Here is a 144,179-nt window from a genome sequence, read left to right as displayed (position 1 = left end):
TGCGGTCGTTATAACGACCGTGTTGTGATTCTGCATACAATTACTCCGCAACTCCGAACAATGACTTGCGGAGGAGGGGGAGGTGTTGGATTTAAAATCCAACACCTTCCCTAGTGTCTGCACAGACTGGAGTTAGAATAGTAAACTATACTATTCCAACATCCAGCCTCCGCAAGTCGTTGTTCCGACTTGCGGAGTAATGGTATGCGGAAACACAACACGGTCGTTGTAACAACAGTGTTGTGATTCCCTGCATTGTAAAAGCCAGCGGAATAACGTCATAGATTCATATCTACCTTATATCACTACACATATAAACCTATCAGTCACCCCTATGGCAGGCCTTATCAATCCTGAAGGCAGGGTGCTGAGTTTTGTGTGAGAGGGTTCCCATACATGATCAGAACCCCTCTGCAGCCTTCGGAATCTATTCTCTGGGGTTGTTACTCTTAAGTGCATTATAACCTCGCGGTAAATGCTAACTTTAAAATAGCTGCAAGGAAACATGTCGTGTTTGGTGTCAAACACCTTGGAATCATACCTCCCTACCAGTAACTGACAGGGGAGGTATGATTCCACCCTCCTAGAGGGAGAAATATGACAACACCAGTAGCTTTCTCGACCCTGGCATCACAAGAAGGATGTTGCCAGCCACAAACACAAATCTGCCCTCCTTCTGCTAGATGAAACTCCAGCAGGGGAAGGCTTGACAATAGTTTTCCTATCACAGGGAGGTGTGACCACCTCCAAGACAGGCTTTTGTGTATTGGGGCTGGGTGGGTGCACTCTCAGAGTGCTTTCATGTTTGCATTGGGGGCACGTTTGGTGTTCCTGTGCATAGTCCAGCTCAAACTTGTTGCAGGAGCCATTTGCTCCTGCTCTGACGTGAAACCGGACAAAGGACATGGGTGTAGCCACCCCCCTGTCCTGACCCTCCCATAGGTGGGTCCCCAGAGTTTGTCCCACCCCTTCCTTGGGTATAAAGTAGGAATCCCTGACTACAGGACTTTAGATTTTACCTAGACTAAACTATGCTACAGAAACCAAATATTGTTCAAATATCTACGCTTTGCTGGACAACTGAAGAATCTCTCTTGGAGTATAGGAGTAACTCCCCTGCTAAGCAGGCACCAAGACGCATCTGACCGGTTTGCATCTATTGTGCACCTGAAGGACTCCGAAGATTTCTGCAATACAGGAGGGGGGTTCCTCTGGTCTCTGAGGTTGATCTGTGCTCTCATCAATTCGGAGACCCACATCCCTCGTGGGGACTGTGCAACGCGAACCCCTGGGCACAGTATCCATTTGCAGCAGCATATACTTTTTGGTGAATCCTGAGGCTGTGCTTTGAGCTACATGTAGTCCTGATCCTGAGCAGTGTTTTCACCTAAGATTACTGGAATACACTCCACAAGTGTTCCGTGGGCTGGTATTTTGTTATTCCTTTCGAGGTCCCTTCGCGATCCCTGGTCCGTCAACCTGTGGGTCCCTGAGAAGGGAACTTTAACTTTCAGTGGGCTTTCTTTGGTTGCTCCAGATGTGCCCTGACTCTCCATTACTTGGGGAGTCCTCAGGACCTTGCTGGTCCTCACTGAAGCATCTTTTCTCTGACCGCATGGGTTGCAGTTGCCAAGGCTTGTTGATCTTCAATACGGAAACTGACCCCCCAAGCACTCGACATCTTTCTTGGGATAGCTTGCCTACAGACTTTGGTGGTCCTCGATGTCTCCTGGTCCCCGGGGCTGCAGAGTCAAGCTTCACCTCTGCTCACCTGAAACACCCGACATGGGTGGGCAATTGTCTACCGAGCCCCTGGTCGCCCTGAAGTGACCCAGACTTGGTCCCCTCTGATGTCAGGTTCTTCACAGCTCAGATCCAGGCTTGGATCACACCGGAAACTTTTGCTCTTCACGGCAGCAGCACTTTGCAGCATCACGCCATTGAAAACGATGAAGATTCCCGACATCATTTGACACCTATGCACCCGGCTTCCCTGGGTTAGGTAACACGAGTACTCTGGTGCTCACGTGGGTGCTGGCCTTAGAAACTTCTAAGTTTGAAAGGGGTTGCTCAAAGACCTCTCCTAAGTGTCCTTAATCTTTAATATTCCAACCGCGAATTTCCCATAGGATAGTACGGAGGTTGCGGCTGTATTCTCACACTGCACGCATCCCCCGTGGGTCCCCTGTGTCACTACCTTGGGTAGTTCTTTGGGGTCCCAGGGATTCTATGTGCTCTAGGCACTGTGTCTAGTCAAGTCGTGGTTGTTATACCACTTTCTTAGTATATGGTTCTGTCTCCCCCCTGGAGCCCGTTGTGCTATTTACTGTTGTTCTAGTACTGTAATATTGTGTTCCTTGTTCTCTAATCTCATAAAGAGGTTAGTAGAGCGTGTTTAGTAATAAATACATATTTGTTGTATATATACCTGGTGTGTTTCTCATTCCATTTGGTCATTCAGGAGGTTATAATCTGGTAAACCAAGCTGCTTTACATTCTTTTGAGACTTAGCCTGAAGGCTGCTCTCCATCGCTACCACTAGGATAACTTTCAATAAAGGTTGTCTTTAACCTAATCTTTAATAAGGGTTGTTTGGATTGGCACAAGGTGCCCACTATAATTAGTTATCAGTATATACCAGGCCAACTTCTCACATTGGTGTCCAGCGGTTGGGATTCAATCTTGCTATTGCTTTACCAGATAATCTCATTGAGTGAGTAACTGAAAACCACTAAAGGTACTTAGGTACATATAAATCAAGACTAGAATAAAGTAAGTTCTACTGAATTTAGAGTTGGGTAAGTCAAGGGTCTAGCACACCCATTTTCTACCTCAAGAGATTTTAGTAGTTCCCACTGGGGTAGGTAGGTGGCTACACCACGTAACACTAGTATGTCTTCAAGGGCAGAATCCAGTGGCTCCATGCTAACTAAGTATGACCATCTCTCATTTCAGGATTGAGAAATATGTGTGCATCTAGAAGAGTGAAGACAGGGAAAAACCCAAACACTCAACGCCTCATAGAGGCCTTGCTCTTAGATGACCTCAGAAAGACCCCAGGGTCTGATGAGACGCGCAAGGTGGGTGGGACAGCAGAGGAGGAAAGGCCAGGAAATGAAAACTTCACCGACCAAGAATCCAATGCTGACCAGGGGGATCAAGATAATTCTAACCTGGAATCCAATTCTTCCTGAAGGCGAGGGAGAAGTCCTCAGTGGCCCTCTCTTTACCCCACCTGGAAGCGTTAACAGTTTACCAAGAAGATCAACAGCTCCTTCTGAGGAATCTAATCATTCTGGTACTTCTGTAGGGACTTCGGTTTCTCATAGGACCTCTGCTTCTAAAAAAGTGAGTCCTCTTATGAAAACAAGTGCCAACTGCTTGACTTCAAGGGAACTAAGATCAGGATCAAGAGAGATCAATTTGCCTTAGATAGGGAATCCATGGAGCTCCAGAGAGCTTCACAAAAGTTGGGGCTAGAGCCCCATGGTGGCAGCAACAGTGTCCTTAGAGGTAGAGAACATACTCATGACCATAGGAACATGAAAAAGATTGTCCCTCCCTACCAGAGTGGGGATGACATCCACAAATGGATAACTGCACTGGAGAGGGCTGTAAAGTACAGAGGGTCCTGCAGTGGGCAGCAATCTTGTGGCTCTCCTTTGCAGACAAAGTTAGAGACAAGCTCCTCACTGTAAGAGAAGAAGATGCTGATAATTACAAAGTCTTGAAGAGTGCTCTGATCAATGGGTTTGGCTCAACCACTGAACAATACACAATTAAGTTCAGAGATACCCAAAAGGCACAGACTCAAGACTGGGTTGACTTTGTAGATTGTGCTACTAAGGCTCTGGAAGGCTGGTTACTTGGCAGTAAAGTGTGTGGTTTTAAAGGATTGTACAATTTAATTATGAGGGAGCAGATCCTTAATAATTGTCAAAATTACCATTTGCATCAGTACCTGGTGGACTCTGACCTGACCTCACTCCAAGGATTGGGCCAGAAGGCAGACAAATGGGTCAGAACCAGGGCGAGGCAGAAGGTTCAGAACCAAGGTGGTGACTCCATTAAGCAAGATTCTAAAAACTCTGATAAGGGTGGGGAGAAGGGTAAAGACCAGAAGTCTTCTCAAGGGCCTTAAAATCTGCATCTTGTGGGGAGTCACAATACAACAAAGGAAAAGGCAAGAAGAAACCATGGTGTCAAATCTGTAAACAGAAGACCCATTGGACTAGTGACTGTAACAAGTCCAAGGACTCAACTCCAACCACCACTGCCCCTAAGGCAACTGTTCCCCCTAGTTCAGCTCCAAGTGGTGGTACTCAGAATAAGGGAGTAGAAGGGTTAACCCTGGGATCTGGATTGACTCTGGCCTAGTCAGAGGTCCAACTCAGGCTGTACTGATCTGTGATGGAGGCATGGATATGGCCTTCCTTATTTGTCAGTCCCAGTAATCTGGGAAAATACAGACAGCAGCCTTTGATAAATGGAAAAGAGGCCTTGGCATTCAGGGACACAGGAGCAAGTGTAACAATGGTGACAAAAGATCTTGTGGCCCCTGAGCAAATCATACTTGGTGCGATGTACCAAGTGACCAATGCTAGCAATGTCAGGACAGCCCATTCCTTGGCAGTTGTTAATTTCACCTGGGGATGGGTAACTGGCCCTAAGAAGGTTGTGGTAAGTGCAGACCTCCCTGTTGAATGCTTGTTGTGCAATGATTTAGAAACTTCAGCTTGGGCTGAAGTGGAACTCAGGACTGCAGAAATGTTGAGAATCCCTGCAGATGTGTTTGCTATGACTAGGTCACAGGCAAAAATGTCAAACACTGAAAAGGCCTTAGATCCTGGAAAAATGGACCAGGCGCCTTCCAAGAGGAGAAGCAGCAGGGGTAAGGCAGTGTCTTCCCCCTGACACAGAATACAGATCAGTCTCTTGATGGAGATGATCTTAGTCCTGAAGAAGGAACTGTTCCAGATGAGCTTGAACTTGATCAGGTTGAGTTCTTGGGGACAGGGGGCCCTACCAGGGCAGAGCTGAGCCAGGAGCAGCAGAGCTGCCCCTCTCTTGAAACCCTCAGACAGCAAGCTGTTGCTAAGGCTGCTGGGAGTGCTAGTGAGTCCCATAGGATCTATTGGGATGATGGACTCCTTTACTCAGAAAGTAGAGACCCCAAGCCTTTGTGCCACCAGGAAGTTGGTTATACCTCTGAAGGTTAGGGGCTTCCTATTGACACTTGCACATTACATCCATTTAGTAGGTCACCTAGAGCAAAACAAGACTTGGGACAGGCTTGTCCCTCACTTTCATTGGTCTCACATGTCGGAAGACACAAAGGAATTTTGTTGCTCCTGTATCACCTGTCAAGCCAGTGGTAAGGCAGGTGGTACTACAAATGCCCCCCTGATACCACTACCTCTGGTGGGGGTTCCCTTTGAGAGAGTTGGGATTGATATATTTAATTTTACCTTGCTTGCACTCGCACTTTGCCTCGATTAAGAAGCGCATTTGCTTTGTTTCCCCGCCATTCCCGCATCTTGGGCCAGCTCTTAGCTGAGTTAGGTGCTGAGTCGGCCGGTCCCAGGGATCGTTTAGGAGCGGCCATCTTGGATAGGGAGGAAGCGCTTTGCGCAGTCCTGTGCTCAGTATAAAAGGGGCACTCTTGGCTGGGTTTTTTCCTTGCTGTGCGTGTGTCTCTTCCCTCCTAAGGCGGAAAGCCGGGAGGTTGCTTGGTGACTGTACTGTTTTGATTTTCTGTACCCTCTCCCTGCTGTGCCACGGATTTAACGTGTTTTAAAATGTTCTCATTAATTTGACCTTGCTTGCACTCGCACTTTGCCTCGATTAAGGAGCGCATTTGCTTTGTTTCCCCGCCATTCCCGCATCTTGGGCCAGCTCTCAGCCGAGTTAGGTGCTGAGTCGGCCGGGCCCGGGGATCGTTTAGGAGCGGCCATCTTGGATAGGGAGGAAGCGCTTTGCTCAGTCCAGCGCTCAGTATAAAAGGGGCACTCTTGGCTGGGTTTTTTCCTTGCTGTGTGTGTGTGTCTTCCCTCCTGAAGCGGAAAGCCGGGAGGTTGCTTGGTGACTGTACTGTTTTGATTTTCTGTACCCTCTCCCTGTTGTGCCACGGATTTAACGTGTTTTAAAATGTTATCATTAATTTTACCTTGCTTGCACTCGCACTTTGCTTCGATTAAGGAGCGCATTTGCTTTGTTTCCCCGCCATTCCGGCATCTTGGGCCAGCTCTCAGCCGAGTTAGGTGCTGAGTCGGCGGGTCCCGGGGATCGTTTAGGAGCGGCAATCTTGGATAGGGAAGAAGCGCTTTGCGCAGTCCAGCGCTCAGTATAAAAGGGGACGGCATGGCTCCACGCAGGGGACGCGAGCAGCGGACGCGCCGGACCTGCGCCGGAGTCGCGCCAGAGTCCAGCCCGTCTGCGCCCGTCAGCGCTGAGGAAGCGCCATGGGGCCAGGGAGGCTGTCCCCCGCTTTACACTTCCAGACGACTGTGAGTTATATTCCATCACCACCTTATTCTCGTTCAGGCCACCCTCATTACCATGCCATCATTCGAGATCCCCTGATAATGTCACCTGTGGCTGTATTACCCGACTCTCCTGGGGAGGTACACGAGGGTCCAAAAAGCATCGGACCAGGACGCTGACAGTTAAGGGGTCAGACAGCCTGGTAATGGAGCCTGGCTTTCTCATCAACGCTAGGTCCCTAGTCAAAAATAACGTCGCTTTTAAGGAGTTTGTATCACTAAGAGAACCCCCCTGGGTTTTTATAACTGAGACCTGGGGTTCGGGGCTGCCGGTCCGGATCTGGTTGATGCTATCCCCAAAGGCTATGCCCTGGTTAGAATGGACCGAGAACGGCGTAGAGGTGGGGGGCTGGGAATTCTCTGTAGGGATGGTTTCACGTGTCGTATAGACCCCCTCTCCTCCCCCTCGGATAAATTTGAAGCTCTATATTTCTCCATACAGTTTGCCCCACGTCTTCCTACTCTGGCATTCTCTGCTATAGGCACCCTGGCCCTAGGGCCTCATTTGCCCATGACATACTTGAAATGTTAGAGCCCTTTATCAATAGGCCTAATCTAACTCTCCTGGGTGACTTTAATTTTCACCTGGAGAAGGCTGATGACACTGACACGATGGCTCTAGTGGGGTGCCTGAACGCCTATGGGCTGGGCCAAATTGTACATGACCCTACGCACCTTGCTGGTCACACGTTAGACGGTATTTTTTCCAACGACAACAGGTTGGGGACCGGAACGCCGATCCCTTTAACTTGGTCAGATCATTGGGCTGTTCCTTTCCGTCTAATCATACCTTCCTCTGCACTGACTCCAGAAAATAGCAATTCATGGGAAACCAGAAGAAATTATAGAGAGGTCAACAATAGTTCCATAGCCCCTTTTCTGGCAGAAGTCAATTTCTCCCACTTGCCAGATTCCAATGCTGCTGCTCGAAGTCTGTCCATTGCATTAGGTATAGCTATGGACACTCTAGCACCTCCTAAAAAACATTATTCTGCTAGGAAGAGCCCCTCTGCCCCCTGGTACTCTGAACGATTGAGATTGCTTCGGCAGAAATGCCGACAAAAAGAAAGAGCCTGGCTCGCCCAACCCAACGTTCCCGAGAAGAGCCAGCATAAACAGGCCTTAAAAGAATACAAAAGGGCGATAATAGAGGAGAAAAAGAGCTACTTCAATAACACCACTGCCGCCCTGAAATCTTCAAGAGAGCTCTTCAAAATCATCAACTCCTTATCCTCACCCAAAACCGCTAATTCAGTGGTTGAGACACATATGTGATAACATTGCGAACTTCTTTCACACAAAAATAGCTGACATACACACTGCCCTAGAAACTCTAAATTTGGAGCTGAACACCCGGCCAACATCCACCTCATCTTTACCTCATTCCCCGGTCATGCCTGTGGTCTCGGAAGCAAGTCCTTGCTCCCGTTTGACATATTTTCCTATGATGTCACTGGTAGAGCTTAACAATCTCCTTGACGCCACTAAGTCCTGTTCCCCCTTAGACCCTTGCCCTTTAAAAACTCTTAAGGCATGCAGAGAGGCTGTCCTTCCTTCCTTACTGGAGATCATGAATATGGCCATTACCGAAGGGATTTTTCCCGTAGCCCGGAAGACCGCAGTGGTTAAACCCCTGCTAAAAAAGGCTTCCTTGAATCCCGAAGTCCTGAAAAATTTTCGGCCAATCTCTTTACTTCCGGCCCCGGCCAAAATACTCGAAGCCCATCTCAATCGTCACCTGACCTCATATCTGGAGAGTGAGAATCTGTTGGATGTCTCCCAACATAGGTTCCCTGCGGCCCATAGTACAGAAACGGCCCTCACGGTGGTTGTTAACAACATCAGATCAGAGGTTGACAGAGGTCAAACCACGCTGTTGGTGTTGTTGGATCTAACGGCAGCTTTCGACACCCTGTCCCCTTCAATCCTGGTCGACAGGTTGAGGGCGATAGGGATCGAGGGCAGCGCTTTGAATCTCCTTTCCTCTTTTCTGCATCAGAGACAGCAGAGAGTTAAACTGGGCACATTTTTGTCTCCCTCCCAGGCCGTGCAATGTGGGGTCCCACAGGGCTCGGCTCTGAGCCCTGTACTATTCAACATCTATGTGACCCCTCTCGCTAAAATTGTAAGATCCTTTGGGTATCAGGTACTCTCTTATGCCGATGATACTCAGATCATCATCTCCACTTCCTGACCGACACAAGACTCTGCCCCTAAATTTAGAGCGTGCATGGAAGCGGTATCTTTATGGATGATACGTAAACATCTTAAGCTAAACGGAGAGAAGACTGAAGTCTTGGTCTTTGGAGGGAGTCATGAACTGTGGAATGAAGATTGGTGGTCTGTCTCACTAGGGGATTGTCCCCAACCGGTACAAGCAGTCAGGAATTTAGGCGTAATAATTGATCCGGCCCTCTCATTTGACCTTCAGGTCAACAAAACAGTGGCCACTTGCTGTACTATCATTCGGACACTAAAAAAGATCGCCCCTTATCTGTCCCCTGAGGCACTCAAACAGTCAACGGTCGCCCTGGTATCTTCCAGGCTCGACTACTGTAATGCGCTGTATGGTGGTATTTCCAAGAAATTGATTCAGCGCCTCCAGGTGGTTTAGAATGCCGCCGCTAGGCTGGTTCTCAATCTGCCTAGGCGCTCATCGGCCACCAAGGCGAGAAAAGATCTCCATTGGCTGCCAATCCAGGCCAGGATTTCTTTTAAACTCCTCTGTCTGGCCCACAGGGCGGTATTTGGATCAGGTTCTGAAGGGATTACATCTGTAGTTAGCCCCTATATCCCCAGCAGATCCCTTCGTTCATCCACCAAAAACCTGTTCACCGTCCCTAGATTCAATAAGGTGAGATGGGGAGGAAGAGCGTTTTCCATCTTGGCTCCGAAGAGCGTTTTCCATCTCGGCTCCCAAACCGTGGAACGTGCTCCCGCCTGAACTCTCCAGCCAACCCTCATTGGTGATTTTTCGTAAACTTTTGAAGGCATGGCTCTTTTCCCTGGCTTATTAGTTATTACTAATCTCCTTTCTGCTTTTTGTGTTTATCTGTCTGTTATCTGCACCTTGATGCCCCTTGCGGTTAAGTTGTGCGCATTATAAGACACCCATTCATTCATTCATTCATTCATATATTTGGTCCAATGGATCCTTAAACTGCATCTGGGCACATATTTATACTGGTGGTGGTAGACCGTGCCACTAGATATCCAAAGGCAATTCCCCTTAGAACTACCACAGCTCCTGTGGTGGCACGGGCCCTCCTGGGAATCTTTTCCAGGTTGGGGCTTCCTACGGAGGTAGTATCGGACAGAGATGCACACTTCATGTCTAGTTACTTGACTGCTATGTGGAAGGATTGTGGAGTAAATTACAAATGTATCACCCCTTATCACCCACAATGCAATGGGTTAGTTGAAAGGTTCAACAAAACCCTCAAGGGCATGATTAAAGGTCTCCCAGAAAACCTTAGGCGCAGATGGGACATACTTTTGCCCTGCTTTCTCTTTGCCTACAGAGAGGTTCCACAGAAGGGGGATGGTTACATCCCATTTGAACTTCTGTTTGGACATCGGTTAGGGGTCCATTGTGTCTAGTAAAGGAGGGATGGGAGTTATCCCTCAAACCCCCTAAACAGGATTTTGTGGACTATGTACTTGGTCTGTGCTCCAGGATGGCTCAGTACATGAAGAAGGCAACTAAAAACCTTGAGGCTAGCCAGGAATTACAAAAGGCCTGGCATGACCAAAAGGCTGTACTGACTGTTTATCAGCCAGGGCAGAAAGTATGGGTGTTGGAGCCTGTGGCCCCAGCGGCCCTCCAAGACAAATGGAGTGGCCCTTGTGAGGAGTTGGCCTGATATGCAGTGCTCACTATTCTAGTGATCACTATGTATCAGTCCAAACGACCCTTATTGATGATTGGTTGTAAGTCAACCTTATAGACCAGCTTTCCTAGTAGCATGGACAAGAGCAGTCTTTAGGCTAAACTCTAGGGGCGTGTTAAGCCAGCTGTTATACCATCACATATACCCCTTGAACACCAAGTGAAAGGACACCACACAAGTTGTTATGAAAATAAACAGATATTTATTTATAACAAACAGCACTGGACTCTTTATGAGGACAGGGCGCTAAGCACAATACAAAGCTCTTAAAGAATTTCTGAAAGTCGCACAATTTACGCAAATGCCCGAGGGGCATGGAAAACCATATACTACAAAAGTGGAATGCGAAATACTACCAGGTAAGTAACTAGTCTCAAAGGCTTTAGGATCGCTAGGACTGGACTACTGAACCTTCAGATTACGAGCAGGAGGCCTAGGGAGATCGGGTGCAGAGTGTGCACTCTCACGCAGGATGCGGGACAAAGTCTATGGATGCTAGATTTCGTAAAGTTAGTGGTATCGGACGAATCCGACTAGGTAGAGCTGAAACGAAAAAGGATCTGGACACTTAGATAGTTAAGCTATGCTGGAGCACCGAAATGCTCAGGTTACCTAGCCCAGGGGCTGCGGCTGCATAGGTCTGAAAAGACGTCGGGAATCCTCGTTGCAGTCTATGGAGCCTGAAAGAAGAAGTTGCTGGCAGGCGACCAGTGATGAAGTTCGATGGGATCCAAGCTTGGATCGGTGATGGAGGATACCTGTAAGCAGAGGGGACCAAGTTCTGAATCACTAGCCAGTGATTAGATGGGCACCAGGATGGCACCGGACAAAGTCACCTCGACCAGGTGAGTGGGCGACGCTGGGCTCTGCAGTCTCTCTGACCAGGAGGCGTTGTCGGTGACCAGGATGGAGGTGCGAGCTGTCCGACGATGGTATCTGCTGTCGACGTCGCTGGACCCAGGATTGGGGCAACAACTCTTGGCAAATGCAAGCCCACGCAGTGGACTCAAAATGGCGTCTGGAGTGGACCAGGAGGGTCCGGGTGCTCCTCTGTTGGAGGGGAGCAAGAGCCAGTCTGGAGCAACCAGACCAGCGATGGAGATGTCGTTGTTCGTCGTCAAGAGGGCTACAAGCCAGCAGGCAAGTGGCCGGACAACGCGGTGAGCAGCAAAGAGCAGACGGGCACCACGCAGATCTCGTGGATGCTGGGGGGCTGGACTTTGGTGCTGGAGCTGCTCAGGGTTAGGGCTTCTCAAACCCCAAAGCACTCACTCGAGGATCCCTCGGCGGTCGTGCTGGATAAGCGTCGTGCAGTTCTGAAGATGGCCGGTCCCTCGAGGTCTCGTCACACCCACGGATCTCAGCTGGGCTGATGATGTAGGTAGAGGTCAGAGGTGCCAGGGAAGCCGGGTCTCGTCGTGCTGGTCGGTCGGATTCCGGAGGAAGGACGTGCAGCAAACGGCAGTGTTCTTAGTTGGTGCCCGCAGATGCAGGGTGACTACTCCTTAGTCACAAGGGAGAAATCTTGAGAAGAAGTCCTGAGTTCCTTTCGTAGAAAGTAGTTTCAGGATTCAAAGATGATCTAATTTGGAAGGGTCCCTGCTCCCACCTTTATTCTAAAGAAAGGGGCTGGTACGGGACTAGGTCCTGCCCATGGGTGGGACCAGGAAGGGGGGTGGTTACACCCCTCTCCCATGCCGGACTTTCCCCAGCTCAGGGGCTGGTGTGCCCCTGGAACTGGTTCAAACTGGCAGATGCACAGTGAGCACCGGGGTGCCACTTGCAGTCACCTTCCTATTCAGCCCTGCCTACCTAGGATACACAAAACCCTGTCTGGGATGGTGCTAGCACCGCCTCTGACAGGAAACCTTTGTCCAAGCTCCCCTCGCTGGAAGGACTCCCAGCTGCAGGGGGTCAGACTTGTGTCTGTGGTGGCAGCATCCATTTTGTGATGCTGAGGCTCGAGTTAACTTTAACCGGGGTTCACAGTTACATACATGTCTACATGTCGTGTCCCTCTAGAAGGGTGGAATGCTAACCCCGTCGCCAGAATTGGCGAGGGGTTAGTATTCCAATTCGTATGACACCTTACTCGACATGTTTTGATAAAGCGATACCCAAGATAGCAAATAACCGCGAGGTTTATAATGCACTTAAGAGTATATGGTACGCGTTATCATAGAATAGCTATTAGGACGGGCTCAGCTCATGCCAGAGCACCATGTCACATAATTCCACGCACTCTGGCTTCAGGATTGTTAAGGCCTGCCATAGGAGTGGCTGATAGGAATACATGTGTCTATTTTAGGGTTAGATATAGGTATACTATATCTACAGCAAAGGGTGACTATACCACTTTGCCCCAGCTGTCGTGCAGCCAGTTGTGTCACATTTAGATGGCCAGCCAGGGGTGGCATAATACATGCTGCAGCCCCTGGTAGGCCCTGGGTACACCTATGCCCTGAGTTACAGGGCCTGATAAGGTGGCCCAGTACCAATTGGTAAATGCACCTAAGGTACACGTGTCAATTTAGTGAGAGAACAGCAAGGCTGTGGGTCTGATTAGCAGGCCCACACCCAGAGAAGTCGTAAACCAGTGAAGCAAAAAGCAAAAATCTGGGGTGATCATAGGATTGCAGACCCTACTCTCCTACAGCCCTTATACAATAATTTAGCAAAAGGGAGAGGTTACCAACCTGGTGGACCGTGGAACTCCCTGGAGCCCCCATAAGGTGCTCCATGTCAACAGGCTCAAACCATCTGTTGACAGGGCAGACATGGGCTTGCTCATGGCTACTGATGAGGGACAGGAAATAGAGTGTGATCCACTCCGTGACCTGCTCTCACAGAACCCTGATGATGGATTGGTTGATGGTGTAGCCTTGGCAGGCAGCCTCACTGTCCCACAGAAACCTGATTGCAGACAAGTTCTTAATCAGTTTAGACATATGTTTTCACTGACTCCAAGTCAGACTACCTGGTGCATTCATGAAGTGGACACTGAGGACAGTCTGCCTGTTAAAAATAAGATTTACGGGGGGCGTGGCTAAGATGGCGGCTTAGGAGGACGTGTTCCGCGGAGGCTCTCCATCCTCGTTCCCCCGACCGGGCCTAATTGCAGACCACCTCGCCACAAAGCCCCTGTGCCGACAGCCAACGGTGAGCGGGACACCGCCCGGGCAGCCAGAAGTCCCGGCGAAGCTTGAGGGCGGAGGTGCAGCACAGAAGACGGCGGCGCCGGCCACTGCCGACCTGAGGCGCGAAACGACGGCCCGGCTCCTGGAGAGAGGGGAGTAGACGGCCCCGTGCAGCGGCTGGGAAGCGGCGCAGCCAAGCCGGAGGCTTCCCCCACCGGTGCTACAGACATCAGGCGGCGGCAGTCTAAATTCGACCGCGGACCCCGGAGGTGTGGCCCAAGAACTGGGGCGCCCATCGCACCGGCGCCGGAGATCACCTGAGGCCCCGGCTTGGGCCTACCGGGCCGAGACACAACGGCCGAGAACAGCATTCTGCCACCACGGGTGAAGGTGAGAAGAGCGGTGTGGCAGACCAAAGGGCATCACCCTGGGGGGCGGACACTCGTGGCCCAGCAACCATTAATCCTGAGGTGACACCGCAGGGGCCCAGGGACACACGGCCGAGTCCTGAATAATGGCGCCATAAAGCCCATAGCAACTAGGCCAAGCTCAGAGAGCAACGGATTCGCCCACGCGGGCGCGCAAAGAAGGCGGACTCAGAGGCAGGAAGAGCGAGATCGGGGGGCACAAATCGGGCCCCCGGAGGGTGCCCAGACATTAATCCACGACACAGCGGGTGGCCCCGCACCGCAGACTCGGGCCGCACGCCACCACTGCCACCCAGGGACCACAAGCTGAGAGAGAACAATAAAGGGAGTCCTGGGGAACATCCACGAGGTGGAGAGAGTTCGGGGGGCATCAAACGGGCCCCCGGAGAGTGTCCACGTGCGGACCGCTGCTTCACCCTGGGGCGTGGCGACCGACCCCGCGACAGGAGCGCCGGCCACACGACAAAGCGTCTGCCCCGAGACTGCACCAGGGGGCGGAAGACAGAGGGAGCCCTCAGACACGCCAGCGGAGCAAGAGGTGAGAACGGACCCTGCTGCAGTGGAAGCGCCTCGGGGGGCGTACCACGGCCACCGAGACACGGAGGAGAGGACTGCTCAAGAGAGCCATAAGACAGCATAGTCCGGGACCCTGGGGCTCATGACCCTCACCGAGACACATCGCCATCCAAACGCACCACTCCCCTCCCCCATCGCACGCCCGACATAGCTTGACTGAGGCCCCGCTGGGGAGCACGACACAAGCAAGGGACAGCCGGATTTACAGGGGAATAGACTATGGCTTCCTCCAACCGCAAAGGGGGCTGCAACATCCCTGAAATGCTGGCCAAAGGGACCTCTAAGACCGAAAAAAGCCCAGACAAACCGGCTCAAGCGCCGCCTCCTAAAGGAAAGGACCAAGATGAAGGGGAAGCCCCGGCGACTAAAGCGTTCATGGAGGCCCTCTTCACCTCTCTTAAAGAAGACATCCAAACCCTCACGCAAGAAATGGCGGGGGACTATAAAGAACTCCGTCGTGATGTCGATGACCTTGGGGAGCGGGTGGCCGCGACCGAGCTCTCAGAACAAGCCAGAAGCGAGGAAGTAGAACTCTTGCGGCAGGAAATCATTAGGCTCAACGAGCAACAAACTGACCTCCAATCCCACACAGAGGACCTTGAAAATCGTTCAAGGTGCAATAACATTCGGGTCCGCAATGTGCCCTCCAAAGCAGAGTCGGGCGACATGACAAGATACCTACAAAGCCTATTCCGTACTGTGCTTGACGAAAGCGAGAACTTTGAAATCCGCATTGATAGAGCCCATCGGGTGGGCCTGGCTCGCCGAGCTCAGGGTCCCCCACCGGACATCTTGGCGTATACCCCCTCAAGGAACGCATACTGAAGGCGGCGCGTTTGAAACAGCCTCTTCGCTTTCAAGGTCACACAGTGGAACTATTCCAGGACCTATCGGCAATCACTCTACAGAAGCGGAGGGCATTCAAAATAGCTACTTCCTTCCACCGCAACGAGGGGGTCCCATACTCCTTGGGGCACCCCTTCTGGCTAATCTTTAAATGGAACGGGGCCCTCCACCAACTGAGATCTTTGCTGGACACTTGCGCCCTACTGGGCATTCCACACGAAGGGGATCATCCAGGTGACAATGAGGAGGAACGATCATCCGAGGCCCCATCCAGGTCCCCGCGGATGGCGGGTGATGGCTGGCAGAAGGTGCGACGAGGACGCCCCTCCAGGAAAGGCCTTAAGCCGAACCCAGAGACAATGGCACAAGAAAAGGCCGCAGTGATTCAATAGGTCTCCAAAGACACCGGAGCTGATTCATAAGAGACTGAGGTGTTGGTCATACTCAGCTAAGTTGTGGCGACACGGTTGGGGGGCGGGACGGAGGGTCTTGGGCCGCCACTGCCACACAACCCATACATTCACTACTCCACCACAGGCCTGGACAGACTTTACATAGGCCTGGGACAATGTTTACCAGTTGGGGTTTCATGTTTGGAGGGGAGGGGGGAGGGGAGGGAGGGAAGGGAGAGGGTTGGGGGGGCCCCGGGGCTGTGCTCAGGTGTGTTCCATCCATCCAGGTATCGAGAGCAAGGAGGGTGGGCAATCTCACATTAGAACACTGGAAGAGAGTGACTAGATACATACCCCCTCATGGCTGAAAAGTCCTTCCAGGTACTCACCCTTAATGTTAAAGGGCTAAATAACCCAATCAAGAGGAGGGCGGTGCTCTCATACCTAGAAAACTCCCGGGCGGCAATGTGCCTCCTGCAGGAGACACATTTACTAGCTAAAGATTGGCACCGCATGAGGTCCAGGGCATTCCCAACCCAGCTATACTCCTCCACCACAGAGAAAAAAGCAGGAGTAGCCCTGCTTTTTGCTAAACATTTCAAAGGTCGGGTGGGGGACAAAGTGGCAGAAATCAAAGGCAGGCTCTTAGCCCACACGGTTCACATCGGGAGCCTATCGTTCACGGTGGGGTCCGTCTATGCCCCCAATACCAAGCAGGAGGCGTTTCTTACAGGGGCACTCTCTGAGGCTTTGGGTACTAGCACGGGGCACATCCTGATTGGCGGGGACATAAATTTGGTCATGGACAACGAAAGGGACCGGTCAGGTTGGAGGTTCGGTGATTCCGGGGCTCTCTCTACCGGAGGGAAGCGCTGGCTCGCCAGCAAGGGGTTCTTGGACACCTGGAGGGAAACCCACCACACAGCCCCAGGATACACCTTTTACTCTCATGTGCACCGTACATATGCCAGGATTGATCATTTTCTTAGCTCCACTGACCTGGCCCCTATGGTGCAGGATATGGAAGTTATCCTGGCGGCCTTATCGGACCATGATGCAGTAGTGCTGCGCCTACGGGTTCCAAGACTGCAAACACACAAAGGTAAATAGCGCCTCCGAGAAAGTCTGCTTTCCCACAAAGGGGTCACACAGCAGCTTAGCCAGAGCATCACGGACTATTTAGGCCAGAACGACACAAGGGAGGTGGCAATGTCAGCGGTCTGAGGGGCGCTCAAGGCGGTTATCAGAGGAGAGTTGATTGCACTTTCGGCTGCAGACAATAAGGAAAGGAAAGAACACAGTCAGGAGTTGTCGGCACAAGTGCTAGAATTGGAGCAAGGGCACAGCCGGACGGGGGCCCCTAGGATCTGGCGTAAGTTGAGGGCAGCCAGGGCACAGGTAGCGAGCCTCGACCTGGATCGGGCGGAATATGCGGCACTGCGCCTCAAGCACACGTACTGCGTAGGGGGGGACAGGACGGGCCGCTTACTCGCCAACAAACTTAAAGCGAAAACCGTCCGGGCTAAAATCCCGATCATCCGCGGCGAGGGGGGCCAAGAGCTCCGAGACGATGACCATATTGCGGAGGCATTTAAGACATTTTACGCCACACTCTACAAAGCTGTTCAGGCCTCTGATGCTGAGGCGGGAATAGCATACCTAAAAGAAGCTACGGTAACGGCTCTCAATGAAGTGAACGCCATGGCGCTCGATGCCCCCATACGACTAGACGAAGTGGTCTCCGCCATCGCGCGCCTCAAGCCGCTTAAAGCGCCCAGCCCGGACGGATTCTCTGCAGGCTTCTATAAATCCTTCTGCCCTCTTCTGGCCCCCGTACTAACAAAGCTGTTCAATTCTTTTCAGGGGCTGGGCTCGATCCCTCCAGAAATGCTTGAGGCCGACATTATTGTCCTACCAAAGCCGGGCAAGGACAAAACCCAGTGCGCGGCATACCGGCCAATTTCCCTCCTCAACCTAGACCTAAAGCTCTTCACGGGGATCCTGGCCTCGAGACTGGGCCCATGTCTCCCAGGTATAATAGAGCCAGACCAGGCGGGCTTTATTACCTCCCGCCAAAGTTCAGATAACACCAAGCGCCTGCTACACGTGATCGATAAGGCACACTTCAACGCCACAGATGCAGCCCTTCTGTCAGTCGACGCTGAAAAAGCGTTCGACCGGGTTGATTGGATCCATCTCGACCGGACGTTGGCGAGATTTGGAGCAGGTGAAAGGTTCTGGGCTTGGGTGGCGAGCTGCTACACATCTCCCCAGGCGACGGTTAAGGTGAACGGAGCGAGCTCCAAGCCATTCGCCATATGCCGAGGCACAAGGCAGGGCTGCCCGCTCTCGCCCTTGCTGTTCGCCCTCTATATAGAACCTTTCGCCCAGCGTGTACGGGACAACCAGGCCCTCACGGGCATTAAGATCGGGGGCGAGGAACACAAGATCAGCCTATACACGGATGACATCCTGGTCGCCGTGGACAACCCCAGGGCCTCGATACCGGCGTTCCTGGAGGAAATGGATTGATTCGGAAAGGTGTCGGGCTTTAAGATGAATGTTGGTAAATCGGTAATTCTCCGCCTGGGGTGCAACACCCACCAGGCCAACAGAGGCGCGTTGAAATTGGGGAGCCTGTCCGCACAAACGGCACTCCCAAACCTGGGGATCGAACTAACGCCCCAAACAGCCCAAACAGTGGAGCTGAACTACACCAAACTCCTCACGCACATCCAAGAGGATGTTCGCAGATGGAGACAACAACCGCTTTCGTGGCTTGGTCGGATAGCTGCGGTCAAAATGTCCCTGCTGCCGAAGGTGCTATATCTATTTCAAACCATTCCGGCCACCCCTCCGATAGGTATGATTAAAAAGCTTCAAGACGTAATACAGCAATATGTATGGGCTGGTAAACGCCCTAGGATGCGGCGTGACCAGGTCACGCGGGCCCCCGCGGAGGGGGGTTGGGGGATCCCAGATTTATGGCGGTACTTTCAGGCTACACAAATGCGCTATCTACTTGAGTGGTCCAGGCCGACGTCAGAGAAGCGATGGCTATTCCAAGACAGGGCCATGGCTGGGATGCCGCTCTGGAGGATCCCATTCTTGGCGCGACCAGATTGACCGGCATACATCAAAAAATCTCCCATCACCAAGACACTTCTCCAGGTCTGGGATGCGGTAGCGGTGGCAAGGGACCTCACGTCCTTCCCATCGCCTATGACACCGCTATTTGACAATCCAGCGTTCCCGCCGGGAATGGTCCCTGATTCCTTCCAGCAATGGAGACAGACGGAGTGCAACTCAGCTGGTCACTTGTTTGACCCGTAAGGCTTTATGGCACTGAAGGAGATACAGGACGGATACTCCATTGACAAACCGCAAACCCCCTTATGGTCAATTCCCCCTTTGTTTTTGCCACCTCTTGTGTCTCGATCCTACCGAGACACAAGATGGCGGCCGCTCCGGACTGTTTAGAATGTTTACAGACACCTGACAGCCAATCAGATTTTCGCGAGCAAGTTGCGTAGCGCGCCCGGGGCGTGTACTGGGGCGCGGCCATAGATATATATATTTTTTTTAACCTAAATTACTCAAAATCCACTGGAGCACAAATCTTGAGACATAGCTAAGGCACATCGGGCTACCAGTCCCTACAATTTTGCCAAGTTTGGTGCAAATCCATTCAGCCGTTCGGGCTAAAAGTGAGTTTGACCGCCCTATGGAAATTAACATGGGGAAAACAAGTTTTGGGACCCCCCTTTTATCTCGGCCCGCTTGACGAATCCCCCCCCCCAACTTTCAGGGAAGGACCGGAGCTCCACGAGGCAAATTTGAGGAAATTTTCAGGCACATTCGTCAACCGACGCCAAAGTTATTCATAATAGAATTTTGAGATTTTGCATTGAAAAAAATCCTAACTATAACTACCTACTGGCGACCGCCAGTAGGTAATATATACACATATATATATATATATATATATATATATACATATATATATATATATATATATATATATATATATATATATATATATATATATATATTCCAAACATTCCAAGATTAACGGTGCTCTCAGATCTCAAAACACACGCAACTCCACTGCTGCTCCAAGGGTGTTTATTTTCCTAACAACATGTTTCGGCTGCGGACAGCCTTGATCACGTCCGCAGCCGAAACATGTTGTTAGGAAAATAAACACCCTTGGAGCAGCAGCGGAGTTGTGTGTGTTTTGAGATCTGAGAGCACCGTTAATCTTGGAACGTTTGGAACTTTTGCTTACCGGCGTGCTCGGCCGGCATTGGTGCCACCTCCCTCGGGGCAGCAGACAGCGTATATATATACATACACTGAAAAAACATAGGTTTCAGGCACTTTATAGTTAGGAATTAGCATTTAAAAAACCTTAGAAATTCCCTGAAAAAAACATAGGTCTCGGGGGCGTTATAGTTAGTTGGATAATGCGCTCGAACAAAACCAGTGAAATTCCCCCGTTATAGTTAGTTCAGCTAACTATAACTTGCTCGCCCGTAATGCACTGCTGATGACGTCACATATTACATCACTCATGACATGGCTCCCTGAGCTGGTTTGAGCTGGAATATGCAAGGAGTTTAACAAGGACCAGCGGTTCCTATGGACTATGTGCACAATACTTGATAATGAGGACGCTCAAGTATTGTGTGCATAGTCCACAGGAACCGCCGTTCCTTGTTATACACTAGATACCCTGGTTCCGTGTGAGATACCCTTGTTTCAGATACACAGAATTTGCATGGAGGGCACCAAATGTGCCCTTTCAGCAGACTATGTGGCGCTGGCAAGCGTCCCCACCACGGCCTAATACATTAAATCCTGTATGGGAGATGGTCACACCTCCCTGTGACAGGATACCTATTGTCCTACCTTCCCCTGCTCGGACTTGGCCCAGGAGCAAGACGGCAGAGCCGTGTCTGTCGTCGGCAGCAGCCCTAGGTTGCTATCAGGCTCTGTAAGATCACTCCCGGGAGCATGACGGCCTTCCCGGTGAGGCCCTACGTGGATGGAGTCATACCTCCAACACCTAATACGATGTTGGGGTATGATTCCAAAATGTTTGATACCAAACATGCCCAGGTTCATTCCAGCCAGTTTAGAGATGGTCATTGTGTAATGATGCATGACCTCTCTATATCATGATGGCTGACTCACTTTCAAATCCTGGAGAAGGGACTCCGGGGTTTGAAGGTGTGGTCTGCTCATGCAGGGACATCCACACACTTAGAACCGAGCACCCTGCCTTTGGGAATGAAAGGCCTGCTAGAGGTGTGTCATAGGTTTCAAGTGCAGTGATGTTAAATCTAAGGAGACATATCTTTCGTGAGAGGTGCATGCACCAACTCACACAGGCTGCAATGGCAGACCTGTAGTCAGATTTTGGAGGGTCCCTTATGGGTGGCCTACCACATGATGTTGCAGCCGATGGGGGACCCCTTATGTACGTAGGCCCTAGGTAACTTAGAACCATATACTAGTGGCTTACTAGGGTACACCAACAGCCAATTAGGAATGTACCAAGGTACTCACCATTGCCAATTTAGAGAGGAAGCACAGTGACGGGAGTCCTGATTAGCAGGATCCCAGCCAGACTAGTCAGAAAAACAGTATGACACCAACAAAAAGTGGGGGTAACCATGAAAGCAGATCCTACAAGGTCATACTGGTAAAAATAAAGGTTGGGTGGTAAACCTAATTGCAAATGGCAGAGGAAAACAAGTACTTGAAAAAGACTTAGATATGTCAGGTGGTGTGACTTATTGTGTATATTTGTGTACATTACGTTTTTAACTTTTTTTAGGTCTGGAGTTAGCTAAGACGTTTTGATTTTACGAAAACTATGTATAATGTACAGCCACCTCTCTTCATCCATTGGCCTGTTGTGTGATTCACATTTTGCTTCCACGTACTACAGCATACAGTATGGGGCAGTGGGCCGGCATATTCAATCAATCAATCAAAGCATTTGTATAGCGCACTACTCACCCGGGGGGTCTCAAGGCGCTAGGGGAGGGGGGGTCCGCTACTGCTCGAATAGCCAGGTCTTGAGCTGCTTCCTGAAGGCGAGGTGGTCCTGGGTCAGGCGGATGTGGGTCGGGAGGGAGTTCCAGGTCTTGGCGGCGAGGTAGGAGAAGGACCTTCCCCCTGTGGTGGCTCTTCGGATGCGTGGGACGGCGGCGAGGGCGTGGCTGGTCGATCGAAGCTGGCGTTTGGGAGCGTAGAAGTTAAGGCGGCTATTGAGGTATCCTGGGCCTTGGTTGTGCAGGGCTTTGTGTGCGTGGGTGAGGAGACGGAAGGTGATTCGCTCGTTGACCGGGAGCCAGTGCAGGTCTCTCAGGTGTCCTGTGGTAAATATTTGATTTACCGTCCTAATTTCTATGCAGGTAAGTACTTAAACAAAAATAACTCAATCGGAAAGAAAGACGCAGAGTCCGTGGTGTTAGAGTTCTTAGGGGTTTTATTCCTTAAAAAGGAATGGTTCTGGTACCGGATATCGGGTTCCTGACACCACTGGGGTGCAGGAAGGGATAGAGCAATGCTTTATTGACAATACATAGCTTATATACTTAAATCATATACTGGAAACCAATACAGTAGGCGTAACAGCTGAGAGAAACAAGATAAGAGCACACACGTGTTAGCAATACGTAATCAGAAGACGTGAACTAGGCGTGAACATAGAGGAGTGTGCTAGAAACGTCACGTGTAAGTTATCACAAAGGGGTGGATACATAGCAGAATCTTGCAATGTCAGCAGAAATCTGAGATCTGGATGCGCGCGCAGCTGCATGACGTGTGATTGACGTGGAACTGGAGGGTGCAGGGGACTTGACATTTACACTAGCGGAAAAAGACAGAAGTCTGGCATGTCAGATCAACTCATACCTATATCATATCTGATATCTGATGTTTGGGAACCATATTATCTAGAAGGAAAAGGTCTCTCGGACAGAGGCTATTCTATACTGACTGTGAGTGCGTGTATAAGCGTCTAGGTGTCTGCATGAGATGCGAGGGGGCATGGGCCTACCATGGTAACAGAAACTATGAATTACTTGGACGGAGACAGTGAGGCCGGGCCCTTTGCTCTGCAGCTGGAAGGATGTTTACTTAAACTAGTAGGCAGGAATGTATTTTTGAGGAGCGGAACAGATAATTCGAAGGTTGAATACAGTCTTGGCAGGCAACAGGCTGAGCTAAGCGCCGTGAGCCGCGCAGGGAGTAAGGCAGAGGTCACGGGTACAGAGGCCGGCCCAGGCTGAGGCATTTCAGAGTCTGAAGGCAGGAAAAGGCTCGATGGCAGAATTCAGGGCCTACTTCGCCTGGGCTGGAAAACGTGTAAAGTACACCACAAAAAGACGTTGGCAAGGCATACTTAGAAACGGAATATTCAACCCATTCAGGGTGGGTCTGAAAGAGGACATGTTAACGTTGGACGCAAATGTAATTGCGTCTTCATAGCTGGCACAGGAGGGAAGTTACATGTACTTTAAGCTGGTACATGGAGACGGTGGGGTACACGTTAGGGAACATTTCTTGACCATAAAATGTATATTTCCTCATTCCCTCCTTGTTCCCTACGGACCCTTCATGATATATCGATCCTCATGAATCGATCAGTCTGTTCACGTAACATCATTTGCTCTTCTTTCTGCTTTTCGCGTTTTGAATGAAAACTGGAATGCGGAATACATGACGTGGCGCACAGACCACAAATCGCTGGCCCACACTGTAGGCACAGGCAGCAACTGAATACTATGACAAGGGCAATGCCTAGGAAGGATAGGATCTTCCATCCCCAAGCAGTCAACGTTGTCCAGAACCAACCGGACCAAGTCCAGGTGCCTGGATTCTGATGTATCAAACTTGCAATTTTATGAAGACGTGTGATAGCTTTATATACAGTTGGTGCGTTTTCTGGAATGAAAACACAGCAACTTGACCCGATGACCTTACAAGCTCCGCCTCTATCTGCCAAGATGACGTCAATAACAAGACGATTCTGAAGAACAACAACCCGCATGGCGGACTGCTCCTCTGTTAAGTTGCCTAGAGCGGAAGTAGTTTCATTCACTACTGCTTCGAGGGTTCTAGTTAATTTGCGTATCAGTTTACTATTAAAAACAGCACCTAAGTAGGGGAAGAAACCTTTATTAAAGTCTGTATATTGCTCCCATGCCGTTTCAGTATAGTCGACAATCGGGAGATCTCTTCTGAGTCTACTGTTTACTAGATTTGTATTTCTGTGATAATCAGGAGGGGCTAGAAAAACAGGGGGCAGAAGGAAGGCAATGTAACAGGTGCCATCCCAATCTGGAGGTAAGCGTATGTATGCGGTATGGCCACAAACAAAGTAGGAATGACGAGTAGCTCTAAATGTAGACCTGCCCTGATCACTGAATTCGACCACAGTAGTACATTTACTATGACCTAAGTGTACTGAACCCTTCTTTTTGAGACATAAATCACCAGTGACTGGTAATACTGACATAGCAGGAAGAACTGGTGCAGCTTCGGATTCAACAGTAAGAATCATGAGGTTAATTGTGTAATTGCCTAATCCATATACTTCATTTTCTAGATCAGTTCCTGTCCTAGTGGGAAGTCCCTTCTTGTCAGGGTAACAGGCGTTAAGCAGAACTAAGTTCAGGTTTCCCCAAACCCAATTTCCTTCGAAAATAGCAATATCAGAATCTAAAGAATTAATTAATCTAAACCACGCACCACATGAGCCATTGTGAGTGAACGGGTACGGAAAAAGAGGCAGAACTCCCTTGTATTTCTGGTAGGGAGGGAGTCGGCCACATATCCAACAGTTGGTAGCATTGTTAGTCTGATGGGAGTGATGTAACATACTAATGAATGTATTGTTGCGCAGCGCAAGTCTGTAAGATAGCTCGTGTAGGGGTAATTCACTATAAGAATGTTCGGCAGAGACATTGTAAGCAGATTGTGTATGCTTGAAGATAGGGTAATATACATGCAGCAATATACTAGCAGCAATAATCAGAAGGCTTAGAAAAAACAAAACCAATAATGTCACTATACAGTGACTACGGAGTGATTTACAATATGCACGTTTCTTGAGTTGTCTCTCTCTCTCTCTATCTCGATCTAGGGGATACATGTCAGAAACTAATTTAACCGATTCACCTAGGGGAGGACTTAAACAATTAAACTGTCTGACTTACTAGATCGTAATTTCGTTCTATACTCCTCTTGCGGAGTTTTCTCTCTCTTGGGAACTTTAAAGTCACTAGATTCGGGGCAGTCCTTTGAGGGGGTGGAGGAGTCAGTTTCTGGCAACAGTTCATTACATTTCTTTATATGACTCGTATGGATCCACCCCTTTCGGCCCTCAACCTTGATGGCGGTCCTCGTGGTCAGAAGGACGAGCTTCGGCTCCTGCCAACGGGGCTCCAGCGGACTCCTCCTATCGAAGTTGCGGATCAGCACAGTGTCACCTGGACGGATATCGTGTGGTTTTACATCAGTGTTGTCGGGAAAGGCTGCGGCAACCTGTGAACGACATGATTGGAGTGCAGACATCAAGGAGGCAAGGTAATCTGTCAGCATATTACAATCAACATCAGTTATTTTCTTAGGCATGGGCGTCCCCCACATATTTGGTGGTCTGCCAAAGACCACCTCATACGGGGATAGTCCTGATCTCGAATGGGGGACCATTCTCATATAGAACAGTGCAACTGGCAGGGCGACTATCCAGTCGACCCCTTTCTCTTTACATATTTTCACAAGGCGTGTTTTCAGTGTCTGGTTATGTCTTTCTACAAGGCCAGCTGCCTCGGGATGTCGGACGCAATGGAATTTCCACTGGTATCCTAACAGGAGTGAAACCTGCTTCATGAGCTCACACGAGAATGGCTGTCCGTTATCTGAGTACACGATACGAGGCAAGCCGTACCGTGGGAAGAATTCTCGAACCAGCTGCCTGGCAGTGGTCGGAGCAGTGTAATCTGGGACTGGATATGCTTCGGTCCAACGGGAAAGTGCACAAACCACTACGAGGACATACTTGAATCCTCGACATCTGTCCATCTGGATATAATCCATCTGGAGGACTTCAAAAGGGTGATCGGGAGGATGAAATCCACCTTGCTCTACAGGGACGCTTTTACCTGGATTGAACTGACAACAGATCATGCAAGTACGCACTTTCTGTTTTGCTGCTGCTCGTAAATGTTTGTTGTACCAGAGATTCTGTAAACTGTCTAACATAGCTTTTTCTCCTAGGTGTGCTGGACTATGTGCGGTATTTATTATGACTTGAACCATAGAGTCGGGTAGAAACCATGTAGATTTTCCCTTCGTCACCCATCCCTGATCTGTCTGGATCCCTCCTAGTTCAGTCCATTTCTTGATTTCATCTGAAGTGGCATGTGTCTGAATATCGATTACATCTAGTGTGGGATCCTTAACAGTCATACAATGTGTCGGCACTATAATCTTTGTTACATCAGTTGTCTGGGTGTGAGTCAATGCTGTATGTTTTGCTGTTTGGTCTGCCAGGTCGTTACCCTGGGAAACAGAGTCTGTAACTTTAGTATGTGCTTTACACTTCATGATGGATATGCCCGAAGGCAGATGTATTGCTTCTAGCAGTGCTTGAATGAGGGGACCGTGTTGAATCTTGGCACCATGAGAGGTCAAGAAACCTCGTTCTTGCCATAACACCCCGAAGTCGTGTACGACTCCGAAAGCATAACGGGAATCAGTGTATATGTTAACATTTCTGTTCTTGGCTAGTATACAGGCTCGGGTCAGAGCGATGAGCTCTGCTGCTTGAGCGGACAGTGTGTCAATACGATGTGTTTCTTTGACTTCGGTTTCAGTGGTTACTGCGTACGCGGCCACTAACTCTCCTGTACTTGTTCTCATACATGAACCATCCACGTAAAGTGTCAGGTCTGGGTTGGTCAGTGGAACATCTGCTAAGTCTCGTCGGGGCTTTGTTACTGCATTAATGATCTCTATACAATCATGCGGAGCTGGATCTGTTATAATTGAGGGTAACAATGTTGCGGGATTTAGGATGCTACAGCGTCTGATTTCTATGTGGGGCTGAAATAGCGTCAATTCATAACCTGTCAGTCGTGCTATAGTCAAGTGTTGAGTCTGGGTTTGGTTTAGAAGGACCTCTACAGAATGTGGAACTTGTACTGTCAATGGATGTCCTAATACAATTGAGTCGCTCTGTCTGATTGCTAGGGCTGTCGCTGCAACTGACTTTAAGCACGCAGGGAGTGCCTGGGCTACTGAATCCAATGTACTCGAAAAATAAGTGCAAGGCTTATGTGAACCTGCTTGGTCTTGAGTGAGGACAGACAACGCTGTACCATCACATTCTGTAACAAAAAGTGTAAAAGGTTTGCTGTAACATGGTGTCGCTAGAACTGGTGCTTGACATAAAGCTTTTTTTAATTCCTCAAAAGCCTGTGTATGTTCCTGAGTCCAAGGAAGGGCAGTCGAAGTCGCTGCCTCCTGTGTTGTCAACTGAATGAGTGGTTTAGCTAGAAATGCATACTGGGGAATCCATTGTCTGCAGTACGAGGTGAGGCCTATAAAGGCCCGCACTTCCTTTTGTGTCTGGGGTTGTGGCATATTTACAATTAACTGGATGCGGTCAGGAGTGAGCTGTCTCCCCACTTTGGACAGCAAGTGACCCAAGTACACAACTTGCTGAACACAGAATTGTAGCTTCGAAGGAGACACCTTGTGTCCCTTGTCGGCCAGAAAATGTAAAACTGTCAGTGATGCTTGTTCACATTCGGGTTCACTTCGTGCGGTGATCAGCAGATCATCGACGTACTGCAATAAGGCAGTGTTAACTGGCATTTGGATACAATCAAGTTGTCTTTTTAGTGCTTGGCTATAGATGCTGGGGCTTTCTGTGAATCCTTGAGGTGCGCGTGAAAATTTGAAACTTCGTCCATTTAAACTGAATCCGAAGAGATATTGGCTCTCTGGATCAATGGGCACACTGAAGAAGGCGTTCTTGAGGTCAATTACAGTAAAGAACGTCGCTTCTGAATCAATAGCAGTCAATAAGGATGAGATGTCGGGAACCACAGGGTACTGTGGAACAATGCATTTATTCAGTTCTCGTAAATCAATCACCAGCCGATATACTGGCGGTGCATTGGGATCAGTACGTTTAAGAATCGGAATGATAGGGGAATTACAGATATTGGAGTCGGTTTCTACGACCACTCCTTGGGCAATGAGCTCTTCAATGATTTCCAGTAAAGCCACGACAGCATCGGGTGGTAACTTGTATTGTCTGATTCGGGGTAAAACAACTCCTGGTTTGAGTGTAACACGGTATGGTGTAATGTGCATGCAACCTACATCGGTTGGGCCTTGTGCCCACAGGTGTTCCGGTACATTTTTCAATCTGACATCAAATTCTCGTAATACATAGTGACCCTTGAAGTCACGCAGAAAAAGTCTAACTCCTTCCGGAGAACAACATATCACAGCTCCTAGAGCCTTCAGCGTCTTTATTCCTAACAAGTTTTCTGGACATGATTTCGTGAGTAACAAGTCTGTAACACGTGATAATGGACCTACTGCTAGGGGGACGGGTTCTGACACTTCATTTACAATAGGCTGTCCTGAAAAACCAAGGGAAACATTCTGTGAGCCTGAGAGGGGTGCCCCTGGGACTTCATTATGGCTGATTGTTGTGCGGCTTGCCCCTGTGTCAATTAAAAACTTTCTGTCTTTTCCCAATACTCGACTATGTACATAAGGACCCTCTTGATCTACAGGAATCTCAATAAGAGGCAAGCCAACCTCCCTCTCTAGGCTGTTTCATGTGTATCGCTGATAATCGGGATAATCAGATTGGGCATACTGGTACATTTGCTGTGAAACTTGCTGAGTCGTGGCAATGGGCTGTGGCTGTGATACCGCTACGGTCTGGGCAGTGTGTGATGAAGCATGCATAGGCTGTGTGTTCTGTGAAGTCTGTGGCTGGACCTGGTCTTGTCTAGGCTGACGCGGTCTTTCTTTAGTTTTACCTGTCGCTATATTGTGTTTCAGGACTGGACATTCATTTACGTAGTGGCCTGGCTGCTTGCAATAGTTGCATGTCCCTTTAACAGGAGCTGCTGAATTATTTGTCTGCGTCCCACCCTTTCTCTGACCGTCAGCTGGGACTGACTGGGCAACTAGTATTTTCATTTTCGTGTCTTCCACACGTCTATGTTCATGTTCTTGTTCTTCTCTAATTCTGTTCTGATGATATTGTAACATTTGCAACATCTGAGATGGCGTATTTGCTTGCCATGTACTTTCGACTTTATATACACGATTCTTAACCTGTGTTAGGGAATTCTCTACTAATTTACTTACAAAAAGGTGTGGGTATGACTCGCTGCTTGGTTTCAGGCCACTATTAATAATGTGACATTTCTCGAATCTTGAATAGAAGTCATTAGTATCTTCATCGTGTTTCTGTTTACAGGCTGAGATTGCGTCCCAGTCTTCCATTTTAGTTGTCAATAATCTTGGCAAAACCTGTACTATCAAACCTGGTAATGCTTTAGCTTTCTCCCCAAGGCCTAGCCCTGGAGTACGAATTTTTTCCTCGTCTTCTATTTCAGTCCATATAATCTTTTTATCTCCCACCTCCCATTCTTTTTCTTTGAGTTTCTCATAGATGCCAGTAGGCAACAGTACTTTTAACAATTTCATAATATCCGTATATGTGTAATCTCCCATGAGTAACATATCCTTAAGTTCTCGGTGAAAACCTGCAGGGTCTTTATCGTGACAGGGTACTAGTTTCTTCATCTCTAACAATTCTAACTTTGTCAAAGGTGTGTACACATACACACGTTTCAGGGTATTATCGGCACCCATAACTGGGTGTACTTCTCGTAAAGGATTCTGCCTGTCAAAATGCTCCAAATGAAACATTTTTCTTTCTGGGGGCGGAGCTGAAACATGTTGAGGGCCTAAGAAAGCGTTATATCTGTGCCGTTGCTCTAGAATTATTTGAATCAACTTGGTACTTAAGCCTCTCCATCTATTCATAAGTAGTGCTTCTAATGTATCAGGTAAGGGACCTGGGTCCGAATGTTGGTTTCTGTATAACGTGAGAAGATGCTGAATCATGTATACACCAGCTAATTTCTGCTCGTCTGGGGAAAGGTTCAGAAATGTCTGTGCTACTGTATCATCATTGTATATGCTAGGATTGTCAGCCCATAGTACTGCTGACCGGGCTAGTTCTTGTTCGTCCATAGAATTTAGTACGTGGTACCCCATTCGTTCTTGAAGCATTTTATCGGTATCTTGAAACAGATATTCAGAAGAATTCGGTTTTGCTATGCCGGAAAGAAAAACTCTCTTGCTTTCTGGGCGAATACCTTTCCTAAGGTAATTTCCCTTACCCACATACGCTATCATTTCTTTAGTCGTTTCTGGTTCTTCAGGTGCGTCCTCCTCAGAGGAGTCATTCCTGTCATTTTCTTTTTCTTTTTCGTGTATTTCTATTACTGCTCTTCTGATTTTCTTGTACATGCTCGCTATACAATTTTGTTTATCATGGTTTCCTTCGGCTATATTTTGACCCCACCTGTTTAGTGCTTCCATCTCTTCTTTGTCTGCTCCAGGCCTGTCTCGGTCTCTTATTAAGCAATTTATGAAGAAACGTAATACATAACCTTGAGTGTCAACTTTCTGGTGAGCCAGGGCCTCTTTAATACTCTCAGGATCTTCCCCAGTCTGGACAAAATGATATATTCTATCTAGATGATCAGCCATCCCTGGGAATAGCACTAAGTAATCTGTAGCTTGTCGTATGCGTAGTGATGCTAACAACATTCTATCGTCTTTACCGGGTACTGGATCGTATCTGCAAACTGGAAGGGGTTCTTTAAGTACGTTAAAGCCTGGTGATTGGGGTGTACATTGCTTCATTAAGTCCCTAACGTTTAATCGGCGTGTTGATGGCGGGGTTTGAAGACCTCCTGTCGCACCTCCTGAGGCAGGAGCTTGAGCATTATTTCTCTGTGGAGTCTGTATGTGTACCTGAACTTGTCTCCTATTGGGATCAGGTGCAAACGGATTTAGTACATTAATCTTAGATGTGGGAAGTGGTGGAGGTGGAGGAACAGACTGTTTCAGAACAGGCTGTCGAACGGGTGAACTTTGTTGCAGTAATGGCGGGACATTGTCTTGGAGTGGGTTGCCACCTCCGTCACCGTCAGCAGGCGGTACCTGGGCAGGTGGATTGGTGTAAGCGGGAGCTACATCATCTAGATAGGAAGCAAGGAATATGTCTTTTGTAGTCCTGTGATTTACTTTAGTTGGAACCAATGGTGGTGGCAGATCTTTCGGTATTTCTGAAGTGGCTTCAGGCGAACCCTCGGTCACTAAGTACATGCCATTTACAAGATTGTTTCGCATGCGGTCTACTTGTTCTGCTTTTACTCGGATCCCTTCATTAACTAATTCGTTTTCTCTGACTTTATCCGACTCTTCTCTATGTCTGTCTTCTTTTCGGAGTGCTTTTTCGGCACGTTTATGTGATTCTTTACGCCAAAATTCTATGGCGTCTTTCTGAGATTGTCTGGCTTTCTTTTTCCATAGCGCTTCTTCTACTTTCATGATGCACTCGGCATCCCAAGTTCCTGTAACGGGCTATCTGTGTCTTTCTTCTAGGTGCTTAGTATAATCGGCCCATAAATCTAGGTACAGTATGGCATCTAAGCCATGCTTATGGTACATAAAATTTCCAGGAGTGTCCCTAGGGGGGATAGGAATTTCTTCCTCTAGCATCCCTTTCCTAGTTCCTATCTGTCTTCACTTATTGAAAAACGGCATCTTGTTACTTAGTGCTGGATACTCGATATTTGTTACTTACTTCTGAACACAGCTAGTTACACAAAAACACAGTAATGTACACAAAACAGTCCACTCATACCACGACATTAATCACATGAAACATTTTGAACACGTATGACTACCCTTGATACTAGATGTACTGCTAAACAGCACAGATACACTGTTGAGAACAGTGCAAGAACTTGAATACTTGATGTACTGCTAAACAGCACAGATACACTGTCTAAAACAGTGCAGACCGTGTTTGTGTACCCAAACCCGTCTTTACCGGATACATAATAATGCACCCGTCTAGATGCGTCCCCAGCAATGGTACTCACCGGGAAGCACGGAACAGAAGGCCTCGGAAAACTCGACTGGACCGGACTGGACTCGACTCGATATGTGAATACTTCGGAACTGGTGGGCCTCTTGACACCTCGGACCTTGCTTCTTTCGGCTAGGCTCTGGTCGGGATCCTCCGCACTCCTCACCGCCTCGTCTGGGTGCTGATCGCAGTCTCCGTCACCTCCGTAGGCCTGAGGGAGATACAGGAAATCCTGCGGGTACGCGTAGTGTCCGTCTCGACTGTGGCAGGGGGCCAAGGCTGCAACGCACCAACCGGCGTATGGGGTGGGGGAGGGGTCCCTATTCGGGCGCCAAAATAATGTGGTAAATATTTGATTTACCGTCCTAATTTCTATGCAGGTAAGTACTTAAACAAAAATAACTCAATCGGAAAGAAAGACGCAGAGTCCGTGGTGTTAGAGTTCTTAGGAGTTTTATTCCTTAAAAAGGAATGGTTCTGGTACCGGATATCGGGTTCCTGACACCACTGGGGTGCAGGAAGGGATAGAGCAATGCTTTATTGACAATACATAGCTTATATACTTAAATCATATACTGGAAACCAATACAGTAGGCGTAACAGCTGAGAGAAACAAGATAAGAGCACACACGTGTTAGCAATACGTAATCAGAAGGCGTGAACTAGGCGTGAACATAGAGGAGTGTGCTAGAAACGTCACGTGTAAGTTATCACAAAGGGGTGGATACATAGCAGAATCTTGCAATGTCCGCAGAAATCTGAGATCTGGATGCGCGCGCAGCTGCATGACGTGTGATTGACGTGGAACTGGAGGGTGCAGGGGACTTGACATTTACACTAGCGGAAAAAGACAGAAGTCTGGCATGTCAGATCAACTCGTACCTATATCATATCTGATATCTGATGTTTGGGAACCATATTATCTAGAAGGAAAAGGTCTCTCGGACAGAGGCTATTCTATACTGACTGTGAGTGCGTGTATAAGCGTCTAGGTGTCTGCATGAGATGCGAGGGGGCATGGGCCTACCATGGTAACAGAAACTATGAATTACTTGGATGGAGACAGTGAGGCTGGGCCCTTTGCTCTGCAGCTGGAAGGATGTTTACTTAAACTAGTAGGCAGGAATGTATTTTTGAGGAGCGGAACAGATAATTCGAAGGTTGAATACAGTCTTGGCAGGCAACAGGCTGAGCTAAGCGCCGTGAGCCGCGCAGGGAGTAAGGCAGAGGTCACGGGTACAGAGGCCGGCCCAGGCTGAGGCATTTCAGAGTCTGAAGGCAGGAAAAGGCTCGATGGCAGAATTCAGGGCCTACTTTGCCTGGGCTGGAAAACGTGTAAAGTACACCACAAAAAGACGTTGGCAAGGCATACTTAGAAACGGAATATTCAACCCATTCAGGGTGGGTCTGAAAGAGGACATGTTAACGTTGGACGCAAATGTAATTGCGTCTTCATAGCTGGCACAGGAGGGAAGTTACATGTACTTTAAGCTGGTACATGGAGACAGTGGGGTACACGTTAGGGAACATTTCTTGACCATAAAATTTATATTTCCTCAGTCCGGAGATGTGGCTGCGGCGGGGGATGTCCAGGATGAGTCGTGCTGAGGCGTTCTGGATCCGCTGGAGTCTCTTCTGGAGTTTGGCGGTGGTTCCGGCGTAGAGGGAGTTGCCGTAGTCCAGTCGGCTGGTGACGAGTGCCTGGGTGACCGTCTTCCTGGTCTCGGTGGGGATCCACCGGAAGATCTTGCGTAGCATGCGTAGGGTATTGAAGCACGATGAGGAGACGGCGTTGACTTGTCTGGTCATGGAGAGGGAGGAGTCCAGGATGAACCCAGGTTGCGTGCGTGGTCCGTTGGTTTGGGTGCGCTGCCTAGGGCGGGGGGCCACCAGGAGTCGTCCCAGGCGGAGGGTGAGGATCCCAAGATGAGGACTTCCGTCTTATCAGAGTTCAGTTTCAGGCGGCTGTTCTTCATCCATTCGGCTACCTCTTTCATCCCTTCGTGTAGGTTAGCTCTGGCGGTGGCGGGGTCGTTGGTGAGGGAGAGGATCAGCTGGGTGTCGTCGGCGTAGGAGATGATGTTGAGGTTGTGCTGGCGTGCGATGGCTGCGAGGGGACTCATGTAGACGTTGAAGAGGGTTGGGCTGAGCGAGGAGCCTTGAGGAACGCCGCAGATGACTTCGGTGGCTCCTGATCTGAACGAGGGGAAGGCGGACTCTCAGTGCCAGTGTTTTTGTTTTTAACTTATACCTTATAATTACTATAATGTTGTCTTTCCGTTTAGTGCCTGATGTGATAGCACAACGATTCTGATGCACCATTCATCTTTATCAGATCCTGTTTCCTGCCAATGTAGTTGTAAATTCCTTTTGGAGTGTTTAACTTTTCTGAGTGCTATTTCATACCATACCAGATCAGATTGTGTCCATCTGAAACTGTTTCGTCTTAAGTTATCCTCTTTTTCCTTTCTTTCTATGTTTTTCTTTTTTCTTTCTTTCTTGCCTTCTTTCTTTCTTTTTTCTTTCCCTCCTTTTTCTTTCTTTTTTCCTTCTTTCATTTTTCCTTTCCTTCTCTTGTCCTTTTTCTTTATCTTTCTTTCTTTTCACTTGCCTTTTCATTTATTCATTTCATCAAGCGTTCTCTTGTTTCTTATCTTTCTTTCTCTTTCCTTCTTTCTTTCTCTCTCTTTCCATCTCTTTCCTACTTGCATTCCTACCCTCTTTCCATCTTTCCGTCTGGAGTTAGCTAAGACCTTTTGATTTTACAAAAACTATGTATAATATACAGCCACCTCTCTTCATCCATTGGCCTGTTGTGGGATTCACATTTTGCTTCCACGTACTACAGCATACAGTATGGGGCAGTGGGCCGGCATACTTAGGCCACTGGTTAACTTCACTTTGAGTGACTGTCTTTTGCTCTCTCACAATGAGCACATCAGCAAATAGCTGCTTAATCTCCACTATGGCGGCCCACCCGCTGCGGGATGCCTGGCTTTCACCTTGGGGATGCCCAATCTCTTTTTCTGCACACTGTCATTGGATTGGTGTAGTCCCTACCGGAATTTGGTGCTCCCCACTGGACCCGTCTCTCTTAGTAAGTGAAATTAAGGTTATACCGCAGGCATGAAATAAACAACTGGCAAATGGCAACAAAATAGGATCTAAGATTTAAGATTTACTCAATTAATTAATGTGTAGAAATGCATAAGATGATCCCTCAATGGAAACGTCAATAAGCATACAAATCAACATAGAACAAAGCAGGGAACTTAGTAAAGTTACGGAATAAATACAGCATCAATCAATCAATCACAGGCATTTATAAAGTGCACTACTTACCCGGAGGGTCTCAAGGCGCTAGGGGGGGGGGGGGAGTGCTGCTACTGCTCGAATAGCCAGGTCTTGAGCTTCTTCCTGAAGGAGAGGTGGTCTTGGGTCAGGCGCAGGTCGGTCGGTAGGGAGTTCCAGGTCTTGGCGGCCAGGTAGGAGAAGGACCTTCCTCCTGTTGTCGTTCTTCGGATGCGGGGGACGGCGGCGAGGGCGTGGCTGGCTGATCGGAGATGTCGTTTGGGAGCGTAGAAGTTGATGCGGTTGTTGAGGTAGCTCGGGCCTTGATCGTGTAGGGCTTTGTGTGCGTGGGTGAGGAGGCGGAAGGTGATTCTTTTGTTGACGGGGAGCCAATGCAGGTCTCTCAGATGTCCGGAGATGTGGCTGTGTCGTGGGATGTCGAGGATGAGTCTGGCTGAGGCGTTCTGGATCCGCTGGAGTCTCTTCTGGAGCTTGGCGGTGGTTCCGGCGTAGAGGGCGTTGCCGTAGTCCAGTCGGCTGGTGACGAGGGCCTGGGTGACCGTCTTCCTGGTCTCGGTGGGGATCCACCGGAAGATCTTCCGTAGCATGCGCAGGATGTTGAAGCATGACGAGGAGACGGCGTTGACTTGTCTGGTCATGGTGAGGGAGGAGTCCAAGATGAAGCCCAGGTTGCGTGCGTGGTCTGTCGGTTTGGGTGCGCTGCCCAGGGAGGGGGGCCACCAGGAGTCGTCCCAGGCGGAGGGCGAGGAGCCCAGGATGAGGACTTCCGTGTTGTCTGAGTTCAGTTTCAGGCGGCTGGTCGTCATCCACTCGGCTACGTCTTTCATCCCTTCGTGAAGGTTGGCTCTGGCAGCGGCGGGGTCGTTGGTCAGGGAGAGGATCAGCTGGGTGTCGTCAGCGTAGGAGATGATGTTGAGGTTGTGTTGGCGTGCGATGGCTGCGAGGGGGCTCATGTAGACGTTGAAGAGGGTGGGGCTCAGAGAGGATCCTTGAGGGACGCCGCAGATGACTTCGGTGGCCTCTGACTTGTACGGTGGTAGACGGACTCTCTGTGTTCTTCCGTCGAGGAAGGAGATGATCCATTCCAGTGCCTTCTCCTGGATTCCGACGTTGCTGAGGCGCTGCACTAGGGTGCGGTGGCAGACAGTGTCGAATGCCGCGGAGAGGTCTAGGAGGATGAGGTCCGCTGTTTCTCCGTTGTCCATCAGGGCTCGGATGTCATCGGTGGCAGCGATGAGGGCGGTCTCGGTGCTGTGGTTGGCTCGGAAGCCAGACTGTGAGGGGTCGAGGGATCCGTTCGTCTCGAGGAAGGCGGCCAGCTGCTTGTTGACGGTCTTCTCGATGACTTTGGCTGGGAACGGGAGGAGCGAGATGGGGCGGTAATTCTTGAGTTCGGTGGGGTCCGCTGTAGGTTTCTTGAGTAGGGCGCTGAGTTCGGCGTGCTTCCAGCTCTCCGGGAAGGTGGCGGTGTCGAAGGAGGTGTTGATGATGTCCCGCAGGTGGGGTGCGATGACCACGTCGGCCTTGTTGAAGACGTGGTGAGGGCAGGGGTCGGTCGGAGATCCGGAATGGATGGACTTCATCAAGCGGATGGTGTCTTCGGTGATGATCGGAGTCCAGGCGCGGCGGGTGGTGGTGGGGGGCGGTGGTTCGGTTGTGGCGTGCGTCGGTTGAGTGCTGAAGCTGTTGTGTATGTCCGCGATCTTGTTGTGGAAGTAGGAGGCGAGGGAGTTGCAGAGGTCTTGCGATGAGGTGATGTCGTTGTTTCCGGCGTTGGGGTTGGAGAGCTCTTCGACGATGTTGAAGAGTTCCTTGCAATTGTGTGCGTTGTTGTCCAGCCGGCCCTTGAATGCAGTTTTCTTAGTGGCGCAGATCAGTTGGTGGTGCTTCCGGGTGGCAAGCTTGAGGGCGGTCATGTTGTCCGGTGTTGGTTCCCTTCTCCAGGCTTTCTCGAGGGCTCGGCAGTTCTTCTTGGAGCTCTTGAGTTCGTCGGTGAACCATGGGGCCTTCTTGCTGCCGGGTCTGCTAGGCGGGGTCCTCAGTGGGGCGAGTTCGTCCGCGCAGTTGTTGATCCACTTCGTGAGGTTGTCGGTGGCCTGGCTGGGGTTCGCTGAGCTGGCAGGGGGGGTGCTGGCTCAGGGAAGCGGCGAGCTGGTCAGCTGTGATCTTGTTCCAGCTTCTTCGAGCAACCGGTTGCTGGTGGTGGTGGATCGTCGTTCTTCTGAAGGTGAAGTGGACGCAGCTGTGGTCCGTCCAGTGGAGTCCAGTGGCGTGGCTGAAGCATAGATCTGTCTTCTTAGAAAGGAGGAAAGGTTTCCTCCTCCCATGGACAAGTCATTGTTTATATAGTGTTTTAGACAAAAGCGTCATACATGTACTACATTAGTGCATGATTCACATAACCAAAAGAAAGCAGGCAAAGAGCAACAGTTGAAACGGAAAGCATTTGAAGATTTTCTCACTAATTCTAATACATAGACCTCTAATCTTCACAGCATCTGTTCTCAGCACGTGAAATGTTACATTTTATATGATTCAGTCCGCAACAGTTACTCTGTCTTTGGGAAAGTACACTCTGCCCAAACAGCTATGAGGATTTTATTTTCTCAGCTGGTGAAGTTTACGCGTCTTTATTATGATACAGAATAAACAATAATTCAAGTCACGTATTTAGACAGTAATGTGACAAAGATCGACAACAGGGCCTCAGTTGTACTAAGTTATAAAATACAATAATTCTAAAGCACTAAGCAATGCAATTTCAAATGTAAAGCAATCCATTCTGACATGGACATTGTGTCAGCCCTCTTCAGCAATTGGCTGACTCCCACTACCAGTTATGGAAGGCCCCCGTTTCACAAGGAACACATCCACACACAAAGTTGTTCCCTTCAGTGCCAGGTAGTACTATGGAAAGGTGTGAGGTTTCTTTAGATCAAAAAAACATGTTTTGCCTGTAGCATTTTTTTTTAGATTGATGATGTGGTGTCGGGTCTCAGGCCGACATGGCGGGAAGAAAGGGACACGGACAACTGGCAATATGGTGAGATAACTGGCCGCAAGCATGTGCACCCGAGCCCTTTTATTAGCGGGGTCACGTCACTCGTGACACCCGTGATGGATGGGCGTGGGGGTGCAGTGTGCCCAGCCCTCGAGGGAGTGGCTGGTATGATAACTTCCTGCGGGACACTAGAACGGGTCTTGCAGGATACTACATTCCTCCCCAACTTTATTGAGGAACAAACAAAAATGCTAGTCCAACCTGTGGGGATAAAACAAACAGTTAACTAGTTACCACAGGGTCCATCAGTCTCTAGAGTCAGGTGGCAGGACGACAGCAGACCTGGATTGGTGACTTGGCTTGAAGCAGAAACTTCACGGCGGGCACCCGTAGTTTAACCTGAGGGTCCCAGGACACGACCGCAGGCTTGGAGACGTCCGCTGCATACCGACAGTTCATTGACTGTGACATACCTTGCCTGGTTTCCACTTTGCTGGCGTCCGTGATGTCCGTGGTGGGTTCTAACAGTTCCTTGTAGTGGGTTGCGTCGTGAACATGGATGGAGTCCTAAGTGAGTATTCACAGAGGTGTAGCTGGGCCGACTGTCTTTGTTGAACTGCTTGGCCGTGACCGGTAACCTGTCTGTGAGGCAGAGTCTCTTCTTGCTCTCCCACCTGTGGAGGCCCGTCGTCGGGGTTGCTGTGGGACTGTAGGAGGGCTGCGTTGAGGGCTGCTTGTGTGCCGTCTGGGGGCAGCTGCAGGACCGCTGAGGAGCCGTTACTTAGTCGCACGCACAACACTTACGGGTGGATGAGCCATGGCCAAGACTTGCCTTCGCTGCCACGGTTTCGGTGTAGGCCAGGTTCACAGGTGGCCTCTGGTTTCTTTTGTCGGCTGGTGTGGCGACAGTGCAGGACTCCAGTCTGCCGATCTTCTGGATTGGTGTTGTTTGATGCAGGTGTTGATGGCTGGCGTGATGGTGGTTGCCAGCCATGTGGTGACTTGGGAGGACAGGTGGTGGTGACGTGCTGGGAGTGTTGGATGTCCGGAGGGACTTGGCAGCCATGTGCCTCCGCCTTGCTGGGCCAGAGTGTCTGTGGCGGCTTGACACGTAGAGTTTGGGGATCCTCTCTTGCCTGTGGTGGGGCCACTGCCGACTCCATCTTGAGGCGGTGTGAGGGCTGGCATTCAGTGCTGATCCTCATCCGTGGCATCTGCGGACAGGAGCAGGGATGCGCTTGACCTAGACTGCCGACGCTCAGAGACGGGCGGTCGCCTGGGGAAGCGTTAGGATGAGACGCGGTTGGCGCCTGCTGCGGCTTACGTTCGGTTCACCCATGAGGCTGTATTAAGGGATGTCGGTCCGCCTTGGTGGCTGTCTGGTGTGTCAGGGTGTGCTATTGGCTGGCTGTGAGTCCTCGGTCTTTTCCCTTATTTGGCTTGTTCAGCCCACCTGTGTTCCTCTGGTCTTCGGTGTGACAGGGCTGTCACCCTTCTTCTTTTCTTCAAGGGCGTTGTGCTTGGACCTCGAGGCGGCGCTGTCATGGCGCCGGCTTATGCCTTCGCTCCGGCGTGCTTGTCTGGACTAGTCACTTGGTGACGTGCTCCTTGCCTGCTGGATGACGTGACGTCCAGTCGTGTGTCGTTGTTGGGTGGAGCGCATGGTGCTGTGGCGACCTGCCACGTGGACTGTGCGACTCCTCTCTTGCCTGTCGTGAGTCAACGACGACTCCATCTGGAGGCAGTGCGGGGGAGGACACTGTTGTGTGGTCTTTAGCCCACTGCGGGGCTTCGCTGGGGCGGTGGAGACGTGGGTGGTCTGCTACTTTCGTCCAGCAGTGCTTCTTTGTGGAGAGGTGTTCTGGGTGCTGCCTGTGCAGTCAGGTGTACTGGCGCTGCTTTCTGCGCTTCTGGCTTTGTGTGCTCTTTCTTCTTGGATGCTTTCCCGGCACATGGGGGTGCCCGTACTCCGGGAGGAGCAGTTGATACGATGTCAGCGCTGCCGGTGGTGGCGTTGAGTGGCCACGGGTGGTGCTGTTCTGCACCAGTCTTGTCTTGTGCTTTTGGTGGGGACAGCTACCTTGTGGCGTTGCAGTCTGGTTGGTCTCTCACGTTTGCTGGCAGTGGCTATCTTGCGTGGCACTGCTTGCATTTGGGTCTGGGTTTCTGGTGGCTCTCTGTGGCGTTTGTAAGTCTCTCCCTTTGATATGCATAGGGGTGGCAGGCAGTGCCCCTTTCTACTGCCAGGGTCCTGAGGCATAGAAACGCAGTACCTTGTCGTGCTGAGCATTGCAGGCGCTTTCATTCCTTTTCTGTCCATGCAGATTACCCGTCTCTAGGGAGAGCTGCCGCTGTAGTGTGAGGACTGTGGAGGCACCTTGTCTTCGCGTGCTTCTCTTGGGACTTGCCGTCTCGCTGGGTGTCGCTGTCCTTTGCTTCTTGGCGCGTTCCTGTGCTGGGGTGGTGTGGGGTTTCAGAGGGGGTCTCAAACAGATTCGCTGACACAGGTTGTCGGGGTAGTGTAGGTTTTATTATTTTGTATAGTCTGCGTTTCGGTAAAATGGTAGGGGTTGTTCTGCTTCCTCCGTGGTGGATCGTCCCCCTCTGGAGCGTCGGTCCCACGGTCTCCTGGGAGTTGTAGGCCTTTTCCCCGCCGTCTCGATGTCCTCGGTGTGCCGGTATAACAAAAGAAAGGAAAACCGTCTTAGTCAAAGTGTTCTGTGCGATTCTGGCTCGCAGGGAAAGGGGGTGAGGGAACACACGTGCAAAAAACCGCAGCCCTGCTCAGTGACGTGACCCCTTATAAAGACAAACAAAAAAGGAGGTGCAGTAGGGGCTTCGTGCATTCAGTGGGGCTTGCCTCGCCTAATGCCCGCCCACCCTGTGAACTTGGACCGTACCTGGTCGAGCCACACTTCCGTGTTAGTGTGGCTGGGCGAAGCGCGATCCACAATGCCTCCTGGCTTGAAGCGGTAGTCGCCCTCTGCGTCGTCCTCCGGACCTGTCGCCGCCTTCTCCCCTGGAGCCTCCTCGTAACTCCGCTCCGCCTGATGTTCTCTCCCCGTCCTTCTCCGAGGTCCCGCTCCGTTTCCCTCGTCCTTCCTCCGATGTTCCACCACGTCCTCCGCCTCCGTCCCACGCTCTTCTTCCTCTTCCTCCTCCGTCCTCCGATCCTCGTCCTCCTCCGTCCTCCGATCCTCGTCCTCTTCCGTCCACTCCGCTCCGCTCTCTCTCCACTCTCGCCACCAGTCTCCTACTCCGCCTCCGGGTGTCTCGCACACCTGGTTAGACTCCGGGATGGGTTTTACCTCTTCGGGGAGGGCGTGCCGCCATTCCAGATCCGCCCCTTTAAAGGTGTAAGCCTGCCTGTTCTCCACATCGGGCCGACGTCGGATGACATCCGGAGTGTTCCAGGCCTCTGTGTGCTGCATAAAAAGAGTAGAGACATTAATAGGCATACCAGGGGGCCCCTCGTCCGGGTCCCCCATGTCACAGGTGGTCTTGGCCTTCTGTTTTCCCTTTGTTGGGTGTGGATTTGGTGCGCTTCTTCCTTGACCTGTTGTGGCCGTTCTTCTGCTGATCTCCGTAGTGGCCCCAGGGGCAGTGCTAAGGCTCTTCAGCATGCTGGGCCTGTGACTGGGTGTGGGCTACTTTCCCTTGCGGGGTGCAGAGGGCCACTTTTCTCGCGTTGCCGTCTGGGGGCCTGACTTGCTGTGTCTGGAGCGACTCGGGGCATCTTAGAGAGGCAGCCCATCGAGGCATTTGGTGCACGCAGGTGTCTCTAGGAAGGTTGCTGGAAGCACTTGGTTGCAGCCTGACTGGACAGTGTCTCTGTCGAGTTCCCCATTCTTCCGTGACTGTCTGTCAGAGTGTGGATCTCTCTGTGACCACATAGTGGGAGCAGGGAACATTGTGATTCACTTGGTGCTAGCCTGAGGTGAGGTGTGCTCGATCCGCATGGGTGTCTGAGGCATTCCTCACCGCTCAGTCTTGTTCTTAGACCTGGGGTCTACTGGTTCCAGTAGTTCTGTGTGTGTGCTGGCCTGATACTGGTCCCACGATGTTGTGCTGTGTCAGGGGTACATCCGTTGCATGCGCTGCTTTATCTTTTGGTAGCTGCGTGCTTCTCCCCCTTCTAACATGCGGGCAGTTGGCTCTATGAGGTGGGGACAGTCTTAGCGTTAGCAGTGCTGAGGATGCTGGGGCAATGTCACCTGAGCCTTGGTCCGGGGCAAGTAGCGGGAGCGTTGTCCTGTCCGCGAGGTTGCCACCTGTGCTCCAGCGCGACCTCAAACAGGTGGGTCTTGCACTGGGAGTTTCTCTACCGGTGGTAGTGTCCCCTCTTTACGCGGCTTTCCCCCTAGAGCGAGTACTGCCAGCTTGCTGTGTGGCATAGGCAGGCGTCTGCTAGGTGGCGCTGTCCGCCGGTTCTTTCTTTCTCGCGGCCTCCGTTTCATTTGCAGCTGGTGGAGCACAGGGCCTTTCACTGTGTCGCTGCTCCTTTCCGTGGCACCTTCCGCTGGTCAGCCATCAGTATGCAGGGGTCCCCTGACACCTTGACTGTGCAGTACTAGGGAGCAGGCGGGCACTTGAATGTTTATTTACAGCCGCCCATTGGGGTCGCAGGAGGCTGCCTCTGGGCACGGCAGCAGGCGCAGTGCGAGCACTGTGGGGGTGTCGGCGTTCTCCCGAGTGATTGCTGGGAGCGTGCCCTCCAGTTTTGCATCTGGGCGCAGCAAGATGCAATGCCGCCACCGGTGGAGCTCTGTCTGGCTCCGGGGTAGCGGGGCCACTCACGGTTGCTGTGTGGTGAGTCGCTGAGCCCCTAATTGCGGCGGTAGTGCCTGAAAGTAGCAGCGGCCATGTCCTATGCAGGACTGGGAGACTCTCAGTTCCGCAGGCGGCTTCTGATCTTGGCGGTGCTTGTCTGCTCTTTTGAACATCGGACCTGAAGTGGTTGGGGGACAGCCAGTCTCTGTGCCTTTTTCCCCGCAGGTGGAGGGCTGTGTCGTGAGTGGAGCTTGACCCTCAGTGCAGCCGCGGGCGGTGGTGCTTATTTCCCCCCCCCCACGAGGGCGGAACAAGGGAGCGTTGAACGGCGGGCACACCGAGTTGGCTATCCACCTCTTCGCCAATGTGGTGTCGGGCCTCAGGCCCACATGGCGGGAAGAAAGGGACACGGACAACTGGCAATATGGTGAGATAACTGGCCTCGAGCATGTGCACCCGGGCCCTTCTATTAGCGGAGTCACGTCACTCGTGACACACGTGATGGATGGGTGTGGGGGTGCTGCGAGGTACGCATTAACGGCCACATAAATAACTTACCGCCGGAAGTTAGGAGAACCCGTAAATGGGCAGAGGTTGATTTGATAACCCTGGCCAAGGTGCTCTCGCCAATGGATCAGTCTTTGGGCCCGGGACGTAGTCTGGACCGGGAATACGCGGATTTATCGCGGAGCCTGACTCAGGCTATTGGTCAGATAGCACCAATAAGAACACAGCTAATAAAGGGACCTGGTAAAGGGGCTCCATGGTTTACGCCATCATTGAGGGACCATAAAAGGAAGCTTAGAGCATTGGAAAGAGGATGGAGAAAAACCAAGCAGGACACAGCTAGGAACTTCTACCGAAACTCTCTTCACCTATATAAGTCTATTGCTCTAGCTAAAGCAGAATATTATGAGTCCCGCCTAAGTAAGGCAGCTAATGTCCAGAAAGAGACCTTTAAGATTTTGTCGGAGCTGAGCAAAAAACCCGAAAGCTCCCAGTCTCCCATAAACTGCAACATCTTCCAGGGATACTTCTTGGAGAAAGTGAGAACCATTATCCAGGAAATAAAGAGTGGCATGGCAAATGGGATGGCTATACCCACAGCCCCTCATAAACCGGCTGACTGTACTATCGCACTGTTTCCAGAGATTGATATATTGAGTCTGAAGCAGTTGATGGGTAGAATCAAATCCGGCTCCCCAGCAGAGCCGTGCCCATCCAGTGTCTTTCGGGTAGCTCGCCCCTAATTGGAGGAATGTATCATCTCCCTCCTTAACAGATCCTTGGAAACAGAGTATCTACCAGCTGAACTTAAGGAAGCACGTGTAAGACCTCTACTGAAGAAATCAGGCGCAGACCCCGCAGTGCTAAAGAACTACAGGCCTATCTCTCAGCTGCCATTCCTCTCAAAAATACTGGAACAGCATGTATTAAAATCCTTGTCCATGTACCTGGAGTCTCACCATCTACTTCATGAACGACAGGCAGGGTTCAGAGCTCATCACAGCACCGTGCTGGTGATGCTCTCGGTGCTGGAAGAATTGAGAGGCATGGCTGACTGTAAGAAACCGAGCGCCCTGATTTTGTTAGATCTTTCAGCGGCGTTCGATACCGTCAGCCATGCCCTGCTTCTGGATAGATTGAGTGACTTCGGGATCAAAGGCCTGGCCTTCAGATGGTTGCAATCCTTCCTCTTGGGAAGGACCCAAAGGATACAACTGGGGGACGAAACATCTGAGGTGGGGACTTTAGAATGTGGGGTGCCTCAGGGCTCGGCCCTGTCCCCACTTCTATTCAATCTCTACCTGCAACCTCTGATTGCTTCCTTGGCAAGCATGGGCTGTAGAGTATTTAACTATGCGGACGACACGCAGCTGTTGCTGAGTGTCGATAACACAAGCGCCGCACAACTCCAAGCCCAGAATATCTTGAGGTACACTGTACAATGGATGACAGAAAATCTTTTGAAAATCAATCCAGATAAGACTGAGGTATTGGTGATTCCATCTACCACCTCACCATGGTGTGACCTCTACTGGCCTGCGGAGTTAGGCCCGGCTCCAAAACCTAGTTTGAATGTAAAGAGCCTGGGGATCAAACTGGACTGTGATCTATCAATGGCCAGTCAGATCTCTTCTGTGGTGGGAAGCTGCACTAATATCATCCGACAGCTACGGAAGCTAGCTCCCGTCCTTTCTCAATCCATGATGCGCTCAATCGTAGCCGCCACTGTTATCTCAAGGATAGATTACGGTAATGCTCTCTATCTCGGCCTGCCGAAAACCCGGACCAATAGGCTACAGGTCATCATGAACAACGCTGCACAACTCATTTTCAGGCTCCCAAGACGAACTAAAGCATCTCCCTTGTTACAGAGCCTGCACTGGCTCCCTATCAAAGAGCAAGTGGAATTTAAGAATCTGTGCACAGCTCACAAGGCAATCTACGGTCTGGCACCCGCCTACATTAAAGATCGCTTGGTGGTGTACAGTCCAATGAGAATTCTTAGATCCTCAGATTCTCAGTTATTGGTCTGTCCCCGGTACAAACTTGTAACCAAGGGAGGGAGAGCCTTCTCTGTGTTAGTCCCCCAGTTATGGAACACGCTACCTGAGACGCTGCGCAGGGAAGGGAACCTCCTACGGTTTAGAAAGGTGCTAAAAACACTGCTGTTCAGAAGAATCATGAGTGCTATACAGGCCAGTAGATGCCTTTTATTCTGTGATTGCCAAGTTATTGTTCTTACCACCGATTTCCGAGCGCCTAGAGACCTGCAGGTGATTGGGCGCGATACAAATCCAAAATAACAATAACAATAACGACTCTAGAGATTGATTCTTATCTGAGGAGCAAAGTTGTCATGTTGCACGGTTGTTGGAAAACTGAATCCGTTCTTGTCTGTACCAGGGAAGCTGATCACTTCCTATTCAGTCAAGAAAGTTTCCAGTGACCTCTGAGCTAGTTGGTAACAAACCCAATTAAGTTTAGCCTAGTCAGTAGAGGCCTGGAAGATCCGCACTTCTACGTCGATACTACTGTTTATGTTATTCCAATGCGCAGGGCCTATTGGGAAAATAGGAACTACACTACAGTGCAGTGTGCCCAGCCCTCGAGGGAGTGACTGGCATGATAACTTCCTGCGGGACACTAGAACGTGTCTTGCAGGATTTATTTATTTATTTATTTATTTATTTATTTGTGCGTTTTTATATACCGCAGACTTTACCCGAAGGTGTCAGAGCGCTTCACAATAGGAACAGAACTGATACATGAGAACATTACAAGTGAACAAAATACAAAAGCAAACGTTACATTAAATGAAGCAATAATGACAATCGTGAGCCAACAAAATACAAGAGGTAGCAAAGGTGCATTACAAAAGTGACAATCGTGAACCAACAAAATACAAAAGGTAGCAAACGGTGCATTACAGGAGGAAAGAGTGACGTGTGCAGGTTACAAAAGCGTACAAAGTAAACATAGAGGAATAATACTGCAATATATGGAGGGCCCTCAAGCACAAGAACAAACGTTACGTAGGCCATGGTGGCACTTGTGCAGGTATCGAAAATAAACAGATGTAAGAGGTAGAAAACAGTGTGTTACAAGAGAAAGTGACGGGTGCAAGTTACACACGAGTACCAAACACAGGTAGAAAGATAATACCATAATAAATGGCCGACTCTCAAACCGCAAGAACACACTGGGAGGACACTTCCATAGTCATGTACAGTAGATTTTTCTATAATGGAAGGGCTTCGTTTGAAGGCCTGGGAGGAGATGGTGGTCCGGAGCTGCGGCGGAAGGGAGTTCTAGATTCTCACTGCGTCGCCTGAAAAGGATTGTGCCATCGTTCTTTCATTCTTGAAAGTGGGAGGTTCAAGCAGAAGATTTTCCGCATTACGTGATGGTCTCGAGCCTCCAGAGAGTTTCAGTTTATTCGCCAGGTAGCGAGGAGAGGAGGAGTGCAAGGCTTTGTGGGTGATACAAGCAGTCTTGTAGATAGCTCTAGCGTCGATTGGAAGCCAGCAGAGGGTGGATAACATCGGTGTAATGTGGTCGCTTCTTTTGGCCCCATAAATGAAACGAGCTGCTGAATGTAAAACAGATTTAAGGGGGGACAGGTGGGATTTGGGGAGGCCAGTAAGAAGAGAGTTGCAGTAGTCAAGTCTGGAGAGGACCAGCGATTGCACCACGGTTATAAGGTTCTGCTCCGGGAAGAAGCGACGGATTCCCCAAGGAAGGCGCAGGTGGTATCGAGCAGACTTTACAATGGAATTGATGTGGGTGGTTAGATTGAGTTTTTTGTCGAGAGTGACACCTAGGGATTTTGCGCTGTCGGCAATGATGGGTTTAGTGTTCAGTAGTTTCAACCGATCCATCCATGATTGTACCGGGGGAGGAGAGATTGAAGAGGAGAAGAGGAGAAGAGGAGGAATTCGGTTTTGGAGGGATTCAGAATCAGTTGATGAGTAAACATCCAGTTAGGAATGGAGTCGAGAGTGGAGCTTAGGATAGAGAGATGGTGAGTGGAGGCAACCTTGAGGTAGATTTGAGTGTCGTCAGCATAGAGATGATAGTGGATCCCGGATTTACTTAGGAGATTTCCTAGTGGTTCTAAATAGAGGTTGAACAATGTGGGTGCAAGTATAGAGCCTTGAAGAAAACCTTGACCTATAGCCACAGGAGATGAGAGACTGTTTGCTATTTTGATAATTTGTGATCTATCAGAGAGGAAGGAGGCAAACCATTTAAGCACAGTGCCCTCCATGCCCATTCTCTGTTTAAGAATGTTGAGGAGGGTGTTGTGATTGACAATGTCAAAGGCTGCAGAAAGGTCAATGAGAATTAGAAGACAGGACCCCCCCCCCCCCGAGTCGAGGATCCTCAGCGTGTCATCAACCACTTGCATCAGGGCTGTTTCAGTGCTGCAGTTTTGAATGAAGCCAGACTGGAAATTGTCAAGAAGATCATTGTCCTTGATATGACGAGAGAGTTGTTTCGCTACACATCTTTCCGTAATCTTCGCAAGAAAGGGTAAGTTAGTGATGGGGCGGAAGTTGTTGAGGTCAGACGCATCAGCAGTTGGTTTTTTAAGAAGCGGGGTGACCTGCCCAGTTTTGAAGGAGACAGGAAGGGAGCCTTGATAGAGGGAGAGGTTGACCAGAGTGGTCCAGTAGGAGAGGGAAAGGGTATAAAAGTCAATGGCAATGGTACTGGGGATGGGGTCCAGATGATGGTTGGAGGGCTTTGTTTCGTGGATGCACTTTTGGAGGGCATCTTCAGAAATGGGGTCAAAGGTTTGCCAAATGGCTAAGGATTTGCACTCCTCTGGAGGGGTAGGATGAGCGACCTGATCCACAAGTGATTTCACTTTTTCGTCGAAGAATATAGTGAAATCCGCTGCTCTCTTTGCAGAATCCTCCAGCTTGGAGGCAGGGGGAGAGCAGTCAGGACTCTTGATGAGATCAAATAGTTTTTTGGGTCAATTTTTGGCTGAGTCAAGGAGGGTTTTGAAGTGCGCTGCTTTCCCAAGGAAGATGTGTTTGTGGTACTTGGATCTTGCGGAGCGAAGCGTGGACAAGTTATCGGTGGAGGGCACTTGCCTCCATTGTTTCTCCAGGAATCTTAGCTGCTTCCTTTCTTCATAGAGGGATTTGTTGAATCAAGGTGCTGAGGGGGTGGGCCTTAACCTTTTGCTTTTGAGTGGAGCGAAGTTGTTGATTTCATCTGCAAGAACTGTTAGGCATGGGAGGTGAGATCGTCAACATCTAGGTTCGGGTCTAGCCTTGGAAGTGATAACAAAGCTGATTCAAGGAGGGGACCGACATCAATATTTTTTTCAAAACTGTTTTATTGAAATCGCTGAAATAAACATACACAGTGCTCCGTACCCCGGAGGGGCTGTGACAACAATCATGCTTCATATTGTGCGATGCATTTAATTGACATACCCTCTACTCTCCGCCCCCCCACAACTACCCAACCCCCCCCCCCCTCCTGCAACACTCCGTCTCTTCAGCACTGTTTAGGGTAAGCATACAATTGTCCGTATAAATAACCTTGCCTCAACATGCCCATTACAACTGCCCATCCTCGCCCCTTGGCGGTGGTGGAGGCTCCAGCCACAATCCCCTGTAGTCTGCCCATCTTTTCCATATTTTATAGTGTTTTGTGGGACAGCCTCTGGCCTCGAACACCGGCCGCTCCAGTCCCATGCAAAAGTCCAGTCGTTTCTTCCACCCGGCCACCTTGGGAGCCCCGGGGTCCTTCCAGGCCTGCGCCACATCTCGTTTGGCCAGTGTTAGTCCTAGCAGCAGCAAGTGCCGCTTGTAAACGTTACCGCCCACCCCTTCAAGCACATGGAGCAGGCCCAATTTCGCCGTACGGGGGAGCTCCCACCCCAGTACTTCCGACAGACATTCCCACACACCCATCCAAAATCTTGCCAGGCCACTACATTCCCACACTGTATGCAAAAGGGTGCCTAGTTCATGACCACATCAAAAACACGCCGGGGACTCAATCAGACCTGCCCTCCACAATCTCTCTCTGGTATAATAAGCACGGTGCAGGTATTTGAATTGTATTAGGCATAAACGGACAGCTATTGCTGCCCCCCTGGGGGACTCATAAGCCTCCCGCCAATCTTCCTCCTCCAACTCTCCCACGTCCCGCACCCAGCGATCTCTATGGGGCTGTAGATCTGAGGAACAGTGTGTCACTAATGTTTGGTATATTTTGGATATCTTTCGGTCTTCCAGATCCCCCATAAAGACCTTCGCCTCTATCGGGCTGAATTCAGGTAGCGTATTCAAGCCCACAAGCGCGGGTGCCAGAGCGTGCCTAAACTGTAGGTAGCGAAAGAACTGGGTGCAGGGCATGTCAAATTCTGCGCTAAGGTCTTGAAAGGATTTAAGTGTGGTGCCCTTCAGGACCTGGCCCAATATTGAGATTCCTATCAAATCCCAGCCCCTAAATCCCGGGAGGGACATCAGGGCCGGGAGTTGCCCATTATGCCAGAGTGGGGTCTCCCCTGTCAGCTTTCCCCACCATCCCATACGGCGCAGTGATTGTCGCCATACCTGGAATACAACTTGCGTTGCCCTGGGCAATCTCTTTCGCAGCTGCGCCGAGTATAATACCGTGTGTAGGGAGTCTGGTTCCATCAGGTATCTTTCTAGGGCATATGCCGGGTCCTCCCTGCCACAGTACCACCAATCATTTAGGACTACCAGGTGTGAGGCTTGGTAATATGACAGAAGATCCGAGGTCGCTAGTCCCCCACAGTACGTGGACAGAAAGCAGGTCCGCAGAGCTACCCGCGCCGCGCCACCGGCCCACAAAAATCGACCGAGTGCCGAGTTGACCAGTCGGAACCATTGTGGCGGAATTGGGAATGGGGGGTTTTGTAGTTGATACAGCAAGCGGGGAAGGGCAACCATCTTGAAAATGGCAGATCCACCGTATATATTGAGGGGCATGCGGGACCAGCACTTCAATTCCTGCTGCACTTTGTCCCATACGGGAACTACGTTGCGCTACCAGACGATTGTCGGCGTGGTCGTCAGGAACACTCCCAGATATGTAAGGCCCCCGACCGCTCTCTGTAGTGGCGAGGCCCACGGCCCGACCTCAAAGTGGTCTCCCAAAGTCCAGAGGGTGGATTTCTGCGGTTTCAGGCAAAGTCCCGAGACTTCGCCGAAGATTTTCATGATGTCTAGGACCCGCGGCCCGGACCGATTCACATCCGTAAGAAAGAATAGGACGTCATCCGCATTTAGTGCGATTCTGTCCGACGGTCCCGCCTGCCACTCAAAGCCCCTCAGCTGTGCATCTATCCGGACCCATGCAGCCAGCGGCTCCATAGCTAGAGCGAATAGGTAAGGCAAGAGGCGGCCTTCCCGATAGGACGTGGCACTCGGCAGGAGTGCCACGTCCTATCGGGAAGGCCGCCGATACCTCCCCCGCCACCCTCACCGAGGCCGTCAGACCGGTATATAGAAGTCGAATATAGGACATAAAGTGGGGCCTTAGATTGAGGCTCGGAAGGAGGGCAAATAAGTAGGTCCAGCTCAAGGAATCAAAGGCCCTGTCAATATCGGCTAGTAATAGTGCCGCTCGATCTCCGGTTTTAACCAACGCCTCTACCGCCACGTGGGCTCGTCGAATATTATGCCGCGTCGCCCGGCGGGGCATAAATCCAGCTTGATCCGGATGGACCAAATCTGATATGTAGGGGAGAAGGCGATTGGCAAGCGCCTTAGCAAGTATTTTGGCCTCGATGTTTAGAAGAGAAATTGGCCGATAGGACTCGTGGTGGTCCGGAGGTCGACCGGGTTTACAAAACACTACTATTTCTGCATGTCTCCAGTCCGCCGGCAGAAGGCCCTCCTCTCTCGCTGCCTCCAGGGCGGCCTTGTAATGTGGCCCCAGTTGGAGGTGGTAGCGCTTGAAAAATTCACTGGGGAAACCGTTGGGCCCAGGGGCCTTACCAGTATTGAGCTCCCCCAGTGCTCTGCCCAGTTTCTCGGCCGATAGTGGGGCCTCAAGGCACTCACGCACATCATCTGGAAGCGCGCAGGGCGGGAGATCAGTTATAAATTTGTCAACGTCAAGTGCCGAGAAGGAGTCCCGTGGGGCGCACTGTACTGCAAAGTAGCCAGCGAAGCTGTTCGCCAGCTCCCTTGGAGCTGAAATGGAGGCCCCGGTATCGTCCCTGAGGCCCGACAGGTTCTGCGTCTGGGACACTTTTTGGCAGAGTCTATGGAGCATTGTACTGGACTTGTCGCCCCATTGATAAATTCTACTTCTGGTCGCCAGCCAGATCTGACTGGCTTCGTCCAACTGGAGGGAGGCGTACGTCTGCTGCGCCAGTAAAAGCTGCCCCACATCCTCCAGGTGACCCGCCACCCCACATTGAGTCTCCAGCTGTTCCACCTCCGCCGCGACCCGCACCAGCTCCTCCCGTCGCCTGCGACGCGCTGCCGTGCACCATGCTATATCTACCCCGCGCAGCGTGGGTTTCAGAGCCTCCCAAACTGTCCGTATGTCAGAGACCGTACCCAGATTTTCATCCCAATACTGGGCGATGGCCACCTCCATGTGTTTCTGATACGCTTCCTGCTGCAAGTGCCAGGTGGAGAGGCGCCACCTAAATGGCCGTCTCTCTCTATCTAGGGCAACCTCCACCATTACGGGGGAGTGATCTGAAAGTCCCCGCGGCAGGATAGCCGCCGAGACTACTCTGGTAATGACTGCGGCGGGAACAAAAATGTAGTCCAGTCTCGAGAACGATCGGTGGACCGCCGAGACGTACGTGTACTCCCGCTCATGTGTGTGAAAATATCGCCATGTGTCCACCCACTTCAGGCCACTCACCATACCATGCAATTTAGTGGGGGTATCTACAATGGGGTCACCCCTGAACCTGAGGTGATCAATTCGACACTGCATGACATCACTCCAGTCCCCCCCTATTACCGCTAGGCCCTCTGGGATCTCAGCCCATACCGTGAAGAGTTTTTCAATCAGGGCCCATTGCAATGGAGGCGGAGCATACACGCTCCCAAGAACCACCGACTCTGAGCCCACCGTCCCTTGCACAAAGACATAACGGCCTTGGGGGTCTATCCAATGTTTAGTGTGTGTGTAAGCCAGTCTGCGGTGTATCAGTAGGGCCACCCCCCGAGATCCTCTCCCGAAGCCCGCGTGGTAGACCTGGTCGTAGCCATATCTCCGTAAGCTCAGGGTTTTGTTACCCATTAGGTGTGTTTCTTGTAGCATCAGGACATCCACATTCTCCCTCTTCCCCTGTCTCAACACCGCACCTCTTTTGACCTTGTCGAGCATACCCCTCACATTCCAACTCATCACTCTCATTAGGGCGCCAACTTGCGCCCGCCCAGGGTTTTCAGCCCCCATCTAAGCGCAGGTGGATTCGTACAGCAGGTAGCCGGCACAACAGGCGTGGAGACCACAACAGCATCATTTGAGACAATCGTGTGCAGGACAACCCCTCTCTCCCCCCCTCCCTCAGGCCCCAACCACCCCTCCTCGTGATCCCCCCTCAAACCAACAGCAATCAACTTCCCACAACTCCCCCCCCACCCCCACCCCATACCTCAATAAACGATGAAGTATCTGTTGCGGTGTAACGTGACTCCTGCCTCCAACATGAGACAGACCGCCCACCCCACCAATGGACCCAATAGCTACCCTAAACCCACTAACAAACTAGACCTAACAGAGGGGTCGAGTCCGCCCTCCCTATGCCGTCCCCCCACCCGAATCCCAAAACCACAAAGTTACTTGTACAGATGAAGTCTTTTGTTGCAGTCCGACAAGGCTGTCCACATCTGGGAGGAGCGAATCATCTTCCCTTTAATTCTGAGGAAGCAATCGCCTTTCGCTGCGATACCTAAGATGCCGGACCTTGAGAATCTGGGGCCCCAGTAGCTCCCGCTGCCCCATTCTCCGTAGAGGAGTTCTTCTTAGAACGGGACCTCCAATTGCTTCTGCTGCGCGACCGCCGTGGGGTCCGAGGGGACCCAGTCGTGAAGGAGTCTAAATCTCGACCCGGGGGGGTGTGCACCCTAATACGGACCGTCTCGTCCATCCAGGCAAAGACTTCCTCTGGGGTGTTAAAGAATATGGTCTTGGACTGGAACACCACCCGCAGGCGGGCCGGGTAGAGCAGTGCATATTGAATTTTCAAGCCCCACAGTCTCGCCTTGGCCTCAGTGAAGGATTGGCGCTGCTTCTGCACCAACTTAGTGTAGTCTGGAAAAATCAGGATTTTATGATTGTCAAACAGCAGAGGTTCCTTCATACGGGCCTGTCGCAGGATCGTGTCGCGGTCATGATAGTTGAGCAGTTTGGCTATCACAGGTCTAGGGCGTTCCCCAACCGGCGGCTTCTGGGTCAGTGGCCGGTGTGCCCGTTCGACTATAAAGCAGCGCGACAGGGACTCCGGAGGAATCCAACTTTCCAGCCAAGTGGTCAGGAAGGCCTCCATGTCACCCTTCTCACAATCCTCCGGAAAGCCCACAAATCGTAGATTGTTCCTTCGGGCACGCCCTTCTGCATCTTCCGCCCTCAGGGCAAGGCCCCTCTGGATGCCCTCCATATTGGCCACCTTCTTCTTAAGAGTCGCGACGTCATCCTCCACTCCAGTAATCCTTGTTTCGGCTTCCGTTATGCGAGCCACTGCGTTACGCAGGTCCTGGCGCAGTAATGTAACATCTGCTCCGACTGCCCCAATTTTCGCGTCCAACATGTCCCGGGATTGTGTTATTGCCGCCATGAGGGCGGCATTATCAGGGACAGATGCAGGAGGAGCGCTGCAACGACACCCCCCAGCTCCTTCGCCAATTTCGAGGGTGAGGCGCGTCCTGAGACACGCCCCCTCTGCTGGCCACGCCCCCTACGAGGCATATAAATAAAGCGCCGTCGCTTTACAACCTGTTGACATCGGTCTCCTGAGGCGGAAGCCGGGAGCGCCAAGACGCATTTTTAATAATTATTATCTGTGATACTTGTGTATTTTGCTTTATTCTTCACTTATCCTCATCACCCTTGGCACTCTAAACAGCGGTAGCGCTGCAACGACACCCCCCAGCTCCTTCGCCAATTTCGAGGGCGAGGCGCGTCCTGAGACACGCCCCCTCTGCTGGCCACGCCCCCTCAAACGCCCTGACTCCCCCGTATAAAGCATGTGCCTGGGCAGGAAGCGCAGCGGACGAGCGCAGCGGGAGCGCCGTTTGCGCGCCGAAGGCGCGCCTAAGGCAAGCCCGTCTGTGCCCGTCCGTGCCACGGCCGGGCCCAGGGCCGGACACGCTGCCCAACCTAAGGTACGTACTGATCAACTACCTACCTATACCCGAGCTGATCTGCTTGCTCTTAATCACAACAAAAATCACTGTCTCAACATCATTAATGCCGAGACATGGTTAGGACCCGTATGCTGCCACTATTGCAGAACTCTCCTCACCCCGGTAAAACAGTTACCTAACACGAATAACGCAACTTTACTTCGAGGAGCCTTGATCAACGCAAGGTCCATTTGCAAAAATAGTGAGCACATTCATGATCTCATTACGGAGAACGACATTGACATGCTCTTCATAACCGAAACATGGCTGAAACCATGGTGCAACCCGATCATAGCCCTAACTGTCCCCCAAGGATACCTCATTCAGAGGATCGACAGACAAGAACTCAGAGGTGGTGGCTTGGCCATCATCCATCGAGACTCTCTGAAATGTACCATCACTGAACTCCCTGACGTAAAAGGGGCAGAAAGCATGGGTTTCTGCATCCGACTAAATGAGGAAAATACCTTCGCGGGAGCCCTCATTTACCGCCCCCCAGGACCCCAAAACGGTTTCTTCGAAAGTTTAGAAGATGCTCTCAGCACGTTCACCCTAAAATACGCAAATTTCACCGTTTTGGGCGACCTAAACTTCCATCTAGACAAACCCAACGACCCCAACACCATGTGGCTTAACGACTTGACAAATATTCTAGGACTGAAAATACTGACCAAACTGCCCACGCATAAAGCAGGCCACATACTAGACTGCATTTGCACCAATACCCAAACCCTAACCGTCGAAGACCCGCTGATCCAAACATGGACCGACCACTGTTTAATTCCTTTCAATCTAACCACCAATAAGAAAAGGTCTAACACCGCCAACCAAAAAATCGAAGTCCCTATGCAAAAAGACTGGAAAAAGCTTGCCAACTCACCAAATCTCCTGCTCACCGCAGAGAAATCTAAACCTTCATTGTCTGGAGACACAGAATCCGACTACAAAATATTTTGCAACTGGATCTCGGAGTGCTGTGGTCCGGCCAACTCAGAGAAAGTTAGGAAAAAGCAGAATAGAAAATCAGCACCCTGGTTCTCCCCCGAAATAAAAGCAAAACGTACAGAGATCAGATCTCTCGAAAAGAAATGGCGTCAAAACTATGATCCAAAGGAAGCTCTTGCCTATAAAACCACGAGGAAAATATATCACTCCATGATAAAAAACGCCAAAAAAGACCATTTTCTTCAAAGAATTAACCGGTCCAACAACAACCAGAAACAAATCTTTAAAATTGTTGACGAGTTCATGAACCCCAGAATCCTCAGGCAAGAAATACCACCCTCACTAGCTCTCTGTAACGACATAGCTGACTATTTCGAACAGAAAATACTTAAACTTACTTCAGACTTCCCTGACCCTCCTGAACCCTCCCCTACTACGCAACAGTACCAATCAACAACAAACCCCAGTTGAAAAATTTTACTCCCATCAGTCTCGACGAATCCCGACAAGCCATCCTCTCGAGTAAATCAGGTTCCCCGTTCGACCCATGCCCCCCAATGCTGCTCCACACTCTGGTGGACACGGTAAATACAGCCATAAACTCCATTATAAACTCCTCCCTGTCTACGGCAGCCATTCCGGCTGAATGGAAGCTCGCGGCAGTCAAGCCTCTGCAGAAAAAACCCCTATCCGACCCCACCACGCTTTCCAACCTTCGCCCCATCTTGTTGCTCCCACTACTGTTTAAATTGACCGAAGCGGCAGTCAATAAACAGTTGACAAAACATCTAGAGGAAAACCACCTATTCCACCCCAACCAGGCTGGTTTTAGGGCAAAACACTCCACTGAGTCAGCCCTCCTACATACTGTAGAGACCCTCAAGATGGCACTGGACCACGGGAAAAAGGCCGTCCTGATCCTGCTCGACCTGTCGGCGGCCTTTGACACGGTCTCACACCCCGTGTTGATAGGCCGCCTGACAGAGTCAGGGCTAGCAGGAACCGCCCTCGAATGGCTGAAAAACTTCCTAAGCCATAGGAGACAAGTAACCGTGCTAGGAAATTACTGCTCGGATGAAAAAACCATAAAAACAGGGGTACCACAAGGCTCAAGCTTGAGCCCGGTGTTGTTCAACCTCTATATGACCCCCCTGATAGAACTCATCACATCCTTTAACATCAGCACGATATCTTACGCTGACGACACCCAGCTTATCCTAGTACTGGATAACAACTCCTCCAAAGCAGAGGAAAACTTACGAAACTGTCTGACGGCAACCTTTGATTGGATGCGAACGAACCACCTCAAATGTAATTCAGGTAAAACTGAAATCCTCCCTTTCGGCCAAAACAACCTCTTTTCCCCCTCCAATTGGTGGCCTCAAGACGCCGAAATTCCCCCTAATACCATCACGTCAGCTCGTAACCTAGGGATAAGGTTTGATGAAGCCCTATCCTTTAAGCAACAAGCAGGTACAGTGGCAGGGTCCTGTTTCAATATCATTAAAGGTCTTAGAAGATTATTTGACTTCCTTCCCTTAACAGCTAGAAAGACTGTGGCAGTAGCCCTCATCACATCCCGCTTAGACTACTGCAACAGCATCTATGCAGGCTCAAACAGAGCTGTTCTGCACAAGTTGCAGATGGTTCAAAACGCCGCCGCCCGCCTGGTGCTACGACTACCCAGGAAATCATCTGCCTCAAAAGCACTCAAAACCCTGCACTGGTTACCCATCCACAAAAGAGTGCTATTTAAAATCCTGCTCATTACTTTCAGAGCCTACCACCAGTCAGGACCGACATACCTGTCCCAAAGGTTTGGAAGATACACTCCCCCACGATCACTCAGATCATCCAACCTAAACCTACTCGCAGTCCCCAAATTCAGACTAACCACAAAAGGTGGAAAATCTATCGGAGTACTGGGAGCCAAAGCTTGGAACAAGCTCCCACCACAAATGCGCCTGATCCAGTCCGAAAAATTGTTTCGTAAAATGCTCAAAACATGGATCTTCAATATCGAAGACTCAATCTGCTTAGCGTTAATCTAAACCACATTTTACTCATAGACCAGGATCTATATTTAGGATCTACCTAAGCAGCTTCCCTTTTTCCTCTCTGTCGGGACAGTGATGTCTAGCGCCAAGATGCTCCCTGGAGTGTAAGTGCGCTCTAAAAAAAAAAAAAAAAAAAAAAAAAAAAAGGTCCCCCGGCTGCACCGGCACCCCCTGGCGGCCCCGTAAATTTATCAATTGTGCCCTGCTTTGAGGTGTGTCTGCTGTTGCCGCCCCTCGTCATAGCTGCCAATATATGTGGACACCAGGTCCAGGGCGCTACCAGTACAACGAACGAGGTGCAGGTGACCCCCCCCCTGGTCAATACGCGCCTCCGCCTAGGGCGCTGCACCCCTGCACTCCAGCTGTACCTCCACGGGGCCGCTCCTCTCTCCGAAGACCAGTAGGTGGGCCACTGCCAGGGCCAGGGCCACGTGAATCACTCCGCTGGGCGCACTCGATTCCCGGCGCGGCAGGTTTCTGGACCAGGGTCAGCGGACTCGATAATTCTCTCGCCTCGGTGCCCACTCTGATCAGCGATCACACTCGGCAACTCTGGGCATTAGCTTGCCTCATCTTCACTAACGGCCCCACCAGACCGCCGGGGATGCCTGGTCTCACCCTGGAGATACCCATTAAGGGACCATCTCTCAGGGAAGCCAGGAAGGGTTTCGCAGCGGTCGAAGCGCCTTGGGACCCTCCGGGTAAGTAGTGCGCTATATAAATGCCTATACATTTACATACATACATTTACATTTACTCCAAGGGGCCCACCACCACCGACCCACAAGCCGTCACCGCCGGGCCAGGCCGCAGGATACATCCCCCTACAGGATCAATTCATGGCAATTATTGTATGTCTGGTCGTTGCTACCTGCGGACACCTCTGCTCATGTGGGCCTGCCCTGTGGCTCACCAGTGTCCCCAATCCAAATGAGGAGAAGTTCCAGGGCACGGTGGGAGAGGTGCCGGATGTTGTGCCCCCAGTCCAAATATCTCGCCCCCCCCTCGAGCACCACCAGGAACCGCCGCCCAGGTGTAGTAGAGGGTGGGGGGGGGAAATCGTATCGCCAGGGGAGGAGGGGGGCTCTCCACCGCTGCACAGATCGGCCGCTACCGCCAGTCCACCGCGACCTCGCAGCGGCCCGCCCAGCCCCCGATCCTGCTCTGCACACAGCCGGCGCTGCGGCGTGGGGGCCCCAAGCAGCCGACCTGCCGGCCTCCTCACCGGTCAATCCCAGGGCACCTTCACTCCAACGGCCTCCGGAGTCCCGATAGTCAGGGACCGGCCACTGCTCCAGCGTCACGCCGGCTACGCCTCACTTCCGGTCCGCCTCTGCAAGTCGAGAGCCCCGGCTCCACTCGTGGCAGCAGGCCGCACGGCTCCGGGGCCTGAGTCTCCGCTCGGCAGTCCGCCACAGCCCCCAAACGATCGCCGAGGCTCCACAGCGAGGTCCGACAGTCAGATTCGTCGGCTTTGGGCTCCTCGGGGTGAGGGAAACGAGGGTTAAATGCAGGATATTGGATCGGCGGGACGGAGCTCACTTAAGCTGCGTCCGCCATGATCGCCGCCTTGGCCACGCCCCCCGACATCAATATTTTTAACATCACGGAACCAGAAGATAGCCCTCTTGGGTTGGCCAAGTGTTATAGCGTGTGATAGTTGAATAGAGAATGGGATGAGGAGGTGGTCAGACCAGTCAACGTGAATAGGGGTAGTGATGGAAAGCATGCCTGCTTTAGAAATAACACGGTCCAGGATTGAGCCCTTAGAGTGTGTTGATTCTGTGCAGTGTTGGATGAGATCGTTGACAGAGAGGAAGGTGAACAGGGAGTTTGCGGAGGAGTCTTGCGGTGAGCCCCAGTGGAGTTTAAAGTCACCCACGAAGGTCTGATTGTCACTTTGAGAGTACTGGTCACTGATGAAGTCAGTGAGTTCCTTAAGTTGAAGAGAGTTTCTAAAGATGACTGCAACACCTCCCCCCGTGTCAGTTCTGTCATTCCTAAGTATAGAATAGCCTGTAGGTAATAGGAGATCAAACATAGAATGCGAGGTATCTTTGAACCAGGTCTCTGTGTGGAAGAGCATGTCAATATTGTGGTGGGTGATGGTTACTGTGATTTCAAGTTTGTGTTTTACTGCAGATCTGCAGTTGTGGAGCAGACAGCGCAGCTCTCTCAGGACTGTTTTGGTGACAGGGGCACTTGGGCTCTGAAGGGTGATCGAGATGTTGTGCTTATGTGGGGGTGCTCTGGAGGGTTTAGGTGGATGCTTGGTTCTGACAGAGGAGATGGTTGGAATAGTGTAGATAGTAGGGTTGCTAGGGTATGCAGGTTGAGGAAGGGCGGCGTTCAAAGGCTTGTGCGAGTTAAGAAGGTTTGCAGACTGATTGAGCTTGGCTAAATTGAGATGAGGGGGCGAGGTGCAACTCGTGGGAAATGGGAAGGAGAGGGGGTGCAAGGAAAGGTGGAAATCTTAGAGCTTAGGTTTAAAGTATTTTATTAAGGTATAAAAAACATGGGGAAGGGAATAGGAGGTCAAGCGAACATACAGTACAAAAAGCGAGATGTTGCATCGGTTCAGAAGGAAAGTAGGGAGACAGGGAGCCCCAGAGGGTAACAAGGCATAAGTCTTAAGGCAATAAGGTATCGTGAACGACCCCCCAGGAGACCCCCATTCCCTTAGCAAGGCCGAGCTGAAATAGCGTCCCGCAACACAGTAAAAGAAAACACACCATCCCTCCAGCCCCCCAACCCCGGAAAATTAGGAGAAAGAGAAGCAAAGGAAGAAAAGAAAGAAAACAATACCCCAACATCCCCGTCCGAAGGTCAGCATTAGAAGCATATAACCCCGCCCCCCACCCCCAGCCCCAAACCCCTGATCCCGCACATTCACTCCGCTGGAGCCGCCGGCGGCGTCAGCCTAAGAAGTCGCAGGTACCGTGGGCATGTAAGCTCGCGAAATTCCGTGGACAGCAGTGCCAAAAAGGGGTGCCAGAGTTCTTCAAACTGGTCAACATTCCCAGCCACCGTCAGCGACATCTTCTCCATGCCCAGTACCTGCCAGAGCCTGTGTAACCAACCAGTGATAGAGAGGGCAGTGGGGGTACGCCAGAGTATCAGGATGTTTTGAACCGCGGAGCCCAGCGCAATCGCAATCTGCCTACCCCTGCGGGACTTCAGCGGGTACATCAGGTCATTGGGGAGGCCTAGCAAGACATACGCAGGGAAGCGCGGGAGCTCAATCTCAAAATGCCTGTCCACCTCATCCAAGACCTCTTTCCAATAGGCCGACAGCACCGGACACCCCCAGAGAATGTGCGTGAGGGTACCCTCCTGTCCGCAGCCGCGCCAGCAACCTTTATCGACGATTTTGCGCATCTCGTAGAGCCGCTCCGGGGTGTAATACCAATAGGTGGACACCTTGGTAAAGGTCTCCGTCAGCCCAGTGTGGTACGCAGAGTGCCTCGCCCGATACGCAATCCTGTCCCACTCTTTGTGGCTCAAGGTCCTGCCCAATTCCCTGTGCCAGCGCTCCCTCCCTGGGTTATGGTAATGAAACGGCGGGGGTTGGAGAAACTTGTACAAGTCGGTGATAAGCTTGGCATCCGAGGTCCGGGTCACCAGCCATCGCTCATAGGGCGTAATCGAGCGGGCAGCGACGTCGCGCACTGGGGGCTGTAGAGCCCAGTGGCGGACTTGCATATAACGCAGTCTGTCCCCCTCCGTCAGGCCAAACTCCTGTCGGAGCTGCTGGAAGGGGAGTACGCCCTCCGGCCCGTAGATCTGGAAAAGCGCCCTGCAACCCGCGCTCACCCAGTGGGAAAAGGCTCCCGGTTCCAGGCCCGGAGTGAAGTCTGGATTGCCAGCAATGGGAGTGAACGGCGATGGAAAAGTGGTGAGCTCGCGAAGCTCGCACACCGCGTCCCACGCTTTCAGCGGAACCCGGGTGATGAAAGAGGCGTAGAGGTTCGGCGGGCGGTGAGTGCGCCGCAGGAACGGGACTTCCTGGAGTGTGCGGCCCGCAACTGCCTGGTCCTGAAAGAGCCAGTGCTTGTCCGATTCCCACCGGCTCCACTCCACCAGATACCGAAGTTGTGCCGCCTGGAAGTACTTCCGGAGGTCCGGGACCCCGAGACCCCCCGCCTCCGGGGCAAGCATGGAGAGGACCCGCTTCATCCGAGGCTTACGGCCCTGCCACACAAAGCGGGAGATGTCTGCCTGCGCCTGTCGTATCCAACCTACAGGGGGCTGGAGAGGTAGGGCTCGAAAAAGATACAGGAGCTGAGGCAGTATCGTCATCTTCACCGCTGCAATACGGCCCAGCCACGCGAGCAGGCCCTTGTTCCATCGGCCGAGTTCCTCTTTGATCTTTTTGCCCAGAGAGGAATAGTTAGCAGCGACCATTGCAGGCAGGGAAGGTGCAAGCAAAATCCCCAGGTAAGGCACCGTGGAGGAGGACCATTGCAGAGGAAAAAGACGCTGGAGGTCCCGCCTGGTGTCAACAGAGAGGGACACGTCCAGGGCGGCCGACTTAGACATATTCATTTTGAAGCCTGCCACGCGGGCAAAGAAATTCAGTTCCTGGACGCAGGCAGGGAGCGACCGCCTAGGGTCAACTAGGGTCAGCAAGACATCGTCCGCATACAGGCTGACAGTATGCGTGTATTGCCCCATCTTCACTCCGATGGCGTCCGGGTTATCACGAATCCTCTGGGCAAACGGTTCCATATAGAGGGCAAACAGGAGCGGTGAAAGGGGGCAACCCTGTCTCGTGCCACGCTCAATGGCAAAGCTGCCTGAGCTGTGTCCGTTGACACGCACCGATGCTGACGGTCTCTTATAGCAATTAAAGATCATAGTGCGGAACTTCTCGCCGATCCCCAGTTTCCCGAGAACCAGCTCGAGGTACGGCCAATGAACCCTATCAAAGGCCTTCTCCGCGTCTACCGATAGCAGCATCCGCTCCCCCGGGACGCGTGAGGCCTTTTCCAGCACGTGCGTCACCCTCTTGGTGTTGTCGACCGTCTGCCTACCGGGTACAAAGCCGGCCTGGTCCGCCTCCACCAAACCTGGTAGATGTAGACCCAGTCTGGCCGCCAAGATCCCCGTGTACAGCTTGAGGTCCACATTTAGAAGCGAGATGGGCCGATACGAACCGCATAGAGTTCGGTCTTTTCCCGGTTTCGGGATAACCGACACGGTCGCCGAAAGAAGGTCCGGCGGGATGGCTCTCGGTTCGGAGAAGGAGTTGAATAAGCGAGCCAGGAGAGGCGCGACAGTGGGACAGAAGGTCTTGTAAAACAAGGCCGTATAGCCATCCGGGCCCGGGGCCTTGCCGTGTTTCATCCGTGCAATAGCGGAGATGACTTCCTCCACGTGAATATCCCTCTCCAGGTGGGTCGCCTGGGCGGGATCCAAGGCCGGGAGGGTTACTGATTCCAGATAGGCCTCAGCCTCTCCCGGTGGGGAGGGCTCTGCAGTGTACAGCGCCTCGTAAAAGGCACGGAAGGAGTCCGCCACCTCCGCGTCGCCGGAGACCGGGCCCCCCTCTGCTCCCACCAGCTCCTTCACGACGTTGCGTTGCTGCACAGCCCTGAGCCGGTGGGCCAGGAGCTTACCGCACCTATCTCCGCCGGTGTAAAAGGCATGTTTCAGGCGCAACGCCGCATACTCCGCCCGGTCCAGGTCCACCGCAGAGAGAAGTTTCCGAGCCGCCTTCAGCTGCCTCCAAACACGAGGCGCCCCCGTCCGGCGGTGAACCTGCTCAAGTTCCCTGACCTGCGCCGTTAATTCCTCCCTCTTGCGTTGACGCTCCTTGTTCTCCGCCGAGGAGATGGAGATAAACTCCCCTCTGATGACCGCTTTCAAAGCGGCCCACTGCGTTGCCAGGGACGTGTCGGGGTTGCTGTTGTGGATCAGGTACTCTTGAATGACCTCCTCCACTCGCTTCACCACCGATTTCTTATGGAGAAGCGTGTCCCGAAGCCGCCACATCCCTCTGGAGGGGGGGGCCGCCGGCCAAGCAAAAACTCCAGAAACCGGCGCATGGTCGGACAGGGACAAAACCCCGATGTCAGCCGCCGTGGCGGCTAAGCGGAGCGGTCCACTCACCAAGAGGTAATCCAACCGCGAGTAAGTGCGGTGTGCGTGGGAGAAATATGAGTAGTCCCTATCGGCGGGGTGCATGATGCGCCAAAGGTCATGCAGATCCATCTCTGCGATCTGGTCCTGTACCACTCTAGAAGGCTCCCCCGTCTGCGGAAAGCGCTGGGCCGACCTATCCAAGGTGGAGTCGAAGACCATGTTCAGGTCTCCCCCCAAGATGACGTGGCGGTCAGGCGAGGCAGTAACGTCTACCAACACAGATTCCAGGAAGCGATCCTGGTGGTCATTTGGGCTGTATACGGAACCAACCGTAAAGGCAACACCACCCAGACGCATGCGATACACTAGGAGCCTCCCCTTCTGCTCGGCATGTTTATACAGCACCTCACCTCGGAAGGAGCTGGCTAGAAGAATGGCCACCCCTGCAGTCTTAGTCGCAGCCGAGGAAAAGAGTTGCGTGGGGAACTTGGCAGAGTGCAGCCTATGGCAATCTTGAGAGAGTAAATGGGTTTCCTGCAGGAGGCAGATATCCGCCTGCAACCCTTCTAGCAGGGAAAGAATCGCCCTACGCTTCACAGGGTTGTTCAGACCCTTAACATTAAGGGTCACTACTTTCAGGGGCGGCATCACTCCCAGGGAAGCAAAGCGCTGTGCAGCAAGCTCGGGATCAGCGGAAGGGGTGCGCGGGGCAGGGGCGCAGGGAAGGCCAGAATCGGCTCCGCATGTGTTCGGACAGTATCGGACGGGACCCCCCCAACACCAAACCAACTTTGAAACCCCCCCCAGAACCAACCCATGGCAACCAGCCAAAACCAAAAACAAGAAAAAACACCCCATAGTCTCAGTCTAGCCCAAATGGGCGAGTCTGCAGAAAACAGTCAAGTGGACGTCCAGCCACACACCTCCAACCTCTCCCCCCCAACCCCCAGCCCCAACCCAGCATCGAAGAAGCTAAGAGTCTCTCCCCCCGGAGAAGAGTTAGGCCGTCTGGGCCACGCCATTAGATTCAGGCGAGTTCCTGGCCGCAGTCCTCAGGGCCTCCGCCATATCCGCCCTGATGGTAGGGGAGTCAGGGCGACTCGCTGTTGCTGACGATTGGCGCCTCCTCGATCTCCGCCGGCCCCGCCGCTCGGGGCGCCTCCATGCGGGTGTCGCCCCTTCTTCCTCTGTAGCTGTGAGTCCCAGCACCCCACAGACATCTTGTAAGGAGCGCAGCTGGTGCAGCACCCCATTCCATCGGAAAATAAGACGGAAGGGGTGACCCCAGGAGTAGGCCGTCTCATGCTCTCGCAGAAAGTCCGTAGCGATGCGGAAAGACCTGCGCTTCTGCAGTGTGATGGCGGACAGGTCTTGATAGAGCGCCACGGGTCGATCTCGGAAGGACAGCGGCTGCTTCCTGCGGGCCTCTGTCATAATGCGCTCCTTTAGGGGGAAATCCGGCAGGAATGCCAGGATATCAGGCGGGGGTGCCGATGATTGGCGCTGGCGGCCCACCCTGTGTGCTCTGTCTATGCGGATCGGGAAGTCCGCACCTTCTCCCAAGATGTCGCGGAACAGGTCCTGCAAATAGGCCACTAGGTCCGCACCCTCATCCGCGGACGGAACGCCCCGCACCCGGATGTTATTCCGCCTGGATCTGTTCTCGAGGTCCTCCGAGTGGGCCTGGAGCTCGACACACTGCTCCCGTAGGCGGAGGACGTCCTGCTGGAGATGAACTATCTCCTCGTCGCGGCGCTGGGCCGCCGTTTCCACCGTGTCGACTCGTTCGCCCAGGCCTTCGATTTCTCTACGCACTTCACGGACCTCTCCCGCCACCTCGGTCTTGAGAGTCTGAAATTCCTCCTTGAGGGAGCTGAATAAGTCCTCCATGAAGGACCTCGTGACCGGTGGTTTGCCCCCGGTGGCGTCCGTTGAGGCCCGGGAGGACCCCGGGGACGGCTGCGCCCTGTCGCGTAGTTGCTGGGCCCTGCCGAGCATTTCCGGCAAAGTGCGATCTCCCCGTGCAGCGCCTCGTCTTCCGGCCATCCTGGCCTCCGCGGTGGTCGAAGCCTAGAGCCGGCCGTTGTAGACGCACCCAGGGGCTCGTGGGCACCAGATGCGAAGCCCCCGCCGAGGACAAGGGTAGTGCGTCGCAGGCGACAAAATGGCGGCCCGGGTCAGGGCGAGACGACCACCGGGCCAGGCAGGGTGGTCAGCAATGTCCAGGTCGGAAGCCCTCAGCAGTGTGCCCCCAGGGATGACATCAGATGTGTAGGTACCAGGAGAAACCAAGGCGTCCGCATAACCAGGGCGCGGGCGAGGGTCACCAGCATTAGTTCCGCAAAGACAAGATGGCGGGAGGGCGGAACCCAGGATGCCAGCCCAGGCCAGCCAGTCCATGGGCGACCCTCAAATGGCAACGGGTCGGGGAAGTGCGAGCCCCACGTCTCCCGGTACCATCGGCCAATACGCCCGGCCCGGGCTCCGCTCAGACTTCACCGTTCCACTCCTCCAGGCACGGGGTCCGCAAGGCGTCACACTCCGATACCCATGGAGGGGGGTAGATCGTCGTCGCAGGGCAGGGGTCTGTCGACTAGCGATGGTCCCGGCCACCAGGGCGCCGGCCAGGAAGCCTCCACACTCCGCGAAATCCGTCTAGTCCGTCTCCCGGGATCTCCAGCTTTCAGCACTCGACTCCGCCGAGGCGCGCGGACAGCGCCGCAGTATGCTCCGCCTCCAGGCCCTTCTCCTCGGGGCGACCCAGGCTCCCTTCCCCGGGTCGATCGTTGAACAAACTTTTAGGGGACTACCCCCGGGGCAACAGAGGTCAAGATGGTATCAAAACGTGCCCCAGGAACTCCGGCACAGTTCTCTTGCCCGCAGTGCGACCGCGGGGGGAGAGAAGCGCAGGAATCGGGGCTCGAGCTGAGCCGGGCCGGAGGAGCTACGGGAGGAAGCGTCCGCTCACCCCGCCATCTTGGCCACGCCCCCAATCTTAGAGCTTAGAAGTGAAATTGCAGCTGTAAGCTGGGAGATGGAGGTGATAAGAGAACCTAGCTTATTTTCCAGCGAGAGTAATGCAGAGCAGGGAAGGTTGGGTCGATCGATTGAAACAGGTGGGGGTGGAATTGGTGGTGGAAGGCAGGGAGAGGTGGGGGATAGGAGGTAATTTGGGTTGTAAGGTTCAAAAGTGGGGAAAGGTGGAGGTTGAGAGCAGGAGTTAATGAGTCGGAGGTTAAGGGAGAGTTGCCTTTGTTGGTGTTGCAAGAAGGAGAGGAATTAGGGATAACTTTATGGGGAGAAGGGTGCGGAACACAGCGATAGGGAAAAAGGAGAGGGGGGTGTTGGACCTAGGGAACACCCAAGTCACATAGGGTAGCTTGGCACTAAGTGGGCAGGCCTAACTCCAGAGCACATGTGTTAAACTTGCGTCACACCCTTCAGTAATCAAATGTCCATCCACTCAAAAATGACACCACACCAATTCTAGGAAAATACGGATTGCTTTATAAAATCATCTTTAGCAGTTTCTTTTTACTTTAAGCACAACCTTTCTGTAATATAGTACAATTCACTGTTATCACTTTCGGGGCTAATCCCAATTTCACAAAGCAGCATTAATACTTTTAGACACACTTTCGGGGCAAAAGTTCTGGGGTAATTCTTACAACCAGAGCACTAAATACAGTTACTACAGCTTCAACACAGGTACACAGATTCGTTTTACTCCTCTGTGTGACAAGTTTATATTTTACTCACTAGGCTCCGAGGCGATTACAAGCAGAGGATTACAGGTTCTCAGGGACAATTCACTAACAGGCCCCTAGAATCAAGGCTCACGCAGCTGGCTATCTGGATAAAGACAGATAGTTGAAGTTACGGTAATTAGATGACCATTTACGTTTTACTTCAAGCACAAGGTAGCATTTGTCTCTCACAAAACCATTCTCAGGCCCTGGGTGCTTCGTTTTCAAGGTGACACCCTTTTCATCTATTTCCCTTGTATTTCCAATACAGCCCTCAGACCTTGACTTTCAGGTCCAGTACATTAAATCAGTCAGAAACCCCTCCGTTTTCTAGGCGCGCTGTCTTGCAGTAAGTTTTACTGATGTTCTGGGCCACGCGCTTCAGTAACGCTGTCCTTGGCGCCGATAGCTAGAGGGATCCTCCCACCCAGTCACTCGGTTCTAGAGGAACTCCCCAGGTGAGGCAGACTCCCACGCCACTACTTCTGGACTGAAGCAGGCCCCTTTTTACTCCGGGAGCTCTGCTCCTCCCTCCCGATCTTATTGGGTCTCTGTTATGCCGGTTCCAGCCTGTTTGCTGGGTAACACCTGTTCCGCTGGGCACCCACCGCTCTGTGGAGGATCCGGTCCCAGCGCTGCCGGCTCTCACGCAGCTGACTGGGCCAGGGCTGTGGCGTCTCTCTCTCTCTGCGTGCCTCACGTCTTCGGGACACGCCCCACGCCTTAGCCGTCAGAGGCGGAGGAGGAGGAGGCTTCTTGGGTTGGTCTTGGGCGTCTTCCCACCCCCCTTCTTCCGGGTTCCTGCACTGCCGTTCCGCCGCAAAGTTGAACTCCAAACCCGCCGCTCAGCTGGTCCGCACCAGGCGCTCCTTTTCAGCTCTCCTCACCAGAGACCCCCAACTTGGGGCAGACGACTGGCAACAGGCGGTCCCTACTCCGGTCCGACGAGGTAGGATTACTGCTCTCTGCTGTCGCCCGACAGCGGGGACCCTTGAGACACGGGACAATGGCTAAGTCCTGCACCCTCCAGCAGCTGTCCAGGCTGGTCTTCCGAGGTGAGGGAAGGCGGACGGCTAAGCTAACCGCGTTTCCTCTGAGTGCCTTATTTGCTACAATCCCAGGGGGGCGGGGGTGTTCTACCACTCCTCAGCTGGTGACTTGGCAAGATCAGAAAGCTGGTGATAACCCGTGCTGATAGGGCTCAGTCAGTAGGCGGGGGTACGTCAACCGGGTAGGGTAGCTAACCTAAGAGACAGGCTGCCCCTCCCTCAGTGAGCCTTCCTTCCCACGCTAAAGCTTTGCTCCTGACCAGTCTCCACCCAAGCTCTCTCTGGTCACTCTATTTCCACACCTAAAATGGCCGTCCTAGTGCTGGCCTTTTTATAGGCTGGTTCTGGCTACCAGAACCCTCCAGAAGGTTCTAGTACCTTCTTAGTGTAACCCTATGGTCCCTTCCCTATAGGTGACAGTTATGGCAGTTAATGGCGACCATTTTGTGGCTCTTACAAATCTAGTCAGAAGAGGCACCCAGGCCTCAGGGAAAAGGACTACGAGGGTCAAAGCGCATCTAACCCCTAGCCAACACCGCAAAAATTCAGTGGACATAGAAATTAAGGAATTTAAGGGGCATAAAGGGGACAAAAACAAATAAATAAATAGGAGGGACTACGCAAAGGGCAGACAGGTCTAACAGGGGGACTGTGTGGAGTCATGGGAATGAAGGCGGTTTGGGAAGAAAAGAGGTGAGGTGGTTGTGGAGGGCATGTCAGGTAGGAGAGGAGGCTGTGAGGGAACGGGCATCTGGCAGAGTGGGGGGGGGTTGAGAGAAAGGGAAGTTGGGGAAAGGAAGTGGTACTGTTTGGACCTGAGGGAGGGAAATGGACAGGGTTACCAGGGGGGGAAAGGGAGTAGCATAGTGTGGTAAAGGAAGATGATGAGTCCAACACTGTAAGTAGTTAAATCCTTTAATGTAGATTCCTTCTAGGACAGTTGATAGTAGAAGATAAGAAGTAAAGATATAACCCCACCAGGAGCCAGCTCTAAGCAGCTCAGCCTGAGTAGATCAACTGACGTTATGAGCCAGAGAGTCACCCCAGGCATTCTATGATGTCATGAACATTCTAATCAGTAGAGCACCACATAGAAGTAGTTTACTACACATCCTCTCTCCTTACAGAATGACAGAAGAAAGAAGAAAAACATAGACAAAGATACTTCAAGTGTGACATTTGCATATAAGTACAAAAATGAAGTACACAAATAAATAATGTACAACAAGTACTGCATGAGGTACGATTAGCATGAACAGAAATACTATAATCATAAGTATGAGAAGAAATACAATAACATGCTAAATTTTAGATGGAAAGAAACCACTAAATGCTACTATATGCCACATCCCCTTCCCTTAGAGTAAAAGCATGGCATAGATGAATAAAGACCAGAGTAGCAAAGAAAGATGGTCACGCTCACAACTGGGTACACCAGAGAGAAAACCCCTTGAAAAAACAAAGGCGAGCGTAGACACAGACCCTTTACAAGCTCCCCTAACAAAACAATCTGACAGAGAAAAATAAAAACTCCTCACCCAAAGTCCCACCGACAAGAAACCCCAGGCCACGAATCTCAGGCAGGTAGACTTTGACGGAAGCAGAGTGTCAAAAAGCAACAATGTTAAACAATCTCCACCAAAAATATGGAACAACACAGGGTACTAATCCTTAAAAATCACAACCTCCCCTATGTAGGGTACACCGCAGGAAAGTCAACCTGGGAACTGAAATAGGGCATTGACTACCCACAAATAAACAACCTCCCCTCAAAAGGGTACACCGCAGGGTAGTGAACCTGGGAACTGAAATGGGGCATTGACTAACCTCAAATCCACAACCTCCCCTAAGTAGGGTACACCGCAGGGAAGTGAACCTGGGAACTGAAATGGGGCATTGACTACCCTCAAATCCACAACCTCCCCAAAGTAGGGTACACCGCATGGTAGTGAACCTTGGAACTGAAAAGGGGCATTGACTACCCTCATATCCACAACCTCCCCTAAGTAGGGTACACCGCAGGGTAGTGAACCTGGGAACAGAAATGGGCATTGACTACCCACAAAAACACAACCTCACCAAATAAGAGTACAACATAGGATACTCATACCTGAAACTCAAAACTACAACATCCCCTAGATAGGGTACACCATAAGGCTCTACATGACCCTAGGACACAGACCCTTAAAACAACACCTCGTCTAAAAACAGTTTCACTAACCACCCTCACAAGTGTCAACAACAAAAACAAAGTGCCCCACGCCAAACTCACAAACGAAATGAAAGCAGGCATAACAGTGAAAATGTAAAGCTCCCCACATCAAGCTCACAAACGAAATGAAAGCAGGCATGGTAATAACAGTGAAAATGTAAAGCTCCCCACACCAAGCTCACGAACGAAATGAAAGCAGGTATTGTAATAAAAGTGAAAACATAAGGCTCCTCTCAAACTTCCTCTCAATCGGTGCCGCCACCCCTTACACACAAAACGAAATAAAAAGTAGGCATTGCAGACAGATATAAACCTTCCTCCCCAAACCCACACAAGACTTCACGCCGTTGCCATCGGACAATAAAGAAATGGAGTTCCTTCCATGAGCAAATGGTGAGCAGCGCTTTAAGAACGAAGAGACATAAGATTCAAAAGATCCTCCTGGATCTCGGATCAGTTCACGAGTCGAAAGTTTGTTACCTCACCATCACGTGCTGTAGTTGACCTGCCGCACCAGCGATTAACTCTTGGAGATTGCCATGTAGTGAAACAGCTGATCGGAAACGAGCCGGGAATAAATGTCCACGAAACTTTATTGACAACAACATTGGCAAGGACCGTAAAATTCAACACAAGATGGCGGCACGTAACCCTGACGTTGTGCAGGATGGCTCTCTGCTGAAGCGTGCACCAAAGTGTCCACAGCAGTAAAGAACTGGCAGAGAGGACAGACGTCACAGAAGAACGATTGGAAGAATTCATGAAGAGGTAAGGCTGCGCGTGGCGCGTGAATGCGCGTGGTGAATGATCGTGGGCTGTTTGAAAGCCAGCGGTTAAACAGCCAAATAGCAGAGGAAACATGTTTAATGTTCAACTGAGAAAATTAAAGAAAATCACACACCACGAAAGCGCAGCTTCAGTCCCAACATCCACATGCGTGCGCATTAACTTGCCAAAGGTGCCACCCGCAATACAACAAGACACTGCGACAGCGTGCAAATTACCCCAAGACACTGAACAGCACTTTACCAATTGTGTACAAGAGCTTGCCAACATTACCGTCTAACTGCTCTCTCCAGAGTGCTTTTCAACGCTGAAAACACTCCTTAAAAGGTGCCAAATTCGACCTACATGCCAATGAACAGCGTCTGACTTGGAGAGTGTACAAAACCGGGAAATTCGAAGAGTGCTGAAGCGTCGCTGAGTGCTGAAGCGTGGCTGATGAAGCTTGTTCTCTGTAGGAGACTTGCAGACAGTGGGAGAATGCCTCACAAGGAAACGCCGGTTTCAACACACAGGAAGGGTAGACAGAGTTTGTGGAAAAGTCTCTTTAGGCACAGACGATTGATCACTGTAATAGACACTTTCTTCAGAAGACTTGCTGATGGGCTAAGACAATTTCCACACAGGTTGAAGTATGTTGCATTAACCCTCACAACATTCACCTGATGACAGCAGAATCTTGGATAATGGAACCACAAACGCCCTAGATGCAGGCTGTCCAGGTAGAAAGGGACACTGGTGGGGTTAACCAGGGCGTTACCTTTAAGTTTCTTTAAGTTTCAAGACAAGTTGCTTCTTTGGTTCTTATGGTTCTTTGGATCCTTAGGTAGCCTTTCTTCTCAGTACTCACGTAGGTTCATCCAGTTTAAAAATCGTCGCCAAGTTGTGGTAAAGGAAGATGATGAGTCCAACACTGTAAGTAGTTAAATCCTTTAATGTAGATTCCTTCTAGGACAGTTGATAGTAGAAGATAAGAAGTAAAGATATAACCCCACCAGGAGCCAGCTCTACGCAGCTCAGCCTGAGTAGATCAACTGACGTTATGAGCCAGAGAGTCACCCCAGGCATTCTATGATGTCATGAACATTCTAATCAGTAGAGCACCACAGAGAAGTAGTTTACTACACATAGCATTGCTGGAGGAGTGGGAGGGAGGAGAGAGATGCAGTGGGATTGAGGTGAAATCCGGGTGAATAACGAGGGGAGGGGGAGGTGGACAGGAGGTATGGAAGAGGGGATAAGGGGAGCGTAGGGAAAGTTCACTGGGGGAGAAGGTTGGAGGAGAGGTGGACTAAAAAGGGGGTGACTGGAAGGAAAATGGGGGAAGAGAAGAGATTGGAGTACCAGGATGATGCAGATTGGATGAGGAGCGCATTAGCTAGCGGTGAGGCTGAAGTGAAGTGGGAGGGGGCATATTGTGAGGGGGGGGGAATAGGAGAGGAGGTCACTGGGAAGGGGGCGGGAAGAGGGCCGACCTGTGATTCTTGAGAGTGCAGCCAATTGGAGTGTAGGGGGTCAAGGGAGGAGAGAGGGAGTAATGGGCGGAGCTAGAAGGAGAATCGGGGGAAAGCCCGGTCGCAGAGGAGGGGAGTAGGGAGGGGAAGGGGTGGTCAAAGAGCGAAAGGTGTCATTGCCTTGGATCATGACAGTACCGTTGTTATAGAGTGAGATAGTGAGGTAACCGTTGAAACGCGTGGAGGGGGAGATTTTTAGCTGTTTCCCATGAGGGATAGAGGAGGAGGTGACGTTAAGGGAATTGTATAAGCTGTTGGACCAAGAGGAGGTGTCGTGAGTGCAGAAAAGGATACTACAGATGAGTGCCCGGCACGTACCGAAATAATAAGGTTTTGCAAAAACCATTAAAAAAATAACCAAGAGTTTCCATTAGACTAGACTTATTGGTTTTGCCAGTGCTTGTTTTTATTCTTCAGTTGAGCTATATCAAATATCGAAACAAGGGCGCAGTGAGAGAGGCTACAGACCATTCCAAAATGGCCGCAGGAGGAGTCCAACACAGGGAGTTGGATAGAAGCCTTTTTTTTCTGCCCGTTTCCAGATAGCCGGTCGCCACCTTGATTGGTCCCAAATGGACCGGAGGTATTCACATTGAGTTGTTTCCCGGAATATTCTTGTATGTCTCAGTGTGCAAAGGAGATGCACACGGAGCTGACAACGCGTAGCTGCTAGTGGATTATTAACCAACTGGTCTCATATTGTCATTATCTTAATGGTATTCAACATAAATAACTACTGTAGCTCAATCTTTGAATCGCCACCACTATATTTGCAACCCAATTCTATCACATGTTTACAGCAGCCGCTCCGCCACCAACAAAGGATTTCTCCCGCCACTCCCTTCCAAGATGGCCGCCACTTTCGCATGTTTTGTGTCTATGACGCCCGCCTTTGACCTTTTCCAGCAATAAGAAATACACGTATGTTTTTTTCATTCTTGCTATCCACTCACCGAGCAGCCTACCCGAAAGAAGCATCTATGGGTTCATAGTTCGTTTTCTCATGCGTTTCTCTCTATTTTGGTTTTGTTGTGACTCTTGACCTCTGACCCCGCCGGCTCCACACGTGTTCGAAGCTGGAGGATCAGCACAAGCAGCAGAGTGCAGTCAGAGCAGAGGAAGCATGAAGACACCAGGCGCCGCCAAGAGGAAGCAGACAGCGGAGGCAGGAGAGCAGGGGGAGAGCGCCGGGGAGCAGGTGAGAAGGGTGTATGTGGAGCGAACCGCAGCTGGGAGAGAGACATGCAATTGGAGAGCAAGGGCAGGAGCCCTCCTGGAGGGGGTGGATGATGCTGATTGTCAGTGAGGGACTTACCTATAGTTGGAGGGTCTTGCCACTGGAGAGTGAGGAAAGGGGGTGCAGGACATTTCATTGGAAGAAGTGAGTAGAATATGCCACTGGAGAGCATGGAAAGGGAGGCAGAGCATTTTCTATGAGGAGTAGATATCCACCATGACTGCCTCAATCCTGATGCAGATTAGAAATTCTTTAGATGCACAGCTTTAAAGAACTCTACATGGAGGAGCAGTCCACCCTTGCTCTTAGAAACCAGCTGAAGTTCCAGTCACACCATAACTATATATCTGCCTTGACACTGTACAACTATAGCGCACAGAAAGGTGTATCTGTGACGTTTCACTATAGAACGAGGAAAGGAAGGGGCAGACTCCTGCTGGACAGTAGAAACCGGGAACATCTCATTAATGAGCAAGGGCATCTTGAAAGCGAGGGAAAGGGCTTGGGCCAGTGGACAGCAAGGAAAGAGGGTGCAGGTCAGTGCAGGGCAGTGATTTCCTAGTAGAAAGAGAACATCACTTGAGAGAATGAAGAGTGTGCCCACTCGACTGTCAAAGGGAAGTGAGGGTCATACCTGTAGAAAGCAAGGGAGGGAAGCGTTTCCTCTGGACAAAAAGGATAGAGGGGTCCAAGGGTAGGCGGCATGACACTGAAGTGTACTGAATGGAAAGTAGATAAGACTACTGCAGAGCAAGGCATGCGAGGGACCAATGGCTAGGGTGAAAGGCAAGATAGGGACATGGCACTAGAAAGCAAGGGACATGGGGGATCATGCGACAAGAAAGCAAGGGAAGTGAAGATCATACCACTAGAAAGCAAGGTATGTGAGGATCATGTCATTAGAAAGCAAGGTATGTGAGGATCATGTCATTAGAAAGCAAGGTATGTGAGGATATGCCACTAGAAAGCAAGGTATGTGAGGATCATGTCATTAGAAAGCAAGGTATGTGAGGACATGCCACTAGAAAGCAAGGTATGTGAGGATCATGCCACTAGGAAGCAAGGTATGTGAGGATCATGCCACTAGAAAGCAAGGGCATTGGGGATCATAGCACTAGAAAGTAGGGGCAGTGGGGATCATGCCACTAGAAAGCAAGGTATGTGAGGATCATGTCATTAGAAAGCAAGGTATGTGAGGATCATGTCATTAGAAAGCAAGGTATGTGAGGATCATGTCATTAGAAAGCAAGGTATTGCGAGGACATGCCACTAGAAAGCAAGGTATTGCAAGGACATGCCACTAGAAAGCAAGGTATGTGAGGACATGCCACTAGAAAGCAAGGTATGTGAGGATCATGCCACCAATCTCCACTGAGGACACCATCCGTCTGATGAACTCCATCCACTCAGGATCCCCCACAGACCCATGCCCTCACCACATCTTCAACAAAGCAGACTCCATCATAGCACCGCACCTCCGAGACGTCATCAACTGCTCCTTCAACTCCGCAACCTTCCCGGAAAGCTGGAAACATGCCGAACTCAGCGCCCTCCTGAAAAAACCCACAGCCGACCCCACTGAACTCAAAAACTACCGCCCTATCTCACTCCTTCCATTCCCGGCCGAAGTCATCGAGAAAGCGGTCAACAACCAGCTCGCCGCCTTCCTCGAAACCAACAAATCCCTCGACTCCTCACAATCCGGCTTCCGAGCCAAGCACAGCACTGAAACCGCCCTTATCGCAGCAACAGACGACATTCGAACTCTACTGGACAATGGAGACACAGTCGCCCTCATTCTCCTCGACCTCTCCGCTGCCTTCGACACGGTCTGTCACAGCACCCTTTTACAACGCCTCAGAAACGTCGGAATCCAAGGAAAAGCACTAGAATGGATCACCTCGTTCCTCACCGGAAGAACCCAGAGAGTCCGCCTTCCACCATTCAAGTCAAAGGCCACTGAAGTCATCTGCGGCGTACCACAAGGATCTTCACTCAGCCCCACCCTCTTCAACGTATACATGAGCCCCCTTGCGGTCATCGCACGCCAACACAACCTCAACATCATCTCCTACGCAGATGACACTCAACTGATCCTATCACTCACCAGAGACCCTAACACTGCCAAAACCAACCTGCATGAAGGAATGAAAGAAGTAGCAGAATGGATGAAGCACAGCCGTCTGAAACTGAACTCAGACAAAACAGAAGTCCTCATCCTAGGCACCTCCCCCTCCGCCTGGGACGACTCTTGGTAGCCAGAGGCCCTTGGAAAAGCACCCATCCCGACGGACCACGCACGGAACCTGGGCGTCATCCTGGATTCCTCACTCTCGATGAACAGACAAGTCAACGCCGCCTCTTCATCTTGCTTCAACATTCTTCGCATGCTCAAAAAAACATTTCGCTGGATCCCCACCGAAACTAGAAAAACAGTCACCCACGCTCTAGTCACGAGCCGACTGGACTACGGAAACACCCTCTACGCCGGTACCACCGCAAAACTCCAGAAAAAAACTCCAACGCATCCAGAACGCTTCAGCCAGGCTCATATTAGACATCCCGCGCAAAGAACACATCTCTGGTCACCTGAGAAACCTCCACTGGCTCCCCGTCAATAAGAGGATTACTTTCCGGCTCCTTACCCACGCACACAAAGCACTCTACGAAACCGGACCTGAATGCCTCAACACATGACTGTCCTTCTACACCCCCCCTCGCCAGCTACGATCCTCCAACCAAGCCCTTGCCACTGTACCTCGAATCAACAAGACCACCATGGGAGGTAGATCCTTCTCCTACCTGGCAGCTAAAACCTGGAACTCACTTCCCACTCACCTTCGCCTTACTCGGAACCACCTAGCATTCAGAAAGCAACTTAAAACGTGGATATTTGACAAGTAATTCCCCATCCTTCTTCAAGCGCCTTGAGACCCTCTGGGTATGTAGCGCGCTATATAAATTTATTGACTTGACTTGACTTGACTAGAAAGCAAGGGCATTGGGGATCATAGCACTAGAAAGTAGGGGCATTGGGGATCATGCCACTAGAAAGTAGGGGCAGTGGGGATCATGTCATTAGAAAGCAAGGTATGTGAGGATCATGCCACTAGAAAGCAGGGTCAGTGGCGATCATGCCACTAGAAAGCAGGGGCAGTGGGGATCATGCCACTAGAAAGCAGGGGAAGTGAGAAACCTAATACTAGAAAGCGAGTAGCATGCAGTTAGACAACAAATTAAGTGAGAGACTCAATTGGAAAGCCAAGGAAGTGAGGGACACACTACTACAGGATAGATAAGGGCATGCTACCGGAGAGCGAGGAAAACCACTGCAGAATAATGGAAAATTGGAAAGACTACTGCTGTGAAAGGAAAGATAAGGATGGGGCATTAGAACAAGGAATAGAAGAGAAATAACCTACAGCTCAGCAAAGGTAGTAGGGGACCTAATACTAGTGGACAAAACAGAAGTTTCTTTCAGTCATGGGCGTGATGTCTGGAAGTGATGGGGTGTGACTACCTGTCGGCTGCACCGCACAGAGCAAGGCAGGGGCTGCTGCCCTTTAGCGGTGGTATTGTTTAAGCACTCTCGAGGCAGAAATTCCGCCCCAAGTACTGTGGTGATACTGTTCGTGCAATGATTCGAGGTAAGAAAGGTGCTCCTTGTCTAGTGCCAGTTCTGTCTGCTCAGTGCTGCTAACATTGACAAGATACAGCCTGGTTAGTGGTGTTACTGTTTGTTCGGTGCTCTATGGCAGGCAGGGTATTACCCGCTGAGCAGTGGTTGCATGGTTCATTCAGTTTTTTCGAGGTAGTTATGCAGCTCCCTGCGTAGTGGTAGTACTGTCTGTTAATTGTCTTTCTGGTATGGAGAATCCCCCCTGTATATTGGATGGATTGTCCGGACAGTGCTCTCCTGGTAGGATGGGTGTCTGATCGTCGTTTTTGTCCCCAGTATTTTGGGGTAGGACAGGTGCTAGTGGTACTGTCCGCTGAGTGTCTGGGTTGGAAGGCCACCCTCTTGCTTACCGCTATATAATAGTAATATCTGCTTAGTGCCTGTGGTGGCAAGGTGCTGTCATGGGTGGTGATACAGTCTGCTCTTTGCGGTTTGTTCGGAAGAGTGTATCTTGTTTAGCTGTGCTGCTGTATGCTCAGTGCTTTCAAGGTTAAGATGCTGCTGTCCTGGACAGTGGGAATAGTGTCTGCTCAGTGCTTCAGGGTAAAATGTTTATTCACTCTACAGTGACGCAACTGTCCAGTTTCTGCTTTGAGGGGAGGAATGGTCCTCCTCCTTGCTCGGTGCACTGTGCTGTGAAGGGTCCCCCGGTACAGTTTCCGTACATTGCTCTCAAGGCGCACAGGTTGCACCCTCCATAAGTGTCGTTTGCTTAGTGCATCACTTTATAGTGGTGATTCAGCATTTTAAGCTCCCTGTGGGTAGGCACAGTACCCCGTATAGTGGTGCTGTAGTCGGCTCAGTGCTGTCGAGATAGGAATAGTACCCCCGCTGTATAGCTGTAGTGCTGTACGATCAATGCAGTGGAGGCACCGACTGGTCCATTCAGTGTTCTTTGTAGACCATCGTCCTTGGCTATCATTTACTTCCTGGGTCCCTGTGGTGACTGAAGGTTCCTCCAGCACTGTCATGCTTCAGAAGCAGGTGTCAGGCAGATCAGTACCTCCAGGCTCATTCTCTTTGTCCATTAAAAAAATAAAAATAAACAGAGAACAGTCTTACGCCATAACTGATGCACCGGCACTTGTTCATGGAAATGTTAAGTCTACAGATCTGCTCGTGAGGCCGGTTACTACTCTGGTGGGAGGGGAATCTTCTTTCTCAATCACTGACCTCTGTCATGCCTCAGACTTTCTTAGGTTTGTTTCATTTCTGAGGCCCAATGAATGCGCTTGTGACAGTCTAGACTCTAGAGGGAGTAATAGAAGAAGGTGGAAGAGGAGTTTTTCTGGCAGTGTGTCTGTCTGTTGGATGCTTGGTGCCCTCACCAGCGTGGCGGTGCCAGTCATCCTTGTTCCAAAGAGTTATTACATAAATATATTGACGATTAAAAATGCAATTTATGAGCTGCTTCACGCCAACTGCCATTTAATTTTCGTCATCCCCTAAACTGATAAAAGTATGACTTCTCCCATTAATAAACCGTGCCACGGGGCTCTTGACTGTACACCTTCAAGAAAGATGTAGGAATCTATAAGATACTTTGAAGTTCAATCATGTGAGAGGGAATATCGAGATGAACTTTGAAAGCTCATCTCTGGCTGCTCGGTGAGCTCTTTACCAATATAGCTTGTGTCCACTTAATGGGATGGTTCGCCTTGTGCCTAGGTTTGCGCTCCATAACGTATCCAGGGTGGTGCACAGCCAACCACGCTGTTGGGGGACTTGAGTGCACCCATGTTTCAGAGGTCCTCGGCCAGAGGCCCTGTTTTAAAACTGTTTGGTCTGCATGTTCAGTTGACACTTTGTGCTTTGGTAACAGCCCTGGTTCTTGTTCCTAAGTCTCTCTCTGGTTGTTGAGCACTGCTGTGTCTGATGTGGTCTCGTTTGAAAAGACTTTAAACTGCAGCATTTGGTGACTGGTGCAGGTGTAGCATTTTTCTTTGGGGTTTAATGAAATCGATCTGAATCATCAGACAATTAAAAGCACATTTATTTTACCCATATATATTTCTCATGATAACGTCATAGAGTTGGGAACACCTCCACTTTGGCCATGTTCCATTCTTAAAGGCGATCATGCCCGTGTTTGTGAAAAGTTCTCAAGACATCCAAGAAATGGCACTATATCACTGGAGGTAATGGGGGCATCACAGTTTCACTACAATATTTATTGGTGCAGTCTGCGGTAACCTTTCATACGTGTACCAGGTGAACTGAATGGAAAACTCTCTGTATTGAACTCAGTAGCGATGAGTTGACTTCAACAGGATGCAGCAGTGCATTTCACTGAGGTACAAGGATGAGAGCATAGATATTTCTAAACGCCTTTGCTGTCACACATACTTCATTCGATCACTTCTGCGCTGTCCTGGGTGAAATTGAATCTGTTGTAATCCAGACGGGGTCCGGTTCCATGGTAAACTCAGGATGGTATTTATTAACACCATCAGTGCTGCAGCAATTCCCCCTCTGTGCTACTCATTATTTATTCCCATTGTTCATGACGAGCTGAGGCACACGACCGGTGTACTGCATGACGAGCTGAGCTCGTCATGAGCATCGAAGGGGTTAAGATGGTAGGTTCAAGATAAAGATACAATGAGCTCCACCAGGAGCAGCCTTCTGCTACTCTGCTCATTCTCCCAACTGACAAACTCCACTCATCCAACATTCCACACCACACTCACACTGGCTGAGCAGCAGGTACAACAGAATCCAAACAAGGGTTCAAGTAAACCACTTAAAATTTAAAAAAAATACAAAATAGCGAACCCAATGGTATCTCTGGGTTGGACAAAACCAAAGAAAAAGAACCTTCACATATTAAGAAATACAATGAAAAATTAGAAAAAGGAAAAGTGCCCAGATGCTAATAAGGCACCCACGTACAAACAATTTCATTGAAGTAGAAAATGTATTATCCAAAATAAAACAATCAAATAAACAGTCACGGCTCTCATGGGGGTTACACAAACAGTGCAGGAAATACAGTCAATACAATGTGTAATCGAACAAAGTGTCTGAGGGAAAATATACAAAAGAAGGGTTCTGGACAAAACAGAAACGACACAGCAGAAAAATGCGTCCTCCTCAATTAGAGCCACATTTCAGAGTCAACGGCGTTTTGACCAAATAACACTTGGAAGGTAATCATCAGGACAAAACATCAAACATGAGAGCGTCCGACAGAATTCAGTAAAACATCTGAAATTAAATATGTACATGGGTATCAGAAAAAAAATTAAGAATAATGGCTGAACAAAAGATAAGCAGAGGGAAAATCATATAGAAGGTTGGCATGTGTACTGGAAGGAATAGAAGGGTGTGAGCACAGACCAAGACACCCCCCAACATGCAAGAATCCAGTGCTATGTTGGAAAAAATGTGAACCAATATCTTAACCACGTGAAGAAGCGAAAGAGAGGATAAAAAAGTGCAAAAGCTTAAGACTAATAAAAAGAGAAAAAGAAGTAAAAACCTCCGCATTGGAGAGAGAGTCCTAATCACCTGTATCAAAACATGAAGTCCTCAACGATTAATAATGAAGATACAGTGCAGGAGGTAGAAGGCTTCACCGCGCGTAATACTCTCTTGGAGTATACTAGCCACCACCCCAAGGGTCTGAAGGATGGTCTTCTCTTTGGCCAGTTCCTGCATATCCGCAGGAACTGCCAGTTTCAAGAAGACTATTTTTGGGAGGCCAATATCCTCGCCAAAAAGTTAGAACACCGCAGCTACCCTAAGCAATTAGTTAAACGTTCTTTGCAGAGGGTCTGGTATAACCATTGTGAATTCCTACTCCCACCATGTTAATGTTCTTTTTCTTTGGTTTTGTCTAACCCAGAGATACCTTTGGGTTTACTCTTTTGTATTTCTTTTTTACTTTAAGTGGTTTACTTGAACCTTTGTTTGGATTCCAGTGTTAGTTTGCCCCTGGTTCAGGTCTTAGTGCGTCCCCTGTTATTTGTAACTACCTGGGTGCAGAAGCGTTGATGTAGGCTTCTTACTTAAAGTTTCATAATGAGTCCTTGTAGGAGCATTTTGGGCTGTGGCTGGTGCTCCTTTTCAAGGCAGCACTGTTGCTCTCCCAGAGTTCCTTCTGCGCTGGGTCAGAGGCTCTCTGGCTTCAGTTTAGAGCTGGGTTCAGAGTTTGATTTCTTTTTCTACTTATGTGGAGGAGGAAAATACTGAGTTGATCCTGAAGTGCCAAAGTGAAAGGCTTATACAAAAAGGGGAGGTTTTGTCCAATGAGCGCTGGGTAGGACAACGTAATCACATGTATCAAAAAAGAGGAACCCAGTCGCTATTTCTTTCTGCTGCTTTATTTTATTTGGAGCAGATTACACCCAACTTTTTTTAAATTTACGTGGGTGTTGTGAACTATTTATTCATGACTACATTTACAAGTTGCTTCACTTGGATAAACCAATGTATTAGTCCGAGGGTTTTTTTTGGTCAAACACCAGAGGCTGATGTTTTATATACAAATTCTACAAAAAACATTCAAACAAACAATTTAAACAACAACACTATACATTACTATACATGTTTACATATATTTACATAAGATGTGTAACAAGCTTTTGTTGAACCCTACTAACAATTTTTGCTACCAGACCGTGACTGTATAACTTCAATCTAATTAAGGACTGGTTGTGCCAGGGCATGCCACTTTTTGTTCAAATCTGTTTTTATTGTGAACACAGCGATAAGCCTACAACCCCTCATCGGGGCCGGCCGCGCAGAGAAAAATCAGTAGTAGGAGTAGGTAACCAGGGGAGGTGGATTCCTTAACACAGCGCCCTGCCTACAACCCCCGGGGGGGGCGGCCGCGTGGCTTAAGGGAGCATAAAGCAAGAGGTAGCCGTGTGCTGGCAATGTGTCATAGTACGGGGGAGGCGCGTATGGGAAGGAGAGCAGTGGTGTCACATTTTCAAAGGCCCAACAGGGACCAAACTGCCCCAAAGGGGGGCGGAAGCCAGAGTGGCAAGGCAAGAAAAAAGCAAAAGTCGGAAAAGGGAGAGCAGGGGTGAGGTGGAGAGGGGCCAGGGAGGTGTACCTGCGGTCGCCTACAAGAGGCATAAGACGCAAACCAGCACTGGGGGGAGCGACTATGAGCCTAGTCTGCTTGGGTCGGCAGGGATGAGGGCGTCCTCAAACAATTGCAAAGCGCGGAGCCTGGGAGGCATGTGGCGGGCATAGCTGATGGAGCACAGGTGACGCACGAGAGGTTCCCACACTGCCTTGAATCGCACCCCCCTTGATTGTATCCGTGCCGTGAGCAGCTCCATGGTCAGGACCTGCCAGAGGCGCACGAACCAGGAAGCTATCGGCGGTGCCTCAGCCCGCTTCCAGTATAGAGCAATGAGTTGTTTGGCAGCGCCTAGCATGTGGAGGGTGAGGATCCAGTCGCTGCGCGTGAGTGCTTTAAGTGTGGGGGGTCGTATGCCCAGCAGTAGTGTGCAAACCTCCTCAGGGAGGGGAAAACCCAACACCTCCTTAATGTGACTGAGGACCTCCTTCCAAAAGACAGCCAGGGCAGGGCACGACCACCAGATGTGTATGAAGTCGCCAGTCGCAGCGCCACACCTCCAGCACAGCGGTGAGGAGGCAGGGAACATTTTGCTGAGTCGCAGGGGGGTGTAGTACCATTGTGTTAACATCTTGTACGCGTTTTCCCTCTGCGGGATGCTGCGGTAGGATTTGGGGATGTCGTTCCAGAGCCTAGACCATTGAGATGGTGTGATGTCAGTGCCAGTTGCCGTCTGCCACTGCCTCTGGTAGGGATGCGCAGGCGGAGTGGAGGGATGCTGCAAGATGTTGTAAATTTGGGAGATGAGTCGTTTCAGTCCCCCGAGGGAGCGTGCCAACTTCTCAAATGGAGTGTGCGCCCTGGAAGCAGCCTGATACATGTCGTCTCCCGAGGTCCAGTGGCGCAGCTGCGCGTACTGTAAGCTGGCAGTTAAAGGGAGGTTGAATTCTTCTCTGCAGTCCAGCCACGATTTAGGCGACCCACCAAGAAAAAGATCTCCTGCAACCCTGCAGTCTCCTTGGGTCCAGCTCTCGAACGCCCGGGTCTGAGCAGCAGGGGGAAAGTGCGGGTTGCCTGCGATGGGGGTGTGCGGAGAGGGGAACGTGGTCAGACCTTTGGACACTGCCACTCTGTCCCATACTTCAAGAACCGTCCTCGTGGGGACCGCCATGTATGCACTTCTGGAGCGCGCCACCCGCGGTAACCAGGGCAGGTCCCATATGGTGCGCCCCGTAACCACTCGGTCCATGTGGAACCAGTGCTTGTCGCTTTCGCGTGCACCCCATTCTATCACGAACCGGAGATGCGCCGCCCAATAGTAGTGGAGGAGATTCGGGCAGGCGAGGCCGCCCCTGTCTCTCGGCTCCATGAGGACTTTCTGTGAGAACCGGGGCCGTTTGCCTCCCCATATGAAAGACGTGAGGTCGCGTTGGAGGTGCTTGATGCAGTGAATCGGTATCTGGAAGACATACAGAATGCGGGGGAGGACCGACATCTTGACCGCGTTGAGCCGCCCCAGCCAGGAAATCATCAGGGGTTTCCATTTCCGCAGGTCCGCCAGGACTTCCTTTCGGCAAATAGCCCAGTTCCTCGAGGACCACGAGTCGAGGTGGGGAGTGAGGTCTAGACCCAGGTATTTGATGTGGTCATCCGCCCAACGGTAGGGCGTGACCCCCTTCAGGAAGGAGACCTCCTCCTCGGGGATGGTGAGGTTAAGCGCCCAAGATTTGGTGTGGTTAATTTTAAGGCCGGACGCCCGCTCGAACAGTGTGAGGGCGTCGTGTACCGCTGGGAGGGAGACTCGAGGGTTCGTGAGAGTAAGGATCAGGTCGTCCGCGAACAGCGCTACCTTGTTAGCACGCCCCCCGTGGGGGATGCCATGGATGTCAGGGGCACGCCTAATCAGCTCCGCCAGCGGCTCAACCGCCAGGGCGAACAGGAGCGGCGAGAGCGGGCATCCCTGCCTCGTGCCCCTGTGGATCGAGAGCGGCGGCGTCAGTTGGCCGTTGACCCGGATTCTAGTCTGTGGTCCAATGTAAGGGGCCATGCACCTGGAGATCATGGTGGGGCCAAGACCTAGTTTCTCAAGGACCGCCCTCAGGAAGGTCCAGTCGACCCGGTCGAAGGCCTTTTCCGCGTCCAGCGAGAGGAGGCAGGCCGGGATTTTCCAATGGTGTACCTTTCCCACTAAGTGCGCCAACCTGCGAACATTGTCGGCCCCCTGGCGGTCCCGTATAAAACCCACTTGGTCCGGGTTCACCAGACCCGGCATATGCGGATCCAGCCGTTTGGCCAGGATCTTAGTGTAAATCTTAAGGTCGGTGTTAAGGAGGGCGATGGGGCGGTAGGAAGCACACAGGTCGGGGTCCTTCCCAGGTTTGGGGATCAAGGCTATTTCCGCCATGCCCATATCAGGGGACGGGCCGGTGGCGGCAGAAAAGGAGCTGTAGAGGCGCAGCAGATGCGGGCGGAGCTGGGTCAGGAACAGGCGATAGAAGGCCAGCGGCAGGCCATCCGGCCCCGGGGTTTTCCCCACGGGGAGGTCCCCGACAGCCTCTGTCACTTCCTCTTCCCGCAGGGGTTCCTCCAACGTGGCTGCACACGCCGGGGACAGCGGGGATCCCTCAAAGTTCGCGAGTACGGCCTCCCGTGCCTCCGCAGAGGTGGGCTCCTCAGCGTATAGAGAGGAGTAATAATCAACAAATGCAGCCTGTTTGGCCCTCTCAGAAGTGACACGGGTGCCATCCTGCCGCTTGACATTAGCGATGTGGGCCCTAGCGGCGCGCGCCCGCAGTCTGCCTGCTAGAAGGCGACCTACCTTGTCCCCTCCCTCATAATACCGTTGCTTGAGCGCTAGCAGGGAGAATTCCGCCTTGTTAGTGCGCAGGGCGCGGAGTTGCCCCCTGAGATTGGCAAGGGCTCTCTTTGTCGTCCGAGTGGGGGCGTCCCGATCTCGGGCCTCCGCCAGCTTGATCTCACTGGCCAGGTCAGTTTCCAACTTGAACACCTCCTTCCTCCGCGCCGCCGCCAAGGAGGTGATGTGGCCCCGAATGGTGGCCTTGAAGGCATCCCACACCGTGTGAAAGGGCAGGTCAGGGGTGTCATTAACGGTGAAATACGAGTCTATGGCGTCACGGATGCTGGCGACGTCATCTGGGTCTCGAAGGACTCTCGGAGGGAGCACCCACCTGCGTTCGCGAGTGGCACGAGCCTGAGGGTCCTGCAATAACAGTTCCACACGGGCGTGGTCCGACAGGGAGATGTCGGATATAGCGGCAGCTAAGGAGTCTCGGGCCAGTTCAAGGGAGGTAAACAGATAGTCGATACGGGAGTACGTCCGGTGGGAATGTGAGTAGAAGGAGTAATCTCGGGACCCCGGGTTGTGATAGCGCCACACGTCCACGAGACCCAGGTCTGTAAGCTGCGTCCTGAGGGTAGAAGACTTCGCTCCCGCGCCGTTAAGGGGGGCGCCCGCGCGGTCTAGCTCGGGGTCCCAGACAAGATTGAAGTCTCCGCCCAGGATTGTATTAGCGTCGCCCGTTGGGAAGTGTTCCCGCAATAGTGCCTGGAGGTATTTGTCCTGCGACTGGTTGGGTGCATACACACATCCCAGAGTGAACTGTGCACAGCCTATCTGTACCGTGGTTCGGAGGAAGCGCCCGTCAGTGCTTTTAAAGGGTTTCACGGGTCCCCGCCTAATGCCAGCCCTACAGAGGATTGCCACCCCCGCTGTCTTGGTGTCAGAGGATGCCCAGAACTGTGTGGGGTATCTAGGGTGCGCCATGCGTTTGATGTCCCCTCTGAGGAGGTGTGTCTCCTGGAGGAGTACAATGTCTGGGGAGTGGTGCAGGAGGTAGCGCCATATCTGCCTTCGCTTGTTGGGAGAGTTGAGCCCCTTGACGTTGAGGGAGAGGACCTTCAAGGGTGTAGGGATGTTTGCTGTCATAGCGCTAAGGGGGGTTGAAGTCGCGCAAGTCCCGGCCTAGCAGACCTCCCCGCAAGCGGGGCAGCAGAAGCGTCAACTCGTCGCCAGCGCAGCAACCCCCGCAGGACCCACCATGCCACCCCTCCGCAAGCGCGGGGAAGGAACAGGAAGAGAGGGATGTGTAAGGGGGAAGTAGGAAGAGAGGAGAGGAAGAAAGAAGAAAAGGCGCAGAAGGGAAACAGAACCAAAACAGGCCAACGGGCCCAGTGTACAGTGTCCCAGGTACCGGACATCCTCTACCCGAGGGTTTGGACGAACTCAGGAATGTCACTTCCTACGGGACAAAGGGAGGGAGCGGAGATCTGGAAAAGTAGTGTGTAAACAAGTCGTCTCAGAGCCCGTCTACCCCGCTGCCTCGAGGTAGTTCGGGGGGTGCGCCGGGCCATGGGGTCCATTCAGCCCGGTCAGGCGCCCACAGAGCGCTGGGGCTCGGCGATGCGGTGCTCGGCCTGGAAGAGGCGGAGGATGTTGTCCATTTCTAGAACAGTGGGGACAGGCCACCGTGATGGATGAGGGCAAGGCCAAGCGCCCAGTTGGCAAGCGCGCGCCCAGGGTAGCTTGAGATACAACAGCAGTGATCAGCGGCCGTCCGGCGTTGAGGGGCGATCCCCACCCTCCGAGCCAGAAGCGAGGAGTTGGGAGGCCTGCTCCTCGCGGTCGCCCTCAAGGGAGCGGATGTGTGCGATGATGTCCTGTTTGGTCTGAGAAGTAGAGAGCGCGTCCACCGGGGGGGACCTTCGGCGGGGGCGCACAGTGGACCAATCTGGGCGCGGGGGGGCCCTCTCCGAGCGGGGGGGCGAGTCGGGCTGTGGTCCGGGGACTCCGGCATGCCTAGCAGGTGTGCCGCTTCTCGGTAGGACCGGAGAGCCCTACGCTTGCCCTCCCACTTGAAGATGAGAGCAAAAGGATGGCCCCACTGGTAGGAGACGTTGAGGGTCCGGAGCCTCTCGGTGATCGGGCGGAAGACCTTCCTTCTATGGAGCGTTGTGGGGGCCAAGTCCTGGAAGATCTGGATCCTGTGGCCTTCGTACCGCAAGTCTGGATTGTCCCTAGCTGCCTTCAAAATGGCCTCCTTCTCAGTAAAGTAGTGGAGTCTAGTGACGATGTCGAGCAGGAGGCCCGCTTTTCCTCCCGCTCCAAAGACCCGGTGTGCACGGTCGAGGCGCGGCGGGGGGGCGTCCTCCTCGCCCCACACCGCTTGCAAGAGCAGGGCCACGTAGGCCATGGTATTAGTCCCCTCTTCTCCAAGTGGCACACCCCGTATGCGGAGGTTGTTGCGTCGTCCCCTGTTTTCCAAGTCCTCCTGCTTGATCTGGAGCTGGATGTGTTGTTCCTCAAGGGTCGCCACTCTCTGCCAGATCTGCTCCAGGTCTTCGGTGCGGGAGTCGACCGTTTTCTCCAGGCCGTCGACTCGATCGCCGAGTTCAGTGACTTCCCTGCGCATTTCCTTGACGCAGGTGTGGACCTCCGTTCTGAGGGATCCAATCTCTGTCTTCAGATCAGCCATGAAGGAGGTCATGAAGGCCTGTGTCACCGGTGGAGAGTCGGCTGGCGGCGGGGGCTTTCCCCCTGATGCCGATGAGGGACCCCCAGAGGATGGTGGGGAGCCCGCCTTGCCCCACATAGAAGCTACTGATGCCCCTCTGGTCGTCGTGGGCGGAGGGTCCTGCTTGGTCCCCTTGCCGCGAGTCATGGTCCACTCGAGGCGTCGCAGGGCAGTGGGGGGCAGGTTCGGCTTCCACGCACAATCGCCGGGCCGAGGTGGGGGGTGAGTCGAGGGAGGTCGCACTGGTGCCCTGTGGTGTAGCTGCCCGGGTTCCACGATCTAGGGCGCAAGGCCACGATGCGGGAGATGGCAATGCGTACCGCTGCCCTCGCAGGTCCGTAGCCGGGTCCGTCCGCTGACAGGGCGTGGGGCGCACTCAAGTTGAAGGAGTCCAGAATGTGGTGGGGCCGCTGGAGCGGGAGCAGATAGCGCAACCGGGGAGGCAAGGTAGCGATAAGGCAGGAGAGACGTGTGGTGGGTGATGGCTACAGGTGTCCCACGGCAGATCGGGCCTGGGGCCCACAGGCGGGGGCCGCCGAAGACTCCTGGCAAGGCGCAGTCCCCTTGTCCCACCAGGGTCAGGGCCTATTCCCAGTGCAGCGTCCAGCCAGCCCCTTCACAGCAGCCAAAGAGTGTCCAGGGGGGCCCCCCAGGCGTCCTAGCAGCGGGAAGCCCAGCGCCGGGAAAAGCAGAAGGCAAAGGCTCCCGGGGTCCCCGTGTGGTCGCGGCAGGTGCACCTGGTCTGCGGCCCACCAGGCTTGGCAGGGCCGGGCCTTAGCAGGGAGGCGGCCAGAGGACTTGTCTAGAGGATGTGGGGTCCACCAAGGCTCAGGGCCCGCTTGCACGCAGCGACCGGGCTGCTCCCCAGGCCGCTGCCAGTGAGTTCAGGGCAGTCGAGGGTACTCCGGCAAGGATCGTCCGTGAGCGGGATCAGCCCTCCGCCGAGGGGAGAAGATGGCGGGAAGACCAACCGCCAAGCCCCGCAATCGCCGGACCCCCCGGGAAGGCGGCAGGGGGGGGGGAGGAGGTCAGCGCGCTGCAGCTCACCGGGTGGGTCCAGCGACGGGCGATGGAGCAAGGGCTCGTGGGCAGGGGCCACCGGCAAGTCCTCGGGTCTGGGCCTGCTTTTCCCACCGAAGCCGGGGGCTCGCGTAGGCTCGGCGTCCAGGCCGCCGCTGTGTGCTCCGCTCGTGGCAGCCCGGCTCCGACAGCTCCGGCGCGACTCCGCCGGCGACAGGCTGATTCCGCTGATGCAGGGAGTCCACGGGTGGGAGCAGGGGTGCTCTGGAGCCTCACCCGGGACGCAGTGTCGGGCCTCTCCCCGGGAGCCAGTCTAAGCGTGTCAGCAGAGGGACCACGGTAAGATGGCGGCCAGCGGCCGACAGCGGGGGTCCCGGAGGCCGGCGCTGCAATCACTGAATGCTCCACAGCCGCCGTTCGCCGCCCAGAAAAGACACCAGCAGGGTCGTTGGCGCACGGGGGGACCCCAGAAGTGGATGTTCCCCCGAAACTACGCAGAAACAGGCCAATTAAGCAGCGGGGCGACGGAGCTCAGGCGAGACACGTCCGCTCACATCGCTGTCTCGGCCACGCCCGGCATGCCACTTTTTATGCACCTTTCTGTGTAAATTCACAATGTTTGGCTAAGGGCCCTTGGCACATTAAATGTTCGAGAACGAATCAAGAAATAAACAAGCCCAAGTGAAAGGCTTGACATCAAACATGTAGGGATATTCAGATGACCTGACTGGATAAAAACCCATGCAATCTATTGTTTGTTTCTAGTGAGCCACAATAATTACCTTGCTGGGTGAGCCTCTTAGAAGTTCAGTCATCCCTGATCAAATGTATGGATGCTGTGCTTGCACCTGTGTTAGGTTTTTATTTCCATCAGCATTTTATTTTTGTAAAACCATTAATACGGATTAAAACCAGCATTTACAATGCAATGGTTTTGCCTTTGTTAAAGTTAGAGCTATTGGCATTGCTCTTGACATTATTTTTATTTATGTTTTTTTTAACATAAATAAATGGCATTGTCATTTACAATGCCACTAGCTTTATCTATCGCAAATGACACACACAAACACACACAGAGCCCCCCCACACAGAGCCCCCCACACACAGCCACACAGAGCCCCCCACACACACAGCCACACAGAGCCCCCCACACACACAGCCACACAGAGCCCCCCACACACACAGCCACACAAAGCTTCCTACACACAGAGCCCTCCACACACACCAACACAGCACAAGCAGGCAACAGGGGCACACGGAGGCACAAGCAGGCAACAGGGGCACACAGAGGCACAAGCAGGCAACAGGGGCACACAGAGGCACAAGCAGGCAACAGGGGCACACAGAGGCACAAGCAGGCAACAGGGGCACACAGAGGCACAAGCAGGCAACAGGGGCACACAGAGGCACAAGCAGACAACAGGGGCACACAGAGGCACAAGCAGGCAACAGGGGCACACGCAACAGGGGCACGAAAACGGAGGCACAAGCAGGCAACAGGGGCACGAAAACGGAAGCACAAGCAGGCAACAGGGGCACACGGAGGCACAAGCAGGCAACAGGGGCACACGGAGGCACAAGCAGGCAACAGGGGCACGAAAACAGGCACAAGCAGGCAACGGGGGCACGAAAACTGAGGCACAAGCAGGCGACAGGAGCACAAGGAGGCACCAGCAGGCAACAGGGGCACACAGAGGCACAAGCAGGCAACAGGGGCACACGGAGGCACAAGCAGGCAACAGGGGCACACAGAGGCACAAGCAGGCAACAGGGGCACACAGAGGCACAAGCAGGCAACATGGGCACACGGAGGCACAAGCAGGCAACCGGGTCATGAAAACAAGCACAAGCAGGCAAAAGGGTCACAAGCATGAATTGTAATTTAGACGGGGCTGAAGTGGAGAACGGTCAGTAGGGAAGTAGTGCGGTTGGTGCAGTGGTACCAGGCCGAAAGGTGAGAGGGGCTGTCTGCACCCCAGTTTGGACAGTTTCCACTACCTAACAGGGATTGGTGGGAGGGGGGGCGTACTTCTTGCTTGCTTTAGGGCTGTTACTTCGGCTGTTACCTGCAGGAATTTGTGTGCAAACAAGGAGAAAAAACCTTAAATGTAAAATGCAATTATCTTCTTACATATGGGTTTTAGTGGGAATGTGTGGCACTAATATCTAGCCAGGGTGCTGTGGACCCTACAGCAAGCAAGGCGTAAGAGCCCCCTGCCCTTCTGTCGGTAGTAGAGACCACTCATTTCTCATAGATCTGGCCCCAAGTGCCACCGCGCCTGATGCAATAGCTATGCCCCTGGGCAATAATGCTCGCATTCTAGGACTCCGCAGACAGAAAAACCCGCAATCTAAACGGCACAAGGTCAGAGTGTCCTCAGAAGCCCGGCTCTAAAATGGAGCATTCGCACAGAGCACTGCTCCGAAAATAATCTTCAAAGGGTCACCATTTATGTCAAGCTTACCGACCAGCAGACCTTCGGAATCCGTGATTTGTCCAGTGTTTACAGACCATTAGATCTTTTTTGGGACTGCCTCCAAAACAAAGGTGAAAACGTATTTTTGAAAATATCCCTATTAATGTGGCTAAAATATGACGAATCACTGGACATCAAGCTGCTCTCCCAGAAGTAAGTTTACACCACCATTTATTTTTATGTGCCTGCTTTAAATAGTATAAAGTGAATCTATTTACAGATATGCTGCACGTTATGTAGGCAATGTTTATGTTAGCAACCACATCTAAGGATTAATGCAGATCAAGGGCAACGACAAAAGTAACAGTATCAACATAAGTTTCATTTTTGCATTTCGCGTAACATAGCACTACAGTGGCAAACCGCATTACTAACAGTTCAAGCGATGACAAGCAGGGCACGCCCAAATGATTCCTTTGAATTAATACTTGTATTAGCATTTTGCAACATTAGCCTCCAGGTACCAGCTTACTAGGCAGGCCTCACACTACAGTTAATGAACAATCATTTCTGAGGGGACGATTCAATGACACTGTCAGCGGGGGGGGGGCGGGGGGACTAGAGGGCAGGCTAACATGATGGCCGCACTGTAGTGAGGCTCTGTCAGCCCTGGAGGGAAAATGCATAAATACCTTGAAATTGCGGAGGTACCTTCGCTGCAATCACCAGCATAAAGCGGTGGAAGGTCCGGAGAGTCAATAACACCCGCTGGTAGTGCAACAGAAGCAGCAGCGAGCCTGCTGGGTGCCGGGACTGGTTGCGGCCTTGGCGGCAAGGCCCCGGGCGGTCGGGCTGGGATTGGAGAGAGCCTGCTGTCACCCGCGCAGTGGGTGTGCTGGTTGGGGTGGCGAACGGACGACATATACCTGCTGGGAGCTCCGAAATCTGGCTGTGGCGAGGCAAGTAAGGCGCAGGTCCAGCAGCGGGGCTGTATCTTCCTCAACACGCGCCTATGCCCTACATTGGCTTCGGGTCGGGGCGTCACGGGCTCTGCAGCACCAATTACCTTTCAGTGAGTCTGTGACGGTCAGAAATAAGGGCTCTACAACACCCGCTGCTTGCGTCGCCTACCCAGCCGCACAGTGGAGGTGCGAACGCACTGCCCATCTGCTGGAGGAGCCACATAACGGAGAACGAGAGACACCCAGGGCTCGACAAATCTGAAAAATTGTACTAGTCCTGCAGGTCTAGTAACTTGGAAAATCCCCTCGACCCAACTGCAACCTACTTGACCTCTGTCTTTGAAAACAGAGCAAAAGTGACAAGTTAACAAGATTTAAAGGCATCTTTATTGCTTAGTTCCTTTGTGAGCAATAAAAATGCCTTTAAATCTTGTTATCTTGTCACTTTTGCTCCGTTTTCAAAGGCAGAGGACAAAAGTTAGTTTGTTTCCTACTCGCCAGAAAGGGCGAGTAGGAGCTAAAAATAGCTCGTCCTCAACCATTCTCCCTCGCAAATGCGAGCGGGCGAGTGGATTTGTCGAGCCCTGAGCCTACAGAGCAACCCAAGCTCGCCCGTGCAGCGGTAAAAAGCAAACAAAAAAAGCAAGCACTCACCTGGACTTCTTCAGGGTGCCTTCAATGGCGGACCAGATTCGGGGGCGTTCATAAAACAGCAGATCTTGGTTCCCCTTGGTGATTTCTGCCCATTACCCAGTGTAACTTAATGGTCCACTTGTTGTTCTTCTAAGCCCTCCCAGGCTCATAATGCAGGAACTGGGTGCAGTTCTCTGACAGATTTATCATTATACTGGTTAAGGCTCATCAAAAACGGCATCGGGCTCTGTACCCAAGGAACGAATGGTAATGCTAGTATCTAATAATCCAAAAAGAATTGAGCCCCGTTAGATGCATGCAGTTTACAGCAATTACTGAAACCACCATCACGTTCAGACACCATCCTTCTTAACGCCATCTCCATTACACTTAAAACGCCAGTCACAGACTCGATGTAAAAACCTATCCAGGTTGACAACTCGTTTAAGTGTTTAGCTCTCTTGCTGCACCAAGTGACGTCACAGCCATTTTCAGTAGTACAATTGCAGAACTTAGCCCCATGTCCACCGTACCAATTTAAGACACATTCCCTCTGCCTGCAGCATTTGTTGTCAACCCCCAACCCCAAAATGATCCCCCTCACTTGTGCAGTTTCCAAGTGAGACCCACAACACTTACAACGGAATCAGAGGTCGCTAGAATTTATCGTTTGAAAATTCGACTTGCAGGCATATCGCTGTAAATGAAAATGACACGTTTCCTGATGAGAACCATGTCGATGGTTACATAATCTACTTCACGTTAATGCACGGTTCAAGTTGAACGAATAAATGCACAAAAAAGGTGCACCTACTACAACACTTGTAATAACGGTTAGAAATATATAACGTGAGCAGCAGTGGGAAAAAGACAGCGCTGACAGACTTCCGTGTGCTGCAATGTAAACGCTTTAAATAAACACTGTCTGGGTAAAACAAGTTCAGCTCGGAATTCTGCTGCTTCTGTCTGCATGTGTAAGGAGGCGAATGCTTTCTGAAGACGGCCACAGTGCAGGACTGTACACACTGCCATGGGTTTTTAAAAATTGCACAACGCATGGAGTGGCCGGCAGCCATGTGGTTGGGTTAATCTGCTGCCTGTCATGCATGGGCGTGAGGCAGGCGAAGGGGCGGGACAAACCAGGTGACAGCGGCACTAGGAAGCAGCACTGTGACACCTGAACACAGAGGGTAGCCACTGGTTTTGATCTAGCTGCCAAGAACCGGTTCCCCTCCCAGATGTCACGAGGCCCCGCTCCCTGCCCAGTCGCTTGTGAGCGGACTCTGCGTCCTGGGACCGCTCCAGTTTTCTGTCTTTTGGGAACGAGTTTGGGAGTGCAGAGATGCTGAACGCTGTGTTCGGAAGGGACCGCTTCTCCTACGAAAGGGTGCACGCACAGGAGAAGGTAGGGGAAGAACTTCAACTATTGCATGTTGTATTTGTGCAGCTTTCTTGGAGTGAATCTGTTAGCTGGGTGTCGGATTGCAGCATGTAACAATGCCCTACTCCTCGCAGCTACCTGCAATCGATATTATGGTTTGTAAGTAATCCTGTTTCTGTAAAGTTTCATTGAAATGCCGCCCCCGTGCTGTCTGTTGCTCCCTGTGCGTGGTTCCCGGGCGGAGACGCTACAAGCAGTTCAGCGGGATGCAGCGGCTGTCTAGTTTCGAAACTCTAATAATAAGCACCGGCAGCCTCACTGTGATGCAGGCGTTTGTTTACACGCGTGACTGAGGGGAGGAGCTGTGTCGTCACAGAAGACGGCCGGAGCAGGAAGGCGATGCAGCAGAGCAGATTAACGGGCATTGTAGAGCGGGAACGGGGGCCGGAGACACGGGGGGGCGGGAACGGGCATTGTAGAGCGGGAAAGGGGGCCCGGAGACACGGGGGGCGGGAACGGGCATTGTAGAGCGGGAAAGGGGGCCCGGAGACACGGAGAGCGGGAGGGGGGCGGGAACGGGCATTGTAGAGGAAAGCACGGTCACCAGCGGGAGGGGGGCGGGAACGGGGACGGGAGACGCTGCGAGCAGGAGAGGGGGTGGGAACAGCGGAAAATTAAAGCAAGCACTCACCTGGACTTCTTCCGGGTGCCTTCAATGCCGGACCAGATTCGGGGGCGTTCCCGGCTTTTGGCTGACGTCGCGTGACGTCGGCAAAAGCCAAAGAATCTCGGGAACGCCCCCGAATCTGGTCCGGCATTGACGGACAGGCCCCTCGTCCAATGGCTAGGCTCCATTTATGGAGCCAGCCAATAAATGACGAGGGCCGATCCCAAACCACACTACAGTTCTCATTAGGTTTTCGCCTGCGGGAAAAAGCTGCGCAGAGCGCAGCTTTCGCCAGGCAAAACCTAAAAAGAGAATATTTTTTTCAGTTCGACATTCCGATACATTTCTTTACAAAATAATTTTATCCTAGACTTTCTTTTTGCCAAAATGCCATTTGCAAATCAGTTACCTACACCAGGGAAGCCGGGTGCATAGGTGTGAAGTGTCATCAGAAACCGCCGCCAAACTCAATGGATTACTTCAAGAAGATGCTGGAGAAGGTGAAAGGGTCCGGTGGAACCCACAGGTGGATTCAAGATGAGAAGTACCTGCAAGCAGAGGAGACAGAGTCTATGCCACTCAGGAGTGACCAGGAGGCACGGAAGATGAATGCCCACCTATGTAGAGTGCTGCAGGGGAGCCGACGGTGACCTTGAAGCTGCAGCTGTGCGGACCAGGTGACGCTGTGGATGATCAGTAAGCAAAAGACACACAATTAATGGACTGAATGCTGAACAAATCAAAACATTCACCAGGAGACATTCACGATCTGTCCTACGTCAGATGTCGAGAGTTGAGGGGTCAGTGTCTGTCGAGAGCACCAACAAGCCTTGGCAACAACAAACATGGAAATCTAAGAAGTTGCAGTGACAGGCCAACAAGGTCCAGGTGACTCAGCACAAGCAGGGGAGTCAGGGCAGGCCCGAGTAATCGGGGGAGTCTGCAGAAATCAAAGTAGACCCTCGAGAGGACCCACAGGCCGGAGGCTTTGGAGTCGCAAGAGTACCTTGAGCAGCTCACCAAAGATGCTGGCCCATGGTGCAAGTGATGTGGTGAGGATGAAGATCTAGGTCACAGGAAATGCTTGAGGTTTGGGCTACTTTGATCCTGAAGATCTGGGAGGAAGGAAGCCAACAAACCTTTGCAACAGCAAGTCAACACGGTGCACAGGGGTAAGATTCCTGCGACTCCGAAGACAGATACTGGCCTCAAACTTGGTGAGAGGACAGGGAAGGCCTCGAGGGATGTGAAGAACCACCACCTGTGTGGCTGAGCCTTTTGGAGTCCATGGGAGCCCATAATCCACAGACCGGTCAGCTTAGTTGCGGTGTCTGCAGTTGCAGGGTAGTGAGCCCTTCGCTTCAAGTGAGATTCCTTTAGGTGTCTTGGATGCCCACAGGCCTTGGAAGGTTCCTGTATAGAGCACAGACACAGACGTTGCAGAAGACGAGCAGGACGATCAGACCAGGAGCAGCAGGAGTCTTCCTAGTTGCAGCCTTGATGCCCAGAGGAGCAAAGCCCAGAGTACCCAGATGGTCGAAGAAGTGGTGTCTTGAAATTAATCTTGTCCCACGGCAAATCTAGGGACCCACCTAGAGGTAAGCCCTTAAGTACCTGAAGGAAAGGGTCGGGATGATTCAGGGTTCCCTCCCAGGGGAGGGGTCGGACAGTGGGGAGGATACTCTAATGTCCTTTGTCCAGTTTCGCACCAGAGCGGGAGCCAACGGCTCCCTGAGCTGGTTTGAACAGGACCATTCAAGGAGGGCACCAAATGTGCCCCTCAAGCAGACAGAGTGGTGCTGGCAAGCGCTCCCACCCGGCCCCAATACACTAAACATGGTCTGGGAGGAGGTCACACCTCCCTGTGACAGGATACCTATTGTTCTGCCTTCCCCATGCTCGAGCTTGGCTCAGCAGCTGGAGAGCAGAATTTTGTCTCTAGTCGGCAGCAGCCATGTTGTGCTGTCCGGGTCTAAAAGACTGGTACCGGGAGCACTGTGGGCTCCTGGGGGAGCTTTACAGTGCATGGAATCATTCACCCACACCGTTTACCATGTTGGGTTTGATTCCAACATGTTAGATACCAGACCTGATCAGGTTCGTTACAGCCAGTTTAGAGATGGTCATTGCGTAATGACGGATGGCCACTCTATGTATCGTAATGACTGATGCACTTACAACCTGGGAGAATGGACTCCAAAGGTTGTAGGGGTGTCCTGCTCATGCAGGGGCACCCTCACACTTAGAACCGAGCACCATGCCTCAGGATCGAAAGGCCTGCTTTAGGGGTGAATTGTAAGTTTTAAGTACAGTGACCTCAGATATAGGGAAACTTATATCTGTCATAAGTGGTGCTAGCACCCACTTAAACAGGCTGCAATGGCAGGCCTATAGTTACAGTTTGAGTGATCCCTCATGGGTGGCATAATGCATTCTTCAACCCATGGGGACCCCTGGTGGACCTATGCCCTGGATACCTCTGTACCATATACTAGGGACTGATAAGGGTACACCAGTGTCCAGTCTGGGATGTTCCAAAGTACACCCCATACCAATTTAGAGGAGAAAACACAGAGACAGGGGTCCTGATTAGCAGTATCCCAGTCAGACTAGTCTGAAACAGCATAGCACCAGGCAAAAAGTGGGGGTAACCATCGAAGCAGATCATACTTTCCTACAATATCTTATTCACTCTTCTTAAAAATAAATTTCACATAATTCACTGTCTGCAAGGCGGATGATGTCAAATTTTGAAACCAGTGTTGGATTACTTCAATTTCCTTAACACGTATTGTGAAAAAATGATTTTCAGCTGATGGTAGTTTTGCCGATAAATGTGATTCATTCTGCCCTGATTGATTCTATTCATTTCACTTATGATAGACAAGTAGTCTGGAACCTGCCTGTCAATTTTCAACTAAGGGCTTTATGTGCCAAATAACATTATAGTTGTATTTACCTCTTCAGTAGAAAATCTATTTGGCCCTTGAACATTTACTTAGAAGTTCTTTGCGTATTAGGTTATTCCTCATTGCTTGTTGTCAGTGCTATCATCTTTTGACCACTCTATTTTTTTGGTACATGTTCTAGCTCTGATGGTCCCACCCCACCTCATTATCTGCTTCTTTGACATAGCCTGCATACAGATGGCTTCGGTCCTGCTGAGATCCTATGATTTATTTCATTAAGGGTTAACTGCTTACCCTAACAAATATTATTTTCGAAATACTGTTTAGAGTTTCTTGTTTGGTGTGAAGTCATTTTATACTCAATTTTTTAATAAAACATTTTGAGTATTTCAATCCTTATTACATAGTATATCACCAAATTATATTTACCGAAATGGTAGCTGTACTCTTTCATAACAACACTTAAGCGTATGTGTTAATTGTAGTCTCGCACACTGGCCACACGTGGTCCCATCACAGTGCCCAAATAGACCCTAGCAAGGCAATCCTCTAACATCTCACCGCCCCCCTCTGTCTCCTGCCAGACATATCCGGCCTCTTTGTGCTGTATCCATGTAGAGCACAACATCTGGTATTTCTTTGGGTAGCCTCTGGCCTTGTAGACTGCATTCTCCGCTACTGACCATCTGTTCACGCCACTCGTCCACTCGCCAAATGTCAGAGAAGCATCATTCTGCCAATTCTTCACTATGTCCTGTTAAGCAATTAAGGATCCTGGTCCTTCCAGTAAGCGTGTACACTGGCCTCACTTCCACCATCCATGATTTCCAGCAAGGCCACCCTCTGGTCTAGCTTGGAGTGGTATCCCATGACCCTCTCTAAGTGTGTGTGTATATTGTACGCCAATATGGGGCAATGATGGTGCATTCCCATATACCATGCCCTAAATTACCCTCTCTGTGATATTACAGCGCCAACATGTGGCTGATGGAGCCCTGGCACAGCCTAGCGGGCCAGAAGTATACACGGTGTAAATACTGAAATTCTCTGAGTCTGGCCTATATTGTCAGAAGACCTAGAGAGCATTTTAGCTTCAGTCCATCCCTCATCATCAAAGACACCAAGGTCTTTTCCCCATTTGTCTCAGCGACGCTGATAGAGATCAGTGGAGGTAACCATCAATGAACTTATCGATTTAGTGATATTCCTTTCTGTCTGAGCTCTGCAATGGTGATCTTAGCTTCCATGGAGTGGATCTCGGACATTGTCTTTTAATTCGTCAGCATAGGTGTCCAAGGCATGTCTTCGCTGTAAGTACTTAAAGAATTGGCTCTTATGGAAAGCAATGTCCCCTGACATTAGTTTAAAGTATTTCATACAGCCGGTGTCCCACACGTCTTCAATGTTGGAGATGCCTGTGAAATCTCATCCCTGGAATCCCCCCAGGTTAGCCACATACTTAAGGAGCGTCCAATGCCGGGGTTGGGGGCTGTTGCAGTTACATTTCTTTACCATTCAGTATGTTTGACTGCAGCTTCTTTCTACTCACATTTGTATGGTGTTATTGCTTTTTCACATTGCACTGTATCATCTGTACCATTTGCTGTCTATAAACCGCATATGCCAAAATAATATTAAGTTGTGAATCGGAAGAATTGATCTTTTCCTTTGCATACTGAGATTAGTGTTTACGTATCTGTGGGAGGATCCCTACCACTAATTGAAATCCCCTTCAACGAGTGACCCCTTTGTAACCACTGTATTTCTTTAGATTACCAGTGATACGGAAAGCATTGCTCCTGTCCACCAGACTTGGCCCACTCTCACACAGTTATTCAGTACATAACAATGCTGCTTGAGTTCCTCCTTGCTGAAGGGTTGACTGTGCTGGTGAAGGCTCAGCAATATCTTGGCTATGTTCTCACTTGGATACTAGAGAGCCAGGAAGTTAGTTATCTTGTAAGTTCATTTTATTTTCCTCCTGCCTTCAAGCAGAACAGCTTTGGCTTTTAAACAGCAAAGAATAGCTTCTCCAAGAACCTTTAGATTCTGGTTGCTTTTCAGATTGAAAGGTGCTCATGTAACATAGTCCTCGTCTGGCACAGACCTCTCAAGCCTCAATGGTTTCCTACTTCAGAAAATATGGTTATTGAGTTGGAATAAGCTTGCTTTTATAGTTTCTGGCAATCTCTTGCATGGACTGTGGTTTTGCTTTATGCTATCAAATTTTCCCAGATCTTGTAAAAATCTGTCCTGCTGACCAGGTGATGCCTTCAAGTCTAATTCCATAGCACCACTTGTTTGTTGACTCTCTCACTGCTAGAGTGGCAGCTCTTTTATATTTTCTGCATGTTTTCCCTTCAGCGCCTCAGTAATGATGTGGACTCTGCATGTCTCTTTCAGCTGCCCCTCTTCAGCCCTGTGGACCCTGGCAGGAGTGACTCTGAGAGTGATCTGACTGACAGCGAGGAGAGTGTCTATTCTGGCCTTCAGGACTCTGGCAGTGACAGCAGTGATGCTGAAGATGGTGAAAGCAATTCTAAGATTGATGGATCCCTTCCTGCTGAAGATGAGGACAGTGGAGTTGAGAAAGAGGGGGAGAAGGTGAAAGCCTCTCCCACTTTGCCGAAGCTGCGGGTAAGTGTGGAGCGAGTTTACTCATTCGTCAGTAGAACATCATGGGCTGAGTGGTGTGTTCGTATTCACGAATTACTTAGCTTATGATTTAATTGTTGAGATTAAGGAAGTCTTCTTAGGCCTACATGCAAACAGGTCTCTACTGCCCCTGTTCTGTCAAAGTCTGCTTGAAAGACCAGGTGAGTGCTTTGTACTTGATGGCGCCTGTGACTGTTAATCGCGCTCAATGTGGTGCCATTGAAGTACTGAAGGACTGCAGTGTCCTATTGTTAGCCTATGGGGTATGTGCAGTGTAGTGAAAGAAAGGTGTGGAGGTAAACTGGGGGACATGATTTTTCTTCAGCTTGGCCTAGTGTGTTTCTGTGTGTGGGTATATGTATGTATATAGATATATAATGGTGCAGTTTAAGGGAAATGAGGGCACAGCTGAAACCAACGGGGTCCTTCGATTCTGCAAGAGGTTGGATAGTGGGCAACTAAATCCACATACTTCTTTCTTACTACACTCATGATGTATGTGCTGCAACTCCTTTCTGTGTACACGTATGAGAGCATTGTGAAGCACTATAGGTGACAGTTTGGCACTGTAGAGAAAAGCGAAGTAAAGGGTTAATCAATTTGTTACTCCCCATTATTGATAGAATTTTTTTTTTAGAAAGACAACATTTCTGTAGATGAGCTTAGACTGGAATCTGCCTCGTAGCCAGATTGAGTGTAACCAATGGCGGTATATAGTCATTTTGAGTCCCAACACCCTCAAAGGTTGATTCTTCCCTTTTTCCTTTTGGAATGTTGGCAGAAGAACTTACCAAAAAGTGACCGGGGTGATTTAAGTAGGGAAGGGGGCTGGTTGATGTGTTCGGGGAATGCAAAAGTGAAAAATTGGTCGGTGCATAGTGTCCAAGATAGTGTTCTAAAATTGTTTCAGTTTTTGTCCGTGTTTCCGTTAATTAACTTGTAGCCTGTTGCCTAGGCTAGTGACCCCACTTTCTAGGATTACAGAAATGTTATGGCTCGCTTTACTAGAAATTGAAGTACATTTTTTGCATTGGGGCATTTTATAATGGTAACATGGGTCTGTGTTGCACTCCCTCTTGGGAGTTATGTGTCATTCCTTTAAATGGCTAGTATAAATGTATTAAAAAATACATTGAAAAAAGATCGTTAGATTCTTGAGGAATGTCTATGGTCACTGCCCTTACATACAGGACTCTTTACAAAGGAAAGGAAATGGGACAAAACAGGGCGGCATTCAGAGATCCCACCTGTAGCCCACTCTGGAAGATGGTAAATGCTTTCCAAGGAGCCAATTAGATTGGACTGTGGCAGAAAAGCCTTTTTACACACAAGCTTAGTTATGCAACAAAAGAAGGGCTTTCTAACGAAAGGTTTGTGTAACATGGGTATCGGGCTTCAAATGTATTTGTCTACCACTCTGCTCTGGGGCCACAGTACTGCTAAACCCCAAACTGAAATAACCAAGTAACCCTTTTTAGGTCTCGGCCTGCGATGGCTGCACAGACATGCGCAGTCGAGCTGGCGAGATTTAATGACTTAGAGTACGTTTCACTAGCTAGGTTAAGCCCTGCCCCTCTTTTCCATTGGCTGGCGTCACCGTTCATGCTAAACGGTGGCCAGCCATTGGAAAAGAGGTACCAGTGACCTACTTCTTTCCCTTTTAGCCCTGTCCCTTTCAGACTGGCTCCCTTGACTTACTGCTGTGGTAAAAGGTTTCTTATCTTCTTTATGGGGCGAAACATATGGTCCCATAAAGAAGATGATAAACCTTTTACCATAGCAGTAAGTCAGGCTGAGGCCGTCCAAGCGGGACGGCTCTGAAAGAGAAATTTCTTTCATTTTATTATGATCACGGCACCCGCGGTTTACTTTCAAAACGTTACAAGTAAAGCACGGGTGCCGCGATTATACCAAAATAAAAGAAATAGATGTTTTCTATTTCTTTTATTTTGGTATAATGGAAACAAGCGCATCACCGGTTCTGCGAGTGGGCGCTCTAAGCCAAGTCAAAGACGCAATGCGCTGTGATCAGACCCACTTTGAGGCGCTTTATGGGAGTTTCACCCTGGAAATGAGGTGCCTCATTCTTCCTGGGCAGTCACCCCATAGCTCTTGCTTGTGCCTTGGTACCAGTGTGACAACCCCCAGGTTGTATTGGGTTGTATTGGTGGGCTGTGTGTCATGCACATTTTGGCAGTGTTGTAACTTGTACCCATTTCTGATAAGATGCATATTTTCTTTACTTGCTGTACCTCGTGAAATTGTCTCTTGATTTTGAAATTGGACTTTCTAATACTGAAGGGCTTCTCGGCCATGTAAAATCTACGTTGTACCATTTAAATTTCCGGGGGTTTTAAAATTCAAGCACTTTTATTACATGCTTCTTTCTTTGATTTAGTGCGCATTGTTGAATATCGGTGCTTTTTAAGCGATCCCATTACCCCACATAACTGAACGTGCATAAAATACTCTAAAGCGGGTAACTGCAACTTTTCTCAGTTTGATCCACAACACTCCTGTGAACCTTGTAGCCGTGAAGCATGTCCCCGGGAATCTAGTGTCTGCTGGCGTTGTCTGCCCAGCAGCCTGAAGTGACTGACCCCGGTGGCGGCTTTGCCCGGCTGCTGCCCTCTAGCGGCCATTGCATGCAGAGCAGAGGCTGCTGCAGAGACCCGAGTCGCGCAAGGAGGGTGACCTGAGCCAGCTGTATTATACAGTTTCATTCGTAAGTGGCAATGTTATTAATAGCACTTCAGAAAGGTCAGGTCCTTAAGAACGCCTTCAGTTTATAGCGGATAAAGGTCTGAGGGACAAAGAGAAAAATGATTTGCCCAAGATCACATAGTACTGTCTTGTGTTGAATCTGGGCATATAATACTTGTTTTGTCGGAGCAGCGCTGACACTAAATAGAAAGGGCGCAGATACAGCATGCGGTCACCCCAAAAAGCATGAGACGCATTTGTCGTACGTAGACGATGGCTGTATTCATTGCATCGTGGGTGAGCCTGCGATGAGTTGTTGGTGGGGAAACCTTGAAAGTTATTTACTGCTCTGTAACACAATATGTTAATTTGATCTTCACGGATTTGATTTGGCTCCTGCTCCTTCTGCCCTTTGCATTAGCAAACCTCCGAAAATAGTATATTTTGTGGACATCTAAAAAGCTTATTTCAGCAGCATCCATGCGTGGGATGTGATTTCAACCGCACGGTCATCTCTGCTCCCCCTGCCCACCGGCGATTCCCCGGCCCTGTGGGCAGGGTCCAGCCGCTCTTCCAAGGATGTCTTATGAGACTTTACCGCGGAGCATAGAATATCTGCGCCTCAAAATGACCCCTGGACGAAACAGCAGTTTACGTTCTCCAGACGATGTTTGAGTACTTTCGTCCATCTCATGGTGTGGAAGGAGTGAGCAATCGAGCAAGAAAGCATCTTTTGAGACCTGGTGTACCCAACCTTTAAATATTGCATTTCTATAGTGGATAGGACATCTCCGTTATCAGCCAAGGAATTTCAAGACCACCGCTCACGCAGTGGCCCAAACTTCAGGCTTCACACTTAACTACGTTCACGTACTTTGAGCGAAAATGACTTAAAGTATTTCAAGAAGCTGACATGGACTGTAAACAAAAAATCTGATATCTCTCTTGGTCACCTTTAGCGCTTTGTACAAGAAATTGAAATAACCCTGCCAACCGAGAGGGACGACAATCTGTGTTGGATACATTAAAAAAGAAGGACCCGACAAGTCTTGTTGCATTGCACAATCGTAACTTGTCCTAATAGAGGAAGCAGAGCGCATACATGTACTACTGCCTCTTATCACACAGAATAAGAGAGTCCCACCACACAACAGACATCCACAGCATGGTGGTCTATGGCTGTGAACACCGAGGAGCACATGCTCACTTCAGCAGACATTTGTTGGCAAAACCTCTTCCAAAGCAACCTGACACAACTGAAAAAAAGCCAAAAAGAGCACCATAAACATTTAGCAAACACTAATAAAAGCAAAACTAAAAAGCAACCCAATTACAAACAGAATTGCTTAAACTTTACTCATTGCTGGAAAAAAAAGTTAAACGTGGCTAGATCACTGTTTGAGACAGCCCTTCCACCAGAAAATTAGAGTCCAACAGTCGCCATGTAAGAAAGATGGTGGCTGTGTGTTTGTGCGGCTGTGTGTTTGTGTGTGGCTCTGTGTGTGTGTGTGGCTCTGTGTGTGTGTGTGTGTGTGTGTGTGTGTGTTTTTGGGTGTGTGTGTGGGTGTGTTTTTGAAACATAAATTAAACGCGTTATTTGCAATGTCAATAGGTCAAACTAGTGTAAATACACACCCTATTGCATTGCAAATACAATAGGTCGCGCATTTGCAAGAGATTAAGCTGATGACATTGTAACTGACTGCCAGTAATTTATCTGTTTTCAAAACCAACACATAAATAAAAATGTTGTCATTTACAATGCTAATAGCTGTAACTTTTGCAAAGGCGAGACCGTTGCATTGTAAATGCTTGTTAGATCTTGACTTTCGGTGGTAATGAGACCATGCAGCCCAAGACTCGCTCAGGGAGGCGATAAGTTAATCAGTCTGAGTTCAATAAGACCCATTAATACGCCCCAGGACCACTGGAATTATGTGGGAGGAGAGGGCCAAATTATGCTGCAGTGTTAAGTAAATTATGCGGCAAGAAAAGGCAAATAAAGTGTGGAGTAATGCAGCACATTGTCTGGTAGTATTACTTTGTTATTTTGTCATTTTTACACTCGTTACACCTCAGTTTAATACCCAGACATAGCACTAGGAAGGCGAGAAGCCAACCTTTGCAAAGGACCTTCGACTGCACGGCAACAAGTGTAGCTGAAATTTTAGTACCTTTTGAACCGTTTTATCTAGAAACAATTGCTTTGTTAAAATTTGCAGATTATAAAGCAAATGATGGATTATGTAGCGGATATGGCAGACCCATGATTATGCAAAAAAAACTGCACCGACACAATTGCAGATTTCCAGTGACCCTGTTAATACCCCTTAACATCTAAATGTCCAGCCTTTGTCTAGGCGCCTCCTTAGGGTAGAATGTCCTTTTCCCAGGTGGTGGGCTTGAGTGTATTACGGATGTTAATGAGTTCAACTTCCATAGGGAGTGGTGTGCTGGATGTCCTACTGTGGGTTCTTCTCTGGTTGGTTGATCTCCTCCTAGACCTGATTGGTGGCTTTGCATTGGTTGAATGGTGGGCGATAGACCATGACCTGTGCAGTCGGGTTGAAGAATCCCAACACAGAACACCCTCTACTCTTTCTTCCCACTGTGTTCTCCATCACCCCCTGGTGACTGCTGGATGGGTTAAAAGGCTAGAGGTCATCAGGAGCATTAGTTGTTCTGCTTCTGAGAACACAACCTGAACTGATAACCGCTTCTCCTCTAGGCTGGGAGGACAAAGACTCTTACTAGTAAAACCTCCAAAGCCAAGCCATAACATGGACTCAGTAGTCCTCGATGCTCAAAGCAGATGCACATGGCGGGGACCTCCATCTCCAGGGGATTCCAACAGTCTGCTGTAGAGCAGCATGCACAATCCCAGGGAGGCACATTTCAGGGGACTGTGGCACGAGTCTCCAAACCAGGGAGACCTGGAATCTAGCAGAATAGATGATGGGAAGCAGGGCAGCCCCGGGCTATTCTGACAGGGATTGGGGCCTTACAACTGAATATAAAAAGACATTGTGCCTGATGTGGGTGGGAGACTGGGATCAGAGACCGGCTCTGCCAAGGGCCCAAACAACCCTCTCCCCTGACGAGAAATCTACAGCCAAAAACACACAATAACAAATGCATGGAATCCACGTGAATTCTGCCGTTCCTGTAAAAGTCATCACGGTCTAATTAAAGAATATTTAACTGATGATGCACAGAGGTTTTTTTTTCTTTTTGTTTTTAAAATACCAGTTCCGGAGTAAGCCACAAGGTGGCAGGAGATGCAAGAATGTTAATCTGGGACATCTAATGAATTTCAGAACTGGTGTTCGAGGCAAATAACTTTTCTTTCTACGTCTTGAAACTCTTTTTTCCCACTGTGTGCGTTTGGTAATTACTGGTCCTAAGTAACTCGTAGCCTTGTTTATGTTCTACAAGATTTCATTAGACCCTTGTTTGGACGATACATTCTGGTTTCCCTACCGGATTGAAACACTTCCTGATGTGTCCCGCCGAAACTTTCATCTGATTCACTGCGTTTCTGTTGAAGTCCAGGCTGCTCTAACTGAAGTAGCAAGAGGCCAGTCAATGTCTCTGCAGTGTCTCCAACACAACTAGAGTACAGTCACTGCGGGTCTGCGCATGTGCAGGTGCCGGAGCGCCTCCTGAAATATAAACTTATATGTATATGTACTTTGTGGGCTCTGGAGATCAGTCCTAGGGCTTGTCTGCTTCCGCTTGGGGACTTTTTTTTTCCTCTTCAGCTGCCTATATTTAACTGTCTTGATAGAAAACGGCCAGTAGAGGTCAGTAAAATACCAAAATTGCTTTCTGCTTAGGTACTTTCTTTTAAAAAAAAAAAAAAAAAAATATGGCAACTGCCTCTATTTAACTTACTTGATAGACAACGACCAGCAGAAGTCTGTAAAATACCAGAATCACTTTAGCATTCTCTAGATTCCAGTACATAGATATTGTCTTCCATGAGCACCCGCAGACAATAATATTTATTTTCAACTTGTATTTTCAGTAATATGACCACCGAAGGCCCTGATTTTATATTAAAACCAGAGCTTTGGACTATACCATTTCCTTCTGAAAGGCAATATTTCTCTTCATGTGTTCCCATACCTGTCGTGTCACGCAGTTTGGTACTTACTTTCCCTCCATGTTAAAGAACAATAGATGTTTCTGCAACCAGGCGAATGTGCTGCATAGCTGAATACATATCAGGTCCCAAAGGTGAGACCGATTGTTTTGCAAATGCTTGTTTTAGGTAGGTAAAGCAGCACAGAGACCTTTAGTAGACTAAACCTCCCAAATGACCTTTATAAACAAAAACTTCATGCAATTAATATGCTGTAAATACTTGTCTTCTGTCTTGGATTGGGTTGGGTAGAACTCTAAAAAGTGTGCACAAGTTGGAGCCAACAAACTCTGAAGAGAAAATAATACTTGTGTGTGGTGTTTGCTATAGGTTTTTGTATGGTATATGGCCACCACTGAGCAGAGCTCTGTGTGCTAGCCTGATGTGAGCAGTACTCCTTGACAGATGCCAGCTTACTTGTGGGGCAGGGATTTCAATTTGTGACAGTTTCATTATAATGTGAAAGAAGACTGAGCTTCTATCCTTCAGTAGGTATCAACTGTCCACCAACATTTACTAAACAGAGCCTGTTACTTGTCTGCTTTGTTTTACAGAATTAACACATTTACATATGTATTTAAATTTAAGAGAAAAATCACGATAAAAATTGTCAACCCTCAGATGACAGTATTTAAACATTAGAAAGGGGTTGGGAAAGGGGTTGGTAGGTTCTTGCTCGCTCTTATGCCATGACCTACCTCTTGACGTGGATTTGTGGAAGGGGGGTTGATGGGGGAAGTTGTTTAATGCACATATAGCCCCTTCATATAGCCTCATCCCCCTGTGTCCTTTCCCATTGAAACTAGGTCTGTCCACTGACCTTGCGTCCCGGGGGCACATTTGAGCTTAGCATCTGCTCTGCTCAAGCTCAGGCTGTTCTTGAGTCTTACAGCCACAGGCTGGATGTGCCTTTACTTCACACTCATCGTCACTAGATGCAAGTATTCAGGATGTATTTTCTTTTTACGTTTCCCTCCTTTTTGTTCCTGTGGCTTGCTTATAGCCAGGGGAAATGTTGGGGACAAGGGACAGAGGAATATCTTGTCCTCACATCCATAATGCTTGCATAGGGCTGTGTTTTGTGTAAAATGCTTTGCCATATGTTTTTAGTCTATGTGTTTGTATGGAGATTGAGTGTATTTAACACAGCTGTTCTGTCCTAGTGGCCAATTTAGCTGAATGGGGTGCACAACACAGACTGCTTCTAACCGCAGGGAAGACTCTCAATGTTATCTAGATTGTTAACATGGCACGAAAGAAGCGGGCGCTTGAGTATTCTTCTAGGAAGTAATGAGATGTTCATCATCTGTCAATGCAGGCAAATGACACAAAAGTGAATTTGACTGTTCTGTCAGATTTGAGAAAGCATCGCCGCCGGCTGTACTCCAAATGTAGCAGGGGGTGTGAGCTAGTAGGAGCAAGCCGGTTTAGCTGTTCAGGTGGGTGGGGAACGTGATTATCTAGTGCTTTGTATGAGAAAGTGACAAGTTTAAAGCAACCGTGTTTGTAAACAGGTTGTGCTGTTTTTTTAAGGTGGTTTGTAATGTGAGTACGGGGGGATGGTCTGAGGGTGGTAAAGTTGGTGCATACGTCTGGCTTCTTCGTTCTGGATGATCTGGAGATGTTTACTGAGGTGGGTGAAGATGCCCAGTTTGAGAGCAGCGCAGTAGTCTAGTTTGCTGGTTAGGGGTGCTGGGTGACTGTTCTACGGATGTCGAATTAGAGCCACTGAAGATACTTTTGAGGAGTTAACAGGGTGGGAGCAGGATGATGCTACAGTATAGACTTGGTTGGCCATCGAGAATTGTTTGACCACCTCTTTGCTGAGGTTCCTTGCTTAACTGATAGGGTTAGGTGCTTATCAAGTTTGTCTGGCCACCAGGTCTTAGTACAAAGGTCGGTGTCCTTTCTGAGAAGTTCCTCCTCTATTTTTTCAGGAGTTCAGTTTAAGGTAATAGACTTTTATCTAGTTGTTAACTTCAGACATTCAGGTTGCAAAGACGTTCCTGGTGTTGGGCGTCGTCAGAGGTAGAGGATGAGCTAAGTGTTGTCTGTGTATGAGATAATGATGGCTCTTATGATCTTGACGAGGAGAACGTAGGACGGCGCAAGGATCCTTGAGGGACTCCACAGATCAGGTTGGTGGCCATAGAGGTGTAAGTTGCCAGGTTGACTGACTGTGATCATGCTGTAAAGAAAAAGCAGATACATCAGAGTTCAGGCCCTCTTATTCCAGAGTTGTGGAAGCGATGGTTGATGGTGGGGTGTGAGATGGTTTCAAAACCAACATAAAGGTCGGGCAGGATGGGTGCTGCAGTGTCTCTTTTGTCCATGATCATATGAATATCGTTCGTGGCCGCAATGAGAGTGGTTTTGATGTTGTGTTTGGCTCTGCAGCCCGAGTGGGGTCAAGGAGGTGGTTGTCATTGAGATTGTCTGAAAGTAGTCTGTAAAGTTTTTGTAGGCTTTGTGCTTGGTTGGGGATGCAGGGAAATAGATCAGTAGATAGACCGTGTCTGCAGGTCTTTAGGAGGGGAAGAAGGATGGCATGCCTCTAGGGTTCTGTGAAGGTTTCAGAGGCAAAGGAGATGTTGAGCCTCGGGATGAATGTAGAGCAGATGGGGTTGAGTCCTCTGGTGAAGAATAAGTGTGGGCAAGGGTTAGAAGTGGCTCCTGAGTGGATGGATCATATGGTTGAGGCTGTTTGTCGTAGAGATCATGGGCGAGCAAGTCGGGGTTATTCCTGGGTGGGTCATCTCGTCGGGTAGGAGGACGGCGAGGGAGAACGGGTCCAGTTGGCTGTATAAGTTGTAGCTGTCACTTATTTTGTCATGGAGTACGTAGGTCAGCCAGCTGCTGAGGTCCTGAAAGGGAGTGTTGGAGCTGGAACTGGCAGCAAGGAAGATGAAGTCTTTCACAATTCGGAAGATTTATTCGGTGGTGTTGGCACTGTTCATGAGTCTGTCAGTCCGGGATGAGCATATAGTGTCCTTGATTTGCTGGTGGTGTTGTCGGGGGGGCTGATTTAAAGGTTCTCCTGTTGTTGTTATGTATTTGTCTCCACCAGTGTTCAAGCTGCTTTCAATGTTACTTGGAGAGTCTGAGATCTTTGGTGTACCAGCTTGCTTCCCTCTGGGCTATCTTTGTGTGGTGGGAGGGAGATGTGGGGCGGGAGGATAGCCGTAGCGATGTCGGGGACAACGTCGGGGTGAGCCAGGTGTCCGTCAGGAATTCTGTGGAGACACAGGGAGAGACATGGGCGTATGCACGGGGGGAAAAGGCTCAATTGAAGTTAACTCACCCAATGGGTATAATGTTACTTGTAATTCTGGTTGTGATGTACGTAATATTGGACAGCCTCAATGTAACCCAGATTCTCCTACCCCGGCCAATGGAAGTATGACACCTACTCGACTATCTGAAGAACCCGTGCCTGGGGAAGTAACTCACATTCATACGCCCCCACTATCTATTGAGGCTGTTAGTTTAACAGAACGGGGCTATAAGATGGCGAGTTGGAATATTGCTGGGTGGAATAATAAGATAGATCGTCTAAGATGGTTAGAATTTATAACCCAATTTGACATCTTGTGTCTCCAGGAGACTTGGATGGCCGAAGATGTCTATCTTGATGGGTATGCTGCCTATAACTGCCATGCACAGCCATCCAACATGGGGAGAGCCAGTGTGATATTGGTGATATTGCTCTCTGTGAGGTTACCGGTTCAAGTGAAAATCCACCGGACTGTCGGTCTGCACTCTCAGTTGTTGTGGTTACAACATAGGAATGGGCGAAATGTTCTAGTAATAAATCACTATAACAATGTCTTTAACCACTCTAAAACAGCTATGGTTGATGAACTTGAAGCGGAGGTGGAAAGGCTGTGCGGTTGCAGTGGTGTGTCCTTTGATATTTTGTGGGGTGGAGATTTCAACATTCACATGTGCCCCTTCGCTGGCAAAAGGGTGTGTGGGTACGGGGGTGAGGTGGGGGAAGATCAGACCCATTTTTTACATTCGGCTTATAGGGAATCTCTAAACACTCTTATGCTTAAAATGGATTTATGCATCATGTTACCTGGCGTAGACAGTGAGGGAAATTCGGTACCGACCTTTATTGGTAGGAATTGTGCCACGGTTATCGATTACCTCATCGCCTCCTCCAGTAATATGGCTTTGTGTTCCTCACCCGTAATAGTCGACCCAGCCCTTAGCGACCACAACTGTTTAACAATGTATCTCTCCTTGTGGGGGGGTAAGGAAAAGGCGTTGCATGGTGTAGTGACAGATGTAGTTCCACATAGACCCAATGGCCCTAGAATTAAATGGGGTAGGCAAAACGAGGAACGTTTACTATGTACCATAGTGTCAGCCTGTATAGATGAGGTGGAATGCTGTCTTGACTCTGAAAAGGATAATGCTGATATTTTAGCTAGTTTTGATATTATTAATAAAAACATTGCACAAATCTTAACTGGTATAAAACCGAAAGGCCCTAGGAACATTGGGGGATGGTTTAACAGGGAATGTACAAAATCCTTACAAAGACTTAAAGCCGCTCTTAAGGGTAAACCCAGGGATAAGGAAGCAGTTAGAGCCCTGAGAAGGGAATACTCAAATCATCTGAAGGACAGGAAACAGGAACTAAGGGAGGAGGCCTGGAACAATCTGACTAAGGCAGTGGATCTTAAGGATGCCAAGCTTTTTTGGTCCACTGTCAACAGTCCCTTTCTTCAAAATGAAGAAGCCCCGGTAATGTCTGCTCAGGTGACTGAGGAACAATGGGTGGCTCATTTTTCTAGTATTTTTAACCCTTAAGGACTAGTTGCAGGGGGTGATAGGGAGACTGTTGCTACTACCCCCCTACCTCTTAATATCAGTCTCCGAGGTGGATGCTGCCATCCGGGTCAGTAAGGGGGGGAAGGTGCGGGGCCCTGATGGGGTACCCGTCGATCTTTATAAAGCCGAGGTTTCCATCTGGAGCCCATTGTTAACCAAGGTTTTTAATGCAGCTGCAATGACTGCGGCCCCGCAGACCTGGGGGGGAATCAATCATTATCCCGGTTTACAAAAAAGGAGCGAGGGGTGAGGCAAAAAACTATCGCCCGATTTCTCTCCTCACTGCTTCCCTAAAAATTATGAGTAGGGTACTACTGAGTCGTCTGGAGGAATGGGTTGAAGGTAAAGGGATCCTTGCGGATTCCCAGTTTGGATTCCGTAAGGGGTTAGGCACTATAGAACAGTGCATTAATTTGGACCTCATTATAGGCAAATATACACGGGCAAAACAAGGCTTGTTGTTTCTTTGCTTTGCTGACTTGACCAGCGCCTTCGACCTGGTTGACCATGGCCTTCTGTGGTCAACCTTGTTGGATATGGGTGCTCCACATGATATTATTTATTTCTTGGCCCAACTTTATAGGAATTTGACGGCTAAGATACGTTACGGGCAATCGGGGGAGTGTACACCTAGTATTAAAGTAGGCTCTGGAATTAGGCAGGGATGTGTCCTTGCACCTCTTCTTTTCTCCCTTTTTATTAATGCAATTGACTCTGAACTACGGACCGTCAATGCAGATGCACCGACCGCTGACGGCCTTGCCATCCCAATATTGCTTTACGCGGATGACGCGGTTCTGCTCTCACAAACTCCTCTTGGGCTGCAAAAACTTATGAATAAATTTGCAGATTTTATTAATGGGAGAAAATTAAAAATCAATAATTCAAAAACTTTTATAATGCCCTGCGGGAAGAAAATCAAAAACTTAAGGCCTTTTACAGTTATGGACCAAACTATACAAGTGGTTGACAAATTCTGTTATTTGGGTATCACTTTCAACAGTGGGGGGATGTGGGCACCAGAAATGATTAATGTAAGAGCTAATATGGCCAAGTGTTCTTTTGCCATATTTAAGTTTGCATCCAAGTTAGGCTCAAGACGGATACCAGACATGTTGTACCTATACCGCCATAAATGTGTTGCTCTGGCCCTATATGGCTCAGGAGTGTGGGGCCATTGTAATAACAATATGCTCCAGGTGGAGGAAAACAAATTTGTCAAAAAACTCTTGTGTTTACCATCTTCTGCTTCAACAAAACTGATCCATCAGGAGGTTGGTCTAGAACGGCGGTACTCAAAGTACGGCCCGCGGGCCATTTGCGGCCCGCCAGACCTCTCCTTGCGGCCCCCCAGGGAAAACAACAACTGTCACGGACTTGGCCATTACTGCTGTTGTGATTCCTCGGGGGGCCGCATTTACTGAGAAAGGGGCATGCGCAGACAGTTAGTGTCTTGCATGCTGACCTGCGCCCCCGCCCTCACATACTTGCATGCTGACCTGCGCCCCCGCCCTCACATACTTGCATGCTGACCTGCGGGCCCCGCCTTCACCTGCCACTGTGACGTTTTAGGATTGCGTCGCGGCAGGTGAGGGTTACAAAAGAAGGCTCTGCATATTGCTCACTTTGTCTACCTGCCTTTGTCCTCGCCCACCTACGTCGGACTCACCATAGCGCCAACGAAAGCAGAGTGTGCCCAACTGAAGAAGATGAGAGCCAGTGCCCCGTGGTAATAATTGCTGCCTCTCATCGCCTCCGAAACAAGTGTATGCAATTAACATCACTGTTATTTCTGGTCACCCGTTTTTTTGGTTCTATTTTTAGTTCTTCTTATAACCCAACATGTAAAGATATCCTTCGGGGTTTGCCATAAATGTGAACATATTCTTCGGGATCTTCGAGGGGATTAGTTTATTGCGAGGTTTTGCATATTTAAGCATGTGCATGTGACAGTAGATGGCGCTGTTCTTTTTAAAGTACGTTTGAGAATCGTGTGTTTTTAAACTTACACGACCAACATCAATAAACAGCGGTTTTTTGTGCATGTTTTCACAGTTCTATGCTTGACTGTGACATGGTGAGTAGGTGATGCACCCTGCGTACATACATGGAACCTCGACACTGCCTGTAATGGAGCGTGGTTTCAGCTGCTAACCTCAGAATGCACCAGCCCACGAAAATAAACGTTAAAAAAATCTCTTCTGGAAATCAGTATTTCGCCAGTCTAGAGTGCCAATAACACCAAATCTAAGATATTTAAGGCCTACCAGGGTCTGCAGCTGTGGCAACTGGCCATCCTCTTGCAACTCCTACCATTGCCTTAGGAATCCCTGACCCCACAAGTGGCAAATCAGTGCCAAGAACACAGAATTGGTAAGCCTTTATTATGGGCATAAGGATCCATTTGTTATCACACTAATAGTGAATAATATCTTATTATTCACTGATAGCGAAATACAAATTGGAACCAGGAGCTGGAACGGGACATTAACTGGCAGCAGGGATAAGTAAAAAAAAAAGATTTAAAGTGTGTGTTGTGTCTGTATGTGTGAATGCGTGTGTGAATGCATGTGTGTGAATGCATGTGTGTGAATGCATGTGTGTGTGTGTGAGTGAGAGGGAGACCTAGTGACAGGTAGTGAGCAAGAATTAATGAAACTGACTGTCAGTAAGTGAGTATGAGTATGTCGAAGCAAGTGAGGATAAAAGTAACTGCAAGCAAGTGAGAGTGGATTAATAAGTAAGAATGAGTGTGAGGGCATGATAGGGAATGTGAATGAGAGTAAGCGTGAATGAGAATGAGTGGGAGTGAGCGCAACTTTGAGTAAACAGGAGTACGTCTGCGGAGGTGAGAAAGTGAGAATGAGTGATTGAGAGTAAGAGTGAGAAAGCTTGAGTGTATGAGAAACGATGTGTGTGAATAAAAGCACAAGAATAAGCCAGAGTAAGCAGAGCAGACCACAATGGAATAAGTGAAGTGAGTGAGAGTAAGAATAAAAGTTTTAATGAATTGTAACAATGAGAGAGAATCAGTGAGAATTAGAGTTAGACAAAGAGAGAATTCATGTGTGAGTGCAAGTTATTGAAAATGAGTGATTGAAACTGAGTTGAGTACAAGAAATTAATTGTGGACATGAAGTGTAAAATTAGTGCAAAAACGAAGTGCCGTGCAAAAGACTTTTCCCCATTCCATTTGCCTTTGTACTTGCTATTCTACTTTCACTAAAGGCCTTCAATTAAAAATGTATTATCAAAATGTGCTCTTTGTTGTTACATCTGATTTTGAAAAACAGCATTGTCGCATTGTCTGATGTTTTGAAACAGGTTTTTTTTTACTCTAGCTCCGCCCCCCACTGATCCCGCCCCCACTAACCCCACCCCTAACAGTGCGGCCCTCGGCCACAAAGCACACTGTAAATTTGGCCCCCGACAGAAAGTTTGTGAGTACCCATGGTCTAGAACATCTATCTGACTTGATCAGATTAAGACCCCTGTTAGTATGGAGATCTATATGGATTAAGGAACAGACGGGTTTCACAAGAAAGATTATTTTAGACTGTCTCCACATGGATAAATGTTCCCGTATCCCCTGGCTTAACTATATTATTCGAGCATTTAAAGATGTTTTTAATCTTACTGTGCGTGATAACCCTTTTTGTGTTTTAGATATCCCGAAGACTGAGCTTAAACATGAATTTTTGAGGGTTAGTATGGTGAAGCGTAATGCAGCTACTGCTCAGTTCTCCACACATGTTTTTTACGACAGATACATAAAGGTAGAAATGGGATTCTCAGGATACCTTAAAATGGTTACTATCCGATCCCACCAATATGTATTGACAAGATTACGGATGGGGATTGTTCATTTGCTTGTCGCGTATCTTGTTATGAAGACCTATACTACTGCCCCCTGTCCATGTGACGGGTCCACAAAGCAAAGCACAGAGCACTTTTTACTGTTCTGCCCTCTTTATCTTCACCTTCGGAAAATGTATTTGAAACCGCTTTTTAAAAAATATAATGTATCCACTATTGTATCGGCCATGGGGCTTTTATTTGGACTTGATTCGCAGGACATCTGTTTTTTTACTGCTGTATTCATTTTAAATATTTACAACAAGGGGTGGTGAGGGACAGAGTCTCTGAATTAAGCAGAAAGCTCTCACCCAGTCAAGAGATCAGGGCTAGATCCAACACCGTTTTTTAGCTCACTGCACCATCCCAGTTTCAGAACCTGGCTGTATGCAAATTAGTCTGTTCCTGTCCCAGTGCATGATGGGAACAGGGCAAACCAAACTACAAAAGCCAATTCTTACACTGGGAAGGAAACAAGCTCCCGGGGACCGGTTTCTGGCATTACAGCCGTCTTCGGCCCGGTTTGCTTGAATCCTGATGGTGCAATGAGCAAGGGTCTCACATCTGAGAATACCCTTCCACGCTTAGGGTGGACAAAAATATTTACAACAAGGGGTGGTGAGGGACAGAGTCTCTGAATTAAGCAGAAAGCTCTCACCCAGTCAAGAGATCAGGGCTAGATCCAACACCGTTTTTTAGCTCACTGCACCATCCCAGTTTCAGAACCTGGCTGTATGCAAATTAGTCTGTTCCTGTCCCAGTGCATGATGGGAACAGGGCAAACCAAACTACAAAAGCCAATTCTTACACTGGGAAGGAAACAAGCTCCCGGGGACTGGTTTCTGGCATTACAGCCGTCTTCGGCCCGGTTTTCTTGAATCCTGATGGTGCAATGAGCAAGGGTCTCACATCTGAGAATACCCTTCCACGCTTAGGGTGGACAAAAATATTTACAATAAGTAAGTAACGGTGATGGATCAAGCCCTGATCTTTGGTCTGGGCAAGAGTGGTCTGTTTAACTCAGACACTCTGTTCATCACCACCCCCTTTTTGTAAATCGTTTTTGGCCACTATAGGTGTGGCAGGGTATACTCAGACATGAGTCCCTTTCTCACTGCTCCATCAGGATTCAAGCAAGCCGGGCCGAAGAAGGCTGAGATGCCAGAAACCGGTCCCCGGTAGCTTGTCTCCTTTCTGGTGAAGAATTGGCTTGGTAGTTTAGTCTGCCCTGTTCCCATGATGCACTGGGCCAGGGACAGACTGATTTGCATATAGCCAGGTTCTGAGCTGGGATGGGGCAGTGAGATAAATAACGGTGATGGATCAAGCCCTGATCTTTGGACTGGGTAAGAGTGGTCTGTTTAACTCAGACACTCTGTTCATCACCACCCCCTTTTTGTAAATCGTTTTTGGCCACTATAGGTGTGGCAGGGTATACTCAGACATGAGTCCCTTTCTCACTGCTCCATCAGGATTCAAGCAAGCCGGGCCGAAGAAGGCTGAGATGCCAGAAACCGGTCCCCGATAGCTTGTCTCCTTTCTGGTGAAGAATTGGCTTGGTAGTTTAGTCTGCCCTGTTCCCATGATGCACTGGGCCAGGGACAGACTGATTTGCATATAGCCAGGTTCTGAGCTGGGATGGGGCAGTGAGATATTTAACGGTGATGGATCAAGCCCTGATCTTTGGACTGGGTAAGAGTGGTCTGTTTAACTCAGACACTCTGTTCATCACCACCCCCTTTTTATAAATCGTTTTTGGCCACTATAGGTGTGGCAGGGTATACTCAGACATGAGTCCCTTTCTCACTGCTCCATCAGGATTCAAGCAAGCCGGGCCGAAGAAGGCTGAGATGCCAGAAACCGGTCCCCGGTAGCTTGTCTCCTTTCTGGTGAAGAATTGGCTTGGTAGTTTAGTCTGCCCTGTTCCCATGATGCACTGGGCCAGGGACAGACTGATTTGCATATAGCCAGGTTCTGAGCTGGGATGGGGCAGTGAGATAAATAACGGTGATGGATCAAGCCCTGATCTTTGGACTGGGTAAGAGTGGTCTGTTTAACTCAGACACTCTGTTCATCACCACCCCCTTTTTGTAAATCGTATTCATTTTAAAGGCGATATGCTTGAGGAATAACATGCTTTTTGATATGTGATTATCCTAAAATCTGCTGTATCCTCATGTTTTATTACTTATGTATGTATGTACTTTTATGATTATTAACTAATGATCGAATAAAGTTTTTGAATTGAATTGTGTCCTTGATTTGCTGGTGGTGTTGTCGGGGGGGGGGCTGATTTAAAGGTTCTCCTGTTGTTGTTATGTATTTGTCTCCACCAGTGTTCAAGCTGCTTTCAATGTTACTTGGAGAGTCTGAGATCTTTGGTGTACCAGCTTGCTTCCCTCTGGGCTATCTTTGTGTGGTGGGAGGGAGATGTGGGGCGGGAGGATAGCCGTAGCGATGTCGGGGACGACGTCGGGGTGAGCCAGGTGTCCGTCAAGAAGAAGAGGCATGAGTAAGGTCTTTAAGGAGATTCATAGTGGTGGTGGGTTTGACTGAAATCCTGGCTTCCGTTTTTGGTCTTGCTGGGTCATGTTACCAGTTAGGGAACTTGTTTTCGAATTGAGTTTCTTTTCAGCACCAACATTTTGAATTCGGCCAATGTTTCTTTTGCAAGTGTTTGTCAGTGTGATTTTGAAGTCTTTATAATCTGCCTGTGAATTTGGTTTTAGGTCCAGGGTTACCTGTAATGCAGTAGCCGACCCATAACTAGGACCCTTGTTAGCTCTGTCCAGTGGGTAGGCTGGATCAGCGATGACTACATTCTTTCATGAAGCATGCTGTATCCGCTATTATCACCAAGTTATTTGCTTTATAAGCGATGTTAGGAGGGTAACCTAGGCTTTCGAAAGGAAGCCCGTCATGGTTTGAGCAGCCCACAAATCATTGCTATTTGTAATCCGTTTCAACAGAGAAAGTCTTATTCTGTCTGGTTGAATGTCTAGGCATCCCCTGAGACTTGTCTTTATGTATGTGTTTTACATTGGGGAATAAGAGGACCCCAATGGAACCCAACAAATATCCATGTAATTGCTCTGATTCAGTGAACGCTCCTGTCTTCTGCTCTGGGATCTGTTTGAGGCTGTGCAAGACATTATAACCGGCTCTTGTTATTGTTAGGGTCTCAAGCTCCAGAGAGGCCAAGAAATATCAAGCTTTCTTCTTTTTGTACAAGGTGAAGGAATTCTAAAGAAAGCCTGTCACCCATTTCTTTAACATTCTGTGTTGTTAGAGATTGGTTGGCCATAGTGCAGCCCTTATGGGTTTGATGCATGTTTTCTGCGTGAGGTATGTGCCATTGAGATATTTCAGTTGATGGGAAACCGATCCATTAACTGTGTATGTGTTTATCTTTACCGTAATAGTGACTCCTAGCTTTCAGTAGAATTAAAGTCTGCTGGGCATTGGGCAGGTATCGGAAATTGACCTCTTAGCACTTGTTTATACGAAGATTTACTGAAGATGGCATGGTCAGAGGTGATGTAGGAGGTGGCATGCTGGCTTTTGGATGAACTAGAGTTCTCTGTGTTTTATGCTTGTGTTTTCTTCAAGAACATCAGGAGGGACTTTCAGTGTTTCTGAGCGCTGTAAAGGGGAGAGTTCTTGTTTGTTTGCACTTTGTGGCATAAGACTTTTTAGGTTGTTTGTTTACTTTTGTGGTAGCCCATTCTGTGTCTCTTGCAGCTTGTCTTGTGCTCCCTAGACATTGGCCAAATTGAATCGAGATTCCCACAACCTGGAAAATCAATGGCACATGTCAATGTTTTGGTGCACCATGTTTGCAGGTTTCAGACAACTTTAGCATTTTTTCAGTTTGAAGGGCCAGACTTGTTGAAATTGTAAAAGTGTGGCGCCAACCTCGCAGTAGGACCTCTGCATTTCTAGAAGTGTGCAGGTCAGATTTGTCTAGGTCATAGAGAGCTTTAGGATGGTTGCTGCTGCCAAGAATGCCTTTCATTGTATCTGCAGAATCTACAAGAATTTGCCTCACCCAGAAGGTTTTTCTTCCCATTTGTAGATGTGAATCATTTTATGGTAAACTTCACAACCTCTTCCCGCTCTGATTCCTACGCCAAGGAGTGTAGTGCTTTTTTGTGTGGGTTTAATGTGAATATTTTGAGGTTTCAACAAGGAAACCGAGAAAGGAGCAGCTGATACAGGAAATAACCATAACATTTCAAGGTAATTGTATCTTGTACAATTGGCTATATCAAAAAAGTTGTCGAAGAGGGAATGTGGCCTGTAAGAAGGAACCTGGTAGGTAAAGGGTGAGAGTAGGTGTTGGCGATGAGTCGGTGTGCAAGGGGAAGAATGATGGGACATGCAGTTAGTCTGGACCGGGATCGATCAAAATCTTTCAGATAAGAATCTGTAGTGAGGACGTTCCCTTGTAGTAAGCAGTAGAGGTCACAAGCAAAGGTGCTTCAGAGAGGAGGGGTTAGAAGCATTAAAGTGCAGGTGTTGTCAGCAGTGTTGGCTTGAAATTAGCTGACAAAATTATCAGTCTTGGAGAATTGGTGATAGCCGGGTCAGGGTCTACTTCATTGGGGTGGGCTTTTTATTTCTTTATTTATTTAGTTAACTTCCCCCTGGTTGCACACATTTACGATTCTGCTACTACTAAAGCTGTTCACACACTGTTTAAATCCTATTCACTGTCGTAATATGATCTATTCCCAAGGGAAAATAAGACCTCATCTAACAGCTGGAATGCTTGCTTTTTATAACTTGGTTGTGTAAGTTAGAGGCTATAGCCTGGGAACGTGTGTGGGATTTAATGGTACAGCAGGTGTTGTGGCACCAGGGCCAAAAGTTTTCAGAACTCCTAAAAACACCAAGTAGGTCTATATTTTACTACTAAAGAGGTAGTCAGTGTAGTTATCAATCAGACACTAGGTCATGATTTGAATGGTGCAGTAGCATTGTGACCTAAAGCTATGGCACCGCACTAAACACCAACTATTGGTATATTTTACTTCTAAACAGGCAGTCACAAATGCAGTTATCTTGCAGGCAGTAGGAGCATAATTTCAATAGTGCAGCAGAGTTGCCAGAACTCTTCTAAACACATAATATTGCTCTCACGTCAATTAATTCTATTATTTCCCTCTTTCATTTAATTTTTTCAAAATGTTGCTATTACGTTCCCAAATGATACCACTAGTAACAGCACCTCTATATTGCCTTTTTTTTACACTTTAACAGCCTCTCTGTAACTTAGATTGTACAACTACTTGGTAAGCTACTACTTACAACAAAAACTGCTTATTATTAATCACATAAGCGAAACCGAATGCATTTACCAATGCTTGTTATTAATCATTGGGTTCCACTTAGCCTTCAAGGTTGGAGCCTTCCCTGATGTAGGATCCATCAGAATTCTGCTACAGAGTTACCATGGGCCTCTTCAAGGTTTACGCCCAAGGTCCAAACTCACCCCGAGTCCTGTCCACATGTAGCTCGAAGCAATGCTCTTGGGCCTATAAGATTTGTTTCGGTGTGCACACAATTTATAAATATGCAGGGTAATAGCAATTACATCTCTCGGCCCGCTCCCTAGGTGAGGTGATTTGGGGCATCTGACTCGTATGCCTGAAGGTCCGAATCTACAGTGGACTCACTGTTGATCACTCCATGCCCCCATGACTGGTGCATATACTGAGAAACGGTGAATGTATATTATTGTTCGGGTCAGAGCGGCTCATTCTGTTTTCTCCTTGTACAAAGTCATGTTCCAGTATTATGTATCCTGTATAGGAAAGTCCTTTCTGGAAAATGCATTAATCATTCCTTGGTTCTTAAAAACTAATTTTCATTTTTCTTTCCACTCTTTTAACGCCCAAACTATTCCACCAACTTCAACAACGCCCTTGCTTCACCAACCTGACCGAATGATCCCTGTATGGCTATACTTTTTTTTAAAAAAATGTTTTTTTTTTTAAAAGAGGGCAAATAGAATAGAAAAAAGAGAAACAAGACCACATTATATTTTTATGACCTTGGAAGCTATGTCCAGTACAGCATCTTGCTCACATCGGATGCACCACACAATTCCATAGTTTCTTACAGCAAGTCAAGAGTGGATGTCTCTGGAAATGAAGAAAGATGATGTACACAGGAAACCAAACTCATTCCCCTCCCTTCCTTTATCTTCTCCATAGATGCCACAGAACCTTTGTCTGGTTTCACACCCTAGCACTCCTTTCGTGTATTTCGAAGGATTGATCTCTATGGGGTGAGATGGATTTGGAGTTTGAACACCTAAGTAGGGTATTATCTTTATGGACGTGAGTGCCTCTCCCAGGGTAAGTAGGAAAATATATTGAGTGACCTCAATCCATTCATTCAAAAAATACTTTATTCGGTATAAAAAAATACCTTAAAAGTGCAGATAAAATACATCATAATAAAAACAAGCCACATAACAGGGGAGAATGATGCATGCTCAATCCAAAATAGAAAAAAAAACCCTTGCCATATAAATGTAATGTTTAGGGTCAATAAGTGACCTCTATCTTTGTGGGCATTGTGTCAGTGGAAAACACACCTGTTGGTACGCAAAAGAGGGACCCCCACACCTAATTAAAGTTTTAAGGGTGTTTGCTCGTATTTTGTGAAAGTGATCCTCAACAATCAAGCCTGCCAGTGGGCTGGGTATCTTTTTCTTTTGCCAATAAGCCTCTGGTGTGACTTATGTTATGTTATGTTATGTTATTCTGAATTTGTTAAGCGCACGGGCACCCAGAGGTTTCATGGCGCTGGTAGTGAGGAGAGATAACAAAACAGTTAACCTAACCCGAAGCTTGCTTGAATAACCAGGTCTTCAGTGCGCTCCTGAACTCCATGAGATTCGTACATCTCCTGAGCGACACGGGGAAAGAGTTCCAAACCTTTGGAGCAAGATAAGCGAATCTGCACCCACCAAGACGTTTCCGTTTAAAGGAGGGCAGAGTGAGAAGGGACTGATAGGCAGAGCAGAGATTGCGGGTCGGCTCATGTTTGATTATAATGCTGTTGATAAACATGGGGCTTTTCCAGTGGAGAGCCTTAAAGGCCAGGCATCCTACTTTGAATATAACCCGTTGGGCTATAGGTAGCCAGTGAAGAGTAACCAGCAGTGGTTTCGCCGAACTCCTACCATGACTCTTGAAGATTAATGTCACCGCCTGATTCTGCACAATTTGCAAGCGCTTAGACAAAAACAGGGGAAGGCCCAAATAGATAGAATTTGAAAAATCTAATCGGGAGAGGACCAACGCGAGAACCACCAGAATGAGGGCAGGGTGCGTGAGTAGATGGGCAATTTTCCTAATTTTGCGTAGCTGAAGGAAGCTGGACAAGATCACCTCTCCCACCTGGCTTTTCAAAGAGAGATCTGAGTTGATGGTGATCCCGAGGCTTTTCACCGAGAGAGAGAGAGGGAGTGGGAGGAGATCCCATTGTTGACGGCCAGAAATGAGGGCCCCAGCTGATCGAGCTTTTACCAGGGAGTACCAGCTCGGTCTTCCCTGGGTTAAGCTTTAGTGGTTCAACTCCATCCACCGCTGAATGTGCAGCATGGTAGCTTGAAATTCCACGCCAGTCGGTAGCATCCAGTGGGAAAATTAGCTGCAGGTCGTCAGCATAGTTATAAATCGTAACCCTCCTCTTTTTTAAAGAGTGTAATAGGGGTTTAAGATATAAATTAAACAGGAGGGGGGACAGTGACGAACCTTGCGGGACGCCACAGGTGGTGGACAGTTTGGGCGCTATGAAGGTCCCGAGCTTAACTGCCTGGGACCGGTCGCTCAGGAAAGACTTCACCCAGCCGAAGGCCGAGCCTCGCAGGCCGGCTTGTTCGACACAGTGTAATAAGATGGTGTGGTCCACCATGTCGAACGCTGCCAACAGGTCCAGGAGCACCTAGGCCTGATGTATACCCCTGTCGGCATTAGACCTCATTGTGTCCAGGACAGCGAGGATCACTGCCTCGGTTGAGTGCGCCTGGCGAAAGCCGGCTTGGTTAGGCTCCAGGTAATCGGATGTTTTAATGAAGTTGGAAATGCAGCTGGCCACATGGGCTTCCAAGATCTTTGCTCCGAAAGGGAGGAGGGATATGGGCCGGTAGTTTGAAGGATTGGAGAATTCGGCACCCGTTTTTTTAATTAATGGGACCAGCGTTGCATTTTTAAACGAGCTGGGGACTATTCCCTGAGCTAGGGACTATTGTCAATCCTAAACAATTCCACTCCAGGATCTTCTTCTCTGCTGAGATTGACATTCTAAGTGTTCAGTGGGACCCTAGCCATGCTGTTTGGAATTTGCTAGCTCAATATTTGAATTATGATTTTATCACTGCTACTTTTTTAGCCAATATTTTCTTGCACTTCGCAACCTCTTTAACAAAGGTGGTTCATCAGTGGCTGATATTTAATCAGTTTTGTTGGGTATTCATTCCAACGGTATATATGGTAATTCTGTGCTATACTGCCCATTATCCTACTCTTGACAAGGCCACATAGCATCCCAACCCATTGTGATTCCATGATGATGACTCTTCCTATCATGGTCGGCCATCTGTTTTTATGTGGATTAACTACCTGATGAGTCGACATGAGTGGCTAATTGCACAGTCTGAAATTGTGCTCCTGGACCCAGATGCTTGTCGCAAATCTTTCCGTGTTTGTAAGTTTTGGGATGGCGGTCACTTTGAGGAACCCAGTGTCTTATTTTACTGTAATCTGGCTTCTGTTTCTGCTACGTTGATGTCCATTTTACAACGATTTCTCTTTTTACTTTTCAAGGTTCTTGCATATTCCCTTTGCCCACCACCAGTTTGGGGTTTTAATATTGTTTTTAGCAGTGTTCAGTGTTCACCATTTTTAAATGTTTGCTCATGGTGACATGAAACTGTGACCGTGATTCTGGAGTCCATTATTTCACCAGGCACCAACAACACGTTAGTTCTGGGAGCTGTTGGCTGTGGAGTAATATGTGTAGCTATCCACAAATGTATAGTGGTACCTCTGACTCTTAATTCTTTTTCCAGTTATGGTGTTGGTTTTTCTCATGAACTGTGAGGTATATAACCCTTTCTTTTTTTCCATTAATGGGCGTAAGGCGGATGATGAGATCTAATCTGGACTGAACTATACTGCTTCATTCTTTCAGTAGATGAATTAGCCTTTCTGGTTATGTGTGGCTGCCCAGTACATTGTGGTTTAAGATCACTCTTTGTTACGGTGGCAGATTATGGAAAAGGTTTTGAGGATCTCTGTGAAGGAGGGCAGTGTAGGAACGGAGCTGATTTGGAATATAGGACTTTTCCAGTATGTTCAAGTTGAAGTTGACTATGCAGATGTATGGAGTGCTGGCAACAGAAGTGTCTGTGGAGAATTCAGAGCATTATTTTAGTTAGTGTATGGTGTGCTTTGTGGGCTATACACTTGTAGGCAAGGCTGAAAGAGCCAGAAAGTTAACCTTACGAGGAGACAATTACATAATTGACAGACAAGGCTTCTACTCTTTTGCTTGGTTGCTAGCTTTGCTGAGGCATTTCCACATTTTGCAATCTATTTGGTCTGTATCCCAGGCGTTTGACGTAGAATGGTGGTATAGCCAAGTTTGATGTGTGCCACTACACGCTGTCTTGATCTGGCAGTATGTAGTATTGGTTTTTGGAGTTTAGAAAAGGCTCATGTGGTCATTGTGCTTACTTGTTTGGGCACACTCTGGTGGCAAACACTGGTTATCCTAGGGTCTTGGCCAAGCCAGGGCATATGACTTGATAATTGCTTGCGAGGTGTGGGGTTTCATGGGAATGGAACAGTGAGCGTAGTAGAACTTGTCATGAATCCATCAGTAAGCCCTCAGGCATTTAGCAGAGCTTTAGTTCTCTTCTTTTTCCTACCTTTTCGATTATCTTACGACTTTTGAATATTTGAGCAACCTGATTTTATGCCTTACACACCTTAACATATGTGTTGATGCTGTTGGTGGAAGAGATTAAAAGGCTGTGGCTCTGCACTGTAGTTCTGTGGGGGTCCTAATTAAGGTGAAGAATTGCCTGCTTTGAGGTTTCTGGTGCATGGTGGTGTAGCTGTATATTCATCATTCAGTGATCTGCATTTATCAAAGATCTGTATTCCTCAATAGTGTGGTGAGTTGCCATTGGGTAAGCTGTTGGTGCATCCACACAATTGTCTTGGAGCTGCTTCCTCGCCTTTTGGTTCACTTGCAAGACTTTGTTCTTTCTCGGAGCAGGCTCCGATGGTCTGGGTGCACTCACTCTTGTCTATTGCTTCTTGAAGGCGGTGTCTGCCCCTTTTGGAGTCTCTTCCTTCTGCATCCTCAAGGCATACTTTCATTAAATCACCTTTTTATTCTTTGGTAATGGGAGCTTTTGGCGGCTGCCAGTTCTGTGTTTTATCCATGCTGGGATTACAAAGCTTGGGATGCTACTTTAGTGCTGTGTCAGGGGGCGGGAAGCAGACGTGGATCCGGTGTATAAACAGTTTGTTATGAGCCCCCAGGGTGTGGGATATACAGACTTTCCTTCTGCTGTTTTTGCAATCATCATCTTTGTGCTCTGCAGTTAGTAACCAAGGTAAGTGGAAGGAGACCTGCATCTCCAGGAGGGGATGACTTCAAACACGTCTACCCAAGTCTGTTGGTCTGTACCCCCCCCAGTCTGTTGGTCTGTACCCCCCCCCAGTCTGTTGGTCTGTACCCCCCCCAGTCTGTTGGTCTGTACCCCCCCAGTCTGTTGGTCTGTACCCCCCCAGTCTGTTGGTCTGTACCCCCCCAGTCTGTTGGTCTGTACCCCCCCAGTCTGTTGGTCTGTACCCCCCCAGTCTGTTGGTCTGTACCCCCCCAGTCTGTTGGTCTGTACCCCCCCAGTCTGTTGGTCTGTACCCCCCCAGTCTGTTGGTCTGTACCCCCCCAGTCTGTTGGTCTGTACCCCCCCAGTCTGTTGGTCTTTACCCCCCCAGTCTGTTGGTCTGTACCCCCCCAGTCTGATGGTCTATACCCCACCTCCCCCCCCCAGTCTGTTGGTTTGTACCCCCCCCCAGTCTGTTGGTTTGTACCCCCCCCAGTCTGTTGGTTTGTACCCCCCCCAGTCTGTTGGTTTGTACCCCCCCCCCCCAGTCTGTTGGTTTGTACCCCCCCCCCCAGTCTGTTGGTTTGTACCCACCCAGTCTGTTGGTCTGTACCCACCCAGTCTGTTGGTCTGTACCCACCCAGTCTGTTGGTCTGTACCCCCCCAGTCTGTTGGTCTGTACCCCCCCCCAGTCTGTTGGTCTGTACCCCCCCCAGTCTGTTGGTCTGTACCCCCCCCCCCCAGTCTGTTGGTCTGTACCCCCCCCCCAGTCTGTTGGTCTGTACCCCCCCCCAGTCTGTTGGTCTGTACCCCCCCCAGTCTGTTGGTCTGTACCCCCCCCCAGTCTGTTGGTCTGTACCCCCCCCCCAGTCTGTTGGTCTGTACCCCCCCCAGTCTGTTGGTCTGTACCCCCCCCCCAGTCTGTTGGTCTGTACCCCCCCCCAGTCTGTTGGTCTGTACCCCCCCCCCCCCAGTCTGTTGGTCTGTACCCCCCCCCCCCCAGTCTGTTGGTCTGTACCCCCCCCCCCAGTCTGTTGGTCTGTACCCCCCCCCCCCAGTCTGTTGGTCTGTACCCCCCCCCCAGTCTGTTGGTCTGTACCCCCCCAGTCTGTTGGTCTGTACCCCCCCCAGTCTGTTGGTCTGTACCCCCCCCAGTCTGTTGGTCTGTACCCCCCCCAGTCTGTTGGTCTGTACCCCCCCAGTCTGTTGGTCTGTACCCCCCCAGTCTGTTGGTCTGTACCCCCCCCCAGTCTGTTGGTCTGTACCCCCCCAGTCTGTTGGTCTGTACCCCCCCAGTCTGTTGGTCTGTACCCCCCCCCCAGTCTGTTGGTCTGTACCCCCCCCCCAGTCTGTTGGTCTGTACCCCCCCCAGTCTGTTGGTCTGTACCCCCCCCCCAGTCTGTTGGTCTGTACCCCCCCCCCCCAGTCTGTTGGTCTGTACCCCCCCCCCCCAGTCTGTTGGTCTGTACCCCCCCCAGTCCGTTGGTCTGTACCCCCCCACCCCAGTCTGTTGGTCTGTACCCCCCCACCCCAGTCTGTTGGTCTGTACCCCCCCACCCCAGTCTGTTGGTCTGTACCCCCCCCCCCAGTCTGTTGGTCTGTACCCCCCCCCCAGTCTGTTGGTCTGTACCCCCCCCCCAGTCTGTTGGTCTGTACCCCCCCCCAGTCTGTTGGTCTGTACCCCCCCCCCAGTCTGTTGGTCTGTACCCCCCCCCCCAGTCTGTTGGTCTGTACCCCCCCCCCCCAGTCTGTTGGTCTGTACCCCCCCCCAGTCTGTTGGTCTGTACCCCACCCCAGTCTGTTGGTCTGTACCCCCCCAGTCTGTTGGTCTGTACCCCCCCAGTCTGTTGGTCTGTACCCCCCCAGTCTGTTGGTCTGTACCCCCCCAGTCTGTTGGTCTGTACCCCCCCAGTCTGTTGGTCTGTACCCCCCCAGTCTGTTGGTCTGTACCCCCCCAGTCTGTTGGTCTGTACCCCCCCAGTCTGTTGGTCTGTACCCTCCCAGTCTGTTGGTCTGTACCCCCCCAGTCTGTTGGTCTGTACCCCCCAGTCTGTTGGTCTGTACCCCCCAGTCTGTTGGTCTGTACCCCCCCCCCCCCAGTCTGTTGGTCTGTACCCCCCCCCCCCCCCAGTCTGTTGGTCTGTACCCCCCCCCAGTCTGTTGGTCTGTACCCCCCCCCCCAGTCTGTTGGTCTGTACCCCCCCCCCAGTCTGTTGGTCTGTACCCCCCCCCCAGTCTGTTGGTCTGTACCCCCCCCCCCAGTCTGTTGGTCTGTACCCCCCCCCCAGTCTGTTGGTCTGTACCCCCCCCCCAGTCTGTTGGTCTGTACCCCCCCCGTCTGTTGGTCTGTACCCCCCCCCCCCCAGTCTGTTGGTCTGTACCCCCCCCCCCCAGTCTGTTGGTCTGTACCCCCCCCAGTCTGTTGGTCTGTACCCCCCCCCCCCAGTCTGTTGGTCTGTACCCCCCCCCCAGTCTGTTGGTCTGTACCCCCCCCCCAGTCTGTTGGTCTGTACCCCCCCCCCAGTCTGTTGGTCTGTACCCCCCCCCCAGTCTGTTGGTCTGTACCCCCCCCCCCAGTCTGTTGGTCTGTACCCCCCCCCCCCAGTCTGTTGGTCTGTACCCCCCCCCCCAGTCTGTTGGTCTGTACCCCCCCCCCAGTCTGTTGGTCTGTACCCCCCCCCCCCAGTCTGTTGGTCTGTACCCCCCCCCCCCAGTCTGTTGGTCTGTACCCCCCCCCAGTCTGTTGGTCTGTACCCCCCCCCAGTCTGTTGGTCTGTACCCCCCCCCCAGTCTGTTGGTCTGTACCCCCCCCCCCCAGTCTGTTGGTCTGTACCCCCCCCAGTCTGTTGGTCTGTACCCCACCCCCCAGTCTGTTGGTCTGTACCCCACCCCCCAGTCTGTTGGTCTGTACCCCACCCCCCAGTCTGTTGGTCTGTACCCCCCCCCCCAGTCTGTTGGTCTGTACCCCCCCCCAGTCTGTTGGTCTGTACCCCACCCCCCAGTCTGTTGGTCTGTACCCCCCCCCCAGTCTGTTGGTCTGTACCCCCCCCCCCAGTCTGTTGGTCTGTACCCCCCCCCCCAGTCTGTTGGTCTGTACCCCCCCCCCCAGTCTGTTGGTCTGTACCCCCCCCCCCCAGTCTGTTGGTCTGTACCCCCCCCCCCAGTCTGTTGGTCTGTACCCCCCCCCCCCAGTCTGTTGGTCTGTACCCCCCCCCCCCCAGTCTGTTGGTCTGTACCCCCCCCCCAGTCTGTTGGTCTGTACCCCCCCCCCCAGTCTGTTGGTCTGTACCCCCCCCCCCAGTCTGTTGGTCTGTACCCCACCCCCCAGTCTGTTGGTCTGTACCCCACCCCCCAGTCTGTTGGTCTGTACCCCACCCCCCAGTCTGTTGGTCTGTACCCCACCCCCCAGTCTGTTGGTCTGTACCCCCCCCCCCCAGTCTGTTGGTCTGTACCCCCCCCCCCAGTCTGTTGGTCTGTACCCCCCCCCCCCCAGTCTGTTGGTCTGTACCCCCCCCCAGTCTGTTGGTCTGTACCCCCCCCAGTCTGTTGGTCTGTACCCCCCCCAGTCTGTTGGTCTGTACCCCTCCCCCCTCCCCCCCCCCAGTCTGTTGATCTGTAATAATCCATTCAAAAAGAAAAACGACTTAAAGTACATGCCAAGCTTAAAAAAAAATACATATTTAACCCCTTCTGTGCTCATGACGGAGCCGCTCCGTCATGAGCCTCGGTTGAGCTGTGCTCATGACGGAGCGGTTCCGTCATGGCCCGCTCGGCGCGCCTGTGCGGTGCGTTCCATTGAGCGGGCGCGTTCGTGACGGAACCACTCCGTCACGAGCACAGCTCAACCGCGGCTCGTGACTGAGCGGCTCCGTCACGAGCATGCGAGCGCTGCTCAAACCCCCCGCCCCCGTAGCGCTGCGGCGGAATTCCCGCCGCAGCGAAGGGGTTAATCCCTGTTGAGCGGCAAAAATGATTGAAATTGGATCAAGAGTTACAAATGGTAATAAGAGCTGCATCTAGCGTCTTGTTCTTTACCGGCAAAAATTGTAACTTTTAACAAAAAAAAACCAGACAAATGGTTGTCGAGCAAGCGTTCGAACTGATAGTTGAATCCGACAATCTATGCTTCTAGTCCCGTAGTATGCAACACACCGAGCCCTGGTAAACGTTGACATACTAGCCTCCCTGCTGCATATAGTGAGTGAGTACCGTGGTGGCTAAAGAACTTCGAAAATGGCGAGGCGCAAATACCCACTTTAACTTTATTCGAGCAAGAGGGCTAGAAGTGCCTTTGAAGTGATAACCTGCAGTGAAACAGATTCAAATCAAAACCCATGGAGTTGGGGGCTGGCAATTGCTTTCCCCAAAATGGCACAGTGCCCATAAAACCATGTATTTTTGTCAATTCTCGAAAATACATTTTGGTTTGCAATTTCACATCATCCATTATTTTTTTCATGTATATTGGATCTATCATTACTTATATATTTCATTTTTCAATCCAGCAATTTCCAAGTAGATTCTCAGTATTGGATTATGAATATGAAGCTATTTGGAAGGGAACGTTGTAAAAAAAATCAAATTGTGCTCATATCTGACAATTTCTGGCTAGAGCATTAAAGTTCACTGCATTTTAATAGCTCTCCCAGGGGCACTAGGTTGCAGAAACCTCACCGGTTTAGGCAGAGAGCAGGTTACACCAGCCGAACATGTCCAAGTGTCAGACAACAAACTGATACAAGAAACATCATTATCATAGAGGAGGAAATGTCTCCACATAATTCATGAAGCTGCCATGCAGGTATGTGCCTCCTTGCACCAGTAGTAAACATCAGCAAGATTTTTGCTAAATTGAGCATGAAATATTGATCAAGTATTAGTTTTCAATATTTCGTTACTGTAATAAATTTGTCTCGAACTACCAGCTTGTCGTTTTCTAATAACGGAATAATTGTGCTATCACACAAGTTTTTGGTGTCATGACAAAACAGTATTTATGTTTTAAAATACGGGTGTTTCATTTATGCTGCTAACATGGTTAGTCCCTAAACACCTTGTCCTTTCCACCAAGTGTTGGCATGCGCTGTGGCAACACATGGAAGGACTATGATTTACATGCCCATGTATAGACATTAAATACCAAGGAAGCCATTTGACTGCCAGGAGTTTGTACCAGCAGGATGCCTGGTCGGGCACTGTCATGGCTTGCATGCCCACAATATTTCATCATCAATCGATTTGTAAGATGCCTATGGCCATTGGCATCCGAGCGCTCCGTGTAAGGGATGGTCCCTATTAACTCATCGGTAGACTCAAGAGACTACCACATCATAGTAAGTGGGATCATCATAATACAAGGCTCCACGTGGACTGATAAGACTGCCCACATTAGGGCTCTTATGCCAAGGACAGCATTATGCTAGGGCCGGGCCTGTGAACAACCCTCTGTTACAGAGCTCACATACTTGGCTCTCTGCCAGAGCACTTGGTGAACCCTCTGCAAATGGTTCTGTAAACTGTTTGGTGCTTCACACGAAGTACAGGCATGCACCCCCACGATATTCTGAAGTGTCAAGTAGAGTCTGCACTATATTAAATCATGATTATTAATGCAGATCAACTTCTGTAATACTTGTGTAATCGACAGGCTTAATCCACTGAGGTATTGTGAATATCCACTGAGCTCCTGGCATCACCTTGCATAGCTGATCTTCTAGCAGGCTCCTCTCTGAACCCATCTAGGCCACACGTCTATGAGCAAGATCTAAACAGTGCTCATGCGCATCACAATACGGCACTGAGCTCCACTGAGTCGAGGTTGCAGTCTTACGCCAAGGACTGAAGTCAGTTTTTTGCATAATGACCGGAAAACAGGCTATTTATCCTCTGTGTACTAGGCGTGGTCAAGTTGGGAACATTCTATTTTGATTGGATTGCTAAAATTCTCTCGCTCTCCCTCTCCGTCTCCTTCCCTCCTTCACCTTTTTTCCTCAACGCTCTCTCTCTCCCTCACTCTCTCCCTCTGTGTCCAGTTCTGGTCCTGCACATGGATAGGCTGGCAGTCTCCACATATATGAAGACTGTAGACCTTCTCTACTTCTTGAACCCTCAGTCCCATGATACATGAGCCTTTGCAGAAAGGGGGGGGGGGTGTTCTGCTTGTAATTCTTCACTCCAAAACCAGCTATAATTTGATGCTAGCACTTCACTTAAGTAAAGGTCTACCCTGGGTAGTTGTCAGTTTTGAGCCTTTGTGAAAGTTTCAACTCAAAAAGTTTAAGATGGGATGCTCCCATTTCCAATTGTTTTCCCTCTCCATCCATCATACCAGAATTGGCCTCTTGACTTTGCGCAAGCCTTATAATCAATAAATCGAAGGTAGTCAACGTAGAATTGGTTAGTAATGCAGCAGAGTGGAGCAGGGCCTCACTAGGAACTACCTTGAACCACAGTGTTTCACATTAGTTTTTGTACGTTTCAACATATCTTGCTCAAGGTACTCGGCCAATCGAGGGGCGTGTGGCGATGAGGTTTTCCAGGCATTTATCCAATCTCTTATTAGCAACAGACCGTTACCTATATTTAGAGCTGATATGAAATGTGCGCCTGTAGCAGCGGAATGACCCATCCACGTATAACTCATGGTTTCGGTCATTTCTGACGGCCTCGCCGTTACTGCGTGCTTAGAGCAGGTCACCAAGACTCTCAAATGTTTTACAAGCTTCATGTTACAAAATGGAGCCCAGATCAAAATGGATTCTGATCCTAGGCCTCTGTAGACCCATTCCTCAGCCGTAATTCTGTGCATCTTTCTGTTCGTTTTCATGGGTGCTTTGCTTCTCTGGGAAGCCTCTCTGCTTTCTCCCTTTACCTCTTCATGTTTGTTCCTCCTACGCTATCTCACCTTATTTGCTTCTCTCACCCCTTCTCTGCATATTCCAGTTGGAAGTGAGACCCAACACAAGCGGCCACACTCACTTAGTCAGTCCTTTTAGTATCCAATGGTACGTCTCCAAACAGTACCCTGCTGCAAGAGGCACGGCTGCTTACGATGCAGCAAACGGATTTAATCAACGATATAAAGCACACACAATCTGTAAATCCCATAAATAATTCATATCATAGGTCCGAATCTTCTGTTCAATTCAAAGGAGGTGAAACCAGCTTGTATTCTTCATTCTATAAAGATAATAGACAACACAATTTGATTCTTCATGCAGCGGAACCTGTTCAGGACTTTAAAGAAACTATACCATATGTACAACAATAAAAGTAAGAACAATAATTCGTATTTCTTTTGCATCGCAATACTTTAAAAACAAATGCATAAAAGCATTTAGTCGTGCCCACCAGTTGGTGACCTGCAGACTGTAAGAGCCAGCACTTTTCCTATAAGAAACTTTGGCTGTTGATCCTATTGCTAATAAAAGCAGAGTACCATGCTGCTTGTTTTCACATAATGTGATGTTTTCACATGAACAGAGTTTGCAAGACGTACAACAGCGTTGGATTGTGTCTTCTGTTCCCCGGTCGCGGCACCCGCTACTCGGCTGCTGCTGGACCCCGGACCCACCCACACAGCTTACACCGCTGCGGGACTGCGAGGCGATCTGCCACACCTGCAGCCTCTTCCCGCAGCGGCAACGCCCCCCCCGCCTGGTTCCCGCTTAAACTTTCGCAGCACCCGCTGCGCGGGTGCTACTCAGTGCTGGGGCTGTTGCTGACCTGACTGGGCGCCTCTCCTTCTCCCCAGGAACAGCGTTGGATTGTGTCTTCTGTTCCCCGGTCGCGGCACCCGCTCCTCGGCTGCTGCTGGACCCCGGACCCGCCCACACCACTTACACCGCTGCGGGACTGCGAGGTGATCTGCCACACCTGCAGCCTCTTCCCGCAGCGGCAACGCCCCCTCGCCTGGGAGGATAAAATCAGTGTATCCGAGACGGAGCTCGGGACGGAGCTCCGTCCGGGACGGAGCTCGGGACGGAGCTCGGGGCGAAGAGCGGGCCGTTTGAGGCCGGAAGAGACCGGGCCGGGCCCACCACCCCTGCCCGTTTATTCCATTCAAGGAACGAAGCGAACGAAACCCCTGGCAAATCGAGTTTAGTTAGAAGGTATATCACTTCCACCCTGTGGGCTCCATAGAGTTATATATACACTTTTTATTATCAGCGTTGGAAGCACACTATAGGTACAGCTGGCCAAAGTAGACTGTATTATGCCTTTAAGATCAGGCAAAGAACGTACAGTCCAAATACAAACAACTAAGGGAGTTGTTTCGGGCCCACTTGTTGCTTTTATCACCCGAGCAACAGGGATATTGGAAAAAGAAATAGCGATGGTGGAAAAAAGACTCTCCTTAGACCTTGTTAATGGTAAGCGTTCCTCCTTGGGTGGGGTGGCAACAATCACCAGTCCTGTTGCCCTTGTATCATCTAACCATGTACACTCTGGTACTACTGAGGCACTAGTTCACATAGAAGGAGAGGGGGTGGGCCCTTTAGCCTTTCCGGTTAATGTTGACCAGAGCTTGGATGATACTCAGTCAAGCGGGGGGGGGGGATGAAACTCAGAATAGCGGGGGGGATGAAACTCAGAATAGCGGGGGGATGAAACTCAGAATACCGGGGAAAACGACATTAGTTTAGAAATTCTTCATAGATCTAATAATGCTGTCTCGAATCTTCCAGTTGAGGTTGACCCCTCGGGATCAGGATTGATCTCCCGCAAGAGAAAGCAAGATTCGAGTCACCAGGGGGGGGAGAGACCATAAGCTGCCCAAACTAAATGATCCACCTTGTATTGATGCTCCCGTCCTTGAGCATCCCCCAGCTCCACAAATACCTTCGGTATTCCCTAACGTGCTATGCCCTTCCTTTATTCCCTTAGGGTCATCTAATCCCTGCCCAACATGCCTCAATAGTGACTAAGTCCTTTTGGTAAAAATGGAGGCTATGATCAAAACCCTCCTGCTCCCTGTTCTGGAGCGAACAAGGTTGATGACCTCCAAAATAGATGCTCTGGAGACTGTAGTGAGCACAAACTTGGGCCTACTACAAAAGTTAACCATCCCCAGCCCAGTGGGAGGGGTTCCTACCCAGCCAGTAAGCAAACCAAAATGTATAAACAATGCTTCCACTAGTAAAGCCACTAACCCAGTACCAACAGGGGTAGCTATCAGCAAACCGACAGCGGGGGTGAGGCCTAGAGACAATCCCAGCATTGCAGCTGTAGGCACTTTGTCACAGGCTCTTAAGAAGGTCACTGCTAAACCTAACCCAGATAGGTCCCAAGTATCCCGGTCGAATGATCGGGCAAAACCTACCCCTAGTACCTTATTACAGCCACTTCCAGGGCAAACATTTAATCACCAGATCACCAAAACCTCAATTGCGGGGAAACAAAATAAGTATACTATTCCCCGCGCTGACTTACCCCCGGAGGCCACCCAATACACTATAGTGTTAACAGGTGTTGCCCCGTTAAAAGCTGGTACCAAGGAGTCATATGGGGATTTATGCAATAAGGTGATATTCTGGTTGAATAAAAATCGTCCCTTGCCACCATCATCTCCTACTGAAATTCTCTTCGTAGGGAGAGTTGATTGGGTAGGATATGGCACCAAAGACTTGGAGGGCGATTGCATATTAATATCGTTCAAGGATCCTTGGGTGGTGGATACCATTCGAAGGGAAGCCAGGTTTGCTAGACAGGGGGACGTACAAACTTTGGGGCTTGCTTATTTCTACCCTCAAAGACATAGTAATTTTCCATTAGGCCCCACTCACATGAGACCTCCAGTTAGGAGGTACCCTAAAGCAAGAACACCTCACCCCGCAGTATCCTCTACTTTTCAACCATTTTGGGCCCCTTTCCGACCTTGAGGCTATAGACTGACTACATACACCGATTAGGAAGATTAAGTCTGTCGAGGACTGTGGGAATGTGGTAGCGTTGCCAAGTCGGGGGGGTTCCACTTCTTGTAAACTATGAAGAAGCAAGCCTGGGGGTACAAGTAACTGAGGAACATGCTGCAGCAGCTGTTGAGGATTTAATAGAGGTCATGTTGGTGGGGGAAAGTTTGGATAATGTTGACAACAAGGAGAGTAGGGTGGGAAAAGGGAGCGATTTGGCGATCCCGGCTGTATCGGTATCAATGGTTAATCACTCACCATGTATCGCAGCTCCCCCATCTGAAACACTTAATATAGTGTCCTGGAATGTTGCAGGGGTTAAGGGACGCATGCACTCTAAGGACTGGTTGGAGTTTGTTGACAAATTTGATGTTGTTTTACTACAGGAAACTTGGGCACCAGATCCAATTCATAGGGCAGGTTTTGTAAACTTTTTCAAACCAGCTATTAGGGGTAGTAAAGGGCGAGCATCGGGGGGGGGGTTGGTGATTTGGGTGAAGCAGTCATCGGGCTATCATCCAACTGAGATATTTGTAGAGAACCCGGACCTTCTGGCCATTAAACTGAGTAAGGATGGCCACCGCGACCTGTTTATTATTAATATATATGCACGTGGCTTACCTGTCGGCCGCTGCCCTGGTATCCTGGATGTATTGGATAAATACCTTGCTGGACTGGGTAGAGATAATCTTATTCTTATAGCAGGAGACTTGAATTGTACTTTTGAGCCGCTCTATGCTGCCGGGGACAGCTGGGGGTCCGCAGAGGACGCAGCTTGGAATATTCCGAATTTGATGACCAATAAAACTGTCAAAGTGACTGAGGCTGCATTGAACTGGATAGCTCTATGTTTAACCTGGGGGCTAAGGGCTGTAAATGGCCGTTCTTCATCTGACCTAGGTGCCAATTATACCTTCGACAATGGACTAAGGAAAAGTCGGATAGATTACTTCTTGTTAAAGATGGAATTCTGGCCTCTGCTGATAGACATGGAAGTGGTACCCCGTCCAGAAAGCGACCATAACCCCTTGACACTTAAGCTAAGGTTGCCGGGAATGGAAAGATTGAAGGAACCAGACACCACCCGGACAGGGGATGCAGTTATGACTAATGACCGAAGGAGGCTAACATGGTCTAGGCTAGCGGGGGATGAAACTTTACAGGAGAGCATTGAGACTGGTTTCTAACATGTTAAATGAAATACTGCTTGATGTTTCAGGGGGGGTAGGTCAGAGAGCACCATTATTGACCTTCATGAGTGTTGTTTTGATCAGCTTAAGCTTCTCCTTTCTCTACCATGTCAGAAGGGAACCGCTAAATTATTATACGCCCCCGCCAGAAATGGTATAATAAAAAGTGCAGGGAGGCCCATAGTCATCTTGTCAAAGCGGTTAAGTCTCGGAACATGTGTGCTGTTAAGGCAGCAAGGGTGCAGTATAAGAAAACTCAGTGGGAAGCTAAACGAGAGTGGGAGGATATGTACTGGTCCGATCTTTTGGATGCCTCCACTTTGAATAACCAGACTAAGTTTTGGGAACTGGTAAAATGGGGCAAGGACTCAGACTCCCGTACTCCTACAAACCATGTGCCCCCTGAAGCTTGGGTGAATCATTACTCGGCCTAATTTAGTGTTGAGAATCTTGAATCCCGCTTTACATTGGGTGAGTTGCCCTTGACACCTATTTGTGGGGAGAAACTGACATTCACAAAAACCGAGGTAGAGTTAGCTCTTGGCTTGACTGAGCGGGGGAAAGCACCAGGGATGGATTTAATACCTGCGGACTTGTTTAAAGCTAACCCCGCCCTTTGGGTACCGTACATAACCATGATCGCAAATGCAATAGCCAAAGGGGCTAGGATCCCCAAGTCGTGGAAGGGGGCGGAGATTCTCCCAATTTACAAAAAAGGCGACAGGTCCAACCCGGGCAACTATCGCCCGATTAGTCTCATTGACTCCCTCCAAAAGGTCATTGCACGTATGGTTTTGGGCAGAGTCCAAGGCTGGATTGAACTGGAGGATATCCTGTCTCCCATGCAAGCAGGCTTCAGATCGGGCACGAGCACCATCGACCAGGTGTTTAGATTCTGTCTAATCTACTGGAAGGTGGTTTTGCTCGGCGGTGGAACCATCTTTGCCGCAATTATTAATCTGAAGTCTGCTTTCGATCTAGTGCCGAGGGATAAATTGTGGTGTGTTTTGAGGGATTTAGGATTACCAATGGAACTACTTGATTTAATAGTTTAAATGCATGAGGACAACTATGCAATGGTGAGGTGGGGGCGCCAGGGACAAGTGACGGAATCCTTTCCCGTGACTCGAGGAGTCCGACAGGGGTGTGTCCTGGCGCCAACACTCTTCTTGTTATTCATTGATCAAGTAGTTAAATTCTTCGCAGACACTCCCACTGATGCCCCTTCGTTGGCAGGGACAAGGTTCCCAATGCGTATCTTTGCCGATGACACTTTACTCCTCTCTAAAACACGCAGTGGCTTACAGCGGGCTCTGGACCGCTTTGAGGAGTTGTGTCATCAATGACCTTAAGGTAAATGTGGGTAAAACCAAGTTTATGGTCCTCACTAGGAGTCATTTTGTCCGGAGCTCTGTAAGTATGAGTGGAGTCAACTTGGAACAGGTTGAGACCATGACATACTTGGGGGTTACCCTGGACCGTCGCTTGCGATGGAAAGAGCAAGTAGGTGCTCAACAGCTTAAATTTGCCCGACTAACTGGCTGCCTCTTGAGTGAGCAAAAGAGATCGATTACAAAACGGGTCACCCCAGTGTTAAAGATTTATGACACTAAGATCAATGCTGCAATCCTATATGGTGCAGATCTCTGGGGATACATGGATCTCTCAAGCCTATTCAAAATCCAGTGTAAGTTCCTACGGAACTTGGTAGGGTTACCCCAATCTTCTCCTTCTATACCCCTCTGCCAGGATCTGGGTTGCAACCCAAATAACGAGATGGCAAGATTTAGATTGGTGGCCTTTTGGAGGCGTTTATGGACCTCCCCTGACCTTATCCTCTTTGCGAAGGAACTGGCTGAAGTTAGGTCAATTGGGGGTTCCGGGAGAATCCCTTGGCTACAAACGGTAAAAACCATTCTGGTCAAAATGGGACTGGAGCAACTGTGGGTATCTCCGAGCACTAATGCCTTTCCCTCAAAACAGGAATTCAAGGCTTTGTACTGGGCCTCGGTCCGTCAATCGTTGGTGACTGCTTCCAGCTCTGTTAGTCTAACGGGAAGGTTTTTGACCATTAAGTTGGATCCCTCCCGTGAGACTTACTGGGATATTATCACCAGACCGCTGGATAAGAAACTTTACCACCAGTTTCGGGTTGGAGCCCTGCCACTGAACTCCTTTACAAAAAATGTATGACATTGTTCTGCATTCTGTCCATCAACTGTGGTTTTTGCAAGGGTTGATATCTGCCACTAAGCTGGGATTGTTAGTCTGTGTGATGTTACATGACTCTTGTTCCCTTTGGACGCTTTACTGTGTTCTCCGAGTCAGCCTACAACGGTGCAAACTGAGCCTGGTCGCTAAAAGTCTCCACTTCGAGTTGTGAGATCGGCTCTGTAGGGATGTGCTGCTTCTGTGAACAGGATAAACCCTCTGTTGTTGTTCGTTCTGCTTTTCATATCAAAGATAGGTCTTTGGGTGGTGTTCTGCTGCAGGAGGTGATGATGGGCCCTGGGGTGGTATATTTCTAGGGATCAAGCGGGGCTGTATAGTGACATTGTGGTTGTTGGGAAAAGGGTGTGTTGAGTGGTGATGATCTGCTGATGCTGTTTAGGATGGGAACCGCTCTGATGAGGTTTTGCTCTTAGTTAACAGGATGGCCCCATCTTGATCCGGATGGCCCACTTCATAATGCTATGCAGGAGGCGGTCAGTAGGGTCCCTCTGCTGATGGCAGTGACTAGAGTGGGCCCTCTGGACATATTTTAGATGTGTTTCCTGATCATGTTGGCTGCAGAAGATTATCATGAGTGGCTCATGCTTCCTGATTTTGTTTTGCTCTTCATTTAGACTACACAGAAGAAGGTAAAGAAAATTCGTAAGAAGGCAGAGACCTCCCTGGAATCTGGAGAGACCCCTGCAAGCACTGCAGCCAATGAGTATGAAGAAGACACGTCCGACGAGGAGGTAAGGATGCACTCCGATTTTTGATTGGCCATGATGCTGTTGCAGTGTCTAGCATGCGTCTGAATGGTCCTTCTTTTGGGAGTGTAGCCACATGTGCCGATGGGGTTGGACATAAAATATAAAAACTCCTTGTACTGTTTGGCTGAAGGGTGGTCAAGGTGGCTGGCAGACCTAATTAAGGGAAATTGGATAAAAAATAGTGACAAATAGCATATATGTAATCACAGTTCACCTGTAAAACACAATAGAAAATAATGGTTAATTAATTGGGTGATGCATTTACAACGACTATTGGGCGATAGGATGAAGCATTTTCAGAGCATATACTGCACACTGAAGCAAACGTAGAAAGTTCTGTTTGTTTTAAAGAAGTGGAGATCTTGGAATATTTCAAATAATGTATTTGAACAATTGCATATATGTCAGCTGTAATTGTCCTAGCACAGTTAAACAACATGGGTCTGTAGTCCAGTTCCAAAATTATCAGATTGCCGGGTTTTGTACCAGTGTCTGCAAGAGTTATATTATTGTTTATTTGTGGTTAAAAACCTAACCATATACAATTTCAAGTATGCATACACATTAATCGACTGTACAATGTCCTCCAATGAATTGAGTACAAACTATCTTTACTATTCATTGAATAACTCAACATTTTTACTGTATTTAAAATGATCTGTAATTAGAATTGGAATTAACACTTCGCTTTAGAAAAAGAGTGCAACCAACACAGTACACGATATAAATACAAGAATTATCTGATGCTTGTTCAGACTAACTAAATCCATTGGTTTTCATTTTGTTATGTTATTCGCTTCACGCGGTTTGGGGCACATTTTCAGTTATCCTTTAAGCTTCTCGTTTTGAGATCCCAGTGCTTACGGCGCATTGATGTGGTAGTCCTACTGCAAATGGTGTTTGGTTGCTCTGTTTTGTCTTCCAACACATCTTTCCGAATCCAAGCTACCTTTGGTTGAAGTATAGATGCTCTATCTTGCCATCTCTTTTCTTTCTCTTTTTCTAGTAGTCCTGCTGTGCCTGGGCCCCGCGAGTCCTAATCTTTCTAATTACACTTTTGGTGAAATAGGTGCACAAATATTTTTCCTTAATCCGTTTTAGCTTCTTTACTGTTTATGCTATCATGAAGGCCAATGAAGACTACACAGTGAGATTAAAACACTGAAGTGCTGCTAAAAGGTTTTTTAAAAAGGTTCAATATTTAAATATACGTTTACATGTTAATTTACATAAAAGAATATGATAAAATTAGAAGAACGAAAGCACTGAAACAGCCTGGGAAGCCTCTACTCTAATTGTGCTCATCTGTTACTACCTGCAAAGGTTTACTGTGGAAAAACAATCTTCAAGTTAGTCTGACAAACTGAGATGTGGCGGAATCTTGCTTGGAGTCTCTAATGGCACGAGAGGATCCAGATTTTTCAGTGCATTTACAAGGATCCTTAACAAGGGCCTAACTGTCCGTCTACCTTCTAAAGTAACCTGGCCGTCCTACTCCAAAGACCATTTGATGTGGCCCAAGCTATCTATGAGAGAGAGCAGATTATGATACACAGATCTGCGCACCGCACCAGGAAGGGTGCATCGGTATCCAGGAAAATCGGTGTTCTGTTGCCAGCGCTCCCCCTAAGAAAACAGCATTTTTGTTTTCTTGTTATTAGATGCCACTTACTGGACGCCAACATCAACAATTCAAATATTATTCTGTGTTTTATTTGTTTTTTTTCCAGCAAGCAGATGCCATTTAACGTAATGCAGTCCACACATTGTGTTTAATCTGATTATCAAGGTTAGACGCAGATTTTCAAATGAGGTGACAATCTGTAACATTTTCACTTTGTCCAATGACAAGAAATTATAAAACCGAGCTGAAACTTGCAGCTGAAAAAAATTAAAATCAGCATCATAGATTTAAGGAGAATGCAGTTCACAAGCCTTTCTCTGGCTCTCTTACTCCCACAAAACTCCTGTGGCCGCTGCACAATGAGGTCTATTCTACCCATTATACAGAGGAAAGCTGACTGATAAGATCCCCCCCATTGCTTAATTTGTGCTGGGGTGTTCCGATGCTGGGCACGGCACTTATTCTAAACACAGGTACCAATTATGGGATCACACCACTTGGTGGTGCCGTGTGTCCATTCTTCAGCTGAATTTATCAACACAGCGTTTACTTAAAAATTGTGAATCTAGCACATACGTAAAGCTAGCACTGGCATTCGGCAGCAGCGGCAGCGCTGTTAGTGGGGCCAGAGTCTACTCCTGTTAAGTGTCTAGGACCCCGGCACTAAGCACTGATCCGACCAGTATGCAACACAAGCCTCGCAATGGCTCTCTTAACCCCACAGACACTGCCTCAGCTGCTGCACAAGAAGATGTACTCTCGTCCATTACATAGAGAACAGCAGA

At 49.9% G+C, this 144,179-nt stretch overlaps 1 protein-coding gene across 1 annotated transcript; it reads left to right on the top strand.

The window, feature by feature from the left end:
- Nucleotides 1-74,369: 74,369 nt before the first annotated feature.
- On the top strand, nt 74,370-144,179 carry LOC147669886 (uncharacterized). Its single transcript, XM_086948175.1, has 3 exons — nt 74,370-74,583; nt 101,260-101,493; nt 141,636-144,179. The coding sequence occupies exons 1-3, from the start codon at nt 74,509-74,511 to the stop codon at nt 141,774-141,776; spliced, it is 450 nt and encodes a 149-aa protein (XP_086804301.1). The 5' UTR covers nt 74,370-74,508; the 3' UTR covers nt 141,777-144,179.

This window comes from Lissotriton vulgaris, unplaced genomic scaffold (assembly GCF_964263255.1).
Source record: "Lissotriton vulgaris unplaced genomic scaffold, aLisVul1.2 SCAFFOLD_1542, whole genome shotgun sequence".
In the NCBI taxonomy this organism is placed as follows: Eukaryota; Metazoa; Chordata; class Amphibia; order Caudata; family Salamandridae; genus Lissotriton; species Lissotriton vulgaris.
The sequence above is the reverse complement of the archived record's forward strand: the minus strand, read 5'-3'. Positions and strand labels throughout refer to the sequence as shown.

Bases quoted from the DNA above. Each gene is read 5' to 3' on its own strand.
- LOC147669886 (XM_086948175.1), top strand. From the start codon at position 74,509: ATGAAGACACCAGGCGCCGCCAAGAGGAAGCAGACAGCGGAGGCAGGA. The intron at 74,584-101,259 runs GTGAGAAGGGTG...TGTCTCTTTCAG, and splicing joins GGGAGAGCGCCGGGGAGCAG to CTGCCCCTCTTCAGCCCTGT. The intron at 101,494-141,635 runs GTAAGTGTGGAG...CTCTTCATTTAG, and splicing joins CCACTTTGCCGAAGCTGCGG to ACTACACAGAAGAAGGTAAA.